General features: G+C 47.5%; 4 protein-coding genes across 8 annotated transcripts; 1 reads left to right on the top strand and 3 right to left on the bottom strand.

Moving 5' to 3' along the window:
* Positions 1-24383: 24383 nt before the first annotated feature.
* On the bottom strand, positions 24384-44895 carry LOC142930510 (anoctamin-6-like). The gene is made up of 6 exons (XM_076073023.1): positions 43575-44895; positions 30511-32002; positions 28348-29650; positions 27440-27645; positions 26110-26215; positions 24384-24875 (listed from the first exon to the last, which is right to left on the bottom strand). Exons 3-6 carry the CDS (start codon positions 28435-28437, stop codon positions 24495-24497), a joined length of 783 nt encoding a protein of 260 aa, XP_075929138.1. The 5' UTR covers positions 28438-29650; positions 30511-32002; positions 43575-44895; the 3' UTR covers positions 24384-24494.
* A 1747-nt stretch (positions 44896-46642) lies between these two features.
* On the top strand, positions 46643-65570 carry SORD (sorbitol dehydrogenase). Of its 3 annotated transcripts, none has more exons than XM_032968579.2 (10): positions 46643-46782; positions 49250-49283; positions 52730-52894; positions 54326-54485; positions 55207-55325; positions 55643-55708; positions 57199-57401; positions 62490-62611; positions 63238-63337; positions 64932-65570. In XM_032968579.2, exons 1-10 carry the CDS (start codon positions 46645-46647, stop codon positions 65136-65138), a joined length of 1314 nt encoding a protein of 437 aa, XP_032824470.2. In that variant the 5' UTR covers positions 46643-46644; the 3' UTR covers positions 65139-65570. The 3 variants fall into 3 exon arrangements, with proteins under 3 accessions (XP_032824470.2, XP_032824474.2, XP_032824472.2); XM_032968583.2 differs by having other exon boundaries at positions 63238-63409; XM_032968581.2 differs by having other exon boundaries at positions 46646-46782; positions 49250-49344.
* On the bottom strand, positions 65436-96145 carry LOC116950650 (coiled-coil domain-containing protein 33-like). 2 transcript variants are annotated; one of them, XM_032968585.2, is made up of 11 exons: positions 94894-96144; positions 93390-93580; positions 92567-92612; positions 88068-88263; positions 83903-83991; positions 80845-80976; positions 79348-79432; positions 68908-69026; positions 68082-68165; positions 66830-66946; positions 65436-66398 (listed from the first exon to the last, which is right to left on the bottom strand). In XM_032968585.2, exons 1-11 carry the CDS (start codon positions 94930-94932, stop codon positions 66336-66338), a joined length of 1161 nt encoding a protein of 386 aa, XP_032824476.2. In that variant the 5' UTR covers positions 94933-96144; the 3' UTR covers positions 65436-66335. The 2 variants fall into 2 exon arrangements, with proteins under 2 accessions (XP_032824476.2, XP_032824477.2); XM_032968586.2 differs by lacking the exon at positions 93390-93580 and having other exon boundaries at positions 94894-96145.
* A 1158-nt stretch (positions 96146-97303) lies between these two features.
* On the bottom strand, positions 97304-128305 carry LOC116950651 (E3 ubiquitin-protein ligase RNF126-A-like). 2 transcript variants are annotated; one of them, XM_032968588.2, is made up of 9 exons: positions 128147-128305; positions 114464-114522; positions 113862-113919; positions 113101-113429; positions 112114-112179; positions 108359-108428; positions 107358-107439; positions 106685-106800; positions 97304-104366 (listed from the first exon to the last, which is right to left on the bottom strand). In XM_032968588.2, the coding sequence occupies exons 1-9, from the start codon at positions 128219-128221 to the stop codon at positions 104205-104207; spliced, it is 1017 nt and encodes a 338-aa protein (XP_032824479.1). In that variant the 5' UTR covers positions 128222-128305; the 3' UTR covers positions 97304-104204. The 2 variants fall into 2 exon arrangements, with proteins under 2 accessions (XP_032824479.1, XP_032824478.1); XM_032968587.2 differs by having other exon boundaries at positions 107358-107451; positions 128147-128302.
* Positions 128306-141627: the final 13322 nt, after the last annotated feature.

The raw sequence follows: 141627 nt of genomic DNA, 5'->3' as shown, positions 1-141627 counted from the left end.
TAGCCCAAATTTACCTCTCTCTCTTACTCACGCGTACTTCCACTCTGCTGTGCTGGAAGCTGTAGAAAAGCGATCCGTAGAGGGTTGAGCCTGGCTGCGCTGAAGTCCGTCACGCGGACGTCTCGAACGGCTGACTCCCCTCCTGCGTGGACCGCGATAATTTTTGAAGAAGACCGTTTGTTACGCTAAGCCTCCGTCTTTTATCCACCCGATCGCAAAGCCTTTCGTTTCTCCCCCGTGCTCTTTGCCCAATTGGAGGCCGAGTTATTTTCGTCCTTTTCACATTTAGGTCTATTAGCTTACCTATAACAAAAGGCATTCAGATGCTTCTGCACCAGTGCTGCCCTGCCCAATCGGAGGCCGAGTTATTTTTATCTCATTGAGTCCCTAATCCCATCTATAATAAAGGCGCAACGTGGTTCTCATACCCCAGGTGGCCCTGTCCATTCCGGTGTTGGAATGTGCCTGTCGCATCGTTATAGGGGGGCCCTAATGCTACCTATGACAAAGGCGTACCGCCGTCTCACGCTCCGTGCTATGTGTGCGTAATTGCATCCGCAGCGGCCACGCGGCCTTCGTTGTGACCATGTAACGTTGATATCGTCACGGTGCTACGGTGCGCGTCAGCTATGGGGGAAGATCGCCCAAATTCCCGGCCGTAGGAAACCATGAAACTTAATCCCATTAGGGGCTTCTGGAAAAAAACCTATCGGCCGGGTGATCTCCCCTTCCGGCTCTACGTGGGGTGTGTGTGCGTTCGTGCGGGGGGGGGGGTGGGCGTGGAAGCGAGGCGCGCCGGTGGTGGTGTCGCGGCGGTGGGTACGGTCCCCGACGGAGCTACTCCGCCGCGGTGGCACCACACAGCCCCCCGAGGTGCCAGTCCCTGTCCCGGGTTGACTGGAGCACCTCGCCTGGGTTGCCCCTACGAGGTAGCACCGCGGGGTCCGCGGGACTCGTCCAGCTCTTGTGGCTGGTCTCGGCGGTGGCGGCTCCGTCTCTCGGGGTTCCGGCGGCGGTCTCCTCCTCCACTCCAGTGGTTCTCTCCGGTCCTAGGTGCCTGCGGGCTGGGAGACAAACTCTGGGGCGGTAGGGTTCAGGGGCCGTCGTCCCCATCTCTCCTGGCTTGGGTCGGGACCCTCTGGGGCCCGGGGCCCCGTGGGGCCCATATACGGTGCGAGGCCCCCAGATATGGGGGGTGTGGGGACCCCGGGGTTTTGGGGTCCTCGAGCGGCGGGGTTCTCCCTCGCTGGGGCCGCCCTCCATGGTTTCAGTCGCCAGACATTGACTACCATCTCCCGGCCCCCCTCTCCCCCCTGAATCAGTACCGTCCAGGGGGAGATCTGTTGCCCCACGGTGCAAGGTCCCCGCCAGTAGGTGGTTAACTTCCCCACCTGTCCGGCCCCGACGCGAGGGGTGTGCAGCCACACCTTAGAGCCCGCCGAGTAGAAGGGGTGCTCCATTCGGGGTCGGGTGCCCCACTCCTGCCACTGGTGTGCGGCCTCGCCTTGCGGGTAGGCCCGGACCCTAGCTTCTCATAGGGTCTCCATCAAGTGCTCCACAGGGCGGCTCCCTTCCTCCCGTTGTGGCGGAGGGACACCAAACAGTAGATCTGAGGGTAGGCGAGACTCGCGACCAAAGATCATTAGGAACGGGGTCTGTCTAGTAGATGTGTGTACTGTGGTGGCGTAGGCGAACAGAGTATAGGGGAGGTGTTCGTCCCAGTCCCATTGATTCGCGGCCGCCATGCGTTTAAGCTTCCCGGCTAGAGTCTGGTTCATCCTCTCTACCATCCCATTTGCCTGGGGGTGATATGCCGTAGTTCGGTCCTTCTGGGTCCCGAACTCCCGGCACAGTGCCTGGAATAGCTCTGCCTCGAACTCACTACCCTGGTCAGTAATGACTCGTTCGGGGATCCCTTGCTTAAGTACGTAGTGTTCCACGAACGCTTGGGCCACTACGAGGGCTGTCTTATGGGGGATGGCCACCGCTACGGGATAGCGTGTGAAGTACTCCACTGCTACGAGAATATATCGGTTGCCCCGGTTGGATTGCGGGAATGGTCCCTGCAGGTCGATCCCAACCAGCTGGTTCGTCCGGCTGATGAGGAATGGTCTCAGGGGTACCTGGTATCGCGCTGGTTTCGGCCCGCATTGCTGACACGCGCGGCAGCCCTGTACCCAGGCGGCCACGTCTTGTGCCAACTTGGGCCAGAGATACTGGCAACACAGGGTTTCCCGAGTGCGCCGGTCCCCGTCATGGCCCCTGAGCGGGTGGTCGTGTATTAGCCTAAGCAGCTGGGGTCGCACCTGGGCGGGAACGCAGATGCATCCCGGCTGGCCGGCTTCGGTTAGTTCCTATACTACCCCGTTCTGCACGCACAACCGGGCATCCAAACCATTCCAGGGTCCCGGTAGGGCGTCCTTCTTCTCCCGTAGGGCCGTCTCCACCGCTGCCAGATCTGGATCCCCCAGCTGGGTCCATCTCAGCTGCTCGTCGTCCAGGCCTGGGAAGGCGCAGCCGACGTCCTCCTGGATCCGATCGGGTGGGGTTGGGCGACCCGTTGGGCCCCGGGGTGTGGGCTCCGTGCCCGTCGAGTGGTCCCCCGGGTCTCTGGTTCCCCCTGCCGGGGTCTCTGTTGCGCATACTGCACTGTCTCTCACCGGGGGGGGGGGGGGGGGTTAGTCTCGGTGCACTCCTGGGGGTCCACCACCTGCCAGCAACGGCCCCCCGTGAAGCACGGGCAGACTTCCTCCACCCTTGTCTCGGCCCACACCGTGGGCCGCCTCGACAAGGCATCCGCGTTTGCGTGCGTACGCCCAGCTCGGTACTCAATTTGCAGGTTGTACTCCTGCAGCTGCGCCAGCCATCGGGCCATCTGCCCCCGCGGTTCCTTGAATGTAAGGAGGAACTGCAGGGCATATTGGTCGGTGCGCACCCGGCATTTCCTGCCGTACAAATACGGTCGGAACTGTTTACACGCGAAGACCACGGCATACAGTTCTTGACGGGTCACGCAATAATTCAGCTCGGCCCCACTCAGGGTCCGACTGGCGTATGCGATGACCCGCTCCGTCCCACCCTGCACCTGTGACAGCACCGCGCCCAGCCCACTGCTGCAGGCATCGGTGTCTAAAATAAAATCAGTGGTCAAATCGGGGAAAGCTAGGGTGGGGGTGTGGGTAAGGTGGTTTTTGAGGGTGGTGAAGGCCGTCTGGCAGGCCTCCGTCCACTGATAGGGGTTCTTAGGGGAGGTAAGTTGGGTGAGGGGGCGTGCCACCTCGCTGAATTCCTTTACGAATCGGTGATCATAGGTGGCGAGCCCCAAGAATGATCTGATTTCCGTCAGGTTCCTGGCCGTGGCCATTCCACTACGGCGCGCACCTTCTCCGGATCGGTGCAAACTCCTGCCTCGCTTACTCGGTGTCCAAGGTACCCCACCTCGCGCTGTGCAAAGTAACACTTACGCGGCTTGAGTTTGAGATGGGCTGCTCGCAATCGCTGGAACACCTCTCGCAGCCTGGACCAGTGCTATCACGTCGTCCAGGTAAATCAGGCACTGTTCCCACTGCAAGCCCCGCATCACCAACTCCATCAACCGCTGGAACGTTGCAGGCGCGTTAGTGAGTCCGAACGGAAGCACTCGAAACTCGAACAGTCCCATCGGGGTGGTAAATGCGGTTTTTGGCCGATCCTCCTCCGCCATCTCCACCTGCCACTACCCGGATGCCAGATCGAGGGTGGAAATATACCGTGCTCCTGCGAGGCTGTCAAAGGTGTCATCGATGCACGGTATGGGGAAGGCGTTGCCGAGGGTGACTGCGTTCAACTTTCGGTAATCAACGCAGAACCGGGTCGATCCACCCTTTTTCGTCACTAGCACCACTGGGGCAGACCAGGGGCTCGCCGAGGGCTGGATTATGTTATCATATAGCATATCCGCGACTGCCTCCTTGATCTGGGTACGTTCGGGCGCACCCACCCGGTATGCGGGGAGTTTGATAGGTCGGGCTGCACCCGTGTCAATTGTGTGCTTAACAAGGTCTGTCCGACCTACATCCGAATCGTGCTCACTGAACACGTCGGCGTACTCCTGCAACAACCCGCGCAGCCGATCAGCCTCCCCCTTAGGTAAGTCCGCCCAAAGCACATGTAACGCATCATGCAAGGGGATGATCTCGGCTCGGGGAGTCGGGCCGACTAGCCAGGCCAGGTCCTGGTTGTCCTCGGGGTGGCCAGGATCCTCTGCCCAAATCGCAAACACCGAGTCGTTAGAGTGGCGCGCGTGCAGGGGGTGTATGGTAGCTACTGTGGTGCATCGTCGTAGCATCGCCGGGGTACTGTGTGGGTTAAACACCCGCATGAACAGTCGGCCCCCATCTGCGTTTACCAGCGTGGCTTACCCTACGACTCCGTACCGCGGTGCCAACTCCGGGTGAGGAGTTAGCATTACCTCACCCGATGGTCGGTGTGTGGGGTCGTCGGAGGGGGTTGCCACTGGCACCAGCATCTCGGCGAGTGGCCCGATGGTGATGGCCGACACCAGCATAGCGGCCACGGGTGTGAAGCAAGGGCGATTCGACTCGGGTCCCAGGAAAGGGATCTGCTCCCCGCTGCCCTCCACGGTGGCGCATCGCTGGCGGGGCTGCACGTTGAGCCCCAGCTTTTCCAGGAGGTCCGTACCTGCAATACACTCGTGGCACAACACACTCGTGACGTAGAATTCCTGTGTGCACACCTGGTTTCCGAAACGGACCTCGAGGGAGATCCTTCCCAGCAACCCGATCCCGGCTCCGCTCGCTGTGTGCAGCGCGCGATCCGGGGCCTGCAGGCAGCTCACGTCAACCCCGAGCACGCTGCAGTGTGCGGCGCTCACGAGTGAGGCTACGGCCCCCATGTCCAGTAGGATCCGGGTGCGCTGCCCGTTCACCTGTCCTTCCACCAGCGACGTGGCCCCCGTGATTCCCGCCACCAGCTCCCGTAGCCAGTCGCCCGTGCTCACCGTGTCCCTGGGTGTTGTGGTCGGAATCTGCGTGGGGGTCACTCGCTCACCATTATTATCATCGTTCAGCAAAGGGACCGTGTTGACTGCACCCCTAGGTGGTCCACTCTCTAGGGGGCGTTGGCGTTTAACCGTGGCGCGTTTCTAGCGCGGGCGATCTGAGGACAGTCCCTCACGAGATGCCCTTGACGGTCGCACAGGTAACACGCTCGGGGGGCGGTCCCATCGGAGGCCCCCTGCCCATCCCTTCTTCCCCTTCCCGTACGCAGCTGTCCAAGGTCGGACTCTAACTGGGACACCTGTCCGGCCAGCCCCCCCCCTGTGGAGCGTAGCTCCCCCATCTCGGACTGGATGGTTTTTATATTTTTATTCGCTTCCTCGCGTACATGGGTCACCCTATCACCTACTTGGGTCACCTGGCCGGCTATATCCTTTATGCCCGTCTGTATCCCAGCTACCCATCCCGGGGTTGTGTCGCGGGATGCCGGAGGTTCCCTCTCTCGCCCCCTTACCGCCCTGGCGAGCTCCTGTTCCTCCTCTTCCTCCTCTGTGGACAGACTTGCGATGGTGCACTCCCGTCCCAGTCCTCGGAGCTGCGCGCGTTCGCTAGAAATTCTTTCATATTTGCGCGCGCGCTCGACAAGGGCGTTAAAGGGGAGACGCATTCAGTTAATGTCTGGCTGCCACCAGTCAAGTATCGCTGGATTTTCTCTGCGGCCAGCTCCTCAATCACCTCTGTTGTGTACCCTGGGCGTGCGATCTTTGTTAGCTCGCGCACATCCTCGGCATAATCACGCAGGTCCTCGCCGGGTTGGCGGTGGCGTGCCTCTAAGGCTGCTTTTGCCTCTTCATTACTCACGCCGAACCGTGAGTCAAGTTGGCGCATTAGCTCTGCTAGCTGGGTTTGCGCACTTGTGGGTAGGGCTTCCACAAAATCGGCTGCCCGCCCATCCAGATTCATAATAAGTTAACGTAACACCTGCGCGTCCATCCACCCATTAATTTCCTTAGCCCCTATGACGTTGCGGGCAAACGCTTTCCACGAAGGGGTACCCCGGCCGGTGAATATATGCCTTATTTTTGCGTGGGGTAACGCGGGGGTTCGTACCGCTTCTGACACCAAACTGTGGGGGTGAACGTCCCCCACCATCACCGAATTGTCGGGGCCGTTGGCTCCCGATTCCCCCGCTACATTTGTCCCACTACCCCCCGGCTGCTCTGTCGGGTCCGGGCTACCGGCCCCCACTTCCTTGCCCTCCTGTGTCCCTGACTGTGTTGCTGATCACATCGGCATGTTTCAATCGATGCGGCCACCTGCTCTATGCTTACGATGCGCTATGCTGTTCAACGGCGGCGTGCCGCGGTTAGCGCACTCGCAAAGTAAAACCCCATCCTGCACGTGAATAAACAGGTGCGGCGCGCCGCCGCGGGATTCCCTCCCACCCACGCTCCACGCGCGTAAGCAAAAACAAACACGCCGCAATCACTTCGCGCCGATTTAAAGGGGCCGTTAACACAGCCGCGCAAAAACGCGCGTGCCAGGCGCTTAGTTCGCTACTTCGCTAGAGACAACCGCGCAGGCACGCGACCGCAACACCGTCTCACAGGCACGCGAGCGCTAAGCACTACTGTAAACAATCGTACAGGTACGCGAGCACTAAACGCCACCGAAACCAGACGCGTAGGCACGCGCACACTGAACACTCCGCTTCGTGGAAAGCAACCGCATCTGCACGCGAACACCCAGCACGCTAAGCACCGTCGTGAACAGTCGCACGGTTACGCGAGCACTAAGCCCCACCGTACACAGCCGCGTAGGCACACGCACGCTAAGCGCTCCGCCTCGTTGTAAACAATCGCGCACGCATGCATGCGGGCGCAAAGCGCTACTCTAGTCGATTGCGCAGGTACGCGAGCGCTGGGCACCACCGAAAATAGTCGTGTAGGTACACGCGCGATGAACAATACTGTAAACGATCGTACAGGTACGCGGATACCAAGCACGCTCTACTCCCTTATTCGCCGCAAACAGCCGCGTATGCGCGCGAACACAAAACACTCTCCACCCTCCTCTTCACCCTCCAAAGGACCACACGACACAGTTTATTCCCCAACCAGTTATTTTATTTACCGCGAGCAACCCGTTAAGCTACGCATAATTGTGTGGATCAGTGGATGTCAGCCTATTCCCCTTGGGATCCTAGACTGCATTTCCTCTGCCTATCGCTCTGCTTTCTACCCTCGATCAAATAGCCCAAACTTACCTCTCTCTCTTACTCACGCGTACTTCCACTTTGCTGCGCTGGAACCTGTAGAAAGCGATCCGTAGAGGGTTGAGCCTGGCTGCGCTGAAGTTCGTCACGCGGACGTCTCGAACGGCTGACTCCCCTCCTGCGTGGACCGCGATGATTTTTGAAGAAGATCGTTTACTACGCTAAGCCTCCGTCTTTTATCCACCTGATCGCAAAGCCTTTCGTCTCTCCCCCGTGCTCTTTGCCCAATCGGAGGCCGAGTTATTTTCGTCCTTTTCACATTTAGGTCTATTAGCTTACCTAAAACAAAAGGCATTCAGATGCTTCTGCACCCGTGCTGCCCTGCCCAATTGGAGGCCGAGTTATTTTTATCTCATTGAGTCCCTAATCCCATCTATAATAAAGGCGCAACGTGGTTCTCACACCCCAGGTGGCCCTGTCCATTCAGGTGTCGGAATGTGCCTGTTGCATTGTTATCGGGGGGCCCTAATGCTACCTATGACAAAGGCGTACCGCCGTCTCACGCTCCGTGCTATGTGTGCGTAATTGCATCCGCAGCGGCCACGCGGCCTTCGTTGTGACCATGTAACTTTGATATCAGGTCACGGTGCTGCGGTGCACGTCAGCTACGGGGGGAGATCGCCCAAATTCCCGGCCGTAGTAAACCATGAATCTTAATCCCATTAGGGGCTTCTAGAAAAAAAACCTATCGGCCAGGTGATCTCCCGATCCGGCTCTACGTGGGGTGTGTGTGCGTTCGTGCGGGGGGGGGGGGGTTTGGAAGCGAGGCGCACCGCGTCCGCGTTGTCACCCCCTGGTGGTGGTGTCGCGGCGGTGGGTACGGTCTCCGATGGAGCTACTCCGCCGCGGTGGCACCACAGTCTGACTCGACTTATTCAATTACAAGTAACATTCACAATAAGGCAAATGGCAGGTTTCGTTGTTAGCTAGGCCTCATATTTATCATAACAATTTAACAGCATTATAAAGGCATTTACAGCATCATAACGGCCATTCTAACATTATAATAGCATTGCCAGTAGTATAAGAACCTAAACGAACTTACAGACAATGCTTCTTAAAGTCCCACAATGAACAGTTGCACTTGTGTTCACTGGGACGCTATTTGTGCCACCATTTTGTACTCTGCCTAATGGCTGATACCCTGCCACATGGCTGAGAGAATCCTAAATCGTAACTTCCTGGTCACGTGACCAAATTCAATATCGAGACAGGAAATTCCTGTATACACACACCCCCACACCTGTCGTGAGGCAGAATACTCCCTGTCTGGTATCTAGGAGATACCACCATTTATTTTCTATCTCATGAACAAATGTATAACAACTTATTTGTCCATATCTTTGCGAGAGCGAAGTAGAATTGTCTCAACTATAGGCTTGACGAAAGTTCTTGCGACACCTTGCTTCGCAATCATAACCTCAACCTTTCAAACTTTTCCATCGGCACTGGGAATCGGTTTGAGGGTGCGGCCCATTGGCCACTCATTCCGTTAGACTTGGTTGTCCTTCATTAGGACGAGGTCACGTTCTTGGATGTCTGGTCTGTTCGACTGCCACTTGCTGCGCACTTGAAGTGTCGTAAGGTACTCATTTTTCCAGCGACGCCAGAACGTGTTGGCGAAGCTCTGCACTTGTCTCCATTGACGTCTGTAGAGGTCTGCAGTGCTGACCTCTTCGGTGGGTGCTGTGAGCACGTCTGTCTTCTGGGTAAGAAGTGTAGCAGGAGTCAAGATGAATGGTGCGGTTGAGACAGGGATCAGGGGTCTTGAGTTAATTATAGCTGAGACCTCGGCCATAAGAGTGGTCAAGACCTTGTGAGAGAGCCGGTGGACCCGACATCACACAGCATGGAGTCGAGAATGCGTCGAGCAATCCCGATTATGCGTTCCCAGGCTCCACCCATATGCGAAGAGTGAGGAGGATTGAAGATCCATGTGCAGCCTTGGTCACTAAGGTGTTTTCCTAAAGAATCATCTTCAACATTTTCCATATTGATCTTAAACTCTTTACATGCTCCAGTGAAATTAGTTCCACAATCAGAACGGAGTTGCTTGGCTGGCCCTCTGATGGCGAAGAATCTCCGGAGTGCATTTATAAAGCTCGAAGAGTCCATGGACTCGATGACGTCGATGTGCACTGCTCGTGTACTCTTCCAGGTGAACAGCACTGCCCCTTTGCTGTTCGCGAGCCCTCCTCTGGTGCGGCGGGAGATGACTGTCCACAGTCCGAACACGTTGATCCCTACAGAGGTGAAGGGAGGTTCCATACTGTGTCGATCGGCTGGGAGGTCTGCCATTTTCTGTTCTTCCTGTTTTCCATGTAGCTTGCGACACCTGATACACTTGTGGATTGTGCTGGTAATGCACCTCTTTGCTCCAACGATCCACAACTCTGCAGATCGGATTGCTCCTTCTGTGAAGTGCCGACCTTGGTGCTTGACCTTCTCGTGGTAGTAGCGCACAAGTAAAATTGCGATGTGGCTCTGGCTCGGGATTATGAGGGGGTTTCGTTCATTCTCACCTAATTTTTCATTCCCTAACCGACCACTGATCCTGAGCAAGCCGTCTTTGTCCATCCTGGGGTTTAACTTTCTGAGGGAGCTGACCCTAGGAAGGTCTTCTTCCTTGTTGATGGATTTGATCTCACTTGCATAAGCTGCATGTTGCACACAGCGCAATATTAATTTCCTTGTTCTGGAAAGCTCAGCTTCAGTGCGTGGCACTGTGCAGTGATGCCACTCATTGCAGCTACCAGTGGTGCCTCTCATCAGGCAATGGAAGCAGTCAGCGATATGCATTAGATGTGCTATCGCTCGCACGAGCATCGTCCATTTCGAGAAATGTTAAAAATGGTGTGGACTCAGTAGATTTCTTGGTCGCACATTTGTGACCAAAGTTGTCACTTGAGGACGAATATCCTTGTCTGATTCGGACTCTATGAGTCCAAAGGTCTCTTTGGTAGTACATGGGCCACCGTCAGCCAGATGGTTTGCTTCAGCAGAGATGCAGGGATGGACCTAGTTGCGAGATCTGCTGGATTCTGTTCAGTTGTAACGTAATTCCATTGCTCCGGCTGCATTGATCTCCTGATGCGTTCCATCCTGTTGCTGATGTAGGTGTAGAACCTTCTGGTTTGGTTGTTTATGTAGCCTAGTACGACCTTACTGTCCGTGTAGAACTTGACCGCATCCAGTTTAATGTCCAATTCGTCTAAGATCAGTTCCGCCACTTCTGTAGCTAGAACGGCTCCACACAGTTCGAGCCTGGGGATGGTATGTTCTGGTTGTGGGGCCAATTTGGCCTTGCCTAAGATGAACCCAATGTGCTGGACTCCTTCTGCACTTGTGGTTTTTAGGTAAGCTACGGCCATCATAGAAGCATCTGCAAACACATGTAACTCCTTCTGTTGGGTTACGGAAAGGGATGTGGGCGTGTAAGAACCTGGATTCTGTAGCTGCTCAAGTGCCTGTAAGTAATTTCTCCAAGTTTCTCATTCTTGTTGCCTTTCCTCAGGCAACGGGCTATCCCAGTCTTGTGTATCAGCACAAAGATCTCTGAGTATCCAACGGCCTTGAATGGTGACCGGCGCTACAAATCCTATTGGATCGTACAAGCTATTTACCATCGACAAGATGCCACGTCGAGTGTAAGGCTTCTTTCCAATTGATGCTCAGAATGTAAATGTGTCTGCTTTCAGGTCCCAACTCAGTCCAAGGCTGCATTGGATTGGTGGTGTGTCAACGTTAAGGTCCAAGTCTTTCAAGTCTTTTGAACGATCGTCTGAAGGAAATGCTTTTATCACTTCTGCGCTGCTGGACGCTATCTTGTGAAGTCTCAGGCTAGCAGTTGCTAACATTCCTTGCGTCCTTTGGAGCAGATTGAGGCCGTGGGCATTGATTTAAGTGCATCATCAACATAGAAATCTCGCTCTACAAATCGCTTGGCGTCTTCCCCAAATTCCCGTTCTCCTGCTTGCGCGGTCCTCCTAAGTCCTTAGGTGGCTACTGCTGGGGATGGGCTGTTGCCGAAGACATGCACCTTCATTCTGTATTCAACAAATCGATCATTAACGTTGTTATTGCGGTACCACATAAATCTGAGATAATTTCTGTTGCCTTCTCGGACAATGAAGCAGTGGAACATTTGTTTATTGTCGGCTGTTGCAGCGATTAACTCCTTTCTGAAACGGATGAGTAATCCTAGGAGACTGTTGGTCAAGTCCAGTCCGATGAGCATTATGTTGTTCAAAGAAATGCCCTCAAATTGAGCACTGGAATCGAACACCACTCTGAACTGATCCGGCTTCTTTGGGTGATAAACGCAAAAGATTGGTAAGTACCAGCATTCCTGTCCTTCTTCTAGAAGAGGGGCTGCTTCAGCGTGACCACTATCAAATATGTTTTTCATGAAGGATACAAAATGAGTCTTCATCTTTGGTTTCTTGTCAAAGGTACGGTGCAACGAGTTGAGCCGTGAGAGGGCTTGCTCTCTATTGTTGGGTAGCCGGCATCTGGGATTACAAAATGGCATAGGGGCAACCCAGTTGTTTGACTCATCTTGGAAGAACTCTCTGTCCATTATGTTCAATAATTCTTTATCCTCTAGCGATGGAGCAGGTTTGTCGTCGTCCTTCGTTGTCACGAACACCGTATGTCCAACATAATATTCTTGTGTTTCCGGCATGGAGGTTTCTTCGTAGGTCTGCATGGTACAGCCTTGACTTTTCTCTTTGAGTTTTTCTTTCAGCGTGCAGTGGTTGGGGCACGGATTGAAGAACGACGTGCGTTCATTCATGAGCACACTCGTTCTGAATGTGCTAATGCGGTCTGGTTTGTGTGTTCCATCGAGACAGACATCACCTATGATGACCCATCCTAGGTCGAGTCTCTGGGCATAGGGAGCGTTGTGAGGTCCATTGTGTTGATCGCGAACCTTGTGGACTCGCAGCATGTTCCTGCCAAGCAGAAGTAAAATCTGTGCCCTATGATCCAATGGCGGGATGAACACTGCTATGGGCTTCAGGTGTGGGTGGTGACGTGCGACTTCGGGCATGGTAATCTCACTCCTGTCGTACGGTATCTCATTGCACTCTGTCACTGTAGGCGCTATCCGTGGTTTCCACCATGAGGCCACTCGCTCTTCTTTCCGCTGTCTCCATCAGTCCTGAGCATGTTCTGAGCGTGTATGGAAAGGAATTCCCACATACGCTTAGCTGATCTTAGAAGTCTGACCTTGCCAAAGACTTGTTGCTCTGGTTGTCCATTATGGCGTACATCCTTACTGCCCTTTCAGGATGTCCTTTGGGATACACTCAGACGAGGCATATCTTTGAGCAAGATTTTCTTTTGAAGCCTTCTCCACAGTCTTGATTTGAAGCTTTCGTGACTGCAGGAATCCATACTCTTTGGTTCTTTTGGTAAAGTCACGTAGGTAGAAATAAAATAAAATAAATCACGACGTTTCGATCGCAACACAAGCGACCGTTATCAGGCGGAACCGATACAGCAGGACAACTGCTGATTTAGGAGAAAGATCTGCTAACAACAAGAGCTTATAAAGGGTTTTGGTGGGCTCAAGCCCAGGGGTAAGTGGGCGGAGATAGAGAAGGAAGAAAGGGGGGGAGGCAAGGAGAGAGGGAGAGGGGAGTTGGGCACAGGTGTAGTGTTGTGGATTCTGGAGACGTCGGACGCATGTCTTGGAGGCAACACTATTTATTCAACACAATGTCCGGCAGTACAACCCGGCACACTCAGGGCAACGGCCCTTCTATTATCCTTGCCTAGGGAAGTACTACCTCCGGGCTAACTCAGCCGATACGGGACTGCTACTCTAGGTCCTCCAGCTATGGGTCCCTAGGGGAGGCTAATCTAACCCGACCTAGCCAAGGTGCGGGTTCCAACCAGTGGCCCACACAGACTCGGCCCTTACAAGGACATCGGGCCGAGGGTTCCCAGGGTCTCACCACTGAGCCACACAGAGTCCCGGCCCTGACAAGGGCAGCGGGGCTAGGGGTCTCAGGGTCCTAGCTGACCAGTCTTCCTGCTTCTGTCTTCAACTGGCCCTGAGCCTGTAGAGAGGTCCGGCTTATATACACCTCTGCACCCGAGGGGCGGGGTCCCGAGGGATCCTAGGACACCACGCAGCCCCCCACCCATTGGGAGGGGCCGTGGGGGATCCCAGAACACCCCGCAGCCCCCTCCCCCCGGGGGATCCCAGGATATGCCATAGCCTCCTCCTGCTCCGGGGCTAGGGATATTGTGACTGCCCCTACTGGACTATGTCAGCCCTTACAGGTAAGTGTACATAGTTCATTTACATCGCTACACATAGCCCATACACGCCCCAACACAGGTAATAGATGGAAGGTAGAGAGAAGCTGGGTTAGTGATGCTAATGTGAGAAAATTAGCATGTCAATGATACAGGATGCTGCAGCGTTGGCTGCCGCGCTGTGAGAAAGGGAGGAGGAAAGGAGGGAGGGGGGGAGTTGGGCACAGGTAATAGATGGAAGGTAGAGAGAAGCTGGGTTAGTGATGCTAATGTGAGAAAAAATAGCATGTCAATGGTACAGGATTCTGCAGAGTTGGCTGCCGTGCTGTGAGAGGAAAGCTTGTAATGGGGTTATGATGGCTGAGCCAGTAAGACAAACAGCCCATGAAACAGCAAGAGCCATCGAAACATCGAAACATCCAGGCCAAGGGAGCAAAAGGAGGCCATGTCAGTGATACCCCAGCCGGTTGATGCAACGGCATCCAACAGGGTAATACAGCTCAGAGAGTCAGAGGGTAACAGTATAAACGGCAGGCAGGATGGAAGTATCACAGCGAACTTTGACCAACTTGGTCAATAACGTCCTTCCAATGGTTGCTTAGCTTATACCCATCTTCCCGGTTGAAATTATTTCTGTATCTATAGATCTGGATGGCTTCATGGACAAATCTTTGAAGGTAGCCCGACGGCTTGCAGAGCACCTTGGTCTCGGAAAAAAACAATACCATGGGAGCCCACAGCGTTATAACAATGGTCAGCTATGGCAGAGGTATTGGTTCTGCCGTGTTTCAGATCTGCCTTGTGTTCGCGTACCCAGTCTGAACATGTCGTTTCGTTTCCCCAATAAAGCTGCTACCGCAGGTACAACTCAGTTTGTAGACGCCAGGGTATTGCATGTCAGGAATGACCTCCTTCACAGATGGGATTAGATCACGGATTTTGTGTACTGTATTGAATCGGATATGGATCTTGCGTTTGTTTAAGATTTTGGAAATATTTTTGGTAACACCTGCTATGTATGGTAGAGTGATGGTCTTGATTGGATTCTCAGGGGGTTGTTTCTCCATGGTTGGAGACACAGCTTTGCGAATAGAACAGTCCGAGTATCCATTCATTTTGAGGGCTTTGTGTACGTGTTCCAGTTCACTGGCTAGGTGGTGTTGGTCGGAGATGCAGTGGGCCCTATAGTGTAGTGTTTTGCTGAGGGAATTATTCTGGGCCGGATGGTGGTGGGAATCAGGCTTTAGATAAGAATCCGTGTGGGTGGCTTTCCTGTAGACAGAATGTCCCAAAGAGCCATCAGGTCTCTTTTCAATCAAAACGTCCAGGAATGGTAGCTTACCCTCGTTCTCCACTTCCATGGTGAATTTGATGGATGAGTGTATGGAATTTATGTGGTTGAGAAATTCGTTCAGTGCTGGCAGGCCATGTGGCCAAATGACGAAAGTGTCACCTACGTATCTCTTCCACAAGAAAGGACGTAGGGTGGATTTTGGATGGCATTTATTTCAAATTTCTCCATGAAAACATTCGCTACCACTGGTGATAAGGGGGAACCCATAGGGGTACCTTCATTTTGTTTGTAGAAAGTGCCATTCCAGGTGAAGTGTTGGTAAGGCAGTGCCTCACCAAAGTTGGTACATCCAGATTCAGTCCATGTTGGACTAAGTCTTCAATTATTGCTAAGGTGTCAGGTACTGGAACCTTGGTGAACAGAGAGACTACATCAAAGCTGACAAGTAAATCGTCTGGAGACAGTGAGATGCCTTTGATTAAAGAAACTGAATTAAGTACTGCTGAGGAAGTCTTGCCTGTGAATGGAAGCAAGGTCTCAGAAAGAAATTGGGATAGTTTGTAGGTAGGTGAGTTGACGGTGGAAGCGATGGGGCGAAGTGGAGTACCTTCTTTATGGATTTTTAGAAGACCATAGAGTCTGGGTGGTCTAGCAGCAGAAGGTTTTAGAGAGAGCTGCTTGTTTGGTTGGATTAAGTCGAATTAGTGATGATATTGTTGGTTTTTTGCAGCCAGGCGGTTGATAGGATCTTTCTTGATTTTGGTCTAACTGCTATCATTAAGAAGGTCCTGGATTTTGTTGTTGCACGTGGTTTTATCCATGATGACAGTGGCATTGCCCTTGTCGGCTGAGAGGATGATGATGTCATTCTTCTTTTTCAATTTGGTGAGTTCAGAGCGCTCGTTCTTGCTGATGTTACTAATGGGTTTCTTAGCATTTTTAAGGATGGTGACGATTTCAGATCTTGCCACGTCTGCTGAAATGTGTCCCAAACCTTTGAGGGCTACATCTACCTGGGCAATTATGTCATCCACTGGGATGTGTTTGGGGGTGACAGCAAAATTCATCCCTCTAGCTAATACCAATTTTGGGCTATCGGAAATTGAGCTGTTAATCTGATTGATAACAATCTTGTTAACATCCAGCTTTTTAATGTGTGGATCTGGTTTCTTTTTTGACAAATTGTTGAATTTAGCAATAAGGTTAACCTTCTCCACAGACTTATGTGCATTTGGTTGTGATTGACGAAGTGGATGCGACAGTCTCACCTTGCTCCCCGCCGTGCTCTGCTTCGGGATCAGAAGCCTTAGTGCCACTAGGTTTGGAGTAAAATGTGTGCAGAGCAGTAGCGTGTTTGTCACTGCCACATTCCTCGCACTTGATATCTGCCTTGCAATTTCTTGCAAGGTGGTTTGTAGAAGCACAGCATTTGAAGCACACTCCAAAATATTTCAGCATGTTCTTCCGCTCTTCCAATGGCTCCCTCCTGAATTCACAGCATTTCTGGAGGGAGTGAGGTTTATCATGCAATGGGCATTGCTTTTCTGGATCCTCTATCTTCTTCTTTGTGATGGTTGCCTGGACGGAGTTTGCGAATGTCGTAGGAGAGATCTCAGTCTTGTGTACGGAGATTGGCACTCTCACTGTTCCTCGTCTCGCCTTTGCCCTTTCGATTTTTGGGAGATCTGGACTGGAGATCCCCGTGGTGCCAAACATAAAACTCGGATCATTTCTGGTCCTAGCCAGGTTGCGGATAAACTTTGAGAAAACATAGAATGGGGGGAATGCAACCTAATGCTCTGACTTGTATCTTGAACCCGCTGTTCTCCATTTTTCCTGCACATCAAATGGCAATTTTTCTACGATGGGGTTCACGTCATGGTAGGTATTCAAGAAAATGAGACCTGGTAAGTAGGGGTTAGCCTGGGCTGATTCAAATTCCATCAAAAGATCTCCAAGCTTTTGTAACCTTTTATTGTCTCGACCAGAGATTTTTGAAAAGTTCTGCAACTTCTTGAAGAGAGCCTTCTCAATGGTTTCTGGGCTACCATAGCACTCCTCGAGCCTCTCCCACACCGCATGCAGGCTTGAGGCAGGGTCGTCCATGTTTGCCAACCGGATCATCTTTGCATACTCTGCAGATTCGTTTCCTAACCATTACACCAACAGGTCAAGTTCTTCACTTGCAGAGATGTCTGCATTTCTGATTGCATTCCTGAAGGTAGATCTCCAGGCTCGATAGTTATCAGAGTGGTCATCAAACTTAACGAGTCCTGTTTTGATTAGTTCGCGGTGAGCCAGGTACCTAGCAAAGTCCCCTATGCCTGCTGATCCAGGGTGTGTTCATTCTGGCGCTGGTGAGGTGCCATTATTGGCTGTATTTCCTTGCATGCCGTTATTCGAGATGGCGTTGGATTGTGGGCCCAAAAGGTTTCGATCAGGTTGATTTGATCCCTTTATGTGACTGTCTGGAATGTGGGTCTGACTTGTTGGTGCATCCACGTCTAACCCCACGTGTGCGACGCTGAGTCGGCGACTAACTGCCAGGGCAGGATATGCATTTCTACCATTCCCGTATACAGCATGCATCTTCACTCGGTATGGAGATGGCAATGCCTCAACGTCCACCCTTTTTTCAATATCGTTTGGTGGAGGAGCATTGGTGCATTGTTCAAACCAGTCAAAAATATTTTTTCTGGTAAGTTGATCACGGTCCTTGACAGGCATCTGAGTGCCAAACTCACTCCAATTATCTTCCTTATCCAGATTGGCTGCTGCTTCGAGCACCTCTGCTTGGGCCTTTGCAGCATCTGCTTCCTTTTTGAGTTGTAGGGTGCTTAACTTAGCATACAGCTCAATTTTCTTCCGTGTGGCGATAGCCACTAATATACTCTCTTGCTCTTCAAGCTCTGCGTTCCTCCGTGCGGCAGTAGCCACTAATATACTCTCTTGCTATTCAAGCTCTTCTTTTTCTTGCTCTGCTTTCTTCTGTGTGGCAGCAGTTGCTATGCTTGCTTCTTATATGCAGGCCTTTTCAATTAGCATGGCTTCCTCTTCAGCCATGTAGGCAATACGGGCGTTTGCTGCTTCTGCTGCTGCACGTGCCTGAGCTGCTGCCATACTAGTAGAAGATATCTGTGTGTGCTGAGCCTTTAGATTTTGTGGTGGACTTGGATGAGACAGAGTGCTGAGATCGTGTCTCTCTTAAGCCCTCCACATGGTCCATTGAGTCTTGTATCACTGCCTTTACATTATTATTGAGCAGTTCAACGAAGTGCTCTTGCATGCGCAATCCCTCGATGCCCTCGTCTGTTTTCACCTTCAGGAGGGAGATGTAATTATTTGCCAGCAGCTTGTAGCTTGAACTGCTCACCTTCACTCGCTGTATGGCCCGCTGAATTGAGGCCACTGTGTCTGAGGGGTTTTGAGCTCCAGATATATCTGCTTCAACCCATTCCCATGCCCTTTGTATCCTGGCATCAAAGTCTTGCTGCTCAGCGTCATAGATTTCCAAGGCCCATTGTGTCAGCCTGACCTCTCTTTGGGGCCTTGAACTCCCTTGGTCCTCTCAAGGCAGGATTGGAGGTCCTGGATTGCTTAAATAACCTAGTTCAGCATCTCTCCTTGCTGAACTGTGGCTTTCCATGCTGCGATGCTTACAACACAAGTTTAATGTCGACTCGCTGCAGAGCTGGCTGCTTGAGAGCTCCAAGCCTGAGGAGCTAGCTGGTTGGAAGCTCCAAGAAGAATGCCTTTTTACTGTCTCGGCCTCGCTGTGCGCTGCGTTGTACCACTATCCAAGTAGATAACCTCGCATTCAGTAAACCTTCAAAGCCAGGGTGAACCGACTCCAAACGTATTTAATGAATTGAACGAGGTAAAACTGATGGAAAAACACAGCACAAATATAGCATCTTGTAATACTTGGAACTATCAATACAATTAATGAACACTACAGCATCATAACATTGTCTTAGATAACATGAAACTCAACAATAGATCCTGGATGGACCAGGCACCCACATTAGTACTGAACAGATATACAAGAGAGTAAGCTACCGTGTTAAGTAAGGCCACCTCGTGTAATCACCATACTGCAGCCCAAATGTACAGCACCACACATAACACTGAACTGTGGATGAGCTATTTCGTCATCCTTGCTCTCAAGATCGCAATAAAGTTACATGGGTACGAGTCTGACTCGACTTATTCAATTACAAGTAATTCACAATAAGGCAAGTGACAGGCTTCGTTGTTAACTAAGCCTCATATTTATCAAAACAATTTAACAGCATTATAAAGGCATTTACAGCATTATAATGGTCATTCTAACATTATAACAGCATTCCCAGTATTATAAGAACATAAACGAACTTACAGACAATGCTTCTTAAAGTCCCACAATGAACAGTTGCACCTGTCTTCACTGGGACGCTATTTGTGCCACCATTTTGTACTCTTTGTAATGGCTGATACCCTGCCACGTGGCTGAGAGAATCCTAAATCGTAACTTCTTGGTCACGTGACCAAATTCAACATCGAAACAGGAAATTCCTGTGTACACACACCCCCACACCTGCCGTGAGGCAGAACAAGCGCAATTGTGCCGGTGTTTAGCTGTACCAGGGAGTTTGGTGCAGCAGAGTGTTTAGGTGTAGCAGGGTGTCTGGATTGTGCTGGCACACTGCCCTTCTATCCGTAATGTCCTGGGGTGAGCTCCATTCAACGTTAACTCAGACCCCAACCTGTCTAAGCGCCTAATCTCGGAACGTGGTTCTCACCATTGTACCTCACCCATGCGACGTATCTTTAAGACGTCCTTCATAATAAAGGTTTTTGGGTTAGATCGCGTTTATTTATATATTTATAAATGTATTAAATTATCTCAAACACAACTGTCGGCAGTGGCAGAACATGCTTGTCAACAAGGACACTCAATTGATTTTGACAATGTTGCAGTGGTGTGTAAAACTAATTATTACTGGCAAAGACTAATTAGAGAATCCATTGAAATTGAGAGGAACAAGAATAACTTTAATCGCTCTGACAGCTACCGGCTTAGTGCGGCCTGGAAGCGTATTATTAAATAATACACATTACATTTAAAGAATTACTAATCTACAACTCATTACTAATCATAACCAATGACTGATTACTAATCGATTATATAATTACAATACCCCCCCCCTCCACCTCTAATCACTGCACCTGATATGAATTAAGTGATGACGTCACCCTGCTGCTCTATATAAAAACCGGGAGCAAGCGAGGGCTTTACCATTCTGGTGAATTGCCCGATGATGCTGGATGTATTTACCAGCGAAACGTCGTACTCAAACTGTAAATGTGGATTAACTCTTCAACACACCGGTGGGCTGAAGTAGTGAATTATTTGTCTTTTGTCAACGTGACACTTTTTTTGCTGATTGGCCGTGTCGGGTGGTGGAGGGTTACGACACATTTATAAATAAACGCGATCTAACCCAAAAACCTTTATTATGAATAATATTGGTCGCGAAAGCCTACGTGTTAAACTGACTAACCTTTAAGACGTCCTGCTTTTACAAATGTTGATGGATGAACTGGAGGGCAAGGGTTTGGAGGACCCCCACATGGAGTCTGGTTTGTTACACCCGAGCCTCCCGTGACGTGTCTGGAGGCTTGTCTGGGATCTTTGTTAAGTCCTATTTATTGAGTGCGGATTTAGCTTACTTCTGGCTTCATCCCAAGATGTCATCTAGTTGGGAAATACCCGAAGGTTGTGGGAGTCGCCCCGTGCTTCAGTTTCTTTCCAACCCTCGCAATGGCCGGTTGCTCACCAGCCGGAAGTCTTTTGCTGCATACACCACGACCGAGGTGTTGAGAGCAGCCATCTCGTGGCTGGTCGGCAATGGAGATGGTATTGTCGATTAGGGGAGCGTGAGTCTGTGGCGTTGGTGGTGCTGCTGTCACGGGGGCGACACGAGTTTCGGAAATTCAGTTTTGTGGGTTTCCTGTAGGGAGCACTGAAAGATCCTCCCTTCCTCTTTCTCCACCCTTGTCTCTGCTGTCTCTATGGCCTCGTTCAACTCTTTCTACGTCGCTTTCCTTGAATGTGCAGCCCCTCTCACGGCCTCCCCTCTCCCCTTCTCTCCACCTCCAACCCATCTCCGTCGTAATCTCCTCCCCTTTGTTCAGGCTCTTCCCTTCCTTCCTCAGTCTATGGATGGGGTTATTATTTATCGGGTTCTTATACAAAAATGGAGCTCATTTTAGCCTTTGAATAGGATTTTCTGTTTTCCTTCGGTAGCGTGTTGCGCACATAGGGAAGATTGAGCCACGCCACCGGTTCCCATTATCAAAATCTTTGTCAACTTGTCTCTCTCGGTAGGAATGCCTTTCCTTCTCCAGCAGGCAATTGTCTTCTCTCTCTCTCCTCTGGTATTTCTTTCGATGTGCTTTCTTAATCTCACTTGCTGTGTGGATCGACTGTATCATTCAACAAGGGCAAATTTTAAAATGTGCTTTTTTTTCTCCACTGCTTTACCACTATACCTCCTGAGTGGGTACTCGGAGTTTCATCTAATGTATTATTTGATGAGTCGCTTCTATGCAGCACTAAGGTGGTAGCTATCCGAACTGTAAAATTGAATTTTATTTCTTTAAATTTCGATAGATTCTCGAATTATTATTGGCCAGTAGTAGCTAGTTTTGCACAGAACTTCAACATTAAAATCAGCTGAGTGTCCTTGTTGGCACGTGTGTTCTGCTACTGCTGAACACGGGCGCCACATATCTGGCTGTCGCCTGATGAAGCAAGTTGTAATTACTGGTGAAACGTCGTACTCCGATTGTAAATGTTGTGGCTTGGCTCTCCAACACACCGGTGTGCTGTACTAGTGATGAATTGGCATGTTCTGTTTACGTGACAACCCTTACTAGTTGGCTGTGTTGGGTGGTGGCGGGTTTGAACGACACGCTTATATATTTACGCGATCTAACCCATAAAATCTCTATGGATGATATTGGTCACGAAAGCCAACGTGTTAAACCAAAATAAAAATATATACAAAACAATGAACTAATAATTTTTATTTAAAGCTTTCGTGACTGCAGGGATTCATATTCTTGGTTCTTTCGGTAAAGTCACGTAGAAGGGAAATTTTAATGTTTAATTTTTTTTTATTTTATTGTTTCCCTTCTACATGACTTTACCAAAAGAACCAAGAATAATGAACTAATAATTTCTATTCTTAGTTTTTTCGGTAAAGTCACGTTGAAGAGAAACAACAAAATAATAAAATATATATAAAACAATAAAAAAAATCTCACGACGTTTCGACCATAACTCAAACGGTCGTCTTCAGGTGTGTTGGTTCGCATAAATTTATTTGTAAACGGCGCATTTATTTATTTATAAAAAACGTTAGCGCCACGCGCAACGATTTGGCAGTTTACCCAGGACTAGTCCATCTATATTCTGAAAAGAGGAGGGGGGAGACGAAATTTTTTATAATGTATGCTGTCTGAAAGCCACTGTAAGCGTGAATAATCAATTAAGACCTGAAATGGTTTATCAAATCTTTCCAATGATTGCTAAGATATAATCCATCTTCTCGGTTGAAATTGTCTCTGTGCTTGTATATGTGGATAGCCTCATGAACGAATCTCTCATGGAAGCCAGATGGCTTACAAAGAACCTCTGTCTTGGAAAAGTCAATGGCATGTGAGCCTACTGAATTAGAACAATGATCTGCCACGGCCGAGGTGTTGGTCCTACCGTGTTTAAGGTCTGCTTTGTGTTCACGAATGCGGTCCGAGACATGGCGTTTGGTTTCTCCAATGTAACTACTACCACAGAGGCAACTTAGTTTGTAGACACCAGGGTATTGTATGTCCGGAATCACATCTTTTACAGACGGAACCAGATCACGGATTTTATGTAATGTGTTGAAACGGACCTGGATCTTGTGTTTATTCAAGATTTTGGAGATCTTTTTTGTGATCCCAGCAATGTAGGGTAAAGTGATGGTTTTGAAAAACTCCTCAAGAGGGTTCTTCTTCATGGTTTGAGTGATAGCTTTGCGGATTGTATAGTCGGAGTAACCATTAGCCCTAAGAGCTTGGTGTACGTGCTTGAGTTCACTGCTTATGTGTTCCTGGTCGGATATGCATTGGGCTCTATGATACAGAGTCTTGATGAGAGAATTCTTCTGTGATGGATGGTGGTGGGAATCCGGTTTCAGATAAGCATCCGTATGGGTAGCTTTCCTGTAGACAGAGTGGCTCATTGAACCATCAGGTCTCTTTTTAATTAGGACATCCAAAAAAGGTATCTTGCCATCTATTTCGACTTCCATGGTAAATCTGATGGCTGGGTGTATGGAATTGATGTGGTCGAAGAATTGGTCTAGAGCAGGCCGGCCATGTGGCCAGATGACAAAAGTGTCATCCACGTACCTCTTCCATAAGGTTGGGCGCAGAGTGGCAGTCTGGATGGCGTCAGTCTCAAATTTCTCCATGAAAATGTTAGCTATAACTGGAGAAAGGGGGGAGCCCATTGGGGTGCCCTCAGTTTGTTTGTAGAAAGTTCCATTCCAAGTGAAGTATGACTATACAATCCGCAAAGATATCACTCAAACCATGAAGAAGAACCCTCTTGAGGAGCCTTTCAAAACCATCACTTTACCCTACATTGCTGGGATCACAAAAAAGATCTCCAAAATCTTGAATAAAGACAAGATCCAGGTCCGTTTCAACACATTACATAAAATCCGTGATCTGGTTCCGTCTGTAAAAGATGTGATTCCGGACATACAATACCCTGGTGTCTACAAACTAAGTTGCCTCTGTGGTAGTAGTTACATTGGAGAAACCAAACGCCATGTCTCGGACCGCATTCGTGAACACAAAGCAGACCTTAAACACGGTAGGACCAACACCTCGGCCGTGGCAGATAATTGTTCTAATTCAGTAGGCTCACATGCCATTGACTTTTCCAAGACAGATGTTCTTTGTAAGCCATCTGGCTTCCATGAGAGATTCGTCCATGAGGCTATCCACATATACAAGCACAGAGACAATTTCAACCGAGAAGATGGATTCTATCTTAGCAATCATTGGAAAGATTTGATAAACCATTTCAGGTCTTAATTGATTGTTCACGCTTACAGTGGCTTTCAGACAGCATATATTATAAAAAATTTCGTCTCCCCCCTCCTCTTTTCAGAATATAGATGGACTAGTCCTGGGTAAACTGTCAAATCGTTGCGCGTGGCGCTAACGTTTTTTTATAAATAAATAAATGCGCCGTTTAAAAATACATTTATGCGAACCAACACACCTGAAGACGACCGTTTGAGTTATGGTCGAAACGTCGTGAGATTTTTTAATTGTTTTATATATATTTTATTATTTTGTTGTTTCTCTTCAACGTGACTTCACCGAAAAAACTAAGAATATGAATTACTGCAGTCACGAAAGCTTTAAATCAAAATTTAATAATTTCTAGTTTTCCTCATTCACATCGTGATTCGTATGAAAAGACATGAGATGATTGAGACATATAAAATCAGAAACGTATTTATTAATATATATACAGATAGTCCTTGACTGCAATGTCCTTGTCCACATGCAAACAGAGTTAGGATAGCAGCCTCCTTTAACAGTCCGAGTAGATTTATACGCTGTAGAAGACAGTTGACGAATCCTCGCTGCTTGATTCCTCCTCGGATCCCTTCAGCAGTGAGTCGTCACCAGTCTTCTCTGCCTGCTCATTCTCCATGTGGCACCGCTGGGGTGGGTGCGATACGCCAGGAGACTCCGCGTGCAGCGACCAGCGAAGCAGGCCCATCTCTGCCTGCTCATCCTCAACGTGGAATTGAGGCGATGGCGGTGAGCTGGGGGCATCGGTGAGGAGGGTGTTACGGAGACGGCCCAGCTCTGCCTGCTGCAGAATCGTCTGTACGACGAAGCGCTCGCGGCGCATGCAGGCGCGCACATGGGATGGCGTGTCTGGGAAGATGTATGCAATGCAGGCCTTCGTGAGTAATACCACGTGCTGCACACGTCCACACACAGGTAAAGGATTTTCAGTTTCAGGATTTGCATGTACAGGGTGCTTAGTAAATATCTCAGGTCAACTATTCCGATGACCTGCAGCCTAGGGATACGATATTGTTCCGTCGTTTTTCCCAATTAAATTAAGTCATTTGAGTAATTTTATAAAATTTGGCATATTATACCCAGGCACTGACCCACAAAGGCCACTTTTTGGAATTACTTAATGATTTTTTTACGTTCACTATGCAGCAGGCAACATTTATGATGTACAGTTAATGCACCCACCGTATTCACCTGGGCAGCCGCAAATTACCGCAACAATTAGCAAACACTTACACTCGGCCATGTCACTACTACAAAGATTCCCTGTGAAGCCTTTCACAGACTGAGACAAGTGCATCTATGAAGGGTGGCACAGTGCCTGTGGGGGTGGTGTGCACCTTTATCTCGCCAGTGATGATTTTCACATACTTCATCAAGTACTAATTTTAAGACCGAATAACTTAAGGGAAGCTCAACACTGGTTCTAATATTTTCCACTGATGTTGGCTGTGGCCAGGAATAGTACTCCAGTCACACAGGATTGGAAACGCAGTTCACAAACAACTACACAGCCGCTCCCCTTCCCACACGCACACATGCTTACGTGTGACAAATTGCATCAACAACATTAATCGTCTGCTGCATGATGAAAGTGAGTATTGTATTATCACTATTATTTGTGATCTCAGAAATACTGTGCAATTGTGAGGTGTAATAGCATTACTGGCATTATCTGTAATGACCCATTGACAATGATCACGGTTTGCTCTGCTGACCTTAACAACTGCTCACAGATGAGTCTATAGGATGGTGCCGTAGTGTAAGGCTTTGCACACTAGACTTGCAATCCAGAGGTCATGGGTGTGAATTGATCTTTGATCGTGGCAGTGTAAACAATGGTGAAAGTTTTTTTACATTGCACTGCCTCTATCCACCTAGCAGTGTAAATGGAATACATCCAGTCAATTGGTAGGCTGAGTTTCGTGCTGTCCAGTGTGGCAACTCCCACCTCTTCCCAAGACGTCTGACCAGTGTGGAAGAGCAGTTCAAATACATCTTAAGGGTCTCTCTTGAGCTCCCTATAGCAGGGGCCCTTCTGCCATCAGTGACATGAGCAAGTAATTGGAGGGCTGTACCTTTATCTTTTAATGGGTTTATGAATGTGTGTGTGTGTGCATGTTGATGTGTACCTGCATGGCAATGACGAAGGCCAGCTTAGCCGTCAGTACTTGCCAGTACTGCTTGGTGACGGAGTAGGCTTGGGGATGATCCGGCGGGTAGCGATAACCTGGATACCTACACACGTACAATCACAACCACAAGCTCGCATGGACTATATTGAGCAAAGTACCTCGAGAGTAGAGTTGGCGCTAAATTGAACAAGTATGGTTGTGCACAAACGGTATATGCGTTCAAAGCCCTTTTAAAAATCCGCTTCTGGAAGAGGGCCTTCCAACAACGTACAGCTTGTGGGGGCTATTTTGACCATGGTTCACGCTGGTCTGTGCCAAGTTGGTGAAGGCAGGGAGCACAGATAATGGGAGAGCAATATAGCACAACTGTTAATTTTGCTGAACTACCCACTGCTGACAACCTAGCTCCACAGTCGCCTACAGCACCTGCATTGTGCATGGTGATCATCAATTTAAGCACGAACAAGGCTCAAGCGTGCTTGACTTCTGGAGTCTAATATCAACTGTATTCGTGGTGATTTGGTCATAGTCAAGTAAGGTTATATTAAATATCGATCAATATGGTTATATTGATTACAGTTGTGTATGCCAGCAATTCAAAAACGTTAGAGAAAAGGGTTGGTAGATCGCATCAATTCCTAACTAACTGTGCTGTGAGGTGACCAGAAGATGGCTGTAGAGCAAGTGGTTTCATGAACTTGTCTGTGTGGACCTTTCAGCTTAATCTCATTATCATGGGTTCTCCAGGACCTCTTATTGCATCCCACATGCATAAAACCACCTTAAACTTGAATCCCAATGCACGGTCTTCCTGAAAAGGGATGTTGAGACTCAATTAAGCAGTCTTGGATAGGTAAATAAATAACATTACTCTTTAGCAAGGTAAGAATGAGCTAGAATTTATATCAATATATCATTATATTTCTCTAAGTGGGACTTTGGTTGTGAAGCCATTCCACCCCTACCCACTGCTCACCCCCCCTCCAATTCCCCCCCCCACCCCCTTTACTGTCCCCACCCACCATGCACACTCCTCCCCCAAATCTACCACAACCCCTTACTACCCAACTAAGCCAAACCCTGTGTCCAGGGTAAGGGGCAGGGCCTAAACAGAGGTGGGGCCTAGGGGAAGTGTGGGTCTTAAAAAGGAAAGTCACGGAGTGAAAAGAGGAAGAGAACGAGCCTAATCAGGAAGGGGCGGGGCCAGGAGGATGCCACACCCAGAAGGATGTCGCATCTACCTGGACAACACACCCAGAGATCAGTGCATCACATTCGCAGGGACGGCACCCACTGAAAGCTGGGCATGACACTGAATGGCACAAACCTGCAGGTTGTGTGGATTGCCGGATCAAACCAGGCTGGCAGGATGTTGGGATGATTTTGCTCCTTGAAGTCGCTGATATTGAAAATTGAAAGGCTGTCTTCCGTGTACCCATGCATTGTAGGCGAACCTGTGCCATACTCTGCTGAGTATCCATAATAATACACCAGGCGTGGAATGATGTCCGTTGTGAACGCCAAGATGCATGACTGTGTAATTAGCATAGAAAGACACAGCGATAGCGGTCACTTAGCATGCAATGTTTTGACCAATGCTTCTGAACATCTCACCTTGGCAATTACATTAATTTTCACAAATACAATTTGGGGGGTTGCTGCCAGAGTTTAATGGTTAGCATATAAGCACTTGCAATCTGGCAGTCATCAGTTCAGTCTCCTGACACAACAGTTGAAGCAATGGATCATTTTCTTAAAACTCCCCCACCTCTGTCCAATTAGCAATATAAATGGGTTCATCACTGTTTTAGCGCAGGTAATTCCACATCTTTCAACATGTCTGGTCATCATGGAAGAGTAGGCCAAATACCGTGTAGAGGGGTTCTCTAGAGCTACCTTTAGTTGAGGCCCTTCTGTCAGCAGTGGCATGAGCAAGCAATTGCAGGGCTTTACCTTTTGCGATTTTGGGAGAGAGTGGATGGGAGCGGTGGTGCAGTGATTCGTGCACTGTACTATGAATTCAGCACACATGCAATTGACTTCCAGCTACGGCTAACATCAGTGACGAGTGATACCCGAACCGCTCCTGGTCCCCCACTCCACCTCTTCTCAAACCTGCCATGACCATAATGGTGAAGTATGGTCAAAAGAACCCACATGGCTAACATGACATGTTACGTCACTCATAAGATGGGATATTGAGCGAGAAAGCGAGCGGACAATCTGGCGACTTACATTGGTGATTACGGAGAGGGTGGCAACGATACTCATAATGTCGGCCCAGGCTCCAATTCCTCTTGCTCGCGAAATCACAGGCCTCCTCATCTTTGTTACGAGCTTCCACGCGTCGACCCGCACTTCAATGATGTTGTTGAGCAGTGCGAGCAATGGCGCAAGTGGAAATGATGCCACGAAGAGAGTGACAAACCCGAATTGGATAACTGGGGTATATTTTGAGAAGGGGTAGGGGGGCAAGGATAGGATGATGAGTGAAACAGGATATAGACATACACTCTTAATGCTCTTATGGTGTAATTACTTTAAGTAAATAAAACATGTTTTCAATGCATTGAATGTGTTTTAGTCAAAGGAGCCCCTAAAATATGATCACATTTTCGTATTATTTGTTCAAAAAATTCTCATATCCATTACATTGGCCACTGAGATGCGACCAGCCACTACCATCTTTAATGCTAAGCTCTGATTCACCTGGGTTTCTTTTGCAGCATTTTCCACCACTAGGTGGCTATAATGACAAGATCACATCCTGTATTGAGGACTCCATTAACCGTACCACACATTTTTAGGTATATGCACTGGGGCTGAAATGCCAACAAATCACAGCAGTTAACCACAGTGGACATGATGCACAAGAGTTTTAAATATATAGTATGGGGAGAAACGTCAACCCAAGATTGACCAACGTAGCTGCATTGGTTTGCAGACAAGAGGAGCAAATATGTGCTCCTATTGTTTATAAAACTTAACTCTGTACATATGCACATACGCGCATGCTCAAAGACAATTATGTTGCAGTATTTACAAAGATTGGTGCCAATGGCCAAATCACCCAATATGCGTCAGATTTAATCATATCCTAGAAGTTAAGGAGAGCTGAGCCTGGAAATTGGTTGGATGGGTGACCATGCAACAGTTATCGTGGGGTTGTGAGCAGCAGAGGACAGTGCAGCAAATTACATTGTTGTATTGTACATCTAAAGCTGTCACATCTGTGCTCCCTGCCTTCAACAACCAGAAGTATGGGTAATATGCCACCCACAACCTGGGCGACAGATACACAAGGGGCCATATACGTGCCTATATAGTCAAATGATACCCAATTGTTTGTTTTTCTAATAAAGTAAAGCGCGTTGGCTCCGTAGTGTGATCCTCTGAGCTCATTGTACCCATCTCGAGGTATTCATCAAAGAGTCCAAGTGGGCTCTGGGGCTGTAGGTCCATGTCTTGCTCCCAGCGCGTGTAGACAGCCTCAGGCCTTAGCTTGGCCCGACGCTGGGCCCACCAATTGCTGAACCATCTGGGGAATTGTGGAGGGAGGTACGCATGTGCAGAAACAGAGACACCCTTACACACGTGCATATCCATTTGTTCATCAACTCTAGGTTGGCTATTTCATAGCTTTCCACTGCGTTTTCAGGTTGTATCATGTGAACATTCCAAGCACGTGGAGCGAAACGTCAAAACATGCCAAACAATATGCGGTATGACACAAAACATGTCAGAGAGCTGTACAGAACAACTGGTAAAACTTAAGTAGTAGCTGTTTTTCATTTAGCCCGTTGTCAATCCACTACACTCTTTCAGTCATGGGAGTTGCTTGTCTAATATTATGAAACTATGTACCAAGCGTCTGATCGGAATAACGCATGATACTCACGAGGTGTACTTTGTCCACTTGACTGGTGTTCACTGCTTAGCCAGTGCACACTGCTAACAAGCTGTCGACCCGACTTTTCGCTGAATGCGTTTTCACAACACATTTTCATTGGAACATGGTTCATATATTTGGGAAAACTTTTCACACAACGTGGACCGTGCCCATTATAATGTGGAATGCACACTGCTAAAACGCCGAACGCGGCCATTATAATGCGTTCCTGAGCAGTTGACGATGAACGACTGTCTTGAGTTGCGCGGCTGAGCAGTTTGATAAAGTATGCCGAATGATACAGTAACACGGCAGCCTAGCCTAAGTTATTTATCCCAGCATGGGATGACTGCAGGTTGATTTTACTGTGCAAATGTGATTAACTCAGTAATTCCTTGCTTTGCGCGTTTTCACTTCACGCGGAAATTTTCAGGAACGCATCTACCGCGTTACACGAGGAAACGTCGTAATCAGACTTCATAGCTATCATGTGTTCATGCGATACTTACGGGATGATGACCTCCTGAAAATTGCCAACCATCTGCTTCACTACCATGATGACAGTGAGTTGAGAAGTCAGTTCAAAGAGACAGCCGTTTGGGGGACACTGGAGGGGGGATGGGGTGGAGAATAGATTCAGGTTAAACACTGAAGATATGAAATATTGGGTAATACATATATGGATACCACACATCATTTCTAATGATCCTCTCACATTCTTCTCTTCAGTCAATTGCACACTGCAAAAGTGACGGCTCCATATGTTAGAGGGGACAGTGATTAAGAATATCAAAAATGGACTCAACTGAGATACAAAATGTGGCACAAACACGTGATGAATTACCCACATTTATTTGTGAAGGAGCTGTCAGTGAGAGCAATACCCGCTGAATTACACCAAAATCACAGCCCCATTGGAAAATACAAGCAGGCTGCTAGTGACAAGGCAAACCAGAAGGGTAGCAATGATTGGGAAACACTAAATGCATCGAGTACCAATTCTGTAGAGAACGCAAGTATCGCTCCCGTAATTGACACACCTATCGAACAGAAAAACATAACTGCATTGAAGTGTGATCCGACAGGAGATGATAACAAACTGCAGGGAGGGGGAGTTAAACCTGATCGCCAGGTAAATGGAAAAGCCGCCCATTGTGTCACGGATTTGCGTGATTGTACTGTAGAGGGGGCAGAGGAATGTGCTACAGGGACACACCCTGAGGAATGCAGGTGTAAAAGAGTTCCCGACGACTCACTCGGAGGCTAAGGTAAGGTAAGGGCTTCCGCCAAGGTTTTATTACAACTCTTTAACAATGCACAGGGGTGAACAACTCCCCAGGGGTTAGGGGTCCCGGGCTAGGTCCCGACACAGCCGGCTGCCCTGTGCTGTCTCCTCTGCCCCGGCCGTGGGATCAACCAACACGGCCGAGCGAGGAGCACAGCCACGTCTAGCCTGGCACTGTGCTCTCCCCTATCCCTACCCTCTTGCCCCTGGCTCCCCGTTCCACCATTCTCAGACCCTACTCTCCAGCTACGACCCCACTTTGACGTTATCCTTGAGGAGCCGTGATGTCACTCTGCTGCCCCGAGCACATGACGTCACATCATCGCCCTGGACAGCACAAGTGACGCCACTTCCCCATTCTACTCCTCTACATTACCCCCCCTGTGAAAAAAAACAGCCGACCCGGCTGCAAGAAAACCCTAACCTTAGGGCAGCACGACATCCCAGGCATCACAATAACAACAACCAAATGAACGGGAAAAAAGTAAGACGGCTTCTTCCGGCCGGCAGTGCCGAGCGGGCGCCGGGGCTGGGTCCGACGAACGGCCGCCCAGGCCATCACCGGAGCCGCATCCCCCTTGAACGGGTATGCGTTGCCGGCCCGCTTCCCCGTGTGACGTCCGCCGCCGGTGCAGATGGGCTGTCCGCAGGCAACAGGCCCACCGCCGTAGCCTCCGGTGGCCGGGGGGTCCCCGCCGGCGCTACTTGGAAGGGCCCTGGGGGCACAGAAACAGGGCAAACGCCGCCCCCGTCAAGAGGACCCGGCCGGACAGGCACGACGGACGCATCACCCGGCGGCCGCCCCGGAGTTGGGGGTGGATCCCCCAGGGTAGATGGAATATAGCGTTTGAGCCGAGACGGGTGCACTATCCACCGCTGGCGTCCGAACCGAATCCGAACGCACTGCGGCCGGGGGACTTCCACGACCTCAACGGGACCCTGCCAAGGGCGGTGCAATTTGGCAGATGTGCCAACCGGGACCTGGGGACAATGCAGCCACGCTTTCTGGCCCGCTACCCACGGGAGGCCCGCTGCCTGGTGTTTGGGCAGCCGCTCATTAGCCGCCTGCCGGCCGGCGGAATTCTCAACAGCGGCCTGCCATGCCCCGCGCAGCCGGTCAAGCGCGACTTTCAAAGGGACCGGCACAGCCGACCCCTTCCTGGAGGACCCCACGTCCAGTTGGACGTGCACCGGGGGCTCCGGCTCCCTCCCGTACATTAAATAAAAAGGCGAAAATCCCGTTGAGGCGTGAGGAGCCAACCGATACGCTGCCAAGACCCCCGGGACGAACAGGTCCCAGTCCGATTGAGACGTGTTCACATGGTGGCACAGCATGGAAGTGAGGGTGCGGTTCAAGCGTTCTACCATCCCGTCCGATTGGGGGTGGTATGGCGAGGTGCGGATTTTCTTGGTGCCAAAGAGGTCACACACCTCCTTGAGCAGCTTAGACGAGAAATTCCGCCCCTGATCCGTCAACAATTGTTCCGGCGCACCCTTGTCCAACACGTACCCCTGGACGAACGCCTCGGTGATAGAAGAGGCCGACTGATCGACCAAAGGCCACGCCACAGGCCAACGTGTGAAGTACTCAACGCCCACCAAGAGGTATTTATGGCCCCATTGGGATACAGGGAATGGGCCCAAGATGTCGAGCGCCACGAGTTAATTAGCAGCGGGGCCCGGTCCTGGACAACTGGGGCCTTCCTCCGCGCGCAGTCGTGGCAACCCTTCAAAATGAGTGCCATGTCACCCTCCACACTTGGCCAGTAATAGTCCCGCTTAAGGGTCAATAGGGTCTTGTGATAGCCAAGGTGCATATGCTTCTCGTGAATGGCTCGGGTTAATTTACCACGTAGGCTAGTGGGCACAACCACGCAATAGCGTTCCAATTGGGCATCCCAACGCATGAGGAGTCCGTCATGTACGGCGATGGCTGGGGCCGCCGACGAAGCTGAACCCCGGGCCGTACGTCCGACGCGTCGCTGTAGCTTCAGCAGGGAGGAATCCTCCATCTGCAAGCTGGATCATACCTCCCGGGGGAGTCCCAGGCCGAAATCCGCGGATGTCGCCGCACCCGGGGGGGTGGCCGTCGCGGCCGACGCGACCAACTGGGCCGCGACGTCCCCTGGGGCCTTGCAACGGCTAGAGCCCAGGGCGCAAGCACACCCGCCGCCTGCCGGCAATCTGGACAAGCCGTCCGCATTTCCATGCAGTGCCCCCTTTCTGTGGATTACGTCAAAGGGGTAATCCTGGAGCACCTCGAGCCAGCGGGACAGCTGACCCGAGGGCTGACCAATCCTCAGCGAATTTTGCAGGGCCGCGTGGTTGGTTCGGATTGTAAACCGCCTACCGTACAAGTAGGGCCTATACAATTGAACAAAAAAACTATGGCCAAAAGCTCCCTCCGAGTCACGTAGTATCGCTGTACCGTCGGAAACAGAACCCGACTGCCGTAGGCTACCACCCTCTCCACCCCGTCGACCACCTGGGCCAGGACTGCCCCAATGCCCATGTCGCTGGCATCGGTGTCAAGCAGAAAGGGCTTCGAGAAATCGGGGTACCCCAAGGGCGGCGCATCCGCCAAGGCCGTGCGAAGCGTCGCAAAAGCAGCCTCCTCCTCCGCGCCCCAGTAAAACCTTTGGCCTTTGGCGGAGAGGGCGTGCAGCGGCTTCGCAATCGTCGCAAAATCGCCGACAAACCGGCGATAGTACGATGCGAAGCCGACGAAGCTACGCACCTCCGCGACAGATGTGGGAGTCGGCCACGTCCGGACACAAGCCGTTTTCTCCGGGTCCGTGGCGACACCTGACGCACTAACAATGTGTCCCAAATATTTCACCGATGGTTGTAGCAAATGGCATTTCTGGGGTTTAAATTTCAAGCCCGCAGCGCGCACTTTGACGAACACAGCCTCGAGGCATTGCAAGTGCTCGTCAAACGTACGCCCAAAAACAATAACGTCGTCCAAGTAGATTAAACAAGACTTCCACTGCAGCCCCGCCAAAACCATCTCCATGAGACGCTGGAAGGTGGCTGGGGCCGAATAAAGACCCATAGGAAGCCGATTGAACTCGAACAGCCCCTGGGGCGTGCGGAACGCTGTCTTGAGTCTAGAGGCTTCGTCCAGCGGCAATTGCCAGAAGCCGGAGAGCAAATCTAGAGTCATAAAGAACCGCGCGCCCGAGAGGGCGTCCAGGGAATCATCCATGCGAGGCAATGGATATGCGTCAGCCACCGAGATCTTGTTCAATTTACGGAAATCAATGCAGAACCGGAGACTCCCGTCGTGTTTCTTGACTAGCACAATGGGGGCAACCCTAAGGGCTAGTGGAAGGGGAGACGATGTCCGCCGCCAACATTTCGTCGGCAGCCGAGCAGACATGCTCCTTTTCTGCAGGGCTAAAGCGGTGGGAATTAAGCCGAATAGGGGCTGAGTCGCCCGTATCTGTGTGGTGTTCCAAAAGAGTAGTGCGACCCAGATCAAACTTACTTTGGCTAAACACATCGGTGAACCTCTCGATGAGTTCGCGGAGTTGCTGACACTCCCCGGTGGACAACGAGGCATTCTCGTCGCACAACATGGCGATCCACGATGTGTCGGAGTCCCCCGCGCGCATCACGCCTGCCATGACTCCTTCCATCCGGGGCAGCGCTCTCGGGTGGGGGAGTCGGGGTCGCGTGCGCCAGGACGGCACCGGCCGGGATTACAATCGGCGTGGGCCCCGAATTGAGGACCTGTAGAAAAAGGTCCTGGCCCCCCGACACGGCCGTCAAGGCACCCACCAATCCCATCGTCCTTGAAAAGTAACTCGACGGGGACAGGAGGATACCTGTCTCCGTGGAGCCCCCTTCGAGCGGTCTGCGCAACCTAAGGGGTAGCAAGATTTGTGATGCCGGCGGCACGGTCACCGCCGCCCTATTCAAGGCCCGCACACTGGCAACCAAGGAAGACAGGACGGTAGGCGATTGTAGGAATTGCAGCCGCCTCTCTGACGGCAATTCCACACAGCCCTGGTCAACGAGAATTTGAATGGGCATTCTAGACAAAAAGTCGGTCCCCAAGAGGCATGGAACTGCCAAGGTCTTGGAGACCAAAATAGGCCCGGCCAACTCAATCTCGTCCACCCGAACCGACGCTATAACTTGGCCCAATATGCCCAAACTGCTGCCGTTCGCGGCGACACAAGCCCCACGAACCGGCCCTAATGGACCGACGCTGCGGGGTAGGAGCTTGAAAATGGCCTTTGAAATAATGGTGGCAGACGCCCCCGTATCCACCAAGAGGCGAACTCGCACTCCTTGCACGCAACCCGCCAACGCTGAGGAGCCAGCAGCTGCCGCCACCATCCGATGCGCCAGTGCGTTCCAGTGGCGAGTCAGCCTAGGCCATCCAGTGGGTGACAATGGTGGTGCACCCGACCCCTCGAGGACAACCCCCTGATGATGAACCCTAGCCCCGCTAGATGCATGAGGTGAGGGGGCGGCCGCGCGGGTGATGCTACGCGACTCGCCTGGGGCCCTGGGCTCGATGCCGATGAAGGTCCGGGAGGAGTTGGAGCCCCCTTGCTGAAGGCCCCCGGGGCATTCCTACACCCCCGCTCAATGTGGCCCTGCTGACCACAGCGGAAGCAGGTCACCGTGGCAGTGTCCTGCGGGCGGGAAGGTCCCGGCTGCCCCCGCTGCTCCGGACGGCGACCACCCGCCCCCCTCCCGCGACGACCGGGCATCGCCAGGGCCGCGAGGGTGTCCACACCCTGAGAGGCGGCCTCCTCTTCTGGCGCCGGGATCCCCGCGCACGCCGCCATCCGGGGCTGTTGGTGGAGGGAGAGGTGCGCCTGGATGTTTTCGGCCACCGCCAACGACGTGATCTGGCGATCGCTATTTATGGACAAAGCGATCACCAGCTCACGTGCCAGGTCGAGTAGCCGTTCCAGGGCCATCGAGTCCAGCGCCCTGCCCTGTATATCAGGGTATGCGGCCTGTGCCAAGGGCAGGAGCGAGCAGCGGAAAACCAATGGAGATTCCCCCTCCTCCCGCCGCCATAGTGAAAACTTCTGGCGTGCCCTGGACGGCGGCTCGAGTACATCGGCAATCCGGAGGTACACTGTCGGAAGCGTAGCCTTATCGGCCGGGGGAATGGACTTGAAGATCTGCATCGCCTTCTCGTCCAGGTAGGTCGGAAGGGCCCCCAATCCCTCCTCCATGGACCAGCCGACCGACATATACGCCGTGTCGAACCGGTCCTGGAAGGCCAACCAGTCACCCACTTTCATGACAAACGGCGCGGTGTGGGGTAACCGGCCAGCCCCTGGCCGCGCGGTGCGGCGAGGTATGGAAGCCCCCCGACTCCCGCGGGTCACCCTGCAACCATGGTGTGGTTGCGCAGCGTTGCGGCCCCCATAGGCCACGCCGAAGACGCAGCAAGGTGCGGTGGCGCTGCAGCCCCCATAGGCCACGCCGAAGACACGGCAGGGTGCAGTGGCGCTGCGGCCCCCATAGGCCACGCCGGAGACGTGGTGGGTGGCGGCAGATTTGCGGCCCCCATAGGCCACACCGAAGACGCGGCAAGGTGCGGTGGCGCTGCGCCCCCCGTAGGCCACGCCGGAGATGTGGTGGGTGGCGGCAGAGTCGCGGCCCCCATAGGCCACACCGGAGATGTGGTGGGTGGTGGCAGGGTTGCGGCCCCCATAGGCCACGCCGGAGGCGCGGTGGGTGGCGGCAGAGTTGCGGCCCCCATAGGCCACGCCGAAGACGTGGCAAGGTGCGGTAGCGCTGCGGCCCCCGTAGGCCACGCCAGAGGCGCGGTGGGTGGCGGCAGAGTTGCGGCCCCCATAGGCCACGCCGGAGACGTGGCAAGGTGCGGTGGCGCTGCGGCCCCCATAGGCCACGCCGGAGAAGCGGCGGTATAACACGGCCCCGCGGTGGCCCCTGCGGGCCACCCCGCAGGCGCGGCGACGGATCGATCTGCAGCTGCAGCCACAGCAACCTCCCGCGATGCGGCGAGGGGCGACGGCGTTGCGTCCCCCCTGGGCCACGCCGCAGACGCGGCGAGTTGAGCCGCAGCGGCGCCCGCAAGCCACCCCACAATTGCGACGGAATCCGCGGCCTGGCTCGCTGGCACGGCGAGGTGCGGAGCCACGGCAGCGACATCTGCGGCAGCGACATCCGCAGCAGCCTCCGCGGCCAAGCTCGCAGCCACGGCGAGGCGCGGAGCCGCGGCAGCGACATCTGCGGCAGCGACATCCGCGGCAGCGACATCCGCGGCAGCCTCCACGGCCAAGCTCGCAGCCACGGCGAGGTGCGAATCCGCGGCGGCATCCGCAGCCGCATCCGCGGCAGCCACGGCCGTAACAATGGCTGCCGCTTCCGGCGTCGCAGCGGAAATTACGTCCGCTTGCGGCTCCCCCACCAACATGGCCGCCACCTCCGGCGGCGCATGAAAAATGGCGCCAACTTACAAATCGGCGGGCGGCAAAGCGGCGGGAATCCGCTGGTGCCACGCGGAGTGTGGGCCGGGTGGGTGCGTTCGCGCTCCCACCTCTGTAAGGGCGGCGGTGAGCTGCTCGATCGCCCGCAGGAGCAGCTGCGACCGCTCCTCGGCATCGCCGCCCGCCACCGGCGGTGGTGCGCTGGGACCCCCAGCCGCCGACACCACCTGCCCTGCCGAGTCTATCTCCATTGCGACGGACTGCCCTCGGGTCGCAGCCGGAGCCTCCCCGACGTCGTCAGCACTCTCCCGGCGTCCCGCCGGTGGATTCTTACGGCGCCCGCCCAATTTAGGCATAGCGACAGCAGCATAACCACTCCTGCCACCAGTTGTAAAGGAGTTCCCGACGACTCACTCGGAGGATAAGGTAAGGTAAGGGCCTCTGCCAAGGTTTTATTACAAATCTTTAACAATACACAGGGGTGAACAACTCCCCAGGGGTTAGGGGTGTCGGGCTAGGTCCCGACACAGCCGGCTGCCCTGTGCTGTCTCCTCTGCCCCGGCCGTGGGATCAACCAACACGACCGACCGAGGAGCACAGCCACGTCTAGCCTGGCACTGTGCTCTCCCCTATCCCTACCCTCTTGCCCCTGGCTCCCCGTTCCACCCTTCTTAGACCCTACTCTCCAGCTACGACCCCGCTTACGTCACGGGGTCCCCTTTTTATCCTTGAGGAGTCGTGACGTCACTCTGCTGCCCCGAGCGCATGATGTCACGTCATCGCCCTGGACAGCACAAGTGACGCCACTTCCCCATTCTACTCCTCTACACAGGCATCAGCCTTTGGATGAAAAAATTGTGCATTGACACACTGAGGATGGATGGAGATCGGAGTGCTGAAATGGAGGAGATGAAGATCCATGACGGATCGGGAATTGTGTTGAAATCCAGCACACTCAAAAGCACAAAAAGGGAGACCCAACGTGGTACGGAATCGAATCGACTCACTGAGTCTGCAGGGAAGGCAATTGCCACCGACAGTCGAGCACGGAAACTCGTGGTGTGTGCTGATTCTGGTTATGTGCAACACAACTTCACGCCACATAGTCCCACATGGAAAGAGAGTGACATAAAAAATATACAAAAACGAACCAGTAAACCGTGCTCATTTGGCCAAAGCCATAACAATGAACCAGGAATATGATGTTGTGATGTTGCGTGAAAAGGTAATAGGTTACTCTAGAATACCTGGCCATGAGAATACTGATAATGATACACTCTTAACCAAAAGTGGCAAAGCAGCCAACACTCAAAACTTGGTAAACATGTGGCAAAGAGGTAACATAAGGAAGACAATGCACAACCGTGTTCGAAACCGCTGGCTAGCGTTTCCCAGGAACTAAAACAAAAATCACAGTTACAATAATTGATAAGAACCGATGTAAACATGTTGCCTTAATTTTTTATATTTTTTTATTTTAAATGTAACCATGCGAAGTCTGTGACACGTACGCACGCATTGTAAGGAAAATAGCAGCCGAAACTGGAGGACAGTTGATGGTTCATGATGGAAAAAGGCATTTATTTTGTTCAAAAATAACCTGTGGCCATTTGACCACTGATCATTTTTAAAAGGGCGGAATGTTGTATATATAGCCTTTTTCCAAAATTGATGTTAATAATAATTCTGCCAATATTTTTTTTAATCAATCGTGGTGTCGCGTGGGGGCAAAAGGGGGTTAGGTGAACCCCCCTCCCCTCACAGCAGCTGCCCTTCTCACTCGGAAACAGGCAGCCGGAGATAAGCCATAAAAGATAATAAAAACCCAAAACAAAAGAGAAGGGGGGGGAATTGTTAATGAGATTCTGGAAAAATCTCGACACGGCTTCAAAGCCTCGCCAGCTTCCAGGGTGGCAAAAACCGGACAGACAAGTTTTTAGGTTATTTCAATTAACAGAAAGTAAAAAAAACTCAGCAACAAGAATAAGCAGACATTATAGACTGCCAACGCACTCACTCCGATTAACAACCAGACTACAATCTACATAGTGGGTTATTACTTCTCATACATATTATTAATACTAATGTTATTCACCTTAAATTCTATTACATCTTGCCATCTACGTGACTTTGCAAAAACCAAGAAATATGAATTCCAGCAGTCAAGAAGCTTAACTGAAACTTAGTTATACCTCTAACCTCAGGACATCTAAATATAACTCGAGTATAACAGCACGGATCCCTGGATACAGATGGGGGAACGAAAGTTAATAAAACCCTAGGAACATACGTTGTAATACAATCTTAAATCACCAATATTGGAAAACATAAACCAAACAATAATTATGAAGTGTTAAACCGGGGGTTATCCAGAAGAGATGAGGCGAAATAGGTCAAACTTACATAACCAAGATAAAATGTATCCCAGAGAGAAAGAGAGTCTCACAACCACCTTTGTCTTCCAGCAGCACGTGATAGAAATTTGCATACGCAAGCAGAGGGCATCTCCTCTTAAAAATAAAAATCAAACACCACGATGGAAGCACTGTAAACAATGCTACAAACATACCTTGAGTCACGTACAGAATCATAACTACAAAGTGGTACGGTATCAAGCTATAAGAGGTAAAATAAAATGTTTAACTTCGAAAGCCTCAACACACCCCTTTGTGAGAGGTAAAAGAATGTCACACTGGGAGGGAAGAGAAGAGGGGGGGGGGGAACTCGACCAGACAGGGAGACCCCCCCTCCTTCCAGATTAATTATTGCAGAAGGTGGAGAAGAAGGATGCACTCGGGGGCAATCTGGAGCATCTGTTTTCTTTTGATGGCAGGATAACTTAAGGAAGGCGACAGGAACCATGCCTTGATGAAACTTATATTACTTCAATAAATATGACACACACACAGGCCGGACAAACAGCTGTTCCCACAGGCTGAGAGCGAAATCAAAGGACGTTACGGTCCTTTGTGAGATGGCGAGCCATGAGAAGAGATTTTTGGCATAAAAACAGCGACACGACACACACAGTTCAGCTCTGCAAGCCATCACAGCTACCAGCGGCAGAAGACGGCGATCAACTACCAAAGATGACCAACCACAGAAGATAACAGCCAGCCACCGAGGGCGATCAGTCACCGAAGAGTTCTGCAACGTCAAGCAATCAACGTCGAGAAAAGGCGGAAAGCACCAAGCATCGACCAAGCGAGCATCGCAGAGAACCAGCTGCACGCGCAATCGACACCGCCAGAGAGACGGAGCAGGAGAGAGCACTCCACAGCGTCACCAGCGCCACCAAGCAAGGGTGTCAGCTGCTAGCGGACGAGCTGCGGGTGCAACCTGACGACGGGATCATCGCGCACCGACGGCAAGCGTCATGCCAACTCTTCCAACCAGCTGTGGACAGAACTCTGGCCGCCCGTGAGAAACAAGGAGAACCAAGCTATACATATGATACGCACACATCCACACATTACAACACATCACCTTGCGTCTGCTTGACGCAAAGAATTGATCAAGGACACATCCACACTCAACACATAACCGGACGGACAATAAGAAGACTCATGATAAGTGCATCAAGTATCAACTGATAACAAAGAAAACGGTCGTTTAGAAGTATTTTAGTAGTTATGTTTCTTTTGATTTGCATAAATATTATCAATGAATTCATCGATGAAAATTAAACGTTTAGAAACCTAAGTTACAAATCTACACACTCACAGGGAAAATATTATGTTGAAATCTCTCTTTTGATCACAGAATCTGCCCGCGAATTGATTGAAGCCTTATCCAATTTATAAGTATTTGCTGAAGCAGGCATACTGCTGCACACCATTGTTCCAAACATTTCGTTAATTATGTAATCTTACCTATGAATTCATTGCCGTATATGTTTTGCCTTCGGGACATGTTTCTTTATTGCCTTCGTATGAATATCGTTGCATGAATGTTTAAGGACTTTTTCCTCTCGCCGTGTATGCTCACGAACTCTGATGAATAATCGATTGTACTGTTACCCAGGTAACAAACGTGATCATTGAGGGTTGAATGTATGGATCAATGAGGAGAACATCTCCAGGAGTACTGTGTTGACAATTCCAAGCATAAGAGTTCGCATATTAGAGTGTTAAGGTTTTGTTTAGAAATTAAAATTGCTTAACACAGAAGTGTCTGCGTGGTGCCTTCCTAAGTTCATGCATAATAATCTCAATTATGAGAACTGTATCCTGCGGTGAGATTTTAATTTGGAGACCTGATATAAAAACACTAAGACATAATCAGTAAATGTTAAGCGAGAATAATTGTATTATACTGATCGATAATAAGAACCTAGACAACGAAGCCGAGCTTAATCTAGCATACTTACAGCACACCTGCATAACTTCATAAATTAATTGTATGATCCCGATTGATAATACTACCCTCGACAACGAGGCAGGGCTTAATTATCATAATGGTGTGCATTAGCATAATCACATGCAATTGCATAACTTAATATGACGACACCTCCCTAATTAACATAATATGTGCATAATTACATCAATTAACATAATTTCGGATTATTACGCATTTTCCAATTTTTATTATTTTTATAAAATGTTCAAGACCCGGCATATATAACAATTGCCTATGCTAGTCGCATCCTGTCGCCGGCTGAGCAGCGGTATTGTGTTAACTGGCAGGAGCTGCTGGCAATGGTCTGCTTTGTGCAGCAGTACAGGCCCTACCTTTATGGCAGGGATTTCGTGGTTCGCACTGACTATGCGGCCGCTCAGGGTTTACCGGCTGAGTTAGGGATGAAGAATGTGGACACAGAGACAATGGACGGGGGGTGTTGTATATGTGGGTTATGAAAATTTGATGAAACTAATGAAAGTTAAATGAAATTTTAAATTAGCATAATTTATCCAGAATTACGTTAATTTGTGTAATTATGCGTATACATTATGCTAATTCGAGAGATAATCGTATTAATTTATGCTAGTGGGTGTGGTTATGATAATGCAGGTCGTTATGATAATCGTGCCCAGCCTCGGTGACGAGGGTTGGTTATCAATTGGAATAATGCAATTAATCGTATGCAGATATGCAGGTGTTGTGAGCGTGAATGAGAGAGTCAACTTGGCTCCGTTGTCTAACTCCGTATTATCAATAAGGATATGATTATTCTCGCTTTAACATTTATTATGTGTGTTAGTGTGCTTATTATAGGTCCCCCCAAGTTCATATCTCAATCACAGAACAATTCTTATGCGGAATTTCAGAAAGAATCACACAGTCGCTTCTGCATTAATCAATTTTATTTTCTAACTAAACTTTAACTTTAGAAGATGCACTCTCGATCTTGGCATTTCAACACAGTATCATCACTTCTGCGTTATTTCACTCTGGTCACGGCACATATGGTTAACCACCACGTAACACGACCTCGGTTGTTGAGAGAGAGAGAGATGTAATAAAAAAATGCAAATGCTACTCTAAGCAAAACCTTAACATTCTATTATGAATGATTATACTGGAATTTGCACACACTGTACCGCATTCATTCCTAGATCCATAAACAAGATTATGCCATTAAAGATGACCGACTAAAAGATTTCTCAGTGACCGCATTCACGTAGCTCGATGGAAACAATGTTCTTCGTTATCAATTGATTATTAATGTACCACCTTGGAGTGGCAACCCTTCTTGATTGTCCCGATATGCGTATCGCGTGTCTTCTTTATCACTGGTTCAATTCTTTGCGTAAAGCAGACGCCGAGGTTGGCATCTCTTGTGTCAAAAATGTATTTGTTCCCTGCGGAGCGGTGGGGGGTGTGAGGGTGAGAGTGTGGGGGAGGGGGGGGGCATACGAACACGGCTGCCACAGTTTCTGTCCACAGCTGGCTGGAAGAGTCGGCACGACGCTCGCCGTCGTCGCGCGATGATCCGTCGTCAGATAGCGCCCGCAGTTCGTCCGCTGGCTGCAGTTCTTCACTCTTGTCTTGGTTCCCAGCTGGTGCTGGTTGGTGTGCGTGTGGGTCGAACCCACGGCGCGCTCGCTGGCGCTGACACTCTTGCTCACGGGCGGCTGGTCAGGCTCTTTCCGCTGCTGGATGAGCCAAGTCGCACGCGCTCTCTCTGTTGAGATGCCCGAGCGCTCTCAGCGCTGATTCGCTGGCAGCCGGCTTCTTCACTGCTGGATGACTGCTGCACGCTCTTGCTTGGCGGCGCTGACTCGTTGACTCTTTGTTGGCGGCTGGCCAAGCTTTTTCCGATGCTAGGTGGCTAAAGTTGGCACACGCTTGGCTGCTGGTTGCAGAAGCTCTTGCTTGGTGCGTTAGTCGCGCTACAGCTGGACTCGATGTAGAAATAAGGGTCTTTAAGCGATACTTTGCCTTTTAGCTCTGAATCACGCTCGTTGATACATTGTTACTCAGCGATCCTTGCTATTCAGCGAGGCTCGCGCTCCTTGGAGCCAGCCGTTCGTTGCGACTGCTCGTGCCTTGTCGAACTTCTTGAATTGTTGATCTGTCTTGACTGAACTCTCAAGATGCGGCTGACCGTTATATATAAAAAAAAAATTCTCCGCTCTGCGCAGTGAAGGGGGGGGGGGGCATGGCCTGTGTGTGTGTACGTGCGTGTGTGTGGTATTCCACAAGCCATCTGCGTTATATGATCCTGGGGGGGAGGGGGCGACCCTTTCTGCAACAATCCGCACTTTCCACACTCTGGTGTTAAATTCCTTTCTCGTGCTGCCGGGAGAGACAAAGACGGCCGGGGTCTCTTTCTCTCTCTCCAACCCTTGAGTGAGAGAAAACAGATACCCCTTTTTCACCGTCCTTCCGTGGCAGTCTGGAGATTTCGCAGGTAACCTCTCTGCCCTCTCTTGGAGTTTATTATTCTATACATTTATGGCCTTTTTACGATTTCCATCTGTGTTTGCGTGTTTTTGGGTTTGTGTGTTTTATTCATTATTTTTTGTTGTAATAAAAAATATATATCGGCAGATATTATTGTTAATATCAATTTTGGAAAAGGCTCATATATCCAACAGGGGGGGGGGGGGTAGACGCCCGATTGGCTGCGCAGGATGACGTCACATAATCCTAAATTTTCGTAATCCCAGGGCATAAAAGAGGGGAGCAATAAATTATAAAGGAACTTATCCTACGGCCGTTCAGCCGTCTGGATCGACTCCCTGCCGCTCGCAGGGTCCGTGAGACGATAGCAAGTGCGGCTACAAGTCGGCCCTAGGCAGAGCCCTCTCTGATCGCCGTCCCTCCGACTCCCACCGCGTCCGTGCGACACCGTGAGTGCGTCTGTGAGGTGAGTAATGGAGTGGGGGTACACATAAGGGTAGTAATAGGTTAGGCGCTGCTCGTACAATATTTGCTCTGGGCCATACAGGGTTTTTCTTTAAACGCGCCGTTAATAAACTTTAGTACAGAGTATCGGTGCAGTGTGATTTGCGTGTGGGTGGAACCTCAGCGTGGTCTTGGTAATTTGAGTGTGTGTGCGAGGCGCGCGCGCATATTAAAACATAGACGGCCGCCGACGCGCCCGCGTCCGAACAGGCGTGCCGCGCGAGTATTAAGGTGGGGGCGGGGTGCGTTAAACCCGCTCGCTAACGCTCGCGCGTGTTTACGCAGCAGCAATAGCATTAACGGCGAGGCGCGCGCGCAAATTTTTTGCAGCCCTTTAGCGCTAGCCTTTGTGTGCAAGCGGATTAGGGCTTGACCCCCCGGAGGTTTGCACGCATATTCATCCCGCCGTTTTCTTTAGTGCTAGCCTTTGTGTAAAACGCGCGCTCGTGCATGCGGGGGAGGGGTAAAATTAAAACCGCTCACCAACGCTCGCGCGTATCTACGCAAAATAAGCGCCTGTAGCGGCGCGCGTGGTTACGCGCGTGTGTGGGAAATACGCGCCTGCAGAGGCGCGCGTGCACATGCACGCCACCGCATTCGCTTTTGTGGTGGTGTACGTGAACGTGTGTGAGATAACCCCGGGCGGTGGTGAGCCAGCCAATTAGCTCTGTCCCTCAGAGAGGGCGCTGGCGCGGGGGGGCCGATCACTCGATCGGCAAGGGCCCGGCAAGAGGCGGCTGACGAGGAGGAACGGAGAGGAGTGGAGGGGGGGTGGACGTCGCGTCCCACCCGCTCACAGGGAGCGGCGAGGCGGGCGTCGGCCCCCACATTTTTATAAAAATGTGATTTACAGTTAAAGTAATTGTATCGTGAAATCATTCACGACTGGTAGAGAGCTTCAGAGTACAGGTGGCGGTTTATTAGGGGCCGTCCAAAAATTACATCATGCACCTGGGGGGGGTCAATGCTAAATTCGATGCTAATTCCTTTGTCAAGGGGTACCTCTGCGGATGTGTATACTTTAACTTAGCTATTTCAATGAGCCATTTCAATGGCAAATTATATGCTAATTCCTTTGTCAAGGCGCTTGGTCTTCTTTATCTTCTCACACAGCTTAAAGGTCGTGATCTAAGCGTGGCTTCTTCCACTCCAGCGCTGTCCTCCAGACAGGCTCGTCCCTTCACCTGATGAAGGCCGCTTGTGTTGTGGCCGAAACGTCGTGAGAATATTATTGTGTTATTTTATTTTATCAATTTGTTATTTTATTCTCATTCTACGTGACTTTACCGAAAGAACCAAAGAAGATGAATCATTGCAGTCACGAAAGCTTTAAATCGAAATTTATATTGAAGCTCTTTTTCACAGATGTCCAGTCGGATGTTGTGTAACGGGAGGCTGGCACAGTGTAAGTAAACATGGTTTAATAAAAAACTCATAAACGCTGACACAAGTAAAAACTAAGGGGCTTGTTGACAAAACGACCTTTGCCACGGGGGATGGGGAAAGAGGAAGGGAGGATCTTTCAAGCGCTCCCTATAGGGAACCCACAAAACTGCATTTCCCAAACTCGTGTCCCCTCCATGACAGCAGCAACATCAACGCCACGGACACTCACGCTCCCCTTACCAACAACACCATCTCCATTGCCAACCAGCCACGAGATGGCTGCTCTCAACAACACCTCGGTCGTCGTGTACGCGGCCAAAGACCTCCGGCTGGTGAGTAACCGGCCGTAGCGAGGGTTGGTAAGAAACTCGAGCACGGGGAGATTCTCAGATCCCCCGCCGACTTGCTGAGGCTGCTCGCTCTGCCGGTTTTGCGCCGCCTGCATCGGTAGAGTGAGCCAGGCCGGCCCGGGGAGGGAGGTCCGGGGGGTTTGAAGTTGATGGGCAGCGGTGGTGTAAGTTTGGTTGATGCTGAACCACGGCTGAGTAGGCTGGGCCGTGCGGAGTGAATTGTGTTTTTGAGCTGTGTATTGTCGCGTTGCACGTTCATGCGATCAGCTGATGTAAAAGATGCGGCTGTAGACTGTAGGTACTGTCACTGTCAGTGCATTCTTATTCCACGAGAGACGCGTGCACAGGGATACCTCAACAGTTTATGTAAATGTCAACTGGACTGATTCTGATTCTGACTTTACCGAAAGAGCTAAGAATATGGACTGATTCTCTTTGTGCGAGTCGCTCCCATTGCTCCTGTCTGTCTTGGTCACCGTGTATTTCTCTATCTCTGTACTGTATACTGTATATATTTTCTGTGTATGCCTCTCTTACTCGTATCTGTCTCCGTGTCTCTCTTCATATAGAGTAATCTCATTTATCTCTCCTTGTCTCCGTCTCTGCGTCTCACTCTCTCCCTATATCCGTCTTGTCTACACGTACCTGTGTTTCACTCGCATCGTCACAGTGTCTCTCGCTCACAATCTCTTGTTTCTCCTCGCGTCTTCCGCGACTGTCTCTCGGGCTGCCCTACTGAGTATTATGTATGTAGGGCGGCAGTATTTGTTGTCACAGTTTCGGAGCACGGGCCTAAAATGTCAAGCGGCCAGCAACAAACAGCACGGACAAAGTAATAATATGCAAGCGTTGACACGTCTCTGTGAGCAAAGCTTGAGCGAAATAAACGATGGGAGGGAATTCCAAAGTGGAGCAGTGTGAGGGAAGAAGCAGAGAGAAACGTGTTTGTGACCTGCAGTGTGATTAGTGGGTGAGTGAGGGAGTCGGTGAATGGTTGAGTGAATCTTATCTTAAAGGAATTTATATAGCGCTTTAACCAAGGGGGCTTTACAAGGCATTAACAATGGTACATATTAATTTTATGGTCGAGATGAGGTGAATGAAAGAGATGAGAGGAAGCAATGGAGGCAAATCTGTTATGCATGAATTCGGTGAAAGTTAAATTGATGGCAGTAAGTGATGATGAATTAATTGAATGGGGAATGAGGAAAAGCCATATGAGAATATGAACATGGCATGGTTGAACATGGCATGGATAAGTCCAATAAGTCTAAACTAAACTATATATTTTTTACCCGGTAAGGCCAAAGTGATAGCTCAACGAAGTGGCTTTTCACGTGGAAATTTCGAGCAGCCAAATACTCCAAACGCGTGATGTTAATGCTAAATGTGGAGGGAAAAACCAGAGGACCCGGAGAAAAATCCATGCAACCATGAGAGAGAGACATGCAAACTCCAAATATACAGCAGGCGTTCGGGTCGGGGTTGAACTCCATGACCTGTGTCAGCCACCGTGTCAGCCTGGTGTAAACGGTCCTCAACATGGGGGGGTGGAGGAATCAATGAGTGACTTTCATGAGAAACCGTAATAATGGTAGAAAATGGACGCTTGTGTTGCGCCCGAAACGTCGTGATTTTTTTATACCTACATGACTTTACCGAAAGAACCAAAGAGTATAGGAAGAAGAGTGTTAAGGAGGTGAATGACCACTGGTGAATGAGTATGCACGTTAAAGTACACATAACACTGTGTAACAAAACAAATTGTTCCTGGTAGTGTTATTTCCAAAAGCAAAGTTTGTGGGGAATAATAGCCATTTTCTATACTTTTTAGGCATAAGAAATAAAAAATAACACTTAGTACCCAGGAACAAAACTTATGTTACATAGTGATATAATAATCATCATTGCTCAACAAAGTACTCAATAGACAGAACCGGGGTGAATGTAGCCGAGTTTGAGTTGGCACAGACCAGGAGTAATCATTATGTTTGCGTTGATGGATTGTTCCAGTCAACCGAGTGGGCTAGATTAATGACTTATTACAGCGATTTAAGCTTCACACAGCACCCAGACTTTTATGCGTGGTGCAAAAATCATCAACAGTTACAGAAGAACGGAATTGTGGTGCTCTTGTCTTAGATCACCATGAAATCAATTCGAGAAAATGTGACCCCAACTAATAGGCAGTAAGCATTGAGACAGAGACAACTGTCGACTGGTTTCATCCTTAACAGGACTAATCAGTGCAAGCATGAGTCGACATGCATTTTTTTAAAGTTTTTTTTCTCCTGCCTGCACTGTTTTCTATTTCTGATGGGGTTTTCTCATGGGGTACAGAATTGAATAGTGGTTAGAACATTGCCACATGCTTGTGAGCATTTTACAATCAGGCTGCTTTCATCACTGCTGCAGTTACACTCTCCCTTCCTTGACTCTGCGTACGCAGGTGAACCGGGAAATGCCTGTGCCGGGCCCCAACGGTAAGAGCTGAACTGCAACCATGAAACCACCCATCCGTCCAGCAGTGGAAAAAGTAGAGAGGTATCTAGGGAACGATCCTTTCCCCACCATCTTGGTGATTCCTTGAGTTGTCAAAGGCATACATCTGGATGGTAGCGCCTTTAGTGGCTGAAAGTTAATATTGTCTAACCGTATGAGAATTCTCGAGAGACCAGGAAAATCGTCTCACTTGGAAGACGTGACCTTGGTAACCAAAAAGGATAAAAGCAAAATAAATCAAATAAGCACAGGAATGGTGCAATGTGAACCATTGATTGTAAGATGCACTGCAAATGCGTGCTCAGTGTCAAGTTATACAAATCTGCTCTCACACATATGTAGTGTCTTCAAAAATTACACCGACACGTTGTAACAAGTCACCTGCTTACACTTTATTCACCTATTCTTGCACCAGTTGTAGGCACACCTATAACTATCTGTACGTTCACATATACTGAACTTCTCCCCGTTCCTATCTATTCTAGCACCTCACTTATCCTGCACTCAGCGACTCTGCACACAGCAACTTCACATCTCCACCGTTGCTCTCACCTATGCTCCCTCAGACCCGCTCACTCGTTTGTCCTGCGCGGGGGGTTCAGCCAACTCCCGTTTTACGGCTGGAGCGACAGCGGTGAAATGTCTTCACTCTTTGTTCCCGGCAACGACTCCCGACTCTTACACACACTCCCGCTTATATCACCCTGCTCATCCCGAGCCCTCATGTGCTTTCACTTAAGCTGCCGCCAGGCCGGTGCCAGTTGCCCCATTAATCTCTTATCATCACCCGTCATCTCCCATCTCCTAGGCGTCAACATCCGGTCATAGCGTAGCACCTGTTTGACCTCGGTTGCACCCGTTTCTCTCCTTAATAACTGGTTGTTTGTCTGTGCAAACTTCATGTTGCAACACGCACATCTGTTCAACCTCAGTTGCACCCGTTTAACTGTATGCACCGCACATTTCTCCCCTCTACACATGTACACCTAACTGGATTATAAGACAAGAGGAGGGGAGAAACATCTTATAACATGAAGAATATGATACAAACAACATATACCAACTTCTTGGTTCTTTTGGTAAAGTCACGTAGAATGGAGATAAAATAATACAAATAAAACATAATAAAATAAAATTTCTCACGATGTTTCGGCCACAACACAAGTAGCCTTCTTCAGGTGAAGAAACAGGACTGTCCAGAAGACAGCGCTAGAGTGAGCACTGCCAAGCAAGGGCCGCGTCTTTTAAGCTGTGTGGACAGAATTAACATATGAATTGGCATGTTACCCAACCCCACTTCCGGAGGTGATGAGAGGGGGGCACCCGAGGGCCAAAGGGGAAAGCCGGACAACCAAGGTGCGCTGCTATGTCCTATGCTATAAACTGGACTGCTATGCAATACAATATTATGCCTTCCATTCTAAACTACATGGTTTAATATCATATCCATAGAAAAAATTCCACCTATGAATTATACAATGCGTTACTGTACACTACCCTATACTTTAGACTATAAAATATTAGACTTGTACTATTACACTATGTCTTATTCTGTCAATCCTAATGTATGACACTGCTGTATATTCACAATACAATTACGATACTATATATTGCCTTATGAATTATGTTAAACATTACGATGCTTTACTATCTATTATTATACCATATGCTATAAACCATACCATTGACCGTGGTGTGAAAGATATCAAGAGGCAGTGCCAGCGAATGGACTGCGGTCTGAAGGTCACCGTAAAATACAATCAATTAAGAACTGAAATGGTTTATAACATCTTTACAATGGTTACTAAGCCAGAATCCATTTTCTCGTTTGAAATTGTCTCTGTGATTGTATATGTGGATGGCCTCATGAACGAATCTCTCATGGTAGCCGGATGGCTTGCAAAGAACCTCCGTCTTAGAGAAGTCAATGTCATGTGAGCCCACTGAATTATAACAGTCATCTGCCACGGCTGAGGAGTTAGTCCTACCGTGTTTCAAGTCTGCTTTATGTTCGTGGATGCGGTCCGAGATATGTCGTTTGGTTTCTCCAATGTAGCTGCTACCACAGAGGCAACTTAGTTTGTAAACGCCCGGGTACTGTATATCTGGAACCACATCTTTTACAGACGGAACCAGATCTCCATTCTACGTGACTTTACCGAAAGAACCAAGAAGATGAATCCCTGCAGTTACGAAAGCTTTAAATCGAAATTTAACATATACCAATTCACAATGGGTTTCTTTTTATTTCAATATAGTTGGTATATTTCCCATGTTTATTCCCAGTTCTCTTCAACGTTCCATCATGCAAAAAGTAATCCTTGTGGAGATTTCACAGAGCGATGGACACTGACCCATATTTTTCAGAATGGCCATGCTAGCTTTGAAGCTTTAGTCGGGGTATTCACCTTGGCCTCAAGTAGGCAAATACAAAGATCCCCCGTATAGCCTGCACGGCACACGAGGGGGTGGTGGCCAGCACCATGCCCGGCCATCTTAGGCTGCCTAGTGGCGATGTTTACATGACGTTTACACACCGCATTAGGTACTAATTTGAAGCTGAGTCGACCTAGGGGAGGCGAAACATGAGCGGGAATCGAACTTGGCTCGCCGGGTTTGTAGCGCATCGCGATAACCACTAAGCTACCGCTCCCCACGCTCAAATAGGCCTACAAACACATGGATCCCTGCCACCACTGCATCCACCGTTCCCGAGTGCACGTCACAAACCTTCGAGGGTGGTGGTAGAGGCTGTGGTGATGGTGTGATTGGTGGCAGTGATTAAAGTGTGAGTGCAGTGGTGATGAAGGTAGTGACGGTGTGGGGTGCAATGGAGTGGCGGTTAGTGCACTGCATTACAAACCTGGCAACTCGGGTTCGATGCTCACTAACGGTCGATACCAGTGACAATTATCTAAAGCGGTCCTGGGCCTGTTAAGGCTATAAGGGGGATATTTGTCTTTTCGTAACGGTGTGAGTGCAGTGGCAGTGATAGTGTTGAAAGGGGGAGGGGTGTTGCAGTGATAGTGGTGGTGAAGGTGCTAATGTGGTGGTGGTGGTGCGTGTGGTGATTGGTGGCGTAGCGGTTAACACGCTGTGCTACGAACGTGGTGACACAAGTTTTCTTAGCTAACAGCAGTGACAATTATCTTAATTGGTTTTGGGCCTCCCCTAGGTTGACTCAGTCTCAAATTATTACTTGGTGAAATGTGTAAACATCACCACTAGGGAGACGTGGTGCTGGCCACCCACCCCCATGTGTGCCGTGCCGGCCTTCATAGCTGCTCGCTAACAGCACTTGCTCCTACAGTTAGTTAAGGCTACAGGGGGGATCTTTGTGGTGGTGGTGGTGGTGGTAGTAAAGGTGAAGGTGTGGATGTGCGTGCACCTCTACGCCATGTGACCCCCCTGCTGTGCCCCCCAACAGAGGTGCTGCTCAAGATGCACTCGGTAGGCATTTGCGGCTCGGACGTGCACTACTGGCAGCACGGCCGCATTGGAGACTTCGTGCTGCAAGAGCCAATGGTGCTGGGCCATGAGGCGGCTGGCACCGTGTGCGCCGTGGGGGCCAGCGTCACCCACCTCGTTCCTGGTTTGCGGCACGGACGCGCCCTCGCTGCGCACAGCGCACTATCGGCACTATCGCGACGCGCGCGAGACTCCTTGTGATAGAACGTTCGCGGAGCCTGTGACGTGAACGCGACACATGATGGACACGTTTGCCTGGCCTATGCAACTTGCGTAAGATGCAAAAGTATAGCGGCAAATGTGTGACGACGTGACAGCACGAGATTCGCGGCACACCTTGAGGAAAACATGCGACTTACGCCCAACATATGGATACGCTTACGTTATGCTTACATTATTGCTGCAGTGGCTTTTGGCTAACCATTGAACGAAGACGGTCACTGCATCACACGTTTTCAGATCTGATTCTGTGACCGTCTTGAACGCTTTCTTCCGATATTAGGAAGCCACTGGAGCTATGACTTCTTAGAACTGCTTTTTGTGCGTTAGTTGTTGTCCTTCCCATGCACCTCCCATAAGCACGGTTGGCCACATACAGTCCAAAAGAAGTTCAACATGTATTCGTCATGTTTACAATATACATAACATGCAGGAGTCATACAGAGAGGTTCAAGACGTGCTCAAGATGCCCAAGAGACTCGCGGCGTGGGTGAAAAAAACGGGCGATGCACTCGCCGCACACAACGTGCTCACAGCTTGTAATATTTATGGAGCTCGAATGCACAACACGCAAAAACACGCAAAAAACGCCAACGGTTCAGAGACATTCTTATGAAATGCTCACAATGGGCCCAGCGCACGTGACACAAGATGCATTCACAAGGTTGCCACACAATTGTAATGAATCATTGTCGGAAATCATAGTTGGGCTAGGAGTTTCTGTGTGACTTGACCCTGCATCATCCATCGCCTACTCTGATCGTCATTTGTCCACGTGTCTGTCTGTGTGCGAATGTCTATGTGCACGTGTGCATGTGTCCATGCGTGCATGTGTGTGTGTGTGTCCATGGAGAGCAAGATCGTGGTCGTTAGCGCACTGCGCTACAAACCTGGCCACCTGAGTTTGATTACCACTTATGGCCAACATCAGTGTTGAATATCTGCACTAGTCTTGAGCTTCCCCGAAGTCAACGGAGCTTTAAATGGGTGCCTGGTGTGATGTGTAAACATCACTCGGGAAGCAAAAACGGCTGTGCGTGGTGCTGGCCACCTACCCCTTCATGGGAGCGGTAGTGTAGTTGTTAGCATGCTACGAACCCGGCAACCAGAGTTCAATTCCCCTTCATGGCAAACATCAGTGAGGATTATTTGAACTGGTCCTGGGCCTCCCCTAAGTTGACTGCTTCAATTGGGTACCTGGTGCGATGTGTAAATATCGTCACTCGGGAGACAAAGGCGGACGGGCGTGGTGCTGGCCACCCACCAGCTCGTGTGTCGTGCTGGCCTTCATTAGGTGCTCGCTCATAGCACTTGCCTTTGTCGCGCTTGTGCCCAGGGGACCGGGTGGCCATTGAGCCCGGCGTGCCGCGCGAGAACGATGAATTCTGCAAAAACGGCCGCTACAACCTCTCCCCGAGCATCTTCTTCTGCGCGACGCCTCCCGACCACGGCAGCCTGTGTCGCTACTACACGCACAGTGCCAGCTTCTGCTATAAGTGAGCGCCGCCAGCATTCAGCAGACTCGGAGTCGTTAACCCCCACGCCCCCCTCCCCCGCCTTCCCAGTGCCTCCAATGATTGTTATAATTTGGGCCAGGGGTTCGATTTGAGATGTACAGCCTTTTTTCTGGTGTTGTTTTGACCGTCTCGTTTGTACGGTTTTGTTCAATGCGTTGGGACTACATTCAACATCAGTTCATAATTTAAATGAATAATGTGAATGAACCTTGAATAATTCAATGCAACCTGCACAATTTGCTTTGCAGTGGCGAGGGTTAAGATATATTGTAATCAATATATGGATCCATATGTGCCTATCATTCATCTTACCATGTGCGATACCAACTTCTCTTCCACTTCGGTCACCACAAACCTTTTGTGCTGGAGCCATGTGGAATATCCACCACTGGCTCAAAACTGGAAAAGCAGAGAGCATTTCCCCAAGTTGCTGAGAACAAGGGAACACTTGGGATTGTATTGCGCTGGTTGGAACTGTTATGTGTCACTGTTTCTTTGAGCTTATATCACAGCACACTGCGACACTGCAGAGCGTCTAATTGTGACCTTGCATGAAGAGGCTTGAGAATGAATGCACCTCGCAGAGGTCCGGAGACAGGAGAGAGAAGTCCTGTGCCTGGACTAGAATACGGAGGAGGGTGGTTGGCGGAGGGGTGTGGAGGCGTTCACCAGTAACCATGGCGGTGCTGGTCCGATGCAGGCTTCCCGACAACGTGAGCTATGAGGAGGGGGCCCTCGTTGAGCCGCTTTCCGTGGGCATCCACGCGTGCCGCCGCGCCGGCGTCTCATTGGGCAGCTACGTCTTCATCTGCGGGGCAGGTGGGCTACCCCTTACCACCTGACCGCACTTCACCTGGTATCACCTCGCCTGCTTACTACTCACCTGGTGACTGGTTGCTCATCTCCTGATCATGCCTCACCTGGACAATAACTTCCCCTGGTCTCATCTGGTTAATACTTACCTGGTTTATCACCTTAACTGACCACACTTCATCTGGTTACTCACCTAACCTTATTATGCTTTACCCGACCTTGCACGAACTCACCTCACGGGGTACTGTGGAATCAGCATTATTTATTCGAAATATTGTGCAGACATGGGGAGCGATGTCACCTCTTTGATCCACCTCCCTCAGGTCCCATCGGGCTCGTGTGCCTCCTCGTGGCCAAAGGGATGGGGGCGGCAAAGGTGGTCATCACAGGTACATGGCTTCCATCATCATCATCATCATCATAATAATCGTAATAGCCACCATCATCACTTTAACCCTCATCATACATTCCACTGTCATAATTGTCATCTTCATCACTATCATTGTCATCACTCTTTACCATCATAGCAATCACCATCATCAACAGTCATTAATGATCACTACTACCGTCATCACCACCACAGTAGGTATTATGTAACGATCCTCACGGCAGCCCGTGGCCTCCCCTAAAGGGCTTTCCCGCATCTTCTTGTTCTTTCAGTAAAGTCACGTAGAATGAGAATAAAACAATAAAACAAAATAAGACAATAAAAGTCTCACGACGTTTCGGCCACAACACAAGTAGCCTTCTTCAGGTGAAGGGACAGAACTGTCGGGACGACAGCGCTTCAATGAACGCTGCTAAGATTTGCAGCGTCTTTTAAGCTAGGTGGGAGAGGTAAAGCGCCTTGACAAAGGAGTTTACATATCAAACAGGAGAAGTTAGCATTGAAATAGCTGTGTTAAAGTGTTGGATCAGCAGGGTGTTAAAGTCGGAAATTAGCATGTAACTGGGAGATTAGCATGATGTTAATGTGAGGGATTAGCATGTGACTGGTCACGGAAATAGCTATGTTAAAGTCAAAGTTTACATATCAACAGAGGCATTTAGTATATGGACGCTAAAGGACTGCAACTACCCAACTATCATACAATAAACCGATGTGAAAAAACTAAGTATAAACTACATCAATATAATAAATGTACTCAATATATTCTTCAATAAGTTGAGCTATAAACATAAAGTAACTGGGTATACACTACACTATATAATGAATACCATATAGTAAGCTAATAAAAAACTAAAATATAAACTACATCAATGTTATCAATAAACTCGATATACTCTCCAATCAGCTGAGCTACTAACAATAAGTCGTTATGCATTACAATGCCTTATGGCGAAAAAATGGGTGGCGTTTTTTCTTTTGAATTTAACATAGCTATTTCCGTGACCAGTCAAATGCTAATCCCTCACATTAACATCATGCTAATCTCCCAGTTACATGCTAATTTCTGACTTTAACACCCTGCTGATCCAACACTTTATCACAGCTATTTCAATGCTAAATTCTCCTGTTTGATATGTAAACTCCTTTGTCAAGGCGCTTTACTTCTCCCACCTAGCTTAAAAGACGCTGCAAATCTTAGCAGCGTTCATTGAAGCGCTGTCGTCCCGACAGTTCTGTTCCTTCACCTGAAGAAGGCTACTTGTGTTGTGGCCGAAACGTCGTGAGAATTTTATTGTCTTATTTTGTTTTATTGTTTTATTATCATTCTACGTGACTTTACCGAAAGAACCAAGAAGATGAATCCTTGCAGTCACGAAATCTTTAAATTGGCTTTCCCATAGTTTGCGATCTGCTGCGTTGAGAGGCTCGTGCGTATGTATGTTGAACTTCTTTGGCACGTATGTGGGTAACCACGCTTCGTTTTTGCAGACCTGTCGAGCGAGCGTCTGGCGAAGGCGCGGGAGCTAGGTGCCGACTTCGTCCTCCTGTCGGGGGCAGGCAGCGAGGCCGAGGCCTCCTTGGGCGGCCCGCAGGACATGGCGCGTCGCGTCGCCGAGTGCCTAGGCGGCACGCCACCTGACATCTCCATCGAGTGCACGGGCGCGGAGGCGTGCGTGCAGGCCAGCATCTACGTGAGTTCGCCCGCACATCCGCTGTGATCAACCTGGAGGTAACCTGTACGAGCCGATTACCATTGCAGGGATTGCTCATGTACAGTGAGGGAAAAAAGTATTTGATCCCCTGCTGATTTTGTACGTTTGCCCACTGACAAAGAAATTATCAGTCTATAATTTTAATGGTAGGTTTATTTGAACAGTGAGAGACAGAATTCCAACACAAAAATCCAGAAAAACACATGTCAAAAATGTTATAAATTGATTTGCATTTTCATGAGGGAAATAAGTATTTGACCCCTCTGCAAAACATGACTTAGTACTTGGTGGCAAAACCCTTGTTGGCAATCACAGAGGTCAGACGTTTCTTGTAGTTGGCCACCAGGTTTGCACACATCTCAGGAGGGATTTTGTCCCACTCCTCTTTGCAGATCTTCTCCAAGTCATTAAAATTTCGAGGCTGACGTTTGGCAACTCAAACCTTCAGCTCTCTCCATAGATTTTCTATGGGATTAAGGTCTGGAGACTGGCTAGGCCACTCCAGGACCTTAATCTGCTTCTTCTTGAGCCACTCCTTTGTTGCCTTGGCCGTGTGTTTTGGGTCATTGTCATGCTGGAATACCCATCCACGACCCATTTTCAATGCCCTGGCTGAGGGAAGGAGGTTCTCACCCAAGATTTGACGGTACATGGCCCCGTCCATCGTCCCTTTGATGCGGTGAAGTTGTCCTGTCCCCTTAGCAGAAAAACACCCCCAAAGCATAATGTTTCCACCTCCATGTTTGACGGTGGGGATGGTGTTCTTGGGGTCATAGGCAGCATTCCTCCTCCAAACACAGCAAGTTGAGTTGATGCCAAAGAGCTCCATTTTGGTCTCATCTGACCACAACACTTTCACCCAGTTGTCCTCTGAATCATTCAGATGTTCATTGGCAAACTTCAGACGGGCATGTATGTGCTTTCTTGAGCAGGGGGACCTTGCGGGCACTGCAGGATTTCAGTCCTTCACGGTGTAGTGTGTTACCAATTGTTTTCTTGGTGACTATGGTCCCAGCTGCCTTGAGATCATTGACAAGATCCTCCCGTGTAGTTCTGGGCTGATTCCTCACCGTTCTCATGATCATTGCAACTCCACGAGGTGAGATCTTGCATGGAGCCCCAGGCCGAGGGAGATTCACAGTTCTTTTGTGTTTCTTCCATTTGCGAATAATCGCACCAACTGTTGTCACCTTCTCACCAAGCTGCTTGGCAATGGTCTTGTAGCCCATTCCAGCCTTGTGTAGATCTACAATCTTGTCCCTGACATCCTTAGAGAGCTCTTTGGTCTTGGCCATGGTGGAGAGTTTGGAATCTGATTGATTGATTGCTTCTGTGGACAGGTGTCTTTTATACAGATAACAAGCTGAGATTAGGAGCACTCCCTTTAAGAGTGTGCTCCTAATCTCAGCTCGTTACCTGTATAAAAGATACCTGGGAGCCAGAAATCTTTCTGATTGAGAGGGGGTCAAATACTTATTTCCCTCATTAAAATCAATTTATAACATTTTGACATGCGTTTTTCTGGATTTTTTTGTTATTCTGTCTCTCACTCTTCAAATAAACCTACCATTAAAATTATAGACTGATCATTTCTTTGTCAGGGGGCAAACGTACAAAATCAGCAGGGGATCAAATACTTTTTTCCCCTCACTGTAGTAGTGTTGTTGTTTTTTTCTTCCGATTTATATTTTGTTGCTGTACTTTAATAATTTGGTTTGCTTGTCATTTTGGTCACCCAAGTAACTTTTTCAAATGAGATTCTATCCTGGCCTCCTGAGTCCTCACCCTTGGTTAAACAACACAAACTTTAACTTGTAACTGCATCTCGCAATATTGTGCAACCCGCGAACATGGAGGTGCATATATATTAACCCTTTCCCATTCTGATGACGAACGTATGTGTACATCATCAATTTTTCTTCCAATTCCATTCCGGTTACGTACGTTCACGTCATCGGAACGGAATGGATTCTAAACGGAATGGATTCGGAACAGAAGAGGAAGTAAAAGGTCATACGTGAGGGTGTGTGGCACAGTTTGGCGCCAGCTATCATTGAGTGTGATCGTGTCTCTGCAGTTGTCTGCATTGAATAAAGTACAATGCATTTAAAAAGAGCGGCACTACGCCTCTCTAAGTAAAATTAATGCTAACTGCTTGCCTGTTCCGAGATGCAGTGGTGAGCGGTATACCCACCCTGCAACTTTCAGATGTCTCGGAACGGGAAAGGACTAAAATGTTTTCAGCCACTTCAATTAAAAAGCCTGGTCTTTGGTCACCATCAAAATCAATTTGAGTGAATGTGACTGACTGATAGCCACAACCGACTTCACAACTTCCCTGTCTTGCTCGTGTCTGGACATTGGTTCTCGGCACTTGGCTGACAACCACGTAGCCCCGCAGCTGCCTACATAACATTCCGGCTTGCATGGTGGTCGCCCATCCAAACAACTATCTAGGCTCAAATCTGCTTAGCTTCCAAGATCTGATAAGATTGTGTGCATTCTGGGAGATTTGGTCTGAGGCTAGCCACTATTATAGTAGACAATTATAATACCGATTGCTTTCCATTGACAAAATGATTTTGCATATATGTTTGACCAATTGGCATGAAATCTACAAAGCATATAAGATATAATTATATTGTATACTGTACATACATGAACAAAAGCTTTGATGCAAAACGTTCTTTGCAAATTATTTTCAAAAGTGCTTGATGAATACGGTAGTTGAATGCATCAACTATTAGATGTTTGATTGGCATCTAATTTAATGAGTAATGAAACGGTGGAGTGGTCATGACAATGTTAACCGGAATTTCTGGGAAAGTCACTCCACAACCCTTGACCCAGTGTCCTCTCCCCTCCGGCATGCTGACACGTGAACACAACCCAGTGGCATCCTTCCCCATTCTCAACAGATTTGTTTCAAATAATGCTTTTCCAATGCATGTGCATACATGTGTATGTGTGCCGTGGTGGTCCCCCTCTTTAAGAAGAGGGACCGCACAGACTGTAACTACAGGGGCATCTCACTCCTCAGTGTGCCGGGAAAGGTCCTGACAAGGATTATTCAACATCGCCTTGCCAGGCATGCTGAGGAGAGGCTTGTGGAGCCCCAATGCGGTTTCAGGAAAGGGCGGTCCTGCACAGATGCCATATTTTCTGTCCGTCTGTTACAGCAGAGGTGTAGGGAATTCCAGCAAGACCTACATCTCTGCTTTATTGACCTGGTCAAGGCCTATGATACCATCAGTCGGCCTGGGCTCTGGGTTGTTCTTAGTGCTTTTGGAGTCCCTGACTCTCTGCTCATGATCATTAAGGACCTTCATGATGGTGAGCGGGCCCGGGTAAAACTATGTGGCCGGGAGTCAGATCCATTCCCTGTACACCTTGGGGTACGACAGGGATGTCCTCTGGCTCCCACATTATTTAAAATCTATTTTGACCACGTAGTTCGTGAAGCCTTTAATAGCTGTACCCGGGGAATCTCCATTTGGTACAGATATAATGGGAGGCTGATCGATGCCCAGGTGCGGTCAAGGGATGGCTCCCTATTGCTCAACCATGTTACGTATGCCGATGATTTGGTAATAGCTGCTCATTCAGAGGAGGAGTTGGAGACGCTGCTGCTGAGACTGGAGCATGCCACTAAGAGATGGGGCCTTACCATCAGCCCCACCAAAACTAAGCACCTGCCTGGGTATTTTGTACCATCGGAGACTCCACCCCCACTATTTCCAATCGGTGAAGGGACAGTTGTGGATAGAGTGGAGAGTTTCCCATACCTGGGCAGTGTGCTTATGACCGGCTCCAGTTTAACAGCAGAGGTCTCACTCCGAATCAGTCGAGCGGCAATATCTTTTCATCGGTTGCATAACGCTGTGTGGAAGCTACCTGGTCTGTCGCTCCGCACTAAGCTTCAGGTCTTCAGGTCTTCTCGGCCACGGTCATTCCCTCCCTTCTCTACGCTTGCGAAATGTGGACCCCCCTAATAGAACATCTTCGCCGGTTAGAAACATTTAGGCTAGCCTGCCTATGATCCATCTTGGGTTTAACCAGGCTGGATTGTGTGAGGAGCTCACAAATCCTTGAAAGATCTGGGCAAGGTCCCATCGGTGAGCTCCTCCGGCAGGCAAGGCTGCGTTGGCTGGGTCATGTAGCCCGCATGCCCGCCACCGCATGCCGAAACAGCTTTTGTTCGGCCGTATCGAGGGGGCTGAACGGGCGCGGCACGGGCTAGAGAAGAGATGGAGTGATGTGGTACAGGAGGACGTGGAGCTGAGTGGACTTGACGATGACTGGTACCAGCGGTGTCAAGATCGGCCTCTGTGGAGGAGGCTCGTGAAGGACGCTACTGGGCAGTTGGAGGCAGTCGCCCTCCAACACCAACGGAGGGCAGAGGAGCGACGCTCACAACAACGAGCGGAGCGCCGGGTGGCTAAAGCACAGCAGATTGGCACAGTAGGGGGCACAAGTGGTGCATCATCCAGTCATCTTAGTCAGTCGACCTGTGGCACTTGGGTCTGCCCCGTGACCTCCTGCCAGCGGGCGTTCGACACTTCACGTGGCCTCAAGGTGCACATGGCCTGGCACAAGCGTCGTGGTGACGTCACCGCCACTTAGTGGCGAATGGCGGTTGTTGTGTGTATCTAGTATAACACAAGTGCCGTGGTGATATCACCGCCACTTAATGGTGCACGACAGACTATTGTACGTTTGTGTGCATGTTTGCAAGTGTGGGGAGCAGTAATGCAGTGCTTAGCATGCTGTGTTACGAACCTGGTGACATGAGTTCGATTCCTGCTCATGCCCAACAAGTGATGATTATCTGAGCCGTTCCTGAGCCTCCCCTAGGCCGACTCAGCCTCAAATGAGTACCTGGTGCAGTGTGTAAAGATCGCAACTGGGGAGACAAAGTCGGCCAAACATGGTGTTGGCCACCCATCTCCTTGTGTACCATGCCAGCCTTCATAGGTGCTCCATAACAGTACTTGTTAAGGCTGTTGAGGTATCTTTGTCTTGTGTGTGCATGTACGCGTATGTATGTGTGTGTGTGTGCCACGCCAGGCAACGCGCTCCGGGGGAGTCCTGGTGCTGGTGGGCATGGGCCCCAAGCTCATGACCCTGCCCATCCTCAACGCCGCCGTGCGGGAGGTCGACATCCGTGGCGTCTTCCGCTACTGCAACACGTGAGCCCGCAGCATTGGCGGAGACGGTGGTGCCGGTGTGCGGTTGCTCACCAGAGCCCTGATCCCTCACTCGTCCTTGTTGGCAGCGTCATTCCTCTGCTGACTCGTTCGCTAATTAACAAGCAGGAGCAACACCAAGTGTCAAACGATAGAATTTCGTTCTCGGGGGTGGCAGTAAAATTATGATAATTTAGTGGAGTTTGTTATGGGCGGGGGGGGGTAGCAGGGGAAAGTCATCCCAGCGCAGGTGTGAGAACGATAGCCATAGACCAGCTGCAATTCTGATGGCTACATGTATGAGTGCAAGAACTACAGAACAGGTGTGAGTATTTAAAGTGTTTAGAGTATTTAAAGTATTTGGCTGCAATAAATGTCCACATGATTAGCCACTTCGTTGAGCTATCATTTGTGATAGCCAGGTCACTTATGTAAAATCGCTTTAAAGCTCAATGGGCCTTACTTGGTAAAATAAATAAAAAAATTGGTGAGAGTTATTACCACAGCACAGGTGAGACCAGTAAACACAGCACGGGTGCGAACCCAGTAAACGCAGCTCGGGTGCAAACGGAGCAGGATGGGCACAGGTGAGACCCCTGAAACGACTTCGTCTCTGGTGCGGCGTGCAGGTGGCCGATGGCCATCGCCATGTTGGCGTCGCGGCATGTGGATGTGCAGCCGCTCGTCACGCACCGCTTCCCGCTCTCCTCGGCGCTCGAGGCGTTCGAGGTAACGCGGCAAGGGAAGGGCATCAAAGTCATGATCAAGTGCGACCCCGACGATGAGCAGCCCTAATCGCAGGTCTCCCCATGCACCTCATCGTCACTCATGCCACCTCATTGTCAAGCCACATCGTCAGATTACCTGTCATATCCCCTCATTGTCACATCACCTCCTGTTGTTGTATGTGTTTGTCTTCTAAATGTGCCATGAATGTTGTGGATTGTTAAAAAAACACAAACTCATTGTTCAGAAAGTGTATTTTTGTCCAGAGGAGGCAGATTAAATGGACGATGGAGTGAGTTAGCACAATTAACGTGGCCATCTGTATGAAGATCATAGAACAAATAATTATCAAATTTGGATTGTAAAGTGTTCCGATGAAACTTGCAAGTCATCGCTTATCACGTGTTCACACTATAATGCATTATAAGAGCACGGCTCTATCATTGAGGAACACTTTTTGCACAACGTGGAATGAGCCCGTTCTGACAGGGAATGCGTGCAGTTATAACGAAGTTTCTGATTGGTCAACAACAAGCTTCTCTCTTGAGCTGTGCAGCTGAGCGGTGTGACACAGTAATGCGGCTGCGCACCCTTTGTTTTTTGTCCCGCCATCTCACTGTGTGCTTACATCGTATTTCACCACAATGTATCATGACATGTATAGGGAACTTGTTTTCGTTTAAGGTGTTTTTCGTTGAATACGGAACTTCAAGGGAATGCATCTACCGCATTAAACGAGGACTTACTGCATGTGGGTTATCGAGTGTTTTCGAGACAATCCTCAAATTTGAATGCTCACAGAACACTGCTGTAACATCACCCCACGTTGAAGAACAATATCTGAAAGATGATACCGCAGAGCTACTTCTCAGGTCCCTTTAGTTGTCTTTTACCCATGATATGTGGTGCATTTCCTCACATGCCCTACGAATTTTTATCTGTGGGAGGAAACCAGAGAAACTGGGGAAACCCCATGCAGAACAGGAGGGAGAGAATGCAAACGCCACAAAAGGAAAGGCACCTGACTCGAGAATGGAATGCAGGCACCTCTGGCTGCGTGGCACGAGTGTTACCACTGCACTGCCAGGGGTAACACGGGCATCACTACCAAATGTGTATCACGAAGGAGAAGTTGTTTTGTCAGTAGAGCATCGGTGCTAATCAGAATCAGAATCCATTTTTTTAATACTGGAGGAATTCGATGAGCTATAAAGCTCTTTTCCATAGATGTCCAGTGGGGGCAGGTCAGAATGTTACAACATAATACAAAAACACGATAGTAGTGCAAATTATAGGCAAGGTAAACAAATCACTTTAAAAATATATACCAAAAAACTAAACTTATTTTAATCTCATGGAGCCATTAGCTTATTTTTCAGAAGCTACCTGGCCACAATTTATAGCTCAATGAAGTGGTTTATCGCTTGGAAGTTCACAGCAGCAAAATAATCGAGACGTTTTTCTAAATGTGGAGGAAAAAATCGATGCGATTGAGGTAACAGCATTGGCTGAGTGCCTCTGCTGCTGCTCGAGCCTCTGCACATAGCGGGATCCTCCTCCGTGTTGGCGTTTCTGTTCCTTCTCATTGGTTCAACAGAACGTCAAGATTCCCCGTCTCCTCAAGAGTGGACCCGCAGATGTTAAAGGAAGACACAAGCCACAACATCTAAAAGCTCCTCTTGCACAGATACATATACCAGGGCGTGTATGTCATAGATTGTCTGACACAAGTTTTAAAATTAGTAAGGCATGCCGTCATCGCGCGTGTTATGCTCGTGATATCGGTGCCGTTAAGTCGCACTGATGGCCTTAACTTTAAAGTCTTCTTTTTTGGCTCTCAACTACCAGTTTCAAAGTCGTGTCTCAAAGCCAAGGATGTGCAGCCTATTTCCCAAGAGCCGCTCGTTTTATTTTAGTTGGGTCCATAACAGACCAAAGCGTTGGAGTTGCTGTGATTGACAGATGAGTGTAATTAACCTCCGTATTAATGAAACTTGAGAAAAAGTGCACATACTAATTAAACTGACGTAATTAACACAGGAAATGTAATTATTATTCTAAAAGACCAAACTGGCTATCGCGTTTGTGAAAATGCCTAATCGTGAATAAAAAAGTCCTCATTTATTTGATATCCTTATATACAGTTTTATGTACAGTCTCCAAAATCATGTCAAGCGTCAAATGTAAAACAACATATTCGTGACATTTCTATTAAATAAAAAGCAATCGCAAATCATTGCATTGTAAAATTGTATTTTTCAAATGAGCAGTACACAACCCAAAACAAATATATGTGCCATGATTATTTTTATATAATATGTTCATCCGTTCCATTTTACAAACCAAAAACTCAGTCACAGCAGAGCACTCGTGTTCAAGTGATGTTTAAAATAATCAGCCATGATTGTAGAAACCTGTGCATGGCACTCGAACAAGCCATACGATTGTGAGAAAAACCATGCGATAATAAATACAATGTTTAACTTGGCACATGTGGCCTCCATCTTACCGTGAAATATTTATATTCAACAAGAGGCACCTGAGTTAGTGGTGCGTGAAATCTGAACTGGTTAGGGCCCTCGTTAACCCGGACTGACCAGCCTGGTGAAATGAGCAAATGGCCCTCATGTCAGTAGAGCCTTCGTCCAGCAGTGTGTTTATGAGCGCTATAATTGATGATTACAATGCACGCGAATAGCGTAAAAACACCAGCAATAACGAAAGTCATGCAAAAGTGGAGAAATTCGCCCCCCCCCCCCTCGTTACTGATGTGTCGCACCGGGGTTTTTAGATCGCGGTGCCGCGTCACTCAGCATTACACTTTCGTCTTTTGCCAGCATCACTCCTGCATCACATAGGCGTTGCACCAGCGTCTATACAGCGTCAGACCAGCGTGATACCAGCGCCTCGCCAGTGTCTCAATGGCATCACTGCATCACACTGACATCTCACTGGTGTCATATCAACGCCACATAGGCGTCTCATCGGCATCTCGCCAGCATCACACCAGTGGCTCCAGCTGTCCGTGACGCCGGCCCATCTCCTGCCGCAGCAGAGATCCCGCCTGTGCCGGGAGACACGAGCCGTGTCAACGCCCATCATGTGTCCAACAAGAATTGACGTGTGCGCTCACAATACAGGACCCGAATTGTGCGTTTAAGAATCGATTAGTACACAATTTATGAAAAACATGCTCATGTGCAAATGTTACATTCAAGATAATAAGATTGGAAAACCTACAGCCGTTGGGCAGAATACGGCCCATAACTCGATTTCCTATGGCCTGCAGCCATGCAAGGCCTACCAGCTTAAAACAGCCCGCAATGATACTTATCCGTCTCTTGCGAGCATCTTCGCCGCACTAATCGGACACTGGAGGGGAATATTTTGACCTGCCAATACCGCATTCCGCACGTTTTTGTGTCGATTCGGCATTGAGAAGTGGAGGGCGGGGGGGGGGGGCGGAGGCAGGGGTGGGGGAGGGGGTGCACTCACGACAGGAAAGCCATGCAGGATGTCGGTGGACGTCCTCGTGAAGCCGTGCGAGCGCTCCGTCAAACGCATCACGTAGTCCTGCCGCTCACGCCCCCACTTCTTGGCTTTCACCTTCAGCTACACGTGCCACATTGGAGGACACAACCAGGGCGGTGCGGTCCAGGTGAAGGTGCCACAGGAGAGGCACAGCCTCAACAACGCAGGTTGCAGACTCACGCGACACTCGCGTTTGAAAGTTCTCCCCCTGTTCTGCATGGGTTTCCATCGGGTTCTCAAGTTTTTTTGCCCATAGCAAAAAAAGACCTCAAAACCCACACAATGTCCACTGGTATTTTCCAAGCATCCAAATGTTGAAAAACCACCTGAACATTACTCAATTGGAATTTACATAGAGCAACATCGCCCCCTACTGCAACAACGTAGGACCCTGCTGAAAAAGTCTTGATACGCGTATTTATTATAATATAAGCGCTTTCCAGGTGCATCGGAGGTTTCATTAGGCAGACAATATATGAGCAGACAACGGTTAATTTAGTTTAACCAGGTGAGAACTCCAGAGACCAGCAAAGTCTCAATTGCAAGTGAGCCGGGGCATCAGTGTGCCTGGAGGGAGCGATGATTGATGCTGTGTATAATCCCACTTGAGAAATTTGCGGTGTAATTTTTGTATTTGGCAATCTTGGACCCCAGACGGTGGCACATAATGTCCTATCAGAGGGGATCTTTAACGCCCACCGTGAAGCAGACGTAGCATAATATTGTTATGATTATAAAAATCACAGTAACAATCAGGGCGGCCGCTGGGTTCGAACCGTTCAACAAGCGGAGAACAACCAAGGCTGTCACCGCCAGACACGTTACAGACAGATAGTACAGACCAGTTACATACAGGCACGTAAGGCATTGGGCAGGAAGGAACATTGCAGGCAGGCCGAGACATATGCAGGCAATAGACATTGGTGGATGATTTGAGAGAATTATTGTAGCGGTTACCAACCTGTGGTCCACAGGCCACCGGTGATCCCGCAAGGAAGTGGTCTGTAGAACTGTTGCAGATACTAGGATTTAGAGTAATTATCATTTTGAAAGATATTATCGGTGCATGGTTGATTGCTGGAAATGGTGCGGTGTTAGGGAGCCACTGAATTGGAGCATGTGCCAAACAGGTTTTGATGCGGTGCTGAACAAACACAGCGGGGTCAAGGGGCAGGACAGAAGCGCGTGAGGAGGCGGTCGAGGTGGACGGACTTACCTCTTCTTCTAGCTGTCGGACGCGGCCCTCTGCTCTCTCAACCTTGGCGAGCAGCGCCATCTTCTCGGCAACCGAGAACGCATCCTGAGCACCGGTGGCGGCGGGGCCAGAGGATGGGCACACACGTGCACGGCCGCCGGGTGAATTGGAGGACTCTGTACCTTGGGGGATTCATCTGCTCAAGGCAGTGCCGTCTCCCTTCTCAAACGAGCATGCATAGGTGACTCATTTCCACTGGCAGCCCGTGGTGGAAATTCTAATTCCTTTGGCAGGCACCAGTCTATCCAAAGGACAGCTCCTGCCAACTTCATACAAAGGGGATGGTGGTTTCGAGTCAACCTCTGACCTGGAATATGAATGCGCTTTTTTGGGGAAGTATTCAACGAAATGTGGATAACAATGCATCGAGTGAACTAACCACTGCATGACCCATCGGGGAGGGGTGGTGTTGGCAGCCCTGTCTTTACATAGCACTCCCTGCTCTAAAGAGACCTCCAATCTGTCTCTCAACATACAAAAATGTTTCAGTCCATCAGCCTGTTAACCTTCCAGACCAATATTATCAAGCAGCATCTGTTTAAGCAATAAAACTTTGGATCTGAGTCTCATCAGCAGTCAGGCTTTTTTTTAAAATAAATTCTGTAGGATTTACCAGACACTAAAAAGCACTACGTATACAACAAGGGACCCAATCCAAACACGAGAATCAACACCGCATTCACCCACGATGCTCCATGGCAATGCAAAATGAGGTTGTGCACGGCACTGCTCTGAAGGGGCAAAGAGACAGTGAGACACGGGCATGCAGCTTGAATGCTGGGCCTACCTGTGGGGGCCTTTGCTGGGTGTGGGGGTGAGGTTGCGCCCTCAACCTCTCGAGCTCCATCCTCAGACGTGCGTTCTCCACCCCCAGCACCAGCTCCACGTCCTTGAGGAGGTCTCCGTCTGTAGACGTGGGGTTAAAGGTCACGCGGGGTTAGAGGCCAAGCGGCGTGAGTCGGACCCCACTTGTGCGACGTTAACAAAATTTATTCAGTATCCTGTATTTTAAAAGATAACAGCTGTGCAGCTTCAGGGTAGGCTTGGCAATAGTCAAAAAATATTGTCCCATTGACAACTCTCAGAAAAGAGTGTAAAATACAAAGTGACCATAAGAACACATACACCTGACATGTATTTTATGTTTGTTTTTTAACAGGACACTCTAAGGCAGGGTTTTTCAACTACATATAAACTTTATGGGCCACAGATTAAGTTTATCACTTGCTGATGGGCTATGCTTCTCACCGGAACTAAAGCAGGAATTTATTTTTCCCAAATTACATTCCTTAAATAATGATCAAATAGAGCAAGTCAAGTTCTATAAGTATCTTGGGGTCATCCTGAATTCAAAACTGAATTTCGAAGATCACATTGATAATATTGGTAAAAAGACAAAAATAAAAATTGTTTTTCTGTATCGACACAAGCACTGCTTCCCCACTATGTTCCGTTTGGAATTGATAAAAGCTACCATACTGCCTCTACTTGATTACTGTGATATCGTGTATAAATCAGCCCCAAGTACTGTGAAGAAGCTTGATTCCATCTATCACTCGGCCTTAAGATTTGCATTGAACTGCCATATAGGACTCACCACTGTGAGCTCTACATTGGGTCAAACTTAACATCTCTTAATGTTCGACGGCTTGTACACCAGATCTTATTTATTCACGATGTACTTACAAAAAAATCCGCAGACCACCTGCTGGATCTCCTCTCTGTTTCAAAGAACAAATCTGACCTCAGGTCTTCGCTCATCTACCAGCTTCACATTCCCTATTGCCATACAAAAACCGGAGGAAGGGCCTTTGCTATTGATGCCCCCAAGGTCTGAAATGCTATTGCCAATAAACTGCAACTTGAATCACTACCTATGAGATGTTCACTCAAAACTGCTCTAGAGGAGTTGTACACCCCTAGCTGTGTTGTATCTAGGCCCCTTTTCCATCTTAATATTAACAAGTAATTTTGCGATACATATAGATACATATTTCTATTGTTTTTTTAATAATGAATAAAAAAACCAAACCAGGCCTCAGCATGGCATGTGGAGGTCATATTTACCATGACCTACTAACACGATTTTGACAGTTCACAAACTCCCAGGGTCAGAGGGAGCAGACAGAGAGCAGAGTTCAGCGGATTGCAAGGGGCTGACGTAAACATAAAGCCAGGGTCACCGAGAGTTTGCGTTAGCCTAGATATAGTTGAGTCAAAAAGCTCATTTATTCTGCATTGCTATTAAAGTAACGTTAAAGTCGGAATTTAACGACAGGGTAGGCTAAAGTTATTGATCTTCACACCCACTCCCATTGGCAACCAGTCAACCATCACCCATCTATTAATTCAATATGAAATGTTATTTCCATACTTTAATAATTTCTATACAAATTTTCCCGAAGCATATGACAATCAGAATTTTCTTAAATAAAAAGGAATGCTCTAGCCTCCACCCATAAGCAAATAATAAGCAGGGTTAAAATAAGGGGAGAGAGGAAAAAATACATGAGCAGAGCAAAACTGCAACATAAGCAAAAAGCCTGGAAAAACCCAGGGGCGTGGAGAGAGGCAAATAAATGCCAGCTTGTGAAGCTGACATCGGGACGCTGGAGATGGGAATAAAAGTGGCATGAATCAAGCAGTATAACACGTAGGCTTTCGCGACCAATATTATTCATAATAAAGGTTTTTGGGTTAGATCGCGTTTAATTATAAATGTGTCATAACCCTCCACCACCCGACACGGCCAATCAGCAAAAAAGTGTCACGTTGACAAAAGACAAATAATTCACTACTTCAGCCCACCGGTGTGTTGAAGAGTTAATCCACATTTACAGTTTGAGTACGACGTTTCGCTGGTAAATACATCCAGCATCATCAAGCAATTCGCCAGAATGGTAAAGCCCTCGCTTGCTCCCGGTTTTTATATAGAGCAGCAGGGTGACGTCATCACTTACCTCATATCAGGTGTAGTGATTAGAGGCGGAGGGGGGGGGGGTATTGTAATTATATAATCGATTAGTAATCAGTCATTGGTTATGATTAGTAATGCGTTGTAGATTAGTAATTCTTTAAATGTAATGTGTATTATTTAATAATACGCTTCCAGGCCGCACTAAGCCGGTAGCTGTCAGAGCGATTAAAGTTATTCTTGTTCCTCTCAATTTCAATGGATTCTCTAATTAGTCTTTGCCAGTAATAATTAGTTTTACACACCACTGCAACATTGTCAAAATCAATTGAGTGTCCTTGTTGACAAGCATGTTCTGCCACTGCCGACAGTTGTGTTTGAGATAATTTAATATTTCTCTTATGTTCTTTTAGTCTTACGCTGATGTTACGTCCCGTCTGCCCAATGTAGCAGCTGCCACATGAGCAATTAATCCGATATACACCTTCTGTTGATAGTTTAGGTAATGCATCTTTAGTGCAAGATACTAGTTTTTGAATTTTGTGTACTGTACCAAATCTTACTGTAATGTTTTGCTTTTGCAGAACACGGGCTAATTTGTCAGTTACTCCTGAGATATATGGAATTTTTATTGTTTTAACAATCTGGTCGCTTTCAGTAGTATTGCTTTGCGATTGTGATTTGGCATTCAGTGCTCTGTTAATTTGAGCATTATTGTAGCCATTCTGTCGTAGTGCGTCTTTAACGTGTTTAATCTCTCTCACTAGACTCTCACCATCTGACACTGTTTTGGCCCGATGTACGAGCGTCTTGATAAGAGAGGATTTCTGAGCTGGATGATGATGTGATTCTGCATTCAGCATCATCAAGCAATTCGCCAGAATGGTAAAGCCCTCGCTTGCTCCCGGTTTTTATATAGAGCAGCAGGGTGACGTCATCATGGATGTATTTACCAGCGAATCGTCGTACTCAAACTGTAAATGTGGATTAACTCTTCAACACACCGGTGGGCTGAAGTAGTGAATTATTTGTCTTTTGTCAACGTGACACTTTTTTGCTGATTGGCCGTGTCGGGTGGTGGAGGGTTACGACACATTTATAAATAAACGCGATCTAACCCAAAAACCTTTATTATGAATAATATTGGTCGCGAAAGCCTACGTGTTAAACTGATTAACCTCTATGGGGAGGATACTTTTCTTAAAACCAGAAAATTGGAGAAGCTTCACATTAAGCGGATGAAATTGATATCTTCACTGGCGTTCCTCAAAAGGTGCAGAGATTCAAAGGTAATACCAAACGCAGTTAAAATAACACATCACATAAAGTCTTCTAAAGCTAACCAAATACTACACAAAGCTAGCGAATTATTATTAATAGAGAAAATACAGCACAATAGGAGTGAATTATCTTACATTTCGGAATCGCTAAAGCAGTTACACTTAGATATAAGCAATAGTGTATCTATGCATTATTGGAATAGAATCGATAACATAACACAACAATCGGCTGATAATGTGTTTAAACTAACAAAATCTAACCAAATTAAAACATTTTCTAGACTACATAATAAACAAATCCCTACTGAAAACCAAAAATGTAAAAACAAAACTGTACTGAACTTGACCAACACTGTATTAACCGGTGACATGGTCTCTATCCTTTCTAAAGGCCTTAACTTTGCCGTTACCCCACGCACAATTCCAGTGGATGAGATAATTGCTGAGGTAGAATCAGCAGTTAGACTCCTTCCACATAATGAGGCAGAGATGACTAGACATGAGGTTGCTAAAATAATTGAGAATAGCAAAGTTCCAAAAGTAAATATTAGCTCTAACGAGGCAAAAGCCTTAAGAGAGCTGCGTGTAAATAAGGATATCCAAATCCTAGCAGCTGATAAAGGCCGCACTACTGTAGTGATGTCACGAGCCGATTATGATAATAAAATTAGAAATTTACTAGAGGAAAGTACCTACATTAAAATTAAACGAGATCCAACTAATACTTTAGAACGTAAGACCACTGCAATAATTGCAAATTCATTAATCCCTAAAAATGAGCAATACCTAATTAAGCCAAGGGCCTCAAAACCACCTAGACTCTATGGGCTACCAAAGATTCATAAAATCGGCATCCCATTACGACCCATAGTCAGTACAATTGGCTCTGCCACATATCAATTAGCAAAATATATAACCAAACAAATACAGTCCTACACCGGTAAGACATCTTCATTCATAAAAAATTCAGAACATCTTGTGAATGTGATTAAAGATATTAACTTACTCCTGATGATATTCTGGTAAGTTTTGATGTGATTTCTCTATTCACTAAGGTTCCAGTGGACGAATCGCTTAAATTACTTGATACACTAGTAAAGAATACCGGTTTACAAAAAGATATTCCGAAACTTGCTGGCCATTGTTTAAATAACACTTACTTCTTATGGAGAGGGGATTTCTTTAAACAAAAGGAAGGAGCAGCAATGGGTTCTCCTTTATCCCCTGCTATAGCAAATTTGTACATGGAAAACTTTGAAATAAGAGCACTTGCCTCGAGCACATTAAAACCATCCTTTTGGTTTAGGTATGTGGATGACACTTTGGTTGTCTGGCCACATGGTAAAGATACACTTAATGATTTTCTAAATCATCTTAATTCACAAAACCCGGCCATCCAGTTCACCATGGAAATGGAGGTGAATAACACACTCCCATTCCTAGATATTTTGCTTGGACATGGCCTAAACGGTAAAATAACACACAGCGTTTACAGAAAGCAAACGCACACTGATGCCTATCTGAATGCAGAATCACATCATCATCCAGCTCAGAAATCCTCTCTTATCAAGACGCTCGTACATCGGGCCAAAACAGTGTCAGATGGTGAGAGTCTAGTGAGAGAGATTAAACACGTTAAAGACGCACTACGACAGAATGGCTACAATAATGCTCAAATTAACAGAGCACTGAATGCCAAATCACAATCGCAAAGCAATACTACTGAAAGCGACCAGATTGTTAAAACAATAAAAATTCCATATATCTCAGGAGTAACTGACAAATTAGCCCGTGTTCTGCAAAAGCAAAACATTACAGTAAGATTTGGTACAGTACACAAAATTCAAAAACTAGTATCTTGCACTAAAGATGCATTACCTAAACTATCAACAGAAGGTGTATATCGGATTAATTGTTCATGTGGCAGCTGCTACATTGGGCAGACGGGACGCAACATCAGCGTAAGACTAAAAGAACATCAGAGAAATATTAAATTATCTCAAACACAACTGTCGGCAGTGGCAGAACATGCTTGTCAACAAGGACACTCAATTGATTTTGACAATGTTGCAGTGGTGTGTAAAACTAATTATTACTGGCAAAGACTAATTAGAGAATCCATTGAAATTGAGAGGAACAAGAATAACTTTAATCGCTCTGACAGCTACCGGCTTAGTGCGGCCTGGAAGCGTATTATTAAATAATACACATTACATTTAAAGAATTACTAATCTACAACGCATTACTAATCATAACCAATGACTGATTACTAATCGATTATATAATTACAATACCCCCCCCCTCCGCCTCTAATCACTGCACCTGATATGAGTTAAGTGATGACGTCACCCTGCTGCTCTATATAAAAACCGGGAGCAAGCGAGGGCTTTACCATTCTGGCGAATTGCTTGATGATGCTGGATGTATTTACCAGCGAAACGTCGTACTCAAACTGTAAATGTGGATTAACTCTTCAACACACCGGTGGGCTGAAGTAGTGAATTATTTGTCTTTTGTCAACGTGACACTTTTTTGCTGATTGGCCGTGTCGGGTGGTGGAGGGTTACGACACATTTATAAATAAACGCGATCTAACCCAAAAACCTTTATTATGAATGAATCAAGCAACTCATTATCGCTGCCACCTGCACTCAACAAGGCTGGAAACGGCGATCACTAACACTAACATTCCCCCACCACACCTTGAAATGCACGGATAAAGGCGCAGCCCTGAAGAAGGGCGGGAGAGACACCGCCGGGTATTTGCTAAAGCTGGCACTTGCACGATAATGGGGCAGAGAAAATGAGGGCAAAGGTTGGCAGACACCGTGCGAGCAGGAATAAGGGCGGGGGCTTGGAATGTTAGCGCATGTCAGCGAAAACACCAGGCTAAGTTAATAAAAATTCACAATACATTATTTCCTACATAACATTCATGTTGGGCTATTCACCGTGAACTATACTAAGCTTACACAAAAAACTGCATAATGACTTGGGCGATGTTAAACCCAGGGTTGGAGAGAAAAGGAGATCCCGGCCGTCTTTATATCCCCGCAGCGCGGGGTAGGAGTGTGTATACGCTCGGGAAAACACCTTCCCTTGAGTCAAACACCACGATGGGAAACGACAGACCCTGGGTTACATACCAAATCATAACTGTGGAACTGTGATGGAATGAAATGTTAACTTAAAACTTTTTAACCATTCGCTTGTGCGTCGGGGACATGATGCAGGGAGGGAAGCCCTCCCTCTCTCGCACCGGCAGACAGAGGCAGACCGAGAGGCGCCTTCGAGACAATTTGTAACGTCTGATTGTTGTACTTGTAGGTTTTATGGAAGGAGTATGACAGTGGAATATGCCGTGGGTGATGCACACAAGGACACACACTGACACACGTACGGACACACACACGGACACACACATGGACACATATACATACGGACAGATCCTGACACAGCAAAAATCTAAAGAAGCCCCGCCTTGTGGGCAGGATCCAAGTAAAGGGATTTTTGGCATAAAAAGAGGACCCTGAGCATTGAAACCTCAGTTCGACCAGTTGGTCGGAACTCAGGGGAGTTCGACCAGAGGGTCAGAACTCGGGGGAGTTCGCCCAGTGGGTTGGAACTCGGGGGAGTTCGGCCGGGGGGTCGGAACTTGGAAAAGTTCGACCAGTGGGTCGGAACTCGGAGGAGTTCGACCGGTGGATCGGCTCAGGAGCAGTTCAAACCGGGAGCGAGAGCAACAGGTCGCCAGCCGGCGAGCTGCAGAACAGGGGGCGGTGAGCGGAGGCCAAAGTGGCCCCGTCGCTACCCACTGACGTTGGCAAGACTCGCAGGGTAGTGAGGCACCACCGAGTGTGATTTCAAAGAGCTGAAAGACAGAGTATCGCTGAAAGCTTATTCTACATTGAGTCCAGCTGCAGCACGACCGACGCACCAAGCAAGAGCTTCTGCAAACCAGAGCAAGAGCGCGTGCGACTTGAGTCATCCAGCAGTGGAGAAAAACCTGCTGTCAGAGAACCAGCACGAGCACGTGCGACTTGAGTCATCCAGCAGTGGAGAGAAACCTGCTTTCAGCAAACCAGCAACGAGCACGTTTGAGTTCTCCACACAGAGAGGGAGCGTGCCGATGCAGCTCATCCAGCAGCGGAGAGAAACTGCTGTCAGCGAACCAGCACGAGCGTGATCGCGCAACTCATCCAGCAGTGGAGAGAGGTGTCCACTGAGCAGCACTGAGAGCGATCAAGCAACTCGAGAGGAGGGAGCAGCGTGCCGGCGCAGCTCATTCCCCAGCGGCGTGAGGAACGCCGAGCGAGAGGAAACCTGCCTTCGTATGCCCCTCCCCCACCTTCACAAATCCGCTGCGCTTACATCGTCTGCTCACACAAGAATTTACCAAAAGAACAATTCTACGAACCTAACACTAAGACTAATAAACCATCAGCTGGCCACGAAGGCATCACCGCCCCTCAAGTGATAACGATGCGTCAGTTATAAGTACATTAATTAAGTTTTTCTATTATTTAAAGTTTCTGGTCTTCGTTTTGTGATGGTACTTCTAATCGCATAAATTACCCATAAATTCATCTATCCGGATTAATTCTTGAGACCTTCACCACGGGCTGCGCGCACAGGGAATTCATTCATCTCCCGTGACAAGCACGTCCTGTCGCACACCTTATTCCAAGCCATCTCTTATTTATACAATATCGTTGATGAATCTATGAATGCATATTTGTGCCTTTAGAAATAATATTTTGTTATTTTTGTCTTTCACCTGAATACCGTCACATAGTCTTAAGGACTTTATTAATATTTTCTATACGTTCGTGTTATGCTGCATAAGAATTAATTGTCCTGTTAACAACGTGATAAGGGTTGCATATGATCTATAAGGAGTGCGGTACTGCGTGAACAATTCAAGTATAATCAGTTATTATAAAGTTAAGGTTTTTGTTTAGCATAGCATTTGCATGTTTTAATGACTCTCTCTCTCACTAACAACAATCGCTTTATGCGGGATCCGTGTGCCGTTGTCAAAGTGAAATCGTACCGTCGTTGATGATACTGTATTGATACCGTGTGGATACCGTGTTGAAGTTCCGAGATTGAGAGTTCACATACATATTATAGTTAAGGTTTAATTAGAAAATAAATTGATTAATACAGAAGTGGTCGTGTGATTCTTTCCTGAAATTTTTGCATAAGATCTGTATCCTGCGATGAGATATGAACTCAGGGACTTAACACATAAACACATTAATCCAGGCTCAAGTAAATGTTAAAGCGAGAGTGATATGAACCGGGGACCTAAAATATAAACTCTAATACACACTCTAATACACATTCTGGGAAGGTTAAAGCGAGAATCATTGTACTATACTGATCGGTAATACGAAGTTAGACAACGAGGTGACACTAGCATAACTGCATACGATTGATTGCATTATCCCGATTGATAACACCACCTCGTCAACGAGGCAGGGCCTGATTATCATAAAGGGTAGCATTAACAGAACCACACCCACTCGTATAAATTAATACGATTACCTCTCGAATTAGCATAATTTATATGCATAATTTATACGCATAATTACACGGATATATTATGCAAACTTCAAATTTCATTTAATTTTCATTATTTTAATCAATTTTCATATACCCATATATACAACAGCTGCTACTGCTATTCAGTGGCCTAAAATAAAATGTTTCGCTCCGGATGACCGCTGCAAAGTATTATCTGTATTTTGATTTAGTGTGCTGATCTTAAAGGTGCATTGAAAAATGTGATACTCCGACTGATGCTCCTGTTGTTTGTGGAGTGACTCATGCAGCCAGCTGTGGCTCTAGGGTTTAGTGTTACATGTTATTTATGTAGTTTATTGTAAAAAATTCGGTCACAGTTCCTATGATCACTGTTACATTGCATTTATGGCTTTATTTTGGTGATTTCTAAAAGTTTTTTGGTTTGGCCATGTTTGTTTATTGTAGTACGGAGTTAGACTGATGGCCTTAATCTAAGTTTTGTTGTTGTTGACTTGCATCCCACTGGGATTTTTGTACACAGCATTGGTGTACGGTGCTATTTCAGGAATATTTTGATTTGTTTCCTGGATTTTCTGTTTGCACATGCACAAAGTCACTTGAAGATGTTTTCTTGTTAATGCTTTAGTTTTTTTGTTTGTTGCGGTTGCACCCGATTCAAGAGCCGAATGGCTCACAGGGCTATACCAAATAAATGAAACTATGAACTATGAACATGGTCACATTATCACATGTGTTGTGGCCTTAGCAGGGGAAACACGTATTTATTACAGATACTTCAATTACAGTAGCGACCCTGACACTCTAAGAGGTAACGGCCTCTTCACCCGTGCTCTATAGAGGGAAGTGTTCCCCGAGCTAAAGCCCACGCTAGCTCCCTAGTTCCCCCTGTCCTAGTCCTCTCTTTAGGAGGCTATCTGACCTGGCCCAGCTTCGGCGCAGGTCTCGATCACCAGCCACATGAGCGGCTCTGGTGTCGCACCTTGGCTTGCTTTGCCCGGCCCTGACAAGGGCAGCAAGTCAAAGGAGTTCCAGGGTCTGGCTAGTCGGTCTTCTTTTCTTCACTGGCTCTTCATCCTGGCTGGGTCGAACTGCTCTCCGGGTCCCACCTTTTATACTGTTTCTCACTGAGGGGCGGGGCTGGGAGGGATCACAGCATCCCCCACAGCCCCCCAGGGTGGTGGCCTTAATGGACGTGTTTGTGGCCACCGTTATATAACCGCGTGTCACCCTCCCGTAACACCCCTACACATGTACAGATGGCAGGCACAGCCACTTCCATCTCCCTAATCTTTGACTCCTGCCTAGAGCTCTCTCATCTCCACCTCTTGTACATCTCTCTTCCATCTCACTAATTTGTATGTCTTCATGTCCCGGTGATCCACATCTCTTGGAGGACAATACCTCAATGGCGGGTCACTCCGAGATCCCCACCAATTGAAGAACCCGACTTTAGGGAAGAGTCCCAACCAACCACACTTCCCACCTTTGGTCGGAGTGTCCGACTCTGATCGCTTGGTCGCCTTCTGCCTGGCCTGCCTCTCCAGCAGCCGTTCCATCTTCTCCATGACCTGCAGGAAGGGAGGCGGACCCCAGGGCAGTGGTACGCACAACCCCAGTGAGCGGCCAGGCGGGTGTGTGTGTGTGTGTATGGCAGGGAGCACTCAGGAGAGTGTGCGCGCACATACGAGAGAGAAGACAGCTGTGTGTGTGTGTACGTGGGTCGATGGGGAGCAGTGGCACAGCGGTTGCCAAGCCAAGTCACAAACCCGGCTACGACCAGAGTTAGATTCCCGCTCACGGTCAACACCAGTGACAATTATCTGAACCAGTCCTGGGCCTTCCCTAGGTCAACTCGGCCTCAAATTAGTATCTGGTGCTGTGTCTAAACAATCGCCACTGGGGAGATAAAGGCGGCCGGGCGTGGTACTGGCCAACCACCTCTCGTGTGCTGTGCCGGCTTTCATATGTATTGACACTAAGAGTAGGAGGCACTCTGTTTATTAACATGGCCTGACAGTAACATTTAGTAACTACAGTTCTCAGTCAGGACAGCTGGTAGACTGCCTGACTGGCGACGCCGAGATGGTGAAGATGGCGACGAAAAAGACTCCAGCAGCACGACGGGATCCCACTCAAAACGACAGCCACGAGGTCCCCTCCCGGGGCCACTCTTATACTGTCAGCGAGGCTTGGCTCCGCCCCCGGCCACGCCCCCTTCTGGAACCTACTAGTGGGTTCTCGATGTGCCGCTTCCGTAACCTTTCCCCTAGATCCCTCTCTGGTCTATCACGTGGCCTGCTGCCGGTCAGGGCTGCTGTAACTGCAGATCCCCTTCCCTGCCAGCAGCCAGCGCTATGCTGCTACCTGACCGATTCTATATCACTACACATAGATGCTTGCAAACAGCACTTGCCCCTACAGTCTGCTAAAGGTTATACGGGGGATCTTTGTCTTATGTGTGTTTGTACGTGCATGTGTGCACATGTGCATGCATTTGTATGTACATGTGTGCGTGTATATGTATGCATGCGTGTGTTTGTATGTGCTTGAGTCAGTGCTTGTATGCATGCGCGTGCATGTCTGCGTGCACGTGAATTTGTGTGCGCGCGTGCATAAGCTTATATGTGCGTGTACTGTGTACGAGCACCTATGAAGGTTGGAACGATACACGAGGGGGTGGGTGGCCAGCACATGCCCAACTGCGTTTGTCTCCCGAGTGACGATGTTTACACATCGCACCAGGTACTCATTTGAGGCTGAGTCGACCTAGGGGAGGCCCAGGACCGTTTCAGATAATCGTCACTGGTGTTGACTGAACCGGAATCTAACCCGGCTTAACGGGTTCGTAGCATAGCACTGCCTTCATAGGTGCTCACTAACAGCCCTTGCCCCAAAAGTCTGGTAAGGCTATACAAGTGTGTGCTTTGGGCCCATGTAAATGTATATATATGCGTATGCGTGCGTGTACGTTGGTGCGCACCTTCTCCTGCTGTCGTATAGTCTCCTCCAGGCGCTTGACCTGTGCCACTCGCTCCTGACACTTGTGCAGCGCCGCCTGCTGCTGCTGGTGAACGCGGCGCAGCTGCAGCAGCTCATGCTCTCGCTCGTTCTTCTGCAGTCGTCACGACGAAAACGACCGCATGGCGATCGGAGGACAGGAGGTCAGAGTTTGCGTTCAAGCAGAGGTGCTGATAATTTTCATTACCAAGAGCCGAATAGTGCTGTCAAACACCGTTTGTGGGCAACCACATTTGAATGCACAAACCACCTGTCACTACAAAAGGCCCCTGCAGTGATAGCGTCAATTAGCAATGCAGTGTTGTTTCCAGGTCGAAAATATTCCTCTCTCGTACCCGATAGCGGCGCTGTGGTGGCGAATGGGCTCCAGGGTGGCAAATGTAATCAAGACACGTTTTATAAAATTATTAAACATAGGCATACATACAGGGGTGCCGCAGTGGCGAGATGTTAACTACCTCGCCTGGTATACAGGAGGTTGTGATTTCGATTCAGATACTGACGCCTGCTGTATATTTAGAGTTTGCATGTTCTCCCCATGGTTGCATAATTTTTCACTCGACATTTAGAAATATACGCTTAGAAGATGTTGCTGCTATACATTTGTATTGCTAATTCTTACGTGATCCGGGTGTAGAAATAGTCACGGGATCCTAGGTTACAGTGTTAGGATGATGTCACGAAGAAAAGGAGAGAGAAGGCGAGGCGAGAGACAGAGAAAACGCCCAGATGGAGAGAGGTGACGTCACTGGTTGAGGCAGGGCGATCGGGGCACTTCTTTGAGGGAATCGGAGTAGGGTGGACATTTTCCATGATAGGCCCCTTTGTTGAGCTATCATTTGTGATAGGTCACTTCTGAAAAAGAGTTACAGAGCTCAGTGGGCCTTACGTAGTAAAATAAAAAAGTTAAGTTTCAGTTCAAAGTTCAGATTACTGTGGCTAAGATGCTTGCAGTGATGGATACATATTGGCCAGGGGGCCTGTTTGAAGTGGTAGGCCCCATGTGGTTGTGGGCCAGAGCCATATATGAGATGACGAACTTTACATTTAAAACTGCCAGTGAGCAGTGCACCACTCTATGTGAGAGAGTAGCCTCCAGGAAATGAATGCCACTCAACTACTTTTGGTATCACTTCAGTTGTGCTCTTTATCCACACACGGGGCTCACTTTTAATATGCCCTCCGAAAATATATTTTTTTCCTGTCAAACCAAGTTTCAAAATCAGGCCTGGAATCTGCGGAATTAAATTCGTGGTTTTTCACCGGAATCATCCGAAACTGGAGAGTCAACTCACTACACTCGAGAACCCAATTTTGTCGAATCATTTGGCGATGCTGCTGCTGCATTTGCAGTGCTGCACAAGTACACATAACACGGTGTGGTGACTTTTCTGACAATTGGCCCTTCTTCATGGCACTTAAATACAGTCATACCTCGGTATACGACCACTTTGAAAAACGTCGAATTTGGTATACGTCGTGTTTTGACGAGAAAAAAAAATGTCTTGGGATACGACGCGCTTGCTAGAACTTTTATGGGTCGGGATGAGTCACCGCGTACTTGCGTATACTCCGTTCACGACTGAAACAAAGCGCCGCTCCTCAGTCTGCCTGTACAGTAGATCTCGTTCAGTGCACAATCCTTGCTATAACTCTCTGTGAATTTTCACGTGTTTTTTTTGTCATTTTAACGTGATTTTTTTGCGAATTCATTCAAGATGGGTCCTAAGAAGGTTAGTGAGAAAAGCCAAGCTACAAAGAAAATGGTTAGGATCACTATTGACGTGATAAAAGAGATCATAGAAAAGTATGAAAGCGTCACTGATCTTGCGGTGGCATACCGTATGCCGAGATCACCAATTTCGACGATTGTGAAGAAAAAAAAGCCATCAAATCAGCGAACGTTGCAAAGGGGGTGAAATGTATATAAAAACAAAGATCACGGACATTAGAGCAAGTAGAAAAATTATTATTAATATGGATAAACAAAAAACAGTTAGCCGGCGATAGTGTTTCAGAGGCTATAATTTGTGAGAAGGCAAAAATGTTACATGCTGACCTTTTAAAAGACATGCCAGGAACGAGTGAAGATATTAGTGAAGTGTTTAAAGCCAGCCATGGCTGGTTTGATAATTTTAAGAAGAGGCCTGGCTATCAACTCTTCTCAGCAAGGTAAAGTGATGTTAAATTTTATTTTTATTTCAATTTATTTTAATTTATTTATGCATTTATTTTTATTTATATATGCATTTTAGTAATAAGTACCGTCTAAATTATTTTATACAACCCCATTAATGTATAATATGCCATATAAAATATCATTTCTTATACTCTGGAATGGATGATTTCCTTTCCCTTTATTTCTTATGGGAAAAATTCGTTTGGTATACGTCATTTTCGGTATAAGTCCTACCGTCTGGAACGAATTAACGACGTATACCAAGGTACCACTGTAAATTAATACGAACAAAACTGCGTATTAAAAAAGGTATATTGCACAAAACGTCACCTTTTCTTGTATCCTTTTAAGGCCCCACAACAACAACAGGCACCATTCACCACTAAGTGGCGGTGACGTCACCATGGCGCTTGTGCCAGGCCAGGTGCCCTCTGAGGCCATAACGTGAAGTGTCGAAGGCTCGCTGACAGGTCACGAGACAGACCCGGGTGCCATGGGTTGACTGACTTGAGATTACTGGCAGATGCACCGGCTGTGCCCCCTACTGTGCCAATTTGCTGTGTTTTAGCTGCCCGGCGCTCCGCTCATTGTTGCGAGCATTGCTCCTCTGCCCTCAGTTGTTGTTGGAGGGCAACTGCCTCCAACTGCCCAGTAGCGTCCTTCACAAGCCTCCTCCACAGTGTTATTGACAAACGTTTTGAGTTTTCAGTTTAACAACAGGTGTCAGACACTAGAATTCAAAACCAGGATCTCATTGGCCGGGGCTCAATGCTTTGACCCTGGAGCCACCCGGCCACCTCGACTCGAGTACTCCATTTTATCTGCTCACATGGCCACTCACCCTGATGAGCTCATTCTGCAGCTGCTGCACCTTGTCCTTGTAGCCCTTCATGTCCCGCGTGTCCATCGCCACCTTCTGCTTCAGGGACACTGGGAAGCATATAGTCCATTATCAATACATTGCTGGATGAATGCCTCCCCCCCAACGCCACGTGAGTCGTGGGGTTATCTGGCAGTTCTTCATGCCGTTCAGTGTTGGTGCAGGTGGGTAGCAAAGAAGTGCAGTTAAACAATGGATTCTGCTGCACTGTCCTATGCTGTCCATACTGCCTTGCAATATATAGCCTATAACACCGGTCATGCAAGGCAACCACCCATTCAAACATCACCCAGATTATTGGAGGTGTTGTTATGCAAGTCTCGTGCATTGTATTTATTAAAACTAATACTACTTTATAGATTTTGATTTAAAGCTTTCGTGACTGCAGTAATTCATATTCTTAGCTCTTTCGGTAAAGTCATGTTGAAGGGAAACAACAAAATAATAAAATATATATAAAACAATAAAAATTCTCACGACGTTTTGACCATAACACAAACGGTCGTCATCAGGTGTGTCGGTTTGCATTAATTAATTTATTTTAAAACGGTTTATTTCTTTATAAAAAACGTCAGCGCCACACGCAGCGATTTGGCAGTTTATTTAGAAGGACTAGTCCATCTATGTTCTGAAAAGAGGAGGGGGGAGACGAAAAATTAATGTATGCTGTCTGAAAGCCACTGAACAATCAATTAAAACCTGAAATGGTTTATCAAATCTTTCCAATGATTGCTAAGCCAGAATCCATCTTCTCGGTTGAAATTGTCTCTGAGCTTGTATATGTGGATAGCCTCATGAACGAATCTCTCATGGTAGCCAGATGGCTTACAAAGAACCTCTGTCTTGGAAAAGTCAATGTCATGTGAGCCTACTGAATTATAACAATGATCTGCCACGGCCGAGGTGTTGGTCCTACCGTATTTAAGGTCTGCTTTGTGTTCACGAATGCGGTCCGAGACATAGCGTTTGGTTTCTCCAATGTAACTACTACCACAGAGGCAACTTAGTTTGTAGACACCAGGGTACTGTATGTCCGGAATCACATCTTTTACAGACAGAACCAGATCACGGATTTTATGTAATGTGTTGAAACGGACCTGGATCTTGTGTTTATTCAAGATTTTGCAGATATTTTTTGTGATCCCCGCAATGTAGGGTAAAGTGATGGTTTTGAACGGCTCCTCAAGATGGTCCTTCTTCATGGTTTGAGTGATAGCTTTGCGGATTGTATAGTCGGAGTAACCATTAGCCTTAAGAGCTTGGTGTACGTGCTTGAGTTCACTGCCTATGTGTTCCTGGTCGGATATGCATTGGGCTCTATGGTACAGAGTCTTGATGAGAGAATTCTTCTGTGATGGATGGTGATGGGAATCCGGTTTCAGATAAACATCCGTGTGGTTAGCTTTCCTGTAGACAGAGTGGCTCATTGAACCATCAGGTCTCTTTTTTATTAGGACATCCAAAAAAGGTAGCTTGCCATTTTTTTTGACTTCCATGGTAAATCTGATGGCTGGGTGTATGGAATTGATGTGGTCAAAGAATTGGTCTAGAGCAGGCCGGCCATGTGGCCAGATGACAAAAGTGTCATCCACGTACCTCTTCCATAAGGTTGGGCGCAGAGTGGCAGTCTGGATGGCGTCAGTCTCAAATTTCTCCATGAAAATGTTGGTTACAACCGGAGATAGGGGGGAGCCCATTGGGGTGCCCTCAGTTTGTTTGTAGAAAGTTCCATTCCAAGTGAAGTATGTATTGGTTAAACAGTGTCTCACCATGGGGGGTACCTCAGTATTTAGTCCTTGATGAACCGAGTCTTCAATGATTGCGATGGTGTCAGGTACAGGAACCTTGGTGAATAAGGAAACTACATCAAAACTGACAAGCAGGTCGTCTGGGGACAGGGAAATACCCTTGATTGTCGATACCAGGTGAGTAGAATTTTGTACCGCAGAGGTGGTTTTTCCAGTGAAAGGACGCAGGATTTCAGACAAAAAACGAGCCAGTTTGTAGGTGGGGGAGTTGATAGTAGAGACGATGGGACGAAGGGGTATCTACTTTATGTATTTTTGGTAAGCCGTATAATCTTGGTGGCCTGGCAGCAGAAGGTTTCAACGAAAACTGTTTAGATTGATCAATTAATGCGGTTGAATCAGAAATTATTTCGTCTGAAATCCTGCACATAGGCAGTGAACTCAAGCACGTACACCAGGCTCTTAAGGCTAATGGTTACTCCGACTATACAATCCGCAAAGCTATCACTCAAACCATGAAGAAGGACCCTCTTGAGGACCCTTTCAAAATCATCACTTTACCCTACATTGCGGGGATCACAAAAATAAAATCCGTGATCTGGTTCCGTCTGTAAAAGATGTGATTCCGGACATACAGTACCTTGGTGTCTACAAACTAAGTTGCCTCTGTGGTAGTCGTTACATTGGAGAAACCAAACACCATGTCTCGGACCGCATTCGTGAACACAAAGCAGACCTTAAACACGGTAGGACCAACACCTCGGCCGTGGCAGATCATTGTTATAATTCAGTAGGCTCACATGACATTGACCTTTCCAAGACAGAGGTTCTTTGTAAGCCATCTGGCTACCATGAGAGATTCGTTCATGAGGTTATCCACATATACAAGCACGGAGACAATTTCAACCGAGAAGATGGATTCTGGCTTAGCAATCATTGGAAAGATTTGATACACCATTTCAGGTCTTAATTGATTGTTCAGTGGCTTTCAGACAGCATACATTAATTTTTCGTCTCCCCCCTCCTCTTTTCAGAACATAGATGGACTAGTCCTTCTAAATAAACTGCCAAATCACTGCGCGTGGCGCTGACGTTTTTTATAAATAAGTAAACAGTTAATAAATAAATAAATAGATAGATAAATGCAAACCGACACACCTGATGACGACCGTTTGTGTTCTGGTCGAAACATCGTGAGAATTTTTATTGTTTTATATATATTTTATTATTTTGTTGTTTCCCTTCAACGTGACTTTACCGAAAGAGCTAAGAATATACTTTATAGATATCTAGCAATCCACTGGTAAATGAAGGCCTCCCCACCCCTTGTGGCAGTCAGGGTTGTTTGACCGTGTGCCACCATCTTGGTCAGTGCAGGTTGGCGAACGGAAAGCCCAGGATCAGTTCAGCGATCGTAGTTGGGAATCAAACTTAGGTCGCCGGGTTCATAGATAGCACAGTGATGTAATACTACTTAATATATAAACCGGGCTTATTAAAAAAAACTAAAATAACGAGCATTTGTCTTCAGATTCAAAAGTGGAACATTTCCACTTTCAAGTAATTTTATTTCTATCCGGCTTCAATTAGAAACGCAAAATCACACAGCATGTGGCCAATATCTGACAGATCAGCACACGTACTGTGTGCTGCAGGCTGTCTGTTACATTTACACTCATCCATGATGGCCCTGCTCCATAGAACCTCAAGTGCTATGAAGAAGGCCCCATTTCCCAAAACGTCACCTATCGCACACTGTATTTGTTTTATTTTTGGTTCAGGTATCTGTCGCGAGGAGTTTGTTTAGTCACCAGGAATCTGCTGCTGTCTCCAATAACGTGACTAAATTATCTCGGTCTTTGTCTTTCTTTGATAACTTGTGGGTAGCCGTAGTTATATTTGTGCTTGATTATTTTCATCAACTCACAGCCCGTCGATGACTAAAATAAAGAAAAGAAAAAAACCATTGATTTTGGTAATCAATTTCATAGAAAAAAATAATGGAGGCAGGGTGGCAGTGGTAACACGTGTGCCTCATAGCAGGACAGACCTGAGTTGGATTACTAAATTGGGCTCCTTTCAGTGTGGAGTCTCTGTGCTCTCCCCTTGTTCTGTACATATTTTTCTGGGTAGTCCGGCTTCCTCCCACACGCATAAAGCTAACCACTCGCATAAAGTTGGCCAAACACCCCCAAAGTAGACCCAACAGAACTTGGGAAATTGTTAGAGCCGATTCTGGCTGGCTCCCAGCCGCCGTGGCTTCCCGGCGTGGTTTTCTCGTGCATGCACGAATGTACATGCGTGGACGTGCGCTCGTCAACGCATTTTACGCGAATGACGCTTCAGTGAAAAATCACCACCCGCAACGAGGCTCGTACCAAGCCGGTCGGCGAGCTCGCTCTTGGTCATGACGTCAAGGTCGGCGTCAGCGAGCAGGGCGCGCCCGGCCTCGCGGTGCAGGCTCATCTCGCTTCGCAGGCGGCTGTTCTCGCTCTCCAGGCGCCCCACCTCGCGCCGCAATGCCAGGATGTCGTCGGCCATCTTGCGCAGGACCGAGCGGTAGCCGTCCAGCTCCTGCCACGACGGCAACGCGGGGGGACGTCATGGCACATCTGGGCCCCATCTTCTTCGAGCGCAAACACTGGCCTTAAGAGCGGGGGGCCAACTGGCCTAAAGCTGACCAATGGCCTAAAGCTGACCACTGGGCTAAAGCAAGGCACTGGCCTAAAGTGGGACACTGGCCTAAAACTGACCAAAGGCCTAAAGTGGGACACTTTCTGTAAGGGGGACGCTGGACTAAAGCTGACCACTGGCCTAAAACTGATCACTGGCCTAAAGTGGGAGACTTGCCTTAAGTGGGACACTAACCTAAAGCTGACCACTGGCCTAAAGTGGGACACTGGCTTAAAGCAAGGGACTGACCAAAAGCTGGCCAATGGCATAAAGTGGGACACTAGCCTAAAGCTGAAACTGGCCTAAAGGAGGACACAGACCTAAAGATGACCACTGGCCTAAAGCTGACCAGTGGCCGAAAGTGGGACACCGGATTAAAGATGACCACTGGGCTAAAGTGGGACACTGACCTAAAGTGGGTACACTGGCCTAAAGTTGAACGCTGGCTTAAAGCTGACCAATGGCCTAAAGTGGGACAATGACCTAAAATGAGGCACTGACCTAAAGTGAGGCACTGGCCTAGAGTGGGACACTAACCTAAAGCTGAAACCTGGCCTAAAGGGGGACACAGGCCTAAAGCGACGCACTGGCTTAAAGTTGAACACTGGCCTAAAACTGACCACTGGCCTAAAGTGAGGCACTTGACTAAAGCGGGATACTGGCCTAAAGTGGGACACTGGCCTAAAGCTGACCACTGGCCTAAAGTGTGACACTAACCTAAAGTGAGGTACTGATCTAAATTGGAACAATAACCGAAAGCTGACCACTAGCCTCAAGTGGGACACTGGCCTAAAGCGGGACACTGGCCTAAAGCGGGACACTGGCTTAAAGCGGGACACTGGCCTAAAGCGGGACACCGACCTAAAGTGGGACACTGGACTAAAGCGGGATATTGGCTTAAAGTGGGACACTGGCCTAAAGCTGACCACTGGCCTAAAGTGTGACACTAACCTAAAGTGAGGTACTGGTCTAAATTGGAACAATAACTGAAAGCTGACCACTAGTCTCAAGTGGGACACTGGCCTAAAGCGGGAAACTAGCTTAAAGCGGGACACTGGCCTAAAGCGGGACATCGGCCTAAAGTGGGACACTGGCCTAAATTGGAACACTGGCCTAAAGTGGGACACTGGCCTAAAGTGGGATGCTGGCTTAAAGCGAGGCAATGGCCTAAAACTGATCACTGGCTGAAAGTGAGGCACTGGCCTAAAGTGGGACACTGGCCGAAAGTGGGACACTGGCCTAAAATGGGAAACTGGCCTAAAGTTGAATGCTGACTTAAAGTTCACCACTGGGCTAAAGCTGACCACTCGGCTAAAGCTGACCACTGGCCGAAAGTGGGACACAGGATTAAAGCTGACCACTGGCCTAAAGTGGGACAATGCCCTAAAATGAGGCACTGACCTAAAGTGAGGCACTGGCCTAAAGCTGATCACTGGCTTAAAGTGAGGCACTGGCTTAAAGCTGACCACTGGACTAAAGTGGGACACTGATCTAAAACTGACCTTTGGACTAAAAAGGGACACTGGCCTAAAGATGACCACTGGCCTAAAGTGGGACACTTGCCTAAAGTGAGGCATTGTACTAAAGTTGAAAACTGGCATAAAACTGACCACTGGCCTAGAGTGAGGCACTGGACTAAAGTGGGGTACTGGCCTAAAGCGGGACACTGGCCTAAATTGGAACACTGGCCTAAAGTGGGACACTGTCCTAAAACTGACCACTGGCCTAAAGGGGGACACATTGGCCTAGAGCGAGGCACTGGCCTAAAGCTGATCACTGGCTGAAAGTGAGGCACTGGCCTAAAGCTGATCACTGACCTGAAGTTGGACACTGGCCTAAAGGGGGATGTTGGCCTAAAGTGGGACACTGGCCTAAAGGGGGATGTTGGCCTAAAGTGGGACACTGGCCTAAAGTGGGACACTGGCCTAAAGTAGGACACTGGCTTAAAGGGAGGCAATAGCCTAAAACTGATCACTGGCTGAAAGTGAGGCACTGGCCTAAAATGGGACACTGGCCTAAAGTGGGACACTGGCCTAAAACTGACCACTGGCCTAAAGGGGGACACATTGGCCTAAAGCGAGGCACTGGCCTAAAGCTGATCACTGGCTGAAAGTGAGGCACTGGCCTAAGGCTGATCACTGACCTGAAGTTGGACACTGGCCTAAAGGGGCATGTTGGCTTAAAGTGGGACACTGGCCTAAAGGGGGATGTTGACCTAAAGTGGGACACTGGCCTAAAGGGGGATGTTGGCCTAAAGTGGGACACTGGCCTAAAGTGGGACACTGGCCTAAAGTAGGATACTGGCCAAAAGTGGGACACTGGCCTAAAGTGGGATGCTGGCTTAAAGCGAGGCAATGGCCTAAAACCGATCACTGGCTGAAAGTGAGGCCCTGGCCCAAAGTGGGACACTGGCCTAAAGTGGGACACCGGCCTAAAGTTGAACGCTGGCTTAAAGCTGACCACTGGGCTAAAGCTGACCACTCGGCTAAAGCTGACCACTGGCTGAAAGTGGGACACAGGATTAAAGCTGACCACTGGCCTAAAGTGGGACAATGACCTAAAATGAGGCACTGACCTAAAGTGAGGCACTGGCCTAGAGTGGGACACTAACATAAAGCTGAAACCTGGCATAAAGGGGGATGTTGGCCTAAAGTGGGACACTGGCCTAAAGGGGGATGTTGGCCTAAAGTGGGACACTGGCCTAAAGTGGGACACTGGCCTAAAGTGAGGCACTGGCCTAAAGTAGGATACTGGCCGAAAGTGGGACACTGGCCTAAAGTGGGACACTGGCTTAAAGCGAGGCAATGGCCTAAAACTTATCACTGGCTGAAAGTGAGGCACTGGCCTAGAGTGGGACACTGGCCTAAAGTGGGACACTGGCCTAATGTGGGACGCTGGCTTAAAGCGAGGCAATGGCCTAAAACTGATCACTGGCTGAAAGTGAGGCACTGGCCTAAAGTGGGACACTGGCCTAAAGTGGGACACTGCCTAAAACTAACCACTGGCCTAAAGTGGGACAATGATCGAATGATGGCCACTAGCCCAAAGCTGACCATGGGCCTATGGTGGGACACTGTAGTGAAGCAATGCAGTGCCCTAAAGCGGGACAATGGCCTAATGTCAGGCACTGTCCCAAAGTGGGACACTAGCATAAAGTGGGAAACTGGACTAAAATGAGGAACTGGCCTAAAGTTGACCTATGGCTGACAAATGGCCTAAAGTGGGACACAAGCCTCAAGTGGAATACTGGCCTAAAGCTGACCACTGGCATAAAGCGAGACACTGGCCTAAAGCTGACCAGTGTCCTAAAGTTGGACACTGGCCAAAAGGGGGACCCTGTTCTAAAGCTCACCACTGCCCTAATGTGTGACGCTTGCCTAAGCCGAGGCACTGGACGAAAGCTGATAACTGGCTGAAAGTGAGGCCCTGGCCTAAAGCTGACTACTGGGATAAAGTGGGCCACTGACCTAAAGATGGCCATTAGCCTAAAGTGGATGACTGGCCTAAAGTGGGACACTGTCCTAAAGTGGGACACTGGCCCAAAATGAGGCACTGTCGGAAAGTGGGACACTTGCCTAAAGTGGGAAACTTGACTAAAGTCAGGCATTGACCTAAAGTTGACCGCTGACTTAAATCTGACAGATGTCCTAAAGTGGGACACTGACCTAAAACTGACCACTGTGCTAAAGTGGGAGAATGACGTAAAGATGGCCACAGGCCTAAAGCGGGTCACTGGCATAAAGCGAGGCACTGGCCTAAAGACGACCACTGGTCTAAAGCTGACCACTGGACTAAAGTGGAACACTGGCCTAAAGCTGAGCATTGGCCTAAAGTGGGACACTGCAGTGAAGCAATGCACTGACCTAAAGTGGGACAATGGCCTAATGCAAGGCAGTGGTTTAAAGCGGGACACTAGCCTAAACCGAGGTACTGAACTAAAGTGGGAAACTGGCCTAAAGCAGGGCACTCGCCGAACATCAAGACTTGCCTCGAGTCAGACAATGCAAAAATTACCTTAAGTCTCGAGACGTAAACATTGAGATGCTTACTAAATCAATTGCATATTATATTGTACTGTACTCAGGGGTCGCACGTTATGGGAGGCAAGCCGCAGGGTGGGTGGGCACCCCCCCATTATACATGCAACTTTGGGCCAACGTTGGGCAAATGTTGATCCTACAGTTCCAACAACATGCCAACGTACCTTGGTTTGGTAGTCCAAGACGACGGAGCTGTGGGGATCCATCCTCCTGAGACAGAGATATCGCTCGCATCACCTCCACAAACACAACACTCGCCCGCCCTCCCGTGTTTGCTACTCGAGATCTCCGTGCCGACCATGTTACGGTCACCTGGGGGCTGTGCTGCCTACGTCAGCAGTGCGTTATTTTTAAATTTCATAATCGGTTAGAAACGATGACGCCTGTGACCATAGATTTGCCCAAGATGTCATGGCAGTGGTATTTTGTAAAACATTTAAAACAATGTTCAATTTATTTTAAAAAACCTTCATGCATTCATCCTCCACCATCATTATCATCAGCCATGATCAATCCACTGCTGGAGGAAGGCCATGAGCAACCGAGCAGCCATCACTTCACCTTGGGTTCATATCGCACCAAATTAAAATTAGTGACATTCTTGCCTGGATTTTCAATGTAGTCCAGTTCACCAATTATCATCGGAACCACACTGAAAAAAGGTGCACACTTCTAATATCATCCCTGCCTCCGTCTATCCAGCAGCACAAAAGGGTAGATTAATGTACCTCGGATTAGCACGGCTAGCTATGTATGGTGGGAAAGAAGTTTAATATGCATATAGACACGCGATAGGCAATTCGAGTTCGGTTGGATAAAGTGGAGAAACTCCCACCTCTTCCAAGAAGTCTGGCCAGTGTGGAAGGCCAAAAATACCTGTGGAGGGCCTCTCAAGATCTTTTCTTGTTGAGACCCTTCCGCTAGCAGCGGCGGCATAAGAAATTCAAGGGCTGCACTTTTACCCATTCAAATGAAGCAAACTCTTACTCAGCTGTGCTGGTTGGCTGTGGCGGAAGAGTGTGCCGTGCAGTCGAGCCGCCCTGGCTCTTGGACCCCATCCGTGCCGCCGGTACTACCGGCGCTGGCACAGGGTTCCCGTGGGCCCGGAAGAGATGCTCGTACTCTGGCAGAATTCGGCTGAGTGCGTCGTGCGGTGGCAAATCCGGGCTCTCCCGCAACTACGCGTGTCAGAGCGGTGAGCATCAAGCCGACAATTATCATTATTACTTTTTATGTAGCGCCTTATACATCGGGGCATCTCAGAGTGCTTTATGTCACATCTCATCTCTCATACTTGAAAAGTGCACCCCCAGTAACAGCTGACCCTGTGGGCGCGAGTCTTCATCAGGCCTGCAAATCCATTAGTCTGCCGGTAGGGGGCGACGATTGCCGCATCCAATCCCAAAGTGCGTAACCAGCGGGTACGTTTTTAATTGGACATGTTTGGCCCCCCCACGCCAGCCCACACGCAAATGGCCGACCAAGTCTTGCAAATAACGTCAGGGTAGCATTATTATAATTATTACGCACAGCAGCAATAAATCAGGGCGACCACTGTGTTCGAGCCGTGGAGCCTCTGCAACAAGCGGCAAATGTTTTCCTGCCAGGCCGTGCCATAGCAAGGCTTGCCCTGGCACAGCTACACAAAAACGACCACGGGAGGGCTTTCTGTTTCACCATATTGCCATGCGTAGCATTACCGAGACTCAAGACTTGTATTCTGGAGGGTTCAGCATTGGGATGCTTGGCAGATTTGTTTATTTTTTAAGTCATTAAAGAATCCAGAATACAAAGTACATTCCGAAAGAGGGTGAAAAACAGAAAACGTGTACCAAACCCGGAGTGATAGGCAAATTCCATTTTTATATATAAAGAGTTTTACGAACAAGCTTGGAGAATATGGCAAATGTTTATTGAATTGTGGAGGATTGTGGAAAACAGATGGGAGGGAATTCCCAAATCGGGGATTCCAAGGCAACAAACGTAAAAAGGGGTTTTAGCCTGCAGTATGATATAAATACTCGCATGCGACGACCGTCTCGCGTGGTCTGGTTGCATCGAGAAAACCCACAAAGTGGAACCCCAGCCGATATTTTAAATAAATAATTTATTTTGTTACATTAAGTGGATCTTAAGCCTTCATCATTCTAAAACATCCTACAGTGGTGATGAGTATCAATGGTTGTCATGAGAAAGCAGTGTTTTGCTCCGTTCAGGTCAAATCAGGAGTGGCCCAGAGAAAACTGAACATACGTTCACATCCGGGCTTCATTTCATACGTTAATTGAAGTTAGATACGGATTAACATTTAAAAACAAACAGCAGCTACTACACCGAAGTGTTATATTTTTTGAAGAGGGTATGCACACATTCTGTTCAAATGTCTACATTATATAGTCTGCAGAGCTAAACAAGTCACTCTTATGTTAATTAATAGTCGCCTTCATGGCAAAAATTCACACAGCGTGTGTTCAAAGCAAAGAGGACTTACAGGAGCTGTGTGTGGCCTGTAGTAGTACGCCGCTGCCATGATGCGTCCCTTTTCATCCACGAAAACCAAGGTCAAAGTTTGGGACACAAACTCCGCATGGCGTTAAGAGCACCGCGTAAGCCACGCACGGGATAGCGCGCAACTTAGAAAAAAGCAAAGCGATGCTTTTAGTCTAAAGCTAGCGATGGAACAGGGGACGCGCCGATCGCAAAAAAGGCGACGGCAACGATGGCGGAGTCCCTCAACTCTGTGGCCCGCCCGCCTGCCCGCGTTACCAGGTATTGAAATGCAAATATTTACAGCGTGGTGGCCCTGGGATACGCGGTGGATAATCCCCCCCAGCTTTTCACTCTGGAACTCTAAAGCCAGCATGCCCGGCTTTTGTTTGAATGGGGAGGCCCTTGGGGCTTTGGCCAAACAGTGCGTGCAATCGCAGGGCAAACAGCGGCAGCAGCAGAACCCCTGCGCCACTTACGACCCTTTACGAGCAAGAACACGCAAGACCAACAGCAGCACATTCGGCTGAAAGTACAAGAAAGACGATGACAATTGTTTTTAATTCCTTTAAATTGAACGGAGGGTGATTTAGCGAAGAAGCCCGTGGTATTTGTTGTAATAATAGATGTGGAATCCGAAACGTTACGGTAAACTCTGCGATGGAAAATTGAGGGGTTGTCGCAAAAAAGGTGAAAATCAATCTCATCTTCACCACCACCAAATTCTCGCCGAAACACAGATTGCTTCGAAGAAAATAAAACCACTCCACTCAAATATATTGCACAACTAAAACAGCACCAGTAATTATAATAGTGTAGGTGACAAAACAAAATAACAAAAGAGCCACATCCTCATCTCATTGGATCCGAGTTGGAACGTTGAGAAAAACATTAAAATAACGATTGTTATGAATAGTGGACTTTCCTAAGCACAGCTGGCCAACAATTCTATTTTTACTCCTGTTCAGCAAATACAAACTATTCCCTTGGTTTGTCATATTTATACGACTTAAGCCAACTGCTGAAATCACAAAAATGCATTACATCCAGCCATGGCCATGCAAGTACTTTGTAAATACATGAGAATGCATACTCTTTGGTTTTTTCGGTAAAGTCACGTAGGTACAATAAAATAAATGAAAACTAAATTAAATCACGACGTTTCGGAGGCAACACAAGCTTCCGTCTTTAGGTGGAACAGACACAGCAAAATTAGCTGTATCAAGTGAATAGCTCTGGGACACACGATATTATATACAGGTTAAGGGGGGGGGGGGGGGCTAAGTTAAGCCGCCTTTTGTTATTCTGCAGGGAGTTCTGGTGGAGGCGGTGGTGTACTTGCACGTAAAACCACCTTTTGTTATGCTGCAGGGGGTTCGGGTGATGGCGTGCTGCACGAGAGCGAGTACAATCCTGCTTGTCCATAAAGCCATCCAGATATACACACACAGACACAACTTCAACCGAAAGGATGGTTTTAAATTGAGCATCTTTTGGAAATGTCATTAACCAAGTCATCAATTTAGCTGGCTTATAATTATACAGCTATTTTCGTTTCTACCAGGATTGTACTCGCTCTCGTGCAGCACGCCATCAACCTCCCCCCGAACCCCCTGCAGCATAACAAAAGGTGGTTTTACGTGCAAGTACACCACCGCCTCCACCAGAACCCCCTGCAGAATAACAAAAGGCGGCTTAACGTAGCCCCCCCCTCGCCACCCACGTCCCTTCCTGGCTCCCCCCCCCCTTAACCTGTATATAATCTAGTGTGTCCCAGAGCTGTTCACTTGATACAGCTAATTTTGCTGCGTCTGTTCCACCTGAAGACGGAAGCTTGTGTTGCCTCCGAAACATCGTGATTTAATTTAGTTGTTTTCATTTATTTTATTTTATCTACGTGACTTTACCGAAAAAAACAGAGTATGAATCCTTGCTGTCACGAAAGCTTCAAATCTAGAATACATGAGAATGGTTCTTTGTATTGCACTCCCTGCTCACTGCACGGGCAGCTGGGGGGTTGGCGGTATGGCCAACAGTAAACGGTCAAATGGAGAGCATACACAACACCACAACGGTGAACACAAACCAATTTTAATACCTTATCCAGCGCTTCTCAGCAAGGTTCCACCGAACACGTGTGTAAACCCTTCATGAATCCACTGCTGGATGAACACCTCCCCACAATGTTATTTGACCATACTTCACCAAGATGGTCTTTCAGGGCTCAAGGAGTTAAGGTGTGGATGCCCAGGACCAGTTCAGAAATCGCTCGCCACTCATGTTAGCCGTGGTTGTAAATTGAGCTAAGATTGGCGGGTTTATAGCGTAGGCATGCTGATCACAGGCACCACTACTAGTGCATGAACGTAGTATCCTGTATAATTTAAATAAGGGACAACATATTTACGGAGGCATTTGCAATGTTGAGAAACTTTAATTGAAGTCAAGGGCAGTGAAGGGCGATCACGGGATCTCTCACCGCCTACTTAAAATCAGCAACACTTTTAATACATTGTTTACAGGCATTTAGAAAAAGAAAAACAAATAAAAACCTGTGAGATGCTGTGCATAGCAAAAACCCGTGAGATGCTGTGCATAGCAAAAGTTTATCTTTTTGGGTCTTTCATTGACATCTACAATGCAGTGATTTTACCAAAGGGCGTAACGGAATTTCGTTGGAACGTTTTGAATGGAGCGGCCTCTTAGCGGTAACAGGGGTCAAGAAAACCAAATGCAAAGCAACGCACATTAATCGTACAGCATTCTCTCGTTGTTCACGAACTTGACAGCCACTATTTTGGTTATCCGCGAATTTCATCAGGAACTCTACATGACTGCTGCATGGAGAGAAAAAAGTGATGAGGTAAAGTGATGCACAGCATTATCATAATTTGAAGTAAATGCATTTATAAACTATTATTTAATACCTTAATATTTTTTTCTGTTTATTATAACCAATTACATTTTTGGTGTTATACTTTTCATGTATTGAATAGCTTATTTATGTATTTATTTAGGTCAATATTATCGGCGAAATTTGCTATTCACGAGCATCTCCGGAACGTATCCCTCGCGAATAACGAGGGAATACTATAACGTTGACTGGTGCACGTGCGCGATTCTAAGCACGTATCGAGATCTAAAAGATCGATATTAAATCTATGAATGAATGCGTCGTTACACCCCGCCCGCACAATCGATGACGCATGTGCGCACTTTACTTGAATCATGCACCTCGGGACAGCTCAATCTCGTCCTTGTACAATGCCGTTCCTTTGGAGCACGAGAGGAAGTGTTTGTTGCGTCCACGCTCACCACGCGCCTCTTCCAGGATTCGGTTACCGAATTGCGTTTTCACGGTTTGCAAATCAGATTTAAAAAATATATATTTTGAAAACACTTAAGGGACGTGTCCTTACAAATGCGTTTGTGAAATGAGAATCGCGAAAAGTGCAACAACAAACCCCCAGGCCGGTATTCTTATTAATCGCTCAGCTGAGGCTTGGCTCAAGGCGAGCCAGCCCAAAGTGATGTTTCACTTGAACTGGCTCCAAGCACAGTCACCCTCCCACCCCCAGCCATGCTCAGGATTTCCAGAAGCTGCGTCAAGCCATGGCTGAGCCACTCCGAGTCTTTGTATGCAACCAAGCGGCTCGAGCAGGAGCCATGTGGGAGCCAGAGCCATGTGGTAGTCTGAGCCAGGTGGGAGCCAGGCTTGAGCCGAGCGACTAAGAAGAGCAGCCTCCATATAAAGCGGCGGCTCACACAATCACCAGAGAAGCGCCGCTCGTTTGGAGAGAAGTTGCTCAATAAAAATCACTCGGCAACACAGCCAGAACTGCGTCATCCCGAGCATCAGCTACTCATACAGGCACCACCATTCTCCAGCTCTCTTGCCCCATATATGGAGTGCCTTTAAAACAATTGACCAATCTCCTCCATTCACGTACAAAAAACAAAAGCATACTTGCCACACGCGCCTGATGACTGGTAAACAAGTCCAATGTGACAAAGCAGATTCAATTTAAGAGAACTTGTGCAACCCATATTGTGTAGAGAACAGTGGATAAATGTTCAAATTGAAATCCAGTGCACGTTTGTACGTGCGTGTACCACATGTAGGTCCCACGAGGCATTTGCCAGCCACCTCGGACAACCCATAATAAACAGGTGGGCCTGTCCCGTATCCTTCTACCTTGCCTGGCACAAGTGCCTTGCACCTCCCATGGCATAAGCACAGTTTAGATGTCAACACAGCTCAGTGAAGAATGAAGCATGGCGGATGAGGCTTTTTTGTTATGTAGAGTGCCAATTGACAAAGAGGATCTTGTGTGTCCAATGTAATGTAGAGCTCCAATTCAAATTAAGATAGATCTTGTGCGAGTGTAAACGTGTCTCATGTGATGTCAAGAGCAATGCCACATCCTCTATTGAATCCGTGCTTCAGATGTCGTCATGTGGGATGTGTTTACCAGTCGGACACATTCAGCATGTAGCAAAAATCTGTACATCTGTGCGCTATGAAGGATCATTGCCCGAAACGTCACCTATTATGTTTCCTTATTAAGGCTTTTTTTATTGACGAACGTGTTCCATTTATCATTCGTGATTTAGCACCACTGCCAAAGCAGCACCGCCGCAATTCAAAATTTAATGGCGAATGGTAAACAAGGAAATGCGGTGGGTGGGGTGCGAGGACTGGAGTTTGGTAAAGTGGGACAACATAATGTGCAACCTTGCAATTGAATACATACAGTAGGTGTCAATGAATGGTGGCGGGGCAGTACCAAACTACACTTAATTGCAACACAATTTTCTAATTCGCATTGGCTTGCAAGTCACATTATGCAATGTACAGATGGGCCCAAGGGCTACTTACACAGCCCTAGAGGCCAAAGAGCATGTGTGTGCGTGTGTATATTTACAAGTTACCCTAATGCACCCGTAAGCTTACCCTGGTTACCCATGTTGCCAAATTCGAAAAATATTTCACGCCAGCCCAGTATCATAAATAAATATGCGCGCGCGTCACGTCACAGTTCGGGGGCGCCACCTACCACAAAGGAAAGAAAACGTGTACGTTGGCAGCAGCAGTCACAACGCAATAAGGATTAGCATATACACGGGCGTTCGCTTAAATGCCCTGGTAACTCGTAGCACCTTGCATCACATTGTCTCAACCTTTCCGATGCCCTGCTGCAGGTTCACCAAAGGGGACCCCATGGCGGCAGCTGATCTCCTGCCGCAGAGGCAAAAGATGAATGCAGCACCGGCTTGCAAACGTGCATTAGTTTGCCAGTAGTGGAAGAGGACGTGGCTCTGTCAGCATGGAGACAGCGACCCATGGCCAATTTCACACACACTAGCACCCGATGCACAAACGAAACCGCTTGTGCGCCGACTTGGAGACTGGCGAGCTGTGTGATATCACTGCATGCACTCAAATCCTGCCTCCGTTCCGTTAAGCGTTCCAGACCAGAAAGGCATGGATGGGGAACCTTTTCCTTGCCACGGGCCGAATAGGACTTTCAAAAACCTTTGGTGGGCAACTGCACATTAAACGCACACATTTCTGTCATTGCAAGAGGCCACCTTGCAGCAAGATCCACAAATTGAAACGCATCTATGCCTGGTAAAAAATAAACTCCACTCCAGTACTCAATTACTGTGGTCATGACGCTTGCAGTGACAGATAAAAGTATGTCTGTAGGCCGGTCAGCCTCGCAGCAGCGGCTTTTGCCTAACCATTGAACAAACATGGTCAAATGCATTGTGCGCTTTCAGATGCGCTTCTGCGGCCGTCTGGAATGCTCTTCTTTCTGATATTAGGAAACCACTGGAGCTATGCACTTTTACATCTAGGATGAACTGCTTTGTGTTTAGTTTATTGTCATTCCCCCACTCATCTGATTAGCACGGTTGGCTACGTACCGTGCGAAAGAAGTTCAGCATACATACGTTGCAATGTGGTGAGCTTCATGTGGCCATTGGGTGGATGAAATCAAATTGTGGGCCCGACACTGGCCGTGGGCGGTCAGCCGGGAGTTCCCCTTCCCTGCGTTAGGCGAGGAGTCGTGACTCGCGAATCACATCGATTCTTTTGGACTGGATGGACTGCGCAGTCGTGTCGCACCGTCAAGACCTTGGCCAATGGCGTCGAGAACTAGCAGAGCAATTAACCGAACGCGGCAAAAGAGGCCACGGGAGTTTTCTTTAACTAAAACAAAAACAGCACCGTAAACCTGGCAAAGTTGTGTTTGTGAAAGTGCTGTAGAAAAGGTGAATAAATTGTTTGCGTCACGTAAATACATCTCAGACGATCACACCTAATTGCGAGAGAATAATTGACTGAAATTTAAAAAAATTGCAGCCAAGCCGACAAATGCACATTCATCAACCCGCACTAACCAGCAGGTGAGACGGTAACTTTACCTGTATGACCAGCACGGCATGCGGAGGGACCGTTATCCACGATTGGTTTGATCAAAGGATTGTACATGTACACACACAGTAATGATTACGTATCTGACCATCAGCATAAAATAAGGCCCACTAAACACACGACTGGATTTCAAACTGTGCGGCATTTGGCATGAGCTGCCCTCAATCCAAAGCTGCCTGTCTCCCTAACCCAGCTGCACTATCACAAGGGCCGTCGTCCTTATGCAGGAGCAGGGTCCGGGGCAAATCCCATTGTGTGGGTCCCCCTACGCCTTCAAACTAAACTTAAATGATTACATCCGACACCGTCACTCCCAAGCGCGGAGCTCCTTAAGCACAGTGCTCAGGGCGGTCGCCCTGATTCGCCGTACCCGAGGGACGGCTCTGTCACCTATGGCCGTCAAATGAGACGGCGCAGGTGGAAGACCATTGCGCACACAAATTCAACCACGGCAGTCCGAGCCGGAAGCAATGCAGTCAGGAAGGGAACGTGACCACCACAACTGCACGGCACTCAGGACGGTGGGCGCCGTGAGCCAGCGGAGCACGATCCCTTTCTGCCAACACCAGAGCTACAGTGACCAGAAACTGTTGGGGGGACATCTCATGGACTAGAGTTTTATTGCAGGTCTCCCCCGAGGTGTCTTGAGAAATGAAAATTATTTTTCAGGGCACAACGGGGCATTTACAGTTGTTGTGCTGCACCGAAATTACATTTTTCGAAATATAAAAACAGAGCTGGCTCAATTATATTGAGGGTTGTGCGGAGTACTAGTGTTCGGGAATTGACTTGAACAAAATATAAGAACACACAGGTAACCCAACCCATGCGTTCACCGAAAAGCATTGCGTAGATCCGCCGTGCACTCAAACACACCATCTTTACGCAAAGTATAAAAAAATGTGCTTTGCATTGGCTTACTTTTTCCTAAACCCGTAAGATTCCCAATTGAATATTTCTTGCGGGCCTCTGCCACTGGGCAATGCAACTCTGTTGAGTGGGCTACGGTGCTGGGGTGAGGACAGAATGTACGCACCACATTTCTCTTCCCCCAAACTGCAGTGGCAATTTCACAAAATGCCACGGGATGCACACCAGCGGCTGTGGAATCACGAGCAGCACTCCCGCCAAAACAAAGAACAGGTTGTTTTTTTTATACAACATAAAAAACACCACGTGACAAGCTTGTCCACTCTGCCCTCGGTTTTACGCTGAGGTGCACCTCGTTTTTTTTTCATCGTCAGCAAGTTTACACTGCAGTCAGTGCAGACAAAATTAAGACGATGGACCTTGGACCCAAGGGAAACCAAATGCGTGAAAACTGCTCTATTAACTTGTTTAATTATAATCTCCAGAAATGCTACCAAGCAGTGCTGCACAAAAACAGAATTGTAGGAGAAAGCTGGCCAGATAAGTTGGTTTTGGTGTAAGCACCTTACAAATGGCCAGAAGCAAATTCAATGGAATGGGACAGGAGCTTTGGTTTTAGCAGATAACAGAAGAGAGCAAAGCATGTTGTTTCAGGGTGAAGGATGCACACTGCTGCAGGTTCCACACAACCCTTTACACACCAAGCCATTCTTAGGGACTACAATACATTTTACAATACAAAGTGGATTTAAATCTAAATGTGACCGCATCTCAACACTGTACAAAAAGGGAGAACATTAACTTAATAGAGGCAGTCAGTCAAAGGCAGAGGAAAAAATGAAGGTCTTGAACCTCACCTTGAACAGGGCTGTGCAGGGAGTCGACTGCACAGATGGCAGGGGAAAGGGAGTTCTAGACTATAGTGTAGCAGTGGAAAGTGACCCCCCCACTGAGCAAATATTGACTGGGGGCTTCCACAGATATATTTGCCGCTTCTGTGTTCCCAGGATCATTCAGGATTCCAATGGTCTACCATAATTTTACTTTGATATGCACATGAGAAAAAACCCGGTTATGGTTTGATGTCGGACCATAGTTGAACAGCACTTGCGTGTTAATGCTACAGGGGTATGCGTCAGCAAAGGTGCCAGCCGATTTTTTACCCCATTCTCTATTAATAATGGCAATGCAATTTCCAAAAGTGGTAAAAATTCTGGCCACGTATTTTCCCTGCCACTTCAAGTTGACACTTTTCAAAAATTCATGCACATTCTAGAAATGAAAGGGATGAATGGGAACCCACTCGCCTTGGTTTGAGAAGGAAACCATAACTCTTAGTCTGGGGCTACACAAACTCTTCTAAGATGTGCGAGTAAAAAAACCAATCATAAATTTTAACAAAATATCCTGTCATTTTCATCGCTTTGCGATGGAAATGACAGTGAATTATTGTCAGCCACTTCATCGCAAAAAATGTCCTAAAGTCGCATTAATATACAGATTCTGGTTCGTGTTTGGCATTGTGCAATCGTTTGGTACCCGGTTATTAATGACTATAATAAATAAAATGTTGTATATGAGAATTAGTCTTATCCATTTCTCTTAATTCAACTATAAAAGTAAACCAGGAGCTGAACTGCTGACAGTAATTCCACTCCCGTTGCTCTAACAAGACAACTCCACCTCGCAGCAGCTTTTGGCTAACTATCGTACAAAGACCGTCACCGAAAGCCACTGGAGCTATAACCTCCTAAATCTCAATTGAAAACTAATTTTTTTAGAAACTGCTTTTTGTGTTTTAGTTTGTTGTCCTTCCCCTGCACCTCCGATTAGCATGGTTGGCTACGTACGGTGCGAAAGAAGTCCAACAAACATATGTACACATACCTCACTGATTCACATCAGGAAGGGGAGAGGAGGGCATTGGAGGATGAGGGAACGAGGACAGAGGGGCAATGGGGGTGGGCGGGGACCTCCTGTCTGGGAAGATTCCGGGCCAGGTCCTACTGCTCATGGCGGCTCGTCCCGGGTCCTCCTGGTGGGCCGGGTGGGCCGGGTGGGCCGGGTGGGCCGGGCGCGCCGAATGTGGCTCCGGCAAAAGCGTGCTGGTTCGTGGCCGTGTTCTCACCATTCAGGCTCTTCCGGCACACGGGGCACGTGTCATGCTGGTGGGGGTCGGGGCGGTGTGGGGGCAACACGGTGGAAACAACACATGCGTCAGCTCAGTGTCCCATTTTGCCTGCCACCGATGCGCAAGGCGTCATTAGACTGTGCGGAATTTTCGGAAATACAGTCATACCTCGGTATACGACCACTTTGGAATACGTCGAATTTGGTATATGTCGTATTTTGACGAGAAAAAAATGTCTTGGGATACGACGTCTTGCTTGAGATACGACGCGCTTGCTAGAACTTGTATGGGTCTCGATGAGTCACCACGTATAGTACCCGTGTATACCCCACCCCCAACAAAGCTCTAACAAGCCGTAACAGTATTGTGTGGAATGACCAGACAATGTCACACTTCAGGAACATTCTTAGAAGAAGGCAAAAACAAACTTCAATGGACAGGTTTAGTAAAACTCAAACCTGGTGAGCCTCAACCAGGTCCAAGTCAAGAAAAAAGACACAAAAGAGAAAGAGAAAAAACACCCAGAACTTCAGCTTCCTGAAGTTAACGGAAGGGGACTCTCCTTCAAAAAAATAACATCTCCTCCTCCTCCCCTTTCCCCACCACCATCCTCGTAGGCTATCAACTCCGCTCAGCAAGGCAAAGTGATTCTAGATTTGAAGTTTTCGTGACTGCAATGATCCATACTCTTTGGTTCTTTCGGTAAAGTCATGTAGGTAAAAAGGAAAAAAAAAGGATGGCAAGCTACCATTCTTGGATGTTCTGTTTGAGAGGTCCAATGGCTCTTTGGGACATTCTGTCTACAGGAAGGCCACCCACACAGACTCGTATCTGAAGCCTGATTCCTACCACCATCCGGCACAGAAGAATTCCCTAATCAAAACACTACACCATAGGGCCCACTGCATCTCTGACAAACACCACCTGGTCAGTGAATTGAAACACGTACGCCTGGCCCTTAAGATGAATGGATACTCGGACCGTACTATCCGCAAAGCTGTTTCTCCTACCATGGAAAAACAACCTCTTGAGACTCCTATCAAGACCATGACATTACCATACATAGCAGGCGTTACCAAAAAATTTTCCAAAATTCTAAACAAACACAAGATCCAGGTCCGATTCAGTGCAGTACACAAAATCCGTGATCTGATCCCATCGGTAAAGGATGTCATCCCTGACTTACAGTACTCTGGTGTCTATAAACTGAGTTGCATTTGTGGTGATTGTTACATTGGAAAAACGAAACGACATGTATCTGACCGCATTCGCGATCACAAGTCAGATTTCAAACACGGTAGGACAATTCTTCTGCCGTAACTGATCATTGCTATAACGCAGTGGGCTCTCATGATATTGTTTCCTCCGATACCAAGATCCTCTGCAAGCCGTCTGGATACCACCAAAGATTTGTCCATGAAGCCATACAGATACACAAACATAGACATAACTTCAACCGAGAGGATGGATTCAAATTGAGCAATCATTGGAAAGATGTCATTAACCATGTTAAACTTTAGCTGCCTTAGGTTTATATTCATATCCATATCTCTGGTCTTTTACTCCCAGCCTTACACACTACCATCACTAGGATATTTGACTTGCAATGTATCAATCGTGCAAAGTTGTCTCCCATCCCACTCTCCACCGCCATCCCCCCCACCATCCGGGAAAAATTCGTTTGGTATACGTCATTTTCGGCATAAGTCCTACCTTCTGGAACGAATTAACGACGTATACCGAGGTACCACTGTACCAACAATACCGTGCAAGAACGATTGGCACGTTTGGCTATGTACAGTGCAAAAGAAGTCCAACATACATTCAATCACTCTGCAAAAATGTAAAAGCGCCATCTGCGCTCAACAGAGAGGCAAGCCAGAAGGGAGTACCACCTTATGCGAGATGATCGAAGCATTCATTTAGTACACAGCTGTACTTCTAATTATAAAAGCCTGGCATTCCGTTTGTCTATCAACTAAATTCATAAGAGCCTTTTAGAAGACGTGAATCTAAAATTATAGAAAGTGGACCCCCCCTAGGTGTGGGGATAAAAAGTTGATCCAACAGGTTTCCAAAAATTGTCGATCCCCCACCCCCCCCACCCAAAATGTTTTTATTTTGTAGGCATATATGCCTACACACCCCACATACAATAGTCAGTAGTATCTGCACACACTGGGAGGGGGGGGGGGAGAAGAGGACATCAGTGGGGGCAACAGGCAAGGCACTAAGAAGCCCTCCACAGGAGCTAGAATAAGGCAGCTGTAGGCCACCAAAATTATAGCATTTTAAATGGCAGATCGTCACACTGTGCACGGGCTGAGCACCTCCACAGCGTTGCAAACTCACCAGCTCTAGCCAGGGCACGATGCAGTCATTGTGGTACATGTGCTTGCAGGGCAGCTGCCGTACCACCTCAGTCTCCGCAAAGTCTTCCCTGCAGACGGAGCACTCCAGGCCCGCGTCTGGACAAGCGGCGCGCAATTACTTCGAGCAGTCTCATCTTTATGTACGAATACTTTCAACTAATGGCATTTTTCTATACTGCCACTCACAAGCCATGGCGATGTTCCGTACCGACACTCAGAAGCCAGGGCGTGTTTCTCTACGGGTTTTTAAAAGACAGGGCATGTTTGTGCATTGTGTATATCTATTTCTACGATGTCAGTTCACCCACAATGTTTAAACATGGTGGCTTGTCACATTAGAGGCTTTCAGACCGCTTTCTGCGTGTAAATTTCTACATAATTTGTGGCCAGGTTGCTTCTAAAAAAGGAACTAATAGCTCTGACCCTACTCCTACTGGAAATCTGTGAAAAAAAGCTTCATCGCTCATCAGATGTCTCCAGAATAAACAAAGATTTTGATTCTGAAGTTCCGCTTTCACTCAGTTTACGTCGCATTGACCAATTCCTCACTTAGCCTCTGTTCAGCCTACGAGGGTGGTTGCCTGGCACATGGCCGGTTTCCCTTTGATGGTTGTGGGGGGGGGGGTGTACAGAGTACCATTATTGGTACGCACCGACATGTTGCTGCGTGATGGTGATGTTGGGCAGCGTGTGGATCCTGGCTCGGTCAGCTGGTGGGGGCCCTGATGTGTCCAGCTGTTCCAGCAGCTGCCACAGGCAGAATCCAACATTACACAGGAAAACAAAGAGGTGGCCGAGTGTATGTATGTATATATGGCTTGAGTCTATGAGTCGCTGTGTAAGTCAATGTATGTATATATGTTGAACTTCTGTCCCACTGTGGTTATCGGAGGTGTGAGGGAAGGACAAAAACAAAGTGGCTTAGGTATTACCTCTGCTTATACTGGATTCTCAAGTTTGGTGAGTTGATAGCCTCAACTAAGACACCAATGAATGGTTTCACATTAAAAATATCAAATTAAATTTAGTTTTTCACTTCTGCATATTTCCATCTCAAATGACTAAAGAACCAATGGTTCAAGGTCTATCAAACAAAACATCTCTAAAGCAAATTATTGGAGATGCTGCTTGACAGTGGTACGTAAGCAGAAATAACAAAAAAACTCAATATATTTGTTAATAACACTGCAAAAATGACTCGGAGCTCCGACACTGGGACCACTGGCTCGGCATCAATGACCGGCATGGGACCATTCAGCACGAACATCAATGTACAAAGTGCACAAGCACTGAATGCAGAAGTGTGAGGGTTAAATTATGAGCAAATTATTGCAGCCACAGATATCAACAAAATATTGCAAATAAAGAGCAGGGCGATGCCCCATTCATTCAGATTTTTTTTTACAAAAATCCTAACTGAACTTAGTTCACAGAATTTTCAAAAGTGGTTGCCTGCTGAGAAACACAGTTAAAAATGCACGGCTGTGGTAGGGTTAAACGCCCCAGTTTTCACTGTGCACTTCCTAAAGTCTGACATTACTCGGCTTGTCTCGTGAATTGAAAACGCTTCAAACTCATCGCAGGCAGCCCTGGGGACACACGACCAGGGTACGCATCTACAAGATGTCAGTGACAGGTGTGGCACCAGACACACCTGAGTGATGATCCGATCCAGCCCGTTCAGGCCCCATGCATAATCACCAGGATCCGAGTGCAGAAAGCCCCTGCACAGAATCAAATATTTATATTGTGATGAAAAGGGTGCGACAGCCTGCAAGGGCCGCCACATCGCCTGCAAGGGGGCATTTTTATATTTGTGTATTGATGGGGGCCGCACGTCAGGGGGATACTAAAGGCCACCAGGGGCCGCCAGTGGCTCACGAGCCTTGTAATGAAGAACACTGGACTAAATATATCGAGACATTTTCCTAGGCACAGTTGCTGCTGTGGACACAGTTTAAACGAAGGAAGAAGTAAACATGTCGACATCTGATTGGGATCATGTAGATAACATGACAGCCTTTTCAGCCGCCTCAATGTCAGCTAAATGCAAAGATAACCTGATTTCCAAGTTAACATCCTTTCCAAGAAGAAGCCAGATCCACACATTTAAATGTTGGATGGTGACAAGATTGTTATTAATCAGAGTAACAGCCCAATTTCCAACAGCCTAAAATCGGTTCTAGCTAAAGGGTTAAATTTTGCAGTCACCCATAAACACATCTCAGTTGATGATATCATTGCCCAGGTCGACATAGCCCTTAAGGGTTTAGGACACATTCCTGCAGACGTGGAAAGATTGGAAATCGCTGCAGTCCTCAAAAAACGCTAATACACCTACAGTGAGGGAAAAAAGTATTTGATCCCCTGCTGATTTTGTACGTTTGCCCACTGACAAAAAAATGATCAGTCTATAATTTTAATGGTAGGTTTATTTGAACATTGAGAGACAGAATAACAACAAAATCCAGAAAAACGCATGTCAAAAATGTTATAAATTGATTTTAATGAGGGAAATAAGTATTTGACCCCCTCTCAATCAGAAAGATTTCTGGCTCCCAGGTGTCTTTTATACAGGTAACGAGCTGAGATTAGGAGCACATTCTTAAAGGGAGTGCTAATCTCAGCTTGTTACCTGTATAAAAGACACCTGTCCACAGAAGCAATCAATCAGATTCCAAATCCTCCACCATGGCCAAGACCAAAGAGCTCTCCAAGGATGTCAGGGACAAGATTGTAGACCTACACAAGACTGGAATGGGCTACAAGACCATTGCCAAGCAGCTTGGTGAGAAGGTGACAACAGTTGGTGTGATCATTCGCAAATGGAAGAAACACAAAAGAAGTGTCAATCTCCCTCGGCCAGGCGCTGCATGCAAGATCTCACCCAGTGGAGTTGCATGATCATGAGAACGGTGAGGAATCAGCCCAGAACTACACGGGAGGATCTTGTCAATGATCTCAAGGCAGCTGGGACGATAGTCACCAAGAAAACAATTGGTAACACACTACGCCGTGAAGGACTGAAATCCTGCAGCGCCCGCAAGGTCCCCCTGCTCAAGAAAGCACATATACATGCCCGTCTGAAGTTTGCCAATGAACATCTGAATGATTCAGAGGACAACTGAGTGAAAGTGTTGTGGTCAGATGAGACCAAAATGGAGCTCTTTGGCATCAACTCAACTCGCCGTGTTTGGAGGAGGAGGAATGCTGCCTATGACCCCAAGAAGACCATCCCCACCGTCAAACATGGAGGTGGAAACATTATGCTTTGGGGGTGTTTTTCTGCTAAGGGGACAGGACAACTTCACAGCATCAAAGGGACGATGGACGGGGCCATGTACCGTCAAATCTTGGGTGAGAACCTCCTTCCCTCAGCCAGGGCATTGAAAATGGGTCGTGGATGGGTATTCCAGCATGACAATGACCCAAAACACACGGCCAAGGGAACAAAGGAGTGGCTCAAGAAGAAGCACATTAAGGTCCTGGAGTGGCCTAGCCAGTCTCCAGACCTTAATCCCATAGAAAATCTGTGGAGGGAGCTGAAGGTTCGAGTTGCCAAACGTCAGCCTCGAAACCTTAATGACTTGGAGATCTGCAAAGAGGAGTGGGACAAAATACCTCCTGAGATGTGTGCAAACCTGGTGGCCAACTACAAGATACGTCTGACCTCTGTGATTGCCAACAAGGGTTTTGCCACCAAGTACTAAGTCATGTTTTGCAGAGGGGTCAAATACTTATTTCTCTCATTAAAATGCAAATCAATTCATAACATTTTTGACATGCGTTTTTCTGGATTTTGTTGTTGTTATTCTGTCTCTCACTGTTCAAATATACCTACCATTAAAATTATAGACTAATCATTCCTTTGTCAGTGGGCAAAAGTACAACATCAGCAGGGGATCAAATACTTTTTTTCCCTCACTGTATTAGCAACATCAGCAATGATGAGCGCTTTGAGCTTTCTCAATGAAAAAAGAGAGATGACAGTCATCCTCTCAGCCGAAAAGGACAAAACCACATAAGATAACACAATTCAGGACCTACTGAATGATGGCAGCTATACCAAAATCGCCTGGTTACAAAAACCAACAATATCACTGATTCGACATCTTAATTGAACAACCAAGCGGCTTTCCTAAAAACCCTCTGCTGCTAGACCACCCAGATTTTATGGCTTACCAAAAATACATAAATAAGGTACACCACTCCGTCCTATCGTCTCCACCATTAACTCGCCCACCTACAAACTGGCCCGATTTCTGAGACCCTACAACCATTCACTGGTAAGACCACCTCAGCTATACTTAACTCAGCTCACAAGGTATCTCTAATTAAGGACATCTCACTATCTCCAGGTGATTTTCTTGTCAGTTTCGATGTAGTATCTTTGTTTACCAAAGTTCCTGTGCCTGACACCATTGCAATGATTGAAGATTTGGTCCAGCAAGGACTGAATGCTGATGTACCGGCCCTGGTTAGACACTGCCTCACCAACACTTACTTTACCTGGAATGGAACATTCTACAAACAAGTTGAAGGTACCCCAATGGGTTCGCCCTGATCTCCAGTTGTAGCCAATGTTTTCATGGAAAAATTTGAGACAGATGCCATCCAGGCATCCACCCTACGCCCTTCCTTGTGGAAGAGATACGCAAGTGACACATTCGTCATCTGGCCATACGGTCTACCAGCGCTGGGCCAATTCTTCAACCACATCAATTCCACCCAGTCATTAAATTCACCATGGAGGTGGAACACTAGCACAGCCACCGTTGCGGTGGTTCGCTTACATTGACATGCTAATCTCTCACAATACAAGGCCACCTCCACAGTTGCGTCGTCATGGAGGTATATCAACTCTCCAATCTTACATTTATATGCAAATTCCATCTCTAGCCCCACCCACTTACCCTTGGGCTAAACCCATCTCAAACCTACATAAAATCCTGCTTCAGCAGCTCTCCCGCTATATATTGTTTTCACCTGATGACGATTGCTTGTGTTGCGATCGAAACGTCGTGATATTTTTATTATTTTAATATCTATGTGGCTTTACCAAAAGACCCAAAGAATAAGAAGTAAACACTTTGACAAGTTACCTATTTTAATAAAGGAAGGCGGGCCATCTGAAAATCCATTCGTTTTCCACTCTTTCTGTTATTCCAGGTAAAATCAGCGGTCCATTCGCATGAAGCATGATGCACTAACTTTGCAATAAACAAATATATGTGTCAACACCTTTGCACCGACAGAACTGCAAGGCATGAAGCAAAAAGGTTTATATTTAATGAAAATGTATCGCACCTCTTATTTTAGCTTAAAATTATTATGCTGTCCACAAGCACCTTGAATAATTAACAAAGAGACAGATCACTGCACAGCAAAGTCAGGAAGCGGTGCTCCTACCACGAGACGCCGGGCTGGCCGGTGATCGGATGACCCAGTAAATTGCCAAGCAGCTGCTGGATGACTCTGAAATATAGGCATCATGATTAGTACAAAATAAAACATGAAAAATCACGCATAAATATTTATTTTGTAACGCTTTCCAAGCACATTGGTCCTTGGAAGCATTAGAGGTGCTGCGGTAGTGAGATGTTAACTACCTTGCCTGGTATACAGGAGATTCAATCCCAACCCTTACACTTGTATATTTGGAGTGTGCATTTTTCTCTGGGTCCTCCAGTTTTTCCCTCCGCATTCAGAAATAGGTGTTTAGAGTATTTAGCTGCTATACATTTCCACATGATGATAAGTCACTTCGCTGAGCTATCATTTGTGGCCAGGTCACTTCTGAAAAAGAGCTAGACAGCTCAGTGGGCCTTACCTTGTAAAATAAAAACAGTTTAGTTTAGGAATATAATTAGCAGTAGCTGGCAGGGCAAAACTCATTTGTATATTTGCAAGTAGTCATGTTTGCTCTGGTTTGTGTCTCCCCAGGTCTTTGACAACCCTTTTATCAACTTGGCCAGTTTCCAAACAGGTAAGCCTCATATAGCAACACCACTGTACACTACAGCTTGATTTATATTGGCTCATCTACATGAGAGTTAAAATGATCCTAGGTCTGAATTAATGCAGCTGCCTGTGATTACACCAGGTTCTCATTTGCAGCTAGTTAATGGTCTCAGACTGGTAAGCATCGATTGCACACAAAAAAATAACAAACATGACTTTTGGTGGCAGAGTGCATGGAAAAGCGCTGCGCCCGCTAATGTGTGGACCACAGGTTACTTGTAGGGATGTCAGAGGTGGCTGTGGGATCTGCTTCTAACTGCAATGCTTTCGAAAGCACAATCAGGATAACATTTGGTAAAGGGAAAATCACTTTCTTTTTTGGAGTCTACCAGCGAGTGGCGGCCAGCAACAGTCACCAATGCCCACTGCCCTCACCCCTCGATGGACGGCACACGCCCCGCGTGCGTGTGAATGTGGAAATGCTCCCACTGCGCTCGCTGCTGCTGTTGCCCTGCACCCAGCCCAGCTCCGGCGTGCTGGTGCCCCGGCGCATGGCTGGCTGCGCCATCCGCTTCCAACACCACCCCGCCTTCGTCCGATGACGACGACGAGGAGACTGGTGCCGAGCTCCCATGCGCGTCGTCCGTGCCGCTCGCGTGCTGCCGGGACGCCGAGGACGAGGTGGATGAAGAAGAGGGGGAGCCGAATGTCATCAGCTGCAACCCCGTCAGGGGGTTGAATTCCAACAACATCTGGTCGAGGACCTTGCGTAGGGAAGCGGTGAAGGACAATTCATTGGAATTATAGTCGTGTGAAAATCAAAAACTCAACAAGTCATCAAGACAAACACGGAACGTTGTTAATCGCACTCCTGCCAGAGGCTTCTAAATCCTAGGGATAAGCAAGAAGCATGTACTGTTCCCGGGACAGTGCTGTCTGCCCGACACTGTATTTCAAGATTAATAATGATAAAAGTAACGCCCAATGTTTACTCAGGAAAGCCTTACTCAAGTCTCAAGATCCATATTCAAGTGAGTTACTGGATTAGGGTGTATAGGCAATCTTGTTTTCATGACTTTTCTGTTAAGAATGCCCAAATGCAGGACTCAATTGAAGACGGGTCATGAGACTCGGCGAGGCTTTTTACGAAGAAAAAGCGGGAGAGAGCCTGTGGCAATGCACGTGCTCACACCTACCTCCTCAATTCTTGTCAAGGGATTTTCATCGTGACTTCTCGATGCGCTGGTCTGCACACTGGTCCCAACATTGACCAACAAAATATATATGAGAGAACAACATTTAGACGAGTTATTTTCATGAACTCCTTTGCACCTTTGAGACTCGGGAACAAACTGTGAATGAAGAGAAGAATGTGCGTTTGGCCAAGGGGCCCCATCGTATCTTGGTGAACACTCCCCCTTTATTAACATGCACAAATTCCTGTCGCTGAGCCAGTGAGTGTAACTACACTGCTCAAAATCGCACTTCACCAAGCCCATCCATAGTTTAAGGTGACTAGAATGTGGGAGTGGGCATAGTCGAGTATCTTCAAAATACAATTGCCATTTGGATTTGATGAATTAAAACAATTAACTGAAGGCTGTTTTAGCACTTTATCAATGAAAAATCTCAACAATTGCATGTTAGCCACTGTACTTATGTAAGCCTCGTGACCTGTACGGTATTCTTCAGGCAGCGGCTGTACATGCAGACATGCAACGTCTATAAATAAACTTAAAAACACACACAAACACGTGGGGTTCAGGAAAAGCACAGCCACACGCTGGGCGTTAAGTACCTGGGTTCTGCGAGCAGCTCCTCAATGAAGCCCGATTCACAGCGGGGGCATGTGTAATCCTTCAGCACAAACACGCATGCACAGCGTCAGGGACACCACACTTATCGCAACAACTCTCCAGATGCAGGGCTCACATCCCCTGTTGTCACATCTTCCAAAGATGGTCACTGCATTGCACGCTTTCAGATGCACTTCTGCGGCCATCTGAAATGCTCTTCCTTCCAATATTAAGAAGCTACTATGCACCTTTAAATCTAGATTGAAAACGAATTTGTTTCGAACTGATTTGTGTTTAGTTCATTGTCCTTCCTCTGCACCTCCCATTGCACGGTTGGTTATGTACGGTGCGAAAGAAGTTCAACATACGTACATACATCCCAATGTGGCCTAACAAAGCTGTGTCCGAGCAGAACACAAGCTTGCGCGGTTGACCTGCCGAACCAACGCGAGCCGGTGCTGTGAACAGAGGTGCCGTTTTTCCCTCCTGCCAGCACAATTCATCGCGCCATGAGATAGCGACACGAGACTGTCTCGCCTGTCATGTGCACACTCCACCGCGCTGATGCCGTTCAATGTGGGTTGATTATGGTGGGGGGGGGCATAGACGTAGCACATGCCCGCAGCCACTTACACACAACACCCTGGCTTGTACGGTGGGCAACCAACCAAGCACTATGCAGGCTAAAGCCCACTTTGCTTCTGAAACCTGGTGAGATCAGGCTAATTTTCGGTGAATAGGTCAGAGACAGCAAAATAAAAACACGATAAATAGATTTTCTAAACATTAATTTTAATCAAGGCTGTGAAAACCTTGAAATCTTGATTTAGTGTCCAATTAGCATTTTAATGTGGCTTTGATGCATCAAACGGTTTGAAATGGTTACTCTGCAACATAAAGATTAACGTGCTAAACACTCACTGCCCTTTACGTGTAGGTCTGCTTAAACTGACTGTGCATTCGGGTAACCTTTTCCTAACACTCCATCAAGGTGCGAGATCTAGCAGAAAGGAGGAAGCAACAGTGATATGTGGTGACATTAATAGCACCGGCTGCGATCAACTCAAGATCTTAAACTTAACTACAGCAAAAGGGGAAAAAACAAGTTCCAGTTTCATTCAAGACCTGCCCATCCATTAAAATCCAGTTCGTTCTGCCACAAAACATAAAATGAGATTTAATCCCTAATGGCCATTAACAATCACACAATTTGGTTACCCAGGAAGGCCCAACTAAAAGTCTTCAGCGACTTACTCATAAGAGCCCTGCATTGGGCTGTTTAATGAATTCCAGTCTGTTGCATCTGGGTATGAGCCAGTTCACTCTGTTAAAGCCCATCCACACAAACTGTGAATACTAAAAGTTTCATAAAGCCATCTGCTGAAATATTAAAGTGGAACAAATGCGTACGGACTTAAAAGGTGAATGGATCTCGAATTGTGTGGGCACACACAACACAGCATTTACTCGGTTCTCTATTTCAGGACAGGTTTTGGTTATAAAATAGTTTAAAACGCTGCAGCATACGGTAATCATTTCGCTTGGGTAAATGTCTGTGGTGCAGCAAAGACAGCATACCAAAATACAGCCTGCATCCTACATTTTGTGACGTGCATAGAAAAATAGCAGAGGGAAGTGAAGGAAAATCCATTGCTGTACTCTGTGCTCCAATATCTATGCTCTCCACCTTCACCAACCTATCCTGAGCAACATTATTTTGTAGTATTTCTGCTTGTTAACCCAGGAATGCTTCACTTGAGCTCGTGACTGTTTTTCAGGAAGGTCCTGGCAAATATTTGCAGCAGGGGGGCAATGATTACTTTCAATATTCCAATTGAGTAATCTGCAGGAAAATTTAAAAAATTTGGTCCATTAGGAGGATGAAGTATGGTCAGCTTAATAAGTCTTCATTTCAGCTGTGGAGTTATATGGAATGTACATTGCATTTTTTTTCCTCACACAAAGGAATCAATTCCACGGAATGTGAAATAATCTGGTATGATATTTTTTCCAGGAATGTATGAGAACACCTCTTAGCTACAAGGAAAACCAGGGACAAAACATAGGTATAAATAGTTAAAAGATGTTATGAAAGGGGGGCTCTTAATGTAAGAAAATACACATCTCTTGGCATGTCACCAATGAACAGCCTCTATCTCTGCAAACATATACCAGCTGTCACTATGCAGGGGTCATGATTTGTTTAACGAATCCATTATTTTTAACATCTTATTTGTCTTGTTTGTACTGTGCCTTTGCTTCCATTGGCCTTCAGGAAAACGTGTGCATATAACTCAGGGAATCATCAATAATCAATTCGTGCGCACTATTCAAGGTTGCAAGAATCAATGAATCTGTGATGTTGAAATTAAAATGAATAGGCAATGCTAGATAAAAACAAAACCACCAATGCTAAGTAAATGTTATTTATGAACATTTGCATGCAATATATATTTTATAACATCCAACGCCACATTCATTATTTCATTTTGTCGTGTTTATTATAATAAACTATAATAGTAGTGTGGTGAACCAACTACACATACAACAATAATTAGTGTCTGAAAAATATCAACCATGATGCTATTACGAATGTGAAATTATTAATACAGCACTGAGGATGTGTATTGTGTTTCAGAATTGGTACTGATGGTAGCGGATTTGTTGTGTTTCCATTTGCAGTTGCAGTACTTGTGAAAATGTGTCTTCCATATTAATAACATCACAGTAGTATGCAGTACCGAGGGTAATGTGTGAAGACCAACATGGCCAGTTTAGTTTTCCCATGCATTTGATCTAGTCGTGGTATTTTTTAAATGCAGTGTGTTCTCGAAATATTGGGCTAATTCGAGCATGGGGTGCGCCCCAGTATATCAACTTATTCTACACCAAGTTATTTCCATCCACACCAAATTTAGAACTATTTACAGCTTGTAATGTTAATTATATTGCTTTGAATATTATAAACGCGTATTACACATTCATGTTATAACATCAATATAAAATGGACTGCCTGGAGCGGGAAGATCCACGCAGGGAGGACCCGCAGCTGACAACAAAGTAAGCGTCACTTGGCACGCTGTTCAGTTGTTGGGTTTCGGTGGAGGGGTTGAGATTTTCACTTTGTTTTCGGAGCCTCCCCCACACCATATTTCGAGGTCACACTGCATCCGTGCTGACACGTCTGTTGCGAGTGGTGTCGCTGCCAACAGCATTGCAGGAGGTATTGTGGTGGTTGTGCCATATTCTGCATAAGTATTGAAGGGCCTGCGTGGTGACATTTTCAGCATCAGGGCTGATGACACTGCAATGCTGGTTGTGCTGTATCATGCCAAAATAAGAATGTAGTGTACATTTTACATCGAGTATCAGCTGAGGGTACCCGATACTGAAAACTTAGTGTTTATTTTAAGTACTGTATGAGTACGGATGGTACTTTGTTTTGGGTGTACGAGTACTGCTAGTGCGGTGTAGTTGGTAGTGTCATTTCAACACAAGTATTGTTCATACTGTACTACGTTGATGGGTTTATGCATTCACTATAAGAAATGATCAGACTATGTTGTTGGGTTTATCACCACTGAATAAACTGTGTTATTAGCTGCATAAAAGTACGTTTTATCCTGCGTTGTTGTGTAATTTTCCACACTATTACTAATTCTACTGTGTTAATGGTTGTATTAGCACTCATGGTACGGTGCCGTTGATCATGAAGCGTTTTGCTTGCGCGTTTGTAAGTCGGGGTAAAATGACACTTCAGCAAATTACAGCCTTCTCGCTACCCCCGCTCCCCTCTGTTGATGGATGGGCGTCACAGCCTAATTAGAGCTACACGGACATTTCAAAAGAGTCAGCTGGGTTTCGTAACAGCTCGTCCATGATGCGCGTGTTAATGAACTCTTGCGTGCTAGCAGCTTAACGGGCATGTTTCTGCAGCACAAGCCTTCAGAACCGAATGGGCAACTTAGAACGACTGTCATCAGGCTATCTGAGATTGTTTCTGCTTTTATTCAATTTACGTTTATGCCTTTCATTTCTCAAATCCAATTTGCGAAAGATATTTTCTATTGACACTGAATAGTCTTGTTGAGTCTTTCCTTATCGGACTCGTGCTCGATTGTATTTGTTTATTTACGCAATACTGTATAAGCGAAGCTGATCCATTTCTATTATTCAACGACAGTTTGAACAACTTCTATATCTAACCTATAAAAGGCATTTTTTTATCTGTCTGTCCGTCCGTCTGTCTGTGTACGCTCGCTTGCGAGGGATTTGGCTCTCGGACCGCGGGGTTCGCGTAGAAAATTTTTTGCCGGGCGGCACGCCCCGAGCCCCCTGCTTGGCATAGGCTATTCCGTTTTGCCATCCGTCACCTTTAAAGTGGTTTAATTAACGGTTTAGCGCGATCCCTCTATTTATTTATTTACTTTTGGCGACCGGCTCACTGCTGCGCATGCGCGAAACGCCGACACGAGTTTCCCCTGGCAACGCACAGACGCCGTCGCTGCAGGGTGGACGCCATTTCTCATTCGGGTTCAAAATGCAAAAAGTTTACACGCAACGCTGAGGTAAATTCATCAAAGTGTCACGTCCTCTTTTCTCCCCCTCCACCCCAATGTGTGCACTTACTATTATAGGGTCAGTAGATATTAAAATTATAGCGATCTAGGCGAGGCCGAAGGCTCTGCACGGGACTAGGCCTCGTCACGGCGATCTGTCAGGTGAGTACTTTTTGCTAATAAAGTCAAAATATATACTGCTACTAGCGGGGAAATATATTTAAAAACGTCTGAAAACTTAAAAACATAACATGAAAAGATAACTCATTAATTTAAATTTTTATTGAAAGCTTTCGTGACTGCAGTGATTCATTTTGATTTAAAGCTTTCGTGACTGCAGTAATTCATATTCTTAGTTTTTTCGGTAAAGTCACGTTGAAGAGAAACAACAAAATAACAAAATATATATAAAACAATAAAAAATTCTCACGATGTTTCGACCATAACTCAAACGGTCATCATCAGGTGTGTTGGTTTGCATAAATTGATGATGACCGTTTGAGTTATGGTCGAAACATCGTGAGAATTTTTTATTGTTTTATATATATTTTGTTATTTTGTTGTTTCTCTTCAACGTGACTTTACCGAAAAAACTAAGAATATGCAGTGATTCATATTCTTGGTTCTTTCGGTAAAGTCACGTTGAAGGGAAACAATAAAATAATAATTAATTTAAAATAAAAACCGAGCGCGCCAAGAATCGATTCTTGCAATCGCGCAAAGGAATCGAAGGTTGTAGATTTCTTTAGAATCGGCCTATTCCCGTTTAATATACAGTAAGTTGGTTGCATGTCAGCAAGTATGCTAAATATTTCGAACAGACATATATACGCAAATTTCCCTTTCATATGTAAGATAGATAGAGTCACCATGTACTACTGTAGTGATCATAGCTGTGATCATAGCAGGATACCACCACAGTCAGCATGCAATGCTGTAGTCATAGCAGGATACCACCACAGTCGGCATGCAATGCTGTAGTCATAGCAGGTACCATCCATCACAGTCAGTATGCACTGCTGTAGTGATATCAGGAACCCTCACAGTCGGTATGCACTGCTGTAGTTAAAGCAGGTCCCACCAGTCAGTGTGCACTGCTGTATTCATTGCAGGATACCACCACAGTCAGTATGCACTGGTCTAGGGAAAGCAGGTCCCACCTAAAGTAGGTATGCACTGCTGTAATCATAGCAGGCACCACCACAGTCGTATGCACTGCTGTAATAGCAGGTACCACCACAGCAGTATGCAATGTTGTAGTCATAGCAGGATACCATCACAGTCAGCATGCGATGCTGTAGTCATAGCAGGATACCACCAGTCAGCATGCAATGCTGTAGTGAAAGCAGGATACCACCACAGTCAGCATGCAATGCTGTAGTGAAAGCAGGATACCACCACGTTCAGCATGCGATGCTGTAGTCATAGCAGGATATCACCACAGTTATCATGCAATGCCGTAGTCATAGCAGGATACCACCACAGTCAGCATGCACTGCTGTAGTCATAGCAGGATACCACCATAGTCAGCATGCAATGCTGTAATCATAGCAGGTACCACCACAGTCGTATGCACTGCTGTAATAGCAGGTACCCCCACAGCAGTATGCACTGCTGTGATCATAGCAGGATACCACCATAGTCAGCATGAAATGCTGTAGTCATAGCAGGATACCACCACAGTCAGCATGTAATGCTGTAATCATAGCAGGATACCACCAGAGTCAACATGCAATGCTGTAGTCATAGGATAACACCACAGTCAGCATGCAATGCTGTAGTGAAAGCAGGATGCCACCACGGTCAGCATGCAATGCTGTAGTCAAAGCAGGATACCACCACAGTCAGCATGCAATGCTGTAGTCATAGCAGGATACCACCACAGTCAGCATGCAATGCTGTGGTCATAGCAAGATACCACCACAGTCGGCATGCAATGCTGTAGTCATAGCAGGATACCACCATAGTCAGCATGCACTGCTGTAGTTATAGCAGGATACCACCACGGTCAGTATGCAATGCTGTAGTCATAGCAGGAAACCACCACAGTCAGCATGCATACTCTTTGGTTCTATTCGGTAAGTCACGTAGGTAAAAAATAAAACAACAAAAATCATGACGTTTCGGCCACAACACAAGCGGCATTCATCAGGTGAAGGGACCAGGCTGTCTCGAGGACAGCGCTGGAGTGAAACACAGCCACGCTCAGACCGCGACCTTTAAGCTGTGTGCGAGGAAACAAGGTGCCTTGACAAAGGAATTAGCATAAAAATTAGCAATTCATTGGCCGACTTAGCATGATGAACGGTGTAGAGGTGGTGTACATGCGGGTGAACATGCCGGTTGGCAAGGGGGGGAGGGGGAGTTTACCTATTGATGGTGTGAAAAGGGAATTTTTAAGAGCTGCGAAAGTTTGGGGTACCACTACTTGAAAAAATATACTGTACCATTGAAAATTAGTTTAATGTTTGGTTCGATTTAGAACATCTTTCCAATGGTTGCTTAAATTTCGATTTAAAGCTTTCGTGACTACAAGGATTCATCTTCTTTGGTTCTTTTGGTAAAGTCACGTAGAATGAGAATAAAATAATAAATTGATAAAATAAAATAACACAATAAAATTCTCACGACGTTTCGGCCACAACACAAGCGGCCTTCATCAGGTGAAGGGACGAGACTGTCTGGAGGACAGCGCTGGAGCGAACAAAGCGACACTCAGATTGCGACCTTTAAGCTGTATGAGAAGAAACAAAGCGCCTTGACAAAGAAATTAGCATAGAATTTAGCATTGAAATAGCTGAGTGATTAGCTTGTGACTGGTCACAGAAATGGGTATGTTAAAGTCGAAGCATACACATCCACAGAGGCACCCCTTGACAAAGGAAGTAGCATAGAATTTAGCATTGATATAGCTGAGTGATTAGCTTGTGACTGGTCACAGAAATGGCTATGTTAAAGTCAAAGCATACACATTCACAGAGGCACCTAGTACAAATCAAACAGGAGAATTTAGCATTGAAATAACTAGGAGAATTTAGCACTGAAATAACTGAGTGATTAGCTTGTGACTGGTCACAGAAATGGCTATTTTAGAGTCAAAGCCTACACATCTGAGCTATTCACAGTAACTGGGTATACACTACACTATATAATGAATACTATATAGTAAACCAATAAAAAACTAAAATATGAATTACCTCAATGTTATCAATAAACTCTATATATTCTCCTATCAGCTAAGCTAAGCTACCAACAATAAGTCGTTATATATCACAATGCTATATGGCTCACATGACATTGACTTCTCCAAGACGGAGGTTCTTTGCAAACCAACCGGCTACCATGAGAGATTCGTTCATGAGGCCATTCACATATACAAGCACAGAGACAATTTCAACCGAGAAGATGGATTCTGGCTTAGTAACCATTGGGAAGATGTTTTAAACCATTTCTGTTCTTAATTAATTGTATTTTACGATGACCTTCAAATACCTCTCACACCACGGTTAATGGTATGGTTTACAACATGGAGTATAACAGCGCCTCGCAGCTGTCTCTCTCCCCCTCCTCTGTTCCGACCATGGATGAACTCGTCCGTCTGAACGGGGCTCGTAGCTATCCGTGGTGCTGAAGTTGAGGGTAAGAATCCACCCATTTTTTCGCCATATAGCATTGTGATATATAACGACTTATTGTTGGTAGCTTAGCTGATTTGAGAATATATAGAGTTTATTGATAACATTGAGGTAGTTTATATTTTAGTTTTTATTGGTTTACTATATGGTATTCATTATATAGTGTAGTGTATACCCAGTTACTGTTATTAGCTCAGCTCATTGAAGAATATATTGAATACCACCACAGTCAGCATGCAATGCTGTAGTCATACCAGGAAAACACCAGTCAGCATGCAATGCTGCAGTGAAAGCAGGATACCACCACAGTCAGCATGCAATGCTGTAGTCATAGCAGGATACCATCACAGCCAGCATGCAATGCTGTAGTGATATCAGGAACTATCACAGTCGGTATGCACTGCTGTAATTAAAGCAGGTCCCACCACAGTCAGTGTGCACTGCTGTAGTCATTGCAGGAACCACCACAGTCAGTATGCACTGCTGTAATCATAGCAGGTACCATCACAGTCAGTATGCACTGCTGTAGTGATAGCAGGTGCCACCACAGTCAGTATGCACTGCTGTAGTGATAGCAGGTGCCACCACAGTCAGTATGCACTGCTGTAGTGATATCAGGAACCCTCACAGTCGGTATGCACTGCTGTAGTTAAAGCAGGTCCCACGACAGTCAGTGTGCACTTCTGTAGTCATTGCAGGATACCACCACAGTCAATATGCACTGCTGTTATCATATCAGGTACCACCACAGTCAGTATGCATTCGTCTAGGCCAGGGGTCGGGAACCTATGGCTCGCGAGCCAGATGTGGCTCTTTTGATGATTGCATATGGCTCGCAGATAAAACAAAATATTCTCACTTGTTTTAATCCATCCATCGATTTTTCACTGCGCATGTCCTGTTCAGGGCTGCAGGAGCAATTGTCCATTATTTTAATTGGATGATACTGGCCTACGTTTGCCGTTGCTGGGTAAAACAGGTAAACGCCCCCTTTTGAATCAGTCTGAGACTGCGTCTGCTCGGTCATTAGCTCAAAGCTAACCCTTCGACGAAGAAGATGGCGAAAAGAAAAAAAGACGACGAGTATCGTACATTTCAGGACGAATGGACCGAAGAATTCGCCTTTGTGGAGAGAGCGGGTTCTGCGGTGTGTCTAATTTGCAATGACAAAATTACATCGTTGAAACGTTTGAATGTAAAGCGGCACTTCGACACGCGCCACGCTACCTTTGCATCAAAATACCCTGCGGGAGACAGCAGAAAGAAAGCGTGCCAAGAGCTTCTGAGCAGGGTGCAAGCTAGCCAGCAGCAACTCCGCGTATGGACCCGGCAAGGTGACTATAATTCGGCTAGCTTTGCTGGTTCTTTAGCAATAGTGAGGAACGGAAAACCATTCACAGATGGCGAGTATGCTAAAACGTTCATGCTGGATGTAGCCAATGAACTTTTTGATGATCTTCCGAACAAAGACAAGATAATCAAACGGATACAAGACATGCCTCTGTCGGCAAGAACTGTTCATGATCGTACCATCGTGATGGCAAACAAAGTGGAGGAAACGCAAGTGAAGGACATAAATGCAGCGCCGTTCTTTTCTCTGGCTTTGGATGAGTCAACAGACGTGAGCCATTTGTCGCAGTTCAGCGTGATTGCAAGATATGCTGTCGGTGACACACCGCGCGAAGAAAGTCTTGCTGTTCTGCCATTAAAAGGGTCCACAAGAGGTGAGGATTTATTCAAGTCTTTCATGGAGTTTGCTCAAGAAAAAAGTCTACCTATGGATAAACTTCTCTCAGTGTGTACTGATGGTGCTCCGTGTATGGTGGGGAAAAACAAAGGATTTGTGGCGCTTCTCCGTGAACATGAAAATAGACCCATCCTAAGTTTCCATTGCATTATACACCAGGAGGCACTTTGTGCTCAGATGTGTGACAGGCAGTTTGGCGAAGTGATGTCGCTGGTCATTCGTGTGATCAACTTTATTGTTGCCCGAGCCTTAAATGATCGCCAGTTTAAAACACTGCTGGATGAAGTTGTAAATAACTATCCTGGTCTGCTTTTGCACAGCAATGTGCGTTGGTTGTCAAGAGGGAAGGTGCTTAGCCGTTTTGCGGCTTGCCTGAACGAAATCCGGACTTTCCTTGAAATGAAAGGCGTCGGGCATCCTGAGCTAGCCGACACCGAGTGGCTCCTCAAGTTTTACTATCTCGTAGATCTGACTGAACATCTGAACCAGCTCAACGTGAAAATGCAAGGCATTGGAAATACAGTGTTATCCCTTCAACAAGCTGTATTTGCTTTTGAAAACAAGCTGGAGCTTTTCATCACGGATCTTGAAACAGGTCGTTTACTACATTTTGAAAAACTGAGCCAATTTAAAGATGCATGCACAGCAAGTGAGCCCATTCAAAACCTTGATCTCCACCAGCTAGCTGGCTGCACATCCAGTCTCCTACAGTCCTTCAAAGCACGCTTTGGAGAATTTCGTGAGCACACTCGTCTTTTTAAGTTCATCACCCATCCAAACGAGTGTTCACTGAACACAGCCGACCTGAATTACATCCCTGGTGTCTCCGTCAGAGATTTTGAAGCAGAAGTGGCTGACCTGAAGGCCTCAGACATGTGGGTGAATAAGTTCAAGTCACTGAATGAAGATTTGGAAAGAATCACACGACAGAAAGCGGAGTTGGCGAGCAAGCACATGTGGACAGAAATGAAAAAACTCCAACCCGAAGACCAGCTGATTCTCAAAACTTGGAACGCGCTTCCTGTCACATACCACACACTGCAGCGTGTGAGTATTGCTGTATTGACCATGTTTGGATCTACGTATGCATGTGAGCAGTCATTCTCACATCTTAAAAACATCAAGTCCAACCTACGATCACGTTTAACGGATGAAAGCCTCAACGCTTGCATGAAGCTTAACCTCACCAAGTACCAACCCGACTACAAAGACATCAGCAAATCCATGCAGCACCAGAAGTCGCATTAATGGTGAGTGTTATAACAACATTATTTAAAAGAATAAATTCAGAGGCTTATTATACTGACATTTAGTTGAATTCACTTTTAAAATATATTATATGGCTCTCACTGAAATAAATTTCCTAATTTTTTGCTTTCATGGCTCTCTTAGTCAAAAAGGTTCCCGACCCCTGGTCTAGGCAAAGCAGGTCCCACCAAAAGTAGGTATGCACTCCTGTAATCATAGCAGGTGCCACCACAGTCAGTATGCACAGCTGTAGTCATAGGTCACCACCACAGTCAGTATCCACTGCTGTAATCATAGCAGGTATCACCAGTCAGTATGCACTGCTGTAATGATAGCACGTACCACCACAGCAGTTTCCACTGCTGTAGTGAAAGCAGGTACCACCGCAGTCAGTATGGACTGCTGTAATTATAGCAGGTACCACCACAATCAGTATGCACTGCTTTAGTGATAGCAGGTACCACCACAGTGAGTATGCACTGGTCTTGGGAAAGCATGCCCCACCAACAGTAGATATGCACTGTTGTAGTCATATCAGCTACCACCACAGTCAGTATGCACTGGTCTAGGGAAAGCATGTCCCACCAAAAGTAAGTATGCACTGCTGTAGTCATAGCAGGTACCACCACAGTCAGTATGCACTGCTGCAATCATAGCAGGTACCACCACAGTCAGTATGCACTGCTGTAATCATAGCAGGTACCACCACAGTATGCACTGCTGTAATCATGGGTACCACCAGTCGGTATGAACTGCTGTAATCATAGCAGGTACCACCACAATATGCACTGCTGTAATCATCGTAGATTCTGCTATTCAGTTGGTAGATCATGCTATATAGAGTTAGTATATACTAAAAGTCAATATATACCACTACGGTCAGTAAATACTGCTACAGTCAGCAAATACGACTACACAGTCAGTAGATACTACTACGGTCAGTAGCTACTACTATAGAGTGAGTAGATACTGCTATAGAGTTAGTAGTTACTACTATAGTCAGTGGATACTACTACAGAGTCAGCAAATACTACTATACAGTTAGTCGTTACTACTATAGAGTCGGTAGATACTACTGTCGGCCCAGTAAATACTACTACTACAATCAGCAAACACTACTACACAGTCAGTAGCTACTGCTGGCTCAGTAGAAACTACTGTACAGTCAGTAGATACAACTACAGAGTCAAGAGATACTACTTACTCTGTTGTATGTAGGGTGTGTAGGTATAGATACCTACGCGGGGGTAAATATATTTTTTGAAGGGGGGGGGGGTGTCCACAATTTTCGGAAACCTTTTAGATCAACTATTTACCCCACACTTTCTATTACTTTTTGGACTTTTGCAAGCCTCTTATAGTTGTATTGGCGGTGAAATGGATAAATGGCCCACCGGGCTTTCACAATACCTTAGTATCTGTGTATGTATATGTAAGGTTTTTAAGAGTAGTTCTAAAATATTTTTTTCACCCAGGGGCAACACCGGGTACTTACCGCTAGTATAAATATAACCTAAGTCACAGCTGAAGAGGTATGATGACAGGAAAGCTCTAGGACCAGAAGGAATAACTGTGGACATCAAACTTTGAGTAGATATTTACCAAATATATTCAGTTGTAAAATAACTCAATTGTAAAAAAAATGCGTAAATTCTAAGAGTTCCAAAAATTGGATAAAACTGATTTTATGAATTCCAAATCCATGAGACTGTCATACTATAGAAATGGAACACGACCAATTTAGATACCACACTTGGGCAAGCAAGCTGGGTTTAGGATTTGTTTTTCTCACATTTACCACGTACAATGCAGAAAAGCCAAAGGACAATTCAATACCATTGTTTATCTGAAGAGGATGAAAAGTCATTTGATTCAGTGGAAGCTACTGCAGTCATCTAAGCTCTCACAAACCGCGGCAAATAAAAAAACATGTGTATGCTAGAATTAACGCCACGCATTCACTATAATTCGTATAAGCCCAAGACAGCATTATGGCTCCAATAAACACATCGTGAACATTACACAACACGTACACACAGCTTTATACATCACATCCACAGATACAGACTGTACAGTCGATCCGTACAGAATGCTGGGATAGGTGCTGGAAGCGAGCGCCTATGCTGGCAAAAAAAACCATCTGGTTAATCCAGAAGCAGCATCATTACGTCGGACAAGCTTGACTGCTGATACCCAGAAAGTGGAAACAGGTTGCTGAATGTGCTTGCTTAAACAAACGCTGCTTAACAATATTCGTGTTAACAATATTCGTGTTGACAGGACACTCGGCCGATGGGCTCGCTGGACATTACGCGTGTTATTGTTTATAAGGAGCTCCACTCATACAGCCCAGTGTCGGCCTACAGGCGCCCGCTAGGCCGCCAGCGCGCGTCTCTCGTGTGTGCCCATAGTTTGCCGGTGTGCTCGAAAGACTATGGTCGAGGGAACGTAGAGGAGCAGTTGCGTAGAGTGGTGCGAGGTGTGAAGAGAGCGAACCGGGAGGTTGGGGCACACGTCGCATCCGCACTGGTGGCAGAAGAAGCGCCGCTGTTGAGACACGGCCTCCGCCATGTCCGCGTGACGTCACCGACCACACGTGACTGTTCCCTCCCCGACCTGACCACTTTACCCGCAGCCGCAAGATATGAACTGACAATTGACGTCATCGCCGCGTGACGTCACCACTGTAAGTTTGCGTCGTACTGTTATATGCCGTCACGGTGCCGCATTTAACTAATTTGACGTAAAATTTTGATTTAAAGCTTTCGTGACTGCAGTAATTCATATTCTTAGTTCTTTCGGTAAAGTCACGTTGAAGGGAAACAACAAAATAATAAAATATATATAAAACAATAAAAATTCTCACGACGTTTCGACCATAACACAAACGGTCGTCTTCAGGTGTGTTGGTTTGCATACATTTATTTTTAAACGGCGTATTTATTTATTTATAAAAACGTTAGCGCCACGCGCAGCGATTTGGCAGTTTATTTAGGACTAGTCCATCTATATTCTGAAAAGAGGAGGGGGGAGACGATTTTTTTTAATGTATGCTGTCTGAAAGCCACTGTAAGCGTGAACAATCAATTAAGACCTGAAATGGTTTATCAAATCTTTCCAATGATTGCTAAGATAGAATCCATCTTCTCGGTTGAAATTGTCTCTGTGCTTGTATATGTGGATAGCCTCATGAACGAATCTCTCATGGTAGCCGGTTGGTTTGCAAAGAACCTCTGTCTTGGAAAAGTCAATGTCATGTGAACCTACTGCATTATAACAATGATCTGCCACGGCCGAGGTGTTGGTCCTACCGTGTTTAAGGTCTGCTTTGTGTTCACGAATGCGGTCCGAGACATGGCGTTTGGTTTCTCCAATGTAACTACTACCACAGAGGCAACTTAGTTTGTAGACACCAGGGTATTGTATGTCCGGAATCATATCTTTTACAGACGGAACCAGATCACGGATTTTATGTAATGTGTTGAAACGGACCTGGATCTTGTGTTTATTCAAGATTTTGGAGATCTTTTTTGTGATCCCCGCAATGTAGGGTAAAGTGATGGTTTTGAAAGGCTCCTCAAGAGGGTCCTTCTTCATGGTTTGAGTGATAGCTTTGCGGATTGCATAGTCGTAGTAACCATTAGCCTTAAGAGCTTGGTGTACATGCTTGAGTTCACTGCCTATGTGTTCCTGGTCGGATATGCATTGAGCTCTATGATACAGAATCTTGATGAGAGAATTCTTCTGTGATGGATGGTGGTGGGAATCCGGTTTCAGATAAGCATCCGTATGGGTAGCTTTCATGTAGACAGAGTGGCTCATTGAACCATCAGGTCTCTTTTTAATTAGGACATCCAAAAAAGGTAGCTTGCCATCTATTTCGACTTCCATGGTAAATCTGATGGCTGGGTGTATGGAATTGATGTGGTCGAAGAATTGGTCTAGAGTAGGCCGGCCATCGATTATCGTGGCTGTCAGTTTCAGTTTCATTTTATTTCATTTATTTGGTATAGCCCTGTGAGCCATTCGGCTCTTGAATCGGTTGCAACCACAACAAACAAAAAACAAAAACATGAACAAGCAAACATCTTAAAGTGACTATGCGCAAACAGAAAAATCCAGGAAAAAACAGCAAAATCTTCCAGAAAAAGCACCGTACACCAACGCTGTGTGCAAAAATCTCAGTGGGATGCAAGTCAAACAACAATAACCACAAAACAACTTAGATTAAAGCCATCAGTCTAACTCCGTACTACAACAAACAAACATGGCCAAACCAAAAAAACTTTTCGAAATCACCAAAATAAAGCCATCAAAGCAATGTAGTTCATAGTTCATTTATTTGGTATAGCCCTGTGAGCCATTCGGCTCTTGAATCGGGTGCAACCGCAACAAACAAAAAACATGAACAAGAAAACATCTTAAAGTGATTATGTGACTGTGCAAACAGAAAACAGTGTAACAGTGATCATAGGAACTGTGACCGAAATTTCACAATAAACGACATAAACAACATGTACCAGCAAACCCTGTAGTCATAGCTGGCTGCATGAGTCACTCCACAACAATGTGGGGCTACCGTCCCCTGCCATCACCGAATTGTCGGGGCCGTTGCTCCCCGACTCCCCCGTTCCATTCATATCGCTACCCCCCAGTTGTTCTGTGGGGTTCGGGTTAGCGACCCCCACCTCCTCACCCCCCGGGGCCCCTGACTTCGTTACCGACCGCGTAGGCATGGCTCAATTGGCGGGGTGGTACGCTTTACACTTGCGGCGCGCTACGCTGTGCAGTGGCGGCGTGCCGCGGGGAGCGCGCTCGCAAGTAAAAACCCCATCGCGCGCTTAAACAAACAGGTGCGGCGCGCCGACGCTTGATTCCCTCACACACACGCTCCACGCGCTCCGGCAATAACAAACACGCCGTTACCACTTGCCCGGCCCCGCACGCCAATCGCACGCGGGGGAGTTGGGGTCGGGGGGGGGCAGGGCGTCTGCCGTGCGTGTGCTGATTGGAGGGGGTCACTACGTCCCGATTTAAAGGGCCGTTTAAACAGTCGTGCGAATACGCGCACGCCCGGCGCGTGTAAACAGTTCCGACCGTATTTGTACGGCAGGAAATGCCGGGTGCGCACCGACTATTATGCCCTGCAGTTCCTCTTTACATTTGTAGTGGAGTAAACGATACGCATAGGAATTGGCCACATACAGTACATACAGACATACAAGGAGAGTGGGTCACATGAGGTCGAACAGGTGGTCGAGTCACGGGTGGCGTAAACAACCCGAAGTAATTAAAGGAGTCGTGGCACGAGGGCTGTGATTGGTCGAGAGGCTGTTAGCGTTAGGTGGCGGTATCTCGAAGTCTGACCGTTGGACAGGTGCGAGCTGGCGGGAAAATGCCAGCGAGCCACGTGGCAATTAATTAAGGCTTATTGGACCGACTATTATGCCCTGCAGTTCCTCTTTACATTTGTAGTGGAGTAAACGATACGCATAGGAATTGGCCACATACAGTACATACAGACATACAAGGAGAGTGGGTCACATGAGGTCGAACAGGTGGTCGAGTCACGGGTGGCGTAAACAACCCGAAGTAATTAAAGGAGTCGTGGCACGAGGGCTGTGATTGGTCGAGAGGCTGTTAGCGTTAAGTGGCGGTATCTCGAAGTCTGACCGTTGGACAGGTGCGAGCTGGCGGGAAAATGCCAGCGAGCCACGTGGCAATTAATTAAGGCTTATTGGAAAGGGGATAAAACGCTAGGTGATTTGAACGGGCAGTTGAGTTGTAGTTGGGCAGTTGTTGGCGAGAGGTGGAGAGATACGAAGAGGACAGCTGGCAATGTTAGGGAAGAATATATTGAGAGCCGAACCCAAAGGACAGTAAATAGCGATAGGGAGAGTTAGCATTAGCGGAGAGGTAGTTACGGAGGAGATAGGTACAGGGAAAGTTACAGATAGAGTCACTGTGTGTGCGGAGATAGATAGAGTCACTGTGTGTGAATAGACAGGCAAGTCACTGTGTGTGCATAGATAGATAGAGTCACTGTGTGTGAATAGACAGACAAGTCACTGTGTGTGCAGAGATAGATAGAGTCACTGTGTGTGAATAGACAGACAGGTCACTGTGTGTGCGGAGATAGAGGAAGTCACTGCCTGTGTAGAGATAGCGGAGACACTGTGTGTGAGGAGATAGAGGGAGAACCACTGTGTGTGGAAGAGGATGTGTGGACGGTGCTGAGGTGAATCGGAGTGTCCGAGTTGGCGGAGCGCGAAGAGGAGAATTACTGTGTGGTACAGAACGATGGAATAAAAGTGAAGGTGGAAGAAGACGGTTGTCGTCCGAGTGAATTCACGGCACTACACATTCAAGGGACCGCGGGGGCAGATGGCCCGATGGCTGGCGCAGCTGCAGGAGTACAACCTGCAAATTGAGTACCGAGCTGGGCGTACGCACGCAAACGTGGACGCCTTGTCGAGGCGGCCCACGGTGTGCGCCAAGACAAGGGTGGAGGAAGTCTGCCTGTGCTTCACGGGGGGCCATTGCCAGTAGGTGGCAGGCCCCCAGGAGCGCACCGAGACTAACCCCCCTCCAGTGAGAGACAGTGCAGTATGTGCAACAGAGAACCTGACAGGGGGAACCAGGTACCCGGGGGACCACTCAGCGGGCACGGAGCCCACACCCCGGGGCCCGACGGGTCGCTCAACCCCACCAGATCGGATCCAGGAGGACGTCGGCTGCGCCTTTCCGGGCCTGGACGACGAGCAGCTGAGACGGACCCAGCTGCGGGATCCAGATCTGGGAGCAGTGGAGGCGGCCCTACGGGAGAAGGAGGACACCCTACCAGGACTCTGGAGTGGTTTGTATGCCCGGTTGTGCGTGCAGAATGGGGTGGCACGGGAACTAACCGAAGCCGGCCAGCCGGGATGCATCTGCGTTCCCACCCAAGTGCGACCCCAGCTGCTAAGACTAGTGCACGACCACCCGCTCGGGGGCCATGACGGGAAATGGCGCACTCGGGAAACCCTGTGCCGCCAGTATCTCTGGCCCAAGTTGGCACAAGATGTGGCCGCCTGGGTGCAGGTCTGCCGCGCGTGTCAGCAATGCGGGCCGAAACCAGCGCAATACCAGGTACCCCTGAGACCGTTCCGCGTCAGACGGACGAACCAGCTGGTTGGGATCGACCTGCAGGGACCATTCCCGCGATCCCACTGGGGCAACCGATATATTCTCGTAGCGGTGGAGTACTTCACACGCTATCCCGTAGCGGTGGCCATCCCCGATAAGACAGCCCTCGTAGTGGCCCGGGCGTTCGTGGAACACTACGTACTTAAGCACGAGATCCCTGAACAAGTCATTACTGACCAGGGTAATGAGTTCGAGGCAGAGCTATTCCAGGCGCTGTGCCGGGAGTTCAGGATCCAGAAGGACCGAACTACGGCGTATCACCCCAGGCAAATGGGATGGTAGAGAGGATGAACCAGACTCTAGCCGGGAAGCTTAAACGCATGGTGGCCACGAATCAACGGGACTGGGACGACCACCTCCCCTATGCTCTGTTCGCCTACGCCACCACAGTACACACATCTACGGGACAGACCCCGTTCCTAATGATGTTTGGTCGCGAGTCTCGCCTGCCCGCAGATCTGCTGTTCAGTGTCCCTCCGCCACAATGGGAGGAAGGGAGCCGCCCCGTGGAGCACCTGATGGAGACCCTATGAGGAGCTAGGGTCAGGGCCTACCCACAAGGCGAGGCCCCACACCAGCGGCAGGAGCAGGGCGCCTGACCCCGAATGGAGCCCCCCTTTTACTTGGCGGGCTCTAATGTGTGGCTGCACACCCCTCACGTCGGGGCCGGATAGGTAGGGAAGGTAAGCACCTACTGGTGGGGACCCTGGACCGTGGGGCGACAGATCTCCCCCTGGACGGTACTGATTCAGGGGGGGGAGAGGGGCCGGGAGATGGTAGTCAATGTCCGGCAACTAAAACCATGGAGGGCGGCCCCAGCGAGGGAGAACCCCGCCGTTTGAGAACCCCGAAACCCCGGGGTCCCCACGCCCCCCATACCCGGGGGCCTCGCACAGTATATGGGCCCCATGGAGCCCCGGGCCCCAGGGGGTCCCAACCCGAGCCAGGAGAGATGGGGACGACGGCCCCTGAACCCTACCGCCCCAGAGTTTGTCTCCCAGCCCGCAGGGACCCAGGACCGGAGAGAACCACTGGAGTGGAGGAGGAGACCGCCACCGGAACCCCAAGAGATGGAGCCATCACCGCCGAGGCCAGCCACGAGAGCCGGACGAGTCCCGCGGACCCCGCGGCGCTACCTCGTAGGGGCAGCCCAGACGAGGTGCTCCAGTCAACCCGGGACGGGGACTGGCACCTCGGGGGGCTGTGTGGTGCTGCAGCAATGAAGCAGCTCCGTCGGGGGCCGTACCCACCACCGTGACACCACCACCGGGGGGTGACAACGCCGACGCGGTACGCCGTCGCCACCCCCCCCCCCCCCCCCCCCCGCACGAACGCACACACCCCATATAGAGCCGGGTTTTTATCCAGAAGCCCCTAATGGTTTTTATCCAGAAGCCCCTAATGGGATCAAGCTTCATGGTTTCCTGCGGCCGGGAAATGGGGCGATCTCCCCCCGTAGCTGATGTGCACCGCGGCGCCGTGACCTGATATTAAAAATACGTGGTCACGGCGGAGGCAGTAGAGCCACCACGGATAACATCACACACACACGGCACGGGGCGTGGGAATGGCGGTACGCCTTTGTCATAGGTAAAATTAGGGACGCCAATAACAACGGGACAGGAGCATTCCGAAATCTGAATGGACAAGGCAGCATGGGGTGCGGAAGCATCTGAATGCCTTTTGTTTTAGGTAAGGTCACGGATCCGAATGTGAAAGAGATGAGAATAACTCGGCCTCTGAATGGACAGGGCAGGCGCGGGTGCGGAAGCATCTGAATGCCTTTTGTTTTAGATAAGGTCACGGATCCGAATGTGAAAAAGACGAGAATAAGTCGGCCTCTGAATGGACAGGGCAGGCGCGGGTGCGGAAGCATCTGTATGCCTTTTGCGTGGATAAAATACGGAGGCTTAGCGTAGCAAGAGAGACTTCTTCTTCAAATCATCGCGGTCCACGGAGCAGGAGAGTCAGCCATTCGAGATGTCCGTGTGACGGGCTCCAGCGAAGCCAGGCTCAACCCTCTACGGAGACGACTCACAGCCTTGTCCTTCTACAGCGTTCAGCGCAGCAGAGTGGAAGTAAGCGCAAGTGAGAGAGAAGTGAGTTCGAGTGATTTAATCGAGAGTGGGGAGCGGAGCGATAGGCAGAGGAAATTCAGTCTAGGATCCCAGGGTAAATAGGCTGGCATCCACTGACCCACACAATTACGCGTAGCTTAAAGGGTTACTCGCGGTAAATAAAATCACTAGTAGGGGGATAAACTGTGTCGTGTGGTCTTTGGGAGTGTGAAGAGGAGGGTAGAGCGTGCTGGGTGTTCGCGTGCATACGCGGTTGTTTACCCTGAGGCGGAGTGTTCAGCGTGCGCGTGCCCATGATTAACCATTTCAGGTCTTAATTGATTTTTCACTCTTACAGTGGCTTTCAGACAGCATACATTAATTTTTCGTCTCCCCCCTCCTCTTTTCAGAACATAGATGGACTCGTCCTTCTAAATAAACTGCCAAATCGCTGCGCGTGGCGCTGACTTTTTTAAAAATAAATAAATACACCGTTTTGAAATAAATAAATTAATGCAAACCGACACACCTGATGACGACCGTTTGTATTATGGTCAAAACGTCGTGAGAATTTTTATTGTTTTATATATATTTTATTATTTTATTGTTTCCCTTCAACGTGACTTTACCGAAAGAGCTAAGAATACCCTCTAGAGCAGTTTTGAGTGAAGATCTCATAGGTCGTGATTCAAGTTGCAGTTGATTGGCAATAGCATTCCAGACAATGGGGGCTTCCATAGCAAAGGCCCTTCCTCCAGTATTTGTATGGCAATAAGGAATGTGAAGCTAGTAAATGAGCAAAGACCTTAGGTCACATTTGTTTTTCGAAACAGAGAGGAGATCTAGCAGGAAGTCTGCGGATTTTATTGTAAGTACATCGTGAATAAATAAGATCTGGTGCACAAGCCATCGAACATGAAGAGGTGTTAAGTTTGACCCAATGTATAGATCACCGTGGTGAGTTCTATATGGGCAGTTCAATGCAAATCTTAAGGCCGAGTGATAAATTGAGCTTCCTCAGTACAGTACTGGGGGCTGATTTATATACGATGTCACAGTAATGAAGTAGAGGCAGTATGGTAGCTTTTATCAATTCCAAACAGAAGATAGGGGGGAAGCAGTGCTTGTGTTGATACAGATGTGTTGTAAATTACGACACGAAGGCAGATGTTGTCGGGGCTGACGCCAACAGTTTACTAAGGGCTGTCGCCTAGCTTTTGGGGAAAGGCTAACACAAGACTTGGGTAAGCTAAATCTCCCCAGGGGAAAGGGTACTGGGAATCCCTACGACTCCCAGGCTAACAGGCTCTTCCCACTGCGCTGACCGATGGGTTATCCAACTCGGCCAGCCGGGTGAAGTAGCCCCCCTAGCCTGTAGGTAGTTATCCCCTACCCTGGGTCCCCACCCTCCTACCGCTCACGAACCCGGCTCCTGGCGAAGACCCCCTCTACGTCACCGGTCCCCCCTCAAATACCCCGAGGGGACATGATGTCACTCCTCCCGAGGCGAGTGTGACATTCCGTCATCCCTCTACTCCTCAACACAGATACAGAAAATCAATTTTTATTTTAGTTTATTTACCAATATAATCAATGTGATCTTGAAAATTCAGTTTTGAATCAAAGATAACCCCAAGATACTTATAGATCTTGACTTGCTCTATTTGATTATTCTTTAAGGAATATAATTGGGGAATAATTACTTCTTGATTTAGTCCTGGTCAGGAGCATAGCACCTTGGTTTTGGAGGTATTCAGGACTAGTTTAAGAGCAATTAGCTGATGTTGTAGTTTGTTGAAATCACCCTGGAGCTTAGCAATCACGTCATCCAGAGAGCGGCCAGCAGTAATCAGTATCGTGTCATCTGCAAACAGATTTACCCTGGAATTATCCAGGTCAGTGCCCAAGTCATTGACATGAAGAGAGAACAAGAGGGGGCCGAGGATGGAACCCTGTGGAACCCCTTTTGTTATCTTAACACTGTTTGAGCTCCAACCATCTGTGAATATAGTTTGGGTGCGAGAAAAGAGGTAATTTTTTACCATTCTACTGCGTGTTTGAAGAAACCAAGGCAACTTAGTTTACTAAGCAGGGTGTTGTGGTCCACTGTATCAAAGGCTTTGGACAAGTCAAGAAAAAGACTGGCGCAGTACTGCTTATTATCAAGGCTACTGTAAATGTGATTCAGAGAGTCTAATGCAGCAGATGTGGTGCTGTATTATTTTCAGAACCCAGATTGGTTTCGATGTAATAGATTGTTGTCGGACAGGAAACTACTAATTTGGTAGTTCAATAATTTTTCTAAAATTTTCATCAACGGGGACAAAATTGAGATAGGTCGGTAGTTATTTGTATCATCTTTATGGCCCCCTTTGTGAAGTGGACGAACATAGGAATGTTTCCATTCTAGAGGTACTGATGCTTCTTTGATGGACAGGTTGAAAATATGGGCTATAGGTTTGTATATTAGATGACCAACAGTTACCAGAGCAATGACGGGAATACTATCTGCTCCAGTAGAGGAGGACCCTTTGAGGTAGGACACTTGTTTCAGAACATTACTTTCGTGGATTGGCTGGAAACTAAATTCGTTTAATGTTTGGATAGGGGTTTAGGAATTTGCATGAGCAGGAGTGACTCCCAATACATTTTTTGGGCTCTGAAAAATATTCCCAATTTCGGTTAAGCTCAATGGGCAGATTATCTGTTTTGGATGCCTTTCGATACTTTTGATTGTTTTCCAGAAGATCCTGGCATTTTCATGTAATTCCAGGAGAGTGGAGGAAAAGTAGGCATTTTTGCATGCCGTACTTTTTTGATGCATCTATTCCTTAAAATCCTGTATTCTAGACAATCATTGACCAAATTACTTTTCTGAGAACATGCCCAAGCCTTGTCCCTAGTTTTCATGAGCTTAGTAATCAAAGGATCAAACCATGGTGAGCGATTGCCTTTAGTTTTCAATGTAACCAATGGAGCATGTTCGTTAAGAATTTAGAGAAACGTGTACCTGAAGGTCTCCCAAGCCGTAATCAGGTTGGGGATATCACAGACCTTGTCAATATCCGAGTGAAGCACATCATTAGTAAATGCCTGAGTGCTGAAGTGTCTCATGGAGTGCTTCTCAACCAATTTAGGGGGGGGATTTGGGTCTGGCTGATGATCTCACCCCAAATATGAAGGAGTGATCACTAAGGTTATTACCCAGAACACCAGTCAGTGCGAAATTGTGAGGGGCATTTCTCAATAGGACGTCAAGCAGAGATGACTGTCCTGGATTTTTTAGGTTGGGTCTTGTGGGGACATTTATTAATTGAAATAGGTTAAATTCATCTGCAAAATTTGTGGCCCCCAAGAAGCTCTCTCAGTGCAGACGCAGCTTCAACATCCTTCCTACTAGGCGGTCTATAGCAGCACACTACCAATATCTGTTGATTATTTGGGAGAGTTATTCTGAGAGCCAGACCTTCAAAGCAACATTTTTTTAAACAAATACATATACTTGTAGGCCGAGCGCGAGAAACGTCTTGCCGCACTCGTCACACATGCACGGCTTCTCGCCCATGTGCTAGAGGTTTTGGAGTAGCATGAGGGCGCGAGCTAAGCCGCAACCTCAGTGTGGATGGCGTCTCTCTCTCTCTGTGCATCCCACCTTTGCCGGCTGGGATATCCAGGCAAGCAGGGGGGTGCGTTGGGGGCGTGAGCTCGGCCGCAACCTTGGTGTGGGTGGCGTCTCTCTTTCTCCATGCATCGCACCTTCGCCGGCAGTGATATCCAGGCAAGCACGGGGGGAGCGTGAGGGCGCGAGCTAGGCCGCAACCCCTGTGTGGGTGGTGGTGTCTCTCTCCACGCAGTGAACACCGCCACGCATCAGCCCTGATGGATTGCAGCCACCGCCGCCTCTGCCAAACCCGTGGCACAGCTGCAGCTGCAGTAGTTGTTGTTGTTGCTGCTGTACTCACGATACCCCCACAGTGATAGTGGTGAGGAGTGAGGTGGTTGTTTCGAATCCTCAACCAAGCAGCCTCAGTTAAAATTCCAAAGATGGCGGCAAGTTGACCGCGTGAACATTAGAGCAAAAAAAGAGTTTAGTTTGTCGAACATGTAGGCTTTATCCTTGAGCTGTATCCCTTTAAGTTGAGTTTATCCTTCCCCACGTCTACTTGGGCAATGATATAATTAACTGGTATGTGTTTAGGTGTGACTCCAACGCTGTCCTCTGGACAGTCCAGTCCCTTCACCTGATGAAGGCCACTTGTGTTGTGGCCGAAACGTCGTGAGAATTTTATTGTGTTATTTTATTTTATTATTTTATTCTCATTCTACGTGACTTTACCGAAATAACCAAAGAAGACTTTGTTAACATCTAACTTTTTGGTGTGTGGCTCTCAAGGGCCCGGGTCACATCGCTGCAGACGTAGCAAGATCTGAAATCGCTGCAACCCTTAAAAATGCTAAGATGCCAACTAGCGACCTCAGCAAAGATGAGCGTTTTGAATTATATAAATTAAAAATGAGGGATGACATTGTCATCCTCTCAGCCGACAAGGGCAATGTGACTGTCATCATGGAAAAAATAGAATATAACAACAAAATTCAAGAATTACTCAACGATGGCAGCTATACAAAAATAAAAAGAGATCCCACCAACAGCCTCATCATACAAATCAACAAAATCATTTCTGATTCAACCGCATTAATTGATCAAACCAAACAGTTCTCGTTGAAACCTGCTGCTGCCAGGCCAACAAGATTATACGGCTTACCAAAAATACATAAAGTAGATACACCCCTTCGTCCCATCGTCTCTACTATCAACTCCCCCACCTACAAACTGGCTTGTTTTTTGTCTGAAATTCTGCGGCCTTTCACTGGAAAAATCACCTCTGCGGTACAAAATTCTACTCACCTGGTATCGACAATCAAGGGTATTTCCCTGTCCCCAGACGACCTGCTTGTCAGTTTTGATGTAAATTTTGATTTAAAGCTTTCGTGACTGCAGTAATTCATATTCTTAGCTCTTTCGGTAAAGTCACGTTGAAGGGAAACAATAAAATAATAATAAAAATATATAAAACATTAAAAATATATTGTTTTATGTATTTTTTATTTTATTGTTTCCCTTCAATGTGACTTTACCGAAAGAGCTAAGAATATAGTTTTGATGTAGTTTCCTTATTCACCAAAGTTCATGTACCTGACACCATCGCAATCATTGAAGACTTGGTTCATGAAGGACTAAACACTGAGGTACCCCCCCTGGTGAGATACTGCTTAACCAATACATACTTCACTTGGAATGGAACTTTCTACAAACAAACTGAGGGCACCCCAATGGGCTCCCCCCTATCTCAGGTTGTAACCAACATTTTCTTGGATAAATTTGAGACTGACGCCATCCAGACTGCCACTCTGCGCCCAGCCTTATGGAAGAGGTACGTGGATGACACTTTTGTCATCTGGCCACATGGCCGGCTTGCTCTAGACCAATTCTTCAACCATATCAATTCCATACACCCAGTCATCAGATTTACCATGGAAGTCGAAACAGATGGCAAGCTACATTTTTTGGATGTCCTAATAAAAAAGAGACCTGATGGTGCAATGAGCCACTCTGTCTACAGGTAAGCTACCCATACGGATGCTTACCTGAAACCGGATTCCCACCACCATCTATCCCAGAAAAATTCCCTCATCAAGACTCTGCACCATAGAGCCCAATGCATATCCGACCAGGAACACATAGCCAGTGAACTCAAGCACATACACCAAATCAATGGTTACTCCGACTACATAATCCGCAAAGCTATCACTCCAACCATGAAGAAGGACCCTCTTGAGGAGCCTTTCAAAACCATCACTTTAACCTACATTGCGGGGATCACAAAAAGATCTCCAAAATCTTGAATGAACACAAGATCCAGGTCCGACTCAACACATTACATAAAATCCGTGATCTGGTTCCGTCTGTAAAAGATGTGATTCCGGACATACAGTACCTGGTGTCTACAAACTAAGTTGCCTCTGTGGTAGTAGTTATATTGGAGAAACCAAACGACATGTCTCGGACTGCATTCGTGAACACAAAGCAGACCTAAAACACGGTAGGACCAACACCTCGGCCGTGGCAGATCACTGTTATAATTCAGTAGGCTCACATGACATTGACTAATCCAAGACAGAGGTTCTTTGCAAGCCATCTGGCTACCATGAGAGATTCGTTAATGAGGCTATCCACATATACAAACACAGAGACAATTTTAACCGAGAAGATGGATTCTGGCTTAGCAATCATTGGAAGGATTTGATCAACCATTTCAGGTCTTAATTGATTGTTCACGCTTACAGTGGCTTTCAGACCGCATCCATTATTTTCTCTCCCCCCTCCTCTTTTCCGAACATAGATGGGCTCATCCATCTAAACAAACTGTCAAATCGCTCTCCGTGGTGCTAACGTTTAATAAACGCCACTTTTTTCAAATTTTCTTGCTGTGGTTTTCACACCTGATGATGATTGCTTGTGTTGCAGTCAAAACGTCGTGAGAATTTAATTGTTTGCATTTTTATCATTTTATTGTTTCCCTTCTACGTGACTTTACCGAAAGAACCCGGGAATATGAGGTGGGATTCATCGACCTGATGGCATAACATAGCGGTGAGAGTTCTATGCAGGCGCTCCACCATGCCGTCGGTTTGCGGATGGTAGGGCGAAGTGCGCACTTTCTTTGTGCCCAA

This window comes from Petromyzon marinus, chromosome 40 (assembly GCF_048934315.1).
Source record: "Petromyzon marinus isolate PM22_M1 ecotype Great Lakes invasive population chromosome 40, UKy_Petmar_22M1.pri1.0, whole genome shotgun sequence".
Taxonomy (NCBI): Eukaryota; Metazoa; Chordata; class Hyperoartia; order Petromyzontiformes; family Petromyzontidae; genus Petromyzon; species Petromyzon marinus.
The sequence above is the reverse complement of the archived record's forward strand: the minus strand, read 5'-3'. Positions and strand labels throughout refer to the sequence as shown.

Coding starts and splice junctions, on each gene's coding strand:
- LOC142930510 (XM_076073023.1), bottom strand. CDS start 28,437: ATGAGGAGGCCTGTGATTTCGCGAGCAAGAGGAATTGGAGCCTGGGCC. Junction 27,646..28,347: donor CCCTCTCCGTAATCACCAAT/GTAAGTCGCCAG, acceptor CTAATTACACAG/TCATGCATCTTGGCGTTCAC. Junction 24,876..26,109: donor CCTTCGTCATTGCCATGCAG/GTACACATCAAC, acceptor GGACGTGTGCAG/CACGTGGTATTACTCACGAA.
- LOC116950651 (XM_032968587.2), bottom strand. CDS start 128,221: ATGGCGGAGGCCGTGTCTCAACAGCGGCGCTTCTTCTGCCACCAGTGC. Junction 113,920..114,463: donor GAGCTGCTCGCAGAACCCAG/GTACTTAACGCC, acceptor TGTTGGGACCAG/TGTGCAGACCAGCGCATCGA. Junction 104,367..106,684: donor TCGTGCCCTGGCTAGAGCTG/GTGAGTTTGCAA, acceptor GACCCCCACCAG/CATGACACGTGCCCCGTGTG.
- SORD (XM_032968579.2), top strand. CDS start 46,645: ATGACAGCAGCAACATCAACGCCACGGACACTCACGCTCCCCTTACCA. Junction 49,284..52,729: donor GCCTGTGCCGGGCCCCAACG/GTAAGAGCTGAA, acceptor GCCCCCCAACAG/AGGTGCTGCTCAAGATGCAC. Junction 62,612..63,237: donor GTCTTCCGCTACTGCAACAC/GTGAGCCCGCAG, acceptor TGCGGCGTGCAG/GTGGCCGATGGCCATCGCCA.
- LOC116950650 (XM_032968585.2), bottom strand. CDS start 94,932: ATGGCAGCGGCGTACTACTACAGGCCACACACAGCTCCT. Junction 68,166..68,907: donor CCCAGCAAAGGCCCCCACAG/GTAGGCCCAGCA, acceptor ACCGGTGCTCAG/GATGCGTTCTCGGTTGCCGA. Junction 66,947..68,081: donor TCCGACAGCTAGAAGAAGAG/GTAAGTCCGTCC, acceptor TGGCACGTGTAG/CTGAAGGTGAAAGCCAAGAA.